Raw genomic sequence first — 104,765 nt, forward strand, 5'->3', positions numbered from 1 at the left:
GCCAGGAAGACAGAGTGAAAGAGAAAGGGGAGGGGGGATTGTGAAAACCCAGGCAGGGGTGCCATTCTGCTGGCCAGAGTCCGGCTCTTCACATGTCCTCCTCCAGCACTCACAACAGCACCACACAGTGAGACAAAAGGTGAAGGGTAGGCAGGTCAACACACACACACACGCACATGCACGATGCTTTTCTACCCACCTTTTCCCCCATCTCCCTCTTCATCTGCCACTCGTCACTTCAACCTCCCGCATCCTCCCCTCCACCACCAACCAACCAACCTGCCTTCATTCTCAAACGAGCGATGTGAAGGTTAACTGGCCTCTTACGCCGCCTAAAACAACAACAAAAGGAACGTGGAGTGATGGTGGCGCTTTTGAATAGTTCAAAAGACGTCGGCTCGCATAAACCCAGTGTCTATCTTGATCACAAAGGAGGGTGACGTGAGGGAAAATAGCACTTCAAATGATGCAACAAGACAGTGGCGACAATTTGTGGGGAGTTTCTGCAAACTGTGATCACATGTGTGAAACAAAGACCCCTTGACATTTGAAATGGATGAAATAGATGGTTAGTTTGAGCTCAGATCACTGCTGCGGGCAAAGAAGAAAAAAGACAAGAAGAGAAAAAGGCACACAACACACACAACTGTTTTTTTTCATTGGTCTTGTTTTTGATTTACTGGCTGATGTTTACCTGTTAAGCAAACATGTCATAACTGAATTTTTGGGATCACGCTTCTTATTCTGACAGGAATTGCTCTAGAGGCTGGGAGGAGATCTTCCCTCAGGCCATAAAACATCATTAACATTATTATTGTTTGAGTCCCCCCCCCCCCTTTTTCCGTTAATTCAAAGGAGTTGTATTTACATGATGGATCTACAGTATTGACTGAATAATTTCTATAGAGTGTGAATATGCAAATAGCTGCTCAAACGTTGGAAAATACATACCCTACGTGCAATTATGTAAATTGTCTGTGGTTATTCATTCAGTTATTCACCCTTGTATTCGCTCATGCATTCATTTGCCATATTAGGGGCTGGCGGTGATGCCCTGAAAGCGGCAGGCTCTCTCTGCAGGCTCTGTGGACAGACAATGGGCAGGGAGAAAATCCCCCTCTCCAGAGCTGTGCTGCAAGTTGACCCGCTCACAGCACACAACACCATATGGAGAGAGGTTGCTTTGAAGAGGCCAGCATGGCCCTGCACACCGGTACACAACAAGGAGCAAGATCTGCTGCACACACACACACACACATGCCGAGGCACGCGCACACACCCTTGACCTCACACACACACACACACACACACACACACACACACACACACACACACACACACACACACACACACACACACACTGTACATGAGCACTTGCTTGTTTCCTGCTGTAAGTCACACACACTGAGCGGCTGTGCTCTCTGACGAGCACGGTTTTTGGTTTTATGTTTCAAATCTGTTCAGGAAATGTGAATGAAATGACAATCTAAATCAAAAATGTCATCAGATCCCTGCTGCTTAATATGAAGAAAAATTAGGTTTTGACAAGCAATATTAGACAATAAAGATGGCAGTGTTCATGAGAAACACTGATGTGGTAAATGATGGGGGGAAGAGATGCAACTTCTTCAAAGTTTAATAGTCGCGCAGTCTCAGGCGTGCTTCCTCTGTATTTCAGTGTTACATCTCAGTGCACCAATACTTTTTGTGCATGAGGATATGTTGCCCTTCATGTTTTTGTGCCATGCGAGCACACAGTAAGCTCATAAATATGCTCCCCGACTTTTGAGAGCACACCGGTGGGTCACTGCAAGGATTGATTTCCACGAGGACTGACGTGAAAAATGTACACATAATGTTCAGAACACATGGCTCTGATCAGACTTTTGACCTCCACGTAACCTGCAATCACTAATTTTGAGCTTGCTTCCATATGGAGAGGGAATGCAGTATTAAAGGTGACATGAAAAAAAAAAAAAAAAAGCAAAGAAAATAAAGTACTGAACTGTATTGTGTCATAACTGGCCAGTCACGGTGAGGTGTTTTCATTCCTGAATAGCTTCACTGTATAATGTAATGGATGCTCAGGCACTGACATTACAGAGGTGTGTGTGTGTGTGTGTGTGTGTGTGTGTGTGTGTGTGTGTGTGTGTGTGTGTGTGTGTGTGTGTGTGTGTGTGTGTGTGTGTGTGTGTGTGTTCAGGTGGTTGCTTTATTATTTCTCCCACCTCCACCCCTCTCTCCTGCATACACTCCCATTCATTAGGACTCATGCATTAAGTCCAAGGTGGTATTGATTTGGAAAAGCAAGAAAAGCATAGCTGACATATGGGCTTACTGGCTGATATTCAGTCCAACACCATGAAAGAGAACAACAAAACCACAAAGCGATGTTGTAATGTAGCATTACACAACATATGCTGAGGCGATAGTCTGATATAAAGCGTTGCTGGAGGGTGAGAGAGAGTCCCATTGCGACACCCAGGGTGACTTAGAGATATGTTTAGTGGAGGAACAAAGAGCAGGAAGGAAATGCAGAAGACACTGAGAAAAAAAAAAAAAAAAAAAAATCAAACACGACAGCAAAACACACCCTCCTCCAGTCTTCAGCATTAACTGAGTGAGTCATTGGGTTCTGCTGCTCACTGGTCACTGACTTCATTAAAGACTGTGGAATGTCTCATTGCAATTTCCACTCTTAATGTTTGTTATTTTCTTTCACATTGAAGTGTCTACTTTGTGTGACTCCTTGTTTTGTTGTCTTCCAGTATTTCCTGTCTTTAAAAGGTTTACTTAGAGAAGAGACATACAAGGAAAGAGTGCTGTCAGTGAGAAGGAAATATTGAACTTTTTGCTTCAGCATAATTATGTGTGACTTTGTCACAATGAAGATGAAGAAAGTAAAAAGTTTCAGCCAAGTCGACCATCTGCAACATGCTACTTACACATGAGTGCAGCGTGGCGGCCTCCAAGGAAGAGGACCCTCTGCCTCTGTGGATATAAAGAGCTCATTCTAAGTTAAGGAAAACAAAATGATTCTTGTTTTCAGGTGATCATACACTACAGAAAACATACTCATGAATATTATATTCCTACACACTGAACCTTTAAAGTGAAGGCTCTGACTATGTCCTCCACTGCAGTGTGAAAGCTTGTACACTGTTGATATGCAGTAACACTCAGAGAAATCACTTGTTAGACAGGTTTTAGTTCAGGTTGAACCAACTTAAAGCCCTCAAGGTGTTTAGTTTATATAATTTTCTCATCATATATGTTGATAGATAGTTTTTGTTCACAGCCAAATGTCAGCTGAGGAATTCCGCCTTGAACAGGATATCCTGTATCAGCAGTGCTGTCACTTTTCAGTTCAAAATGCACAAAACAGACATCACAGAATCCTTCGACATGCACAGTCCTATGCTAATAATGCTAATAATATTAATAATAACATTAATGTTTCTCTGCTTCTGAAAAATCAGTTTGCCAGTTCTTCAGTCTGTTCATAAATTACTGTGGAGGTATGTGTGTGTCCTAAACATTGAAAACCAACATATGGTTAGTGGAAAATTTGAAACGAGGACAAACGGTTTTTCATTTGAAACTTGTCAACACAGACCCTTTCTCTTCCCTGGCAGGGAGTGCGTTTTTCTCCCACAGTGAGTGCAAGTCGTCCCTGTGCGTCAGTGCATCCACCACATGCAGGGCCTGAAACACTCCACGCTCCATGTTTGGGTAAACTGCGTAACAAATTGGAGAAAAAAGGCTGGAGCAGAAGGCAGAGTGTAAACTCCCTCCTGGACAATACCATGCTGTATTATTAAAACAACAGCATAGGTCCCGGCGTTGTAACCTGTTAAGATGGGGGAACATGCTCATCGATGATATCAAAGTGACTGAACACACACAGAGCAGCGAACCAGCTGCTGTTCAGGCAGCATGGTGGGGCTCACGCTGAGGACTAGGTGCCTGGCTGCATAATTGGGAATTATTAAACATGGCTCTTGCAGCGAGGTGATCATGAAATTGTATTTTCAGTCTTGAGGGATGAAAGCAAGAATTAAAATGTTACCGTTTGTTAGGAAGCGAGGAAAAAAATTGAAGAGTCTTGTCCTAAACCTCCCATGATTCAATTTCTTTTAAGAAACAGTGGAAATGCATTTGGACAAGCAGGGAGATGGATGATACAGACTGCTGATGTAAATTGTGGATTGTTGAAAATTGCGATGTGGATAAATATTTCAGTGGCAACTGGACTGACATGATGAAATGTGGGGCGAGATATTGTCTGTTTTTCTATATGTGAAGGAAGCAAACAGCCAGAAAGACAAACTAAGAGCAAAGTGAGAGAATGACATGAAACATGCTTTAATCAATGGTTTTAGAAGTAATAGTATTAGTGGGGCACAGCAGCTGTTTTCATTCATGTATCAGTTGATCATGTTGAAAATTAAAACAAAACATTGTTGATATTGTTTAGCTCAGTAAACTTAAGTCTTAAAAATCATGTCTAAAACAAAATAATTCATCCTGTTTTTAATATGTTAAATGATTTTAGGCAATAGTTCTCCTTTATAGTCTATGTATAGGCCAGATTGAGCATTCATTCGACTTAAATACTGTTATAAATGTCCAAAAATTTGGGGGTTGCTATTATTTCTACCACAATAATTTCAAGAGGGTCTTATCACTGAAAGAGTTTTGTGAAACATGGCTAAAGACAAAAGTGAGCTTTAGGGTGACGAATGAAAGGTAAAATCTGAAGCTAAATGGTCATTCAACAGGGTTTATTTGTTATTTCCAGCTGGTTCACATTTCTTTTTAATAATCACAACATAGTTCAGATTTTCGTTCTGATTTTTTGGATTTTAAATGTTAACACTAGAACTGATGTTAGCATGCAAATATTTCATGGTATTTTCAGACAAAATGTCATTTTAACCACAATCGTTTCCCCCTCTATATTTATTAATGTGATGGAACAGATGTGATGAAATGACAAGCTAAGTGTCATTTTCTGACAATATCAGAGAAAAAGCTTTGTAACACAAAGCAATCCAAAAGACTTACATTATAAATTAGGCTTTTTGTCTGCCTGTCTGCTGTGCATATAGTTGGGACCTGAGCAAGGATATATTGAGGCCAGTAAAAAGCATGATGAGTGGTAAAATGTCCTTTCTGTGTGGAGAATGACAGCCTGAAAAGTATGCAGCCAACTTTTAATCACGTTGGACCCACCCCAATCAGTGATGTCACACTGCAGCAGGAGTTTTCTATCAGCTGCTGAAAGGAAAACACCTGCTTACTCATGAACCAGAATTGCCATGTGCCTGAAAGTTATACTAGAAAGCAGTGCAGAAGCAGTTTTCTGATTGAAGTCACGTTTTTATGAATAACAAGGTTTCTCTTTAAAATACATGCTGCTCACAATGACTGAAAAGATGATTCGTAATTTCCCACCACTGCTGTTTGACATTTCCACTGCACTCACTCTTCTGCCATGACCTGTGGTTTCCAGCACAACATGTAGCATTGTATAAAATGTACAGAAATAGGAATTTGAAATAGGACATTTGTTACAAATTTGGTGAGAACAGGCTTTGACAAAGAAAATGAGACAAAATTGGACACAAAAGTGTCCAATTTTTTTGATGGAAATTGGACACTCAGTTAAAACAAATTCACAAAAGTAGATAACAAAATTGACTGAGCTCATTGAATTGATACAGAGGTTTATTCGATTAAAAGAAATATAAAATATTGTCTAATACTTTGAAAATCAATGAAAAGTCAAAGACACGGGAAGAAGAAGTTGATGAGAGTTTAGAAAACATGTTAAGCATCTTATGGCATGTCAGTGATATTGTCAAAAAACACCTGCTCTGTGGTGTTTGAATTGTTTCCTCTGAATATTTGAGTAAAATGACAAAAAATATATATACCATTTCAGTGCACCTGTGTTCAGGAACTGTTTCCAAACCAAAATAAGTCAGAGTTATAGAGTCACATTTTAAATAAGGTCAGCTGATGCACGCTGCACAGTAAATCTGCTGCTGGAATCACACATGGAGGCCCAAATCTGAAGTCCATGCATCAGTCTGCAAAAGTCAACAATTAAAAATAAAACAACCAACAATGTTTCACCCATTCAATCAAATATTAAGCTAAAGTTTGCAAAGGCAGCAGATCAGGAAAGTGTGACAGGCGACACGCGTCTTTGAAATGAGTTCATCTCACTGGAATCATTAGTTTGGAGCTGCGAGGAGGACATTTTCCTCTACAGCAGCAGTTTCAAATCACAATGCAATAATATTTTCCAGCATAATCTAAAATGATGTTGGAGAAAAAACGATGTGGCAAAGGAGCAGAGGATGTTAGTGATTGTCCTATATTGCTCATGCTCTCATGGATTACTTAATTATCAGCCCATGCCGACGTTCTGCTCTGTTAATGGTAGGCAATATGGCCTTTACCTCACTTAAGGAATAAATTGTATTGCACCATCTCTCTCCATCTTGTAACGAACACACCCTCCCACACACATATAAACATCCCTTCCCTCCTCTCTTCAGTGCTCATATAGATCATTTAAGCTGGAATGGGATAGTTACTGAAGCAAAATCCCGATGAGATCCAGTGCTATTTCACAATAACAATTTCTTTAATTGGGCATCTCTGCCTATTTCCCCGCAACCTGTTTTATTCATCTTTGCAAAAATCAGGGATGGGATCCTCATTGACACACGCTGGGTTTATGATTTTGAATCATGAGGAGTGCAACTTCTCAGAGAAATTGCTATTGCCTCAGTGGGAAGCATTGTTGTGAGCAGAGGTTTGGACGATAAAAAAAATATTAAGTTAATCATGCACTCAGTCAGTCAGAGAGTCGAGAGCTGTGGCAGGTGGCAGCTGGATCGACATCAAAAAGAAAAACACACACCTTGAAGAGGAGGAAGGCAGGACAGAGGATTCTGTAGGTATCTGTGTCATCAGGAGGTCAGTGCCATTAGCAGCAGGGCCGCAGTGCTGGACTGCAACAACGGCGGTGGGCTTAAGAGAGGAAATGAAGAACTCATCATATACCTAGTGAGCCTCTTTGGCTGCTCTGGAACAGAGGAAAGACATTATTGTGAGTTGTAACATTTGTCAGATCCCATACTGCAAGTTCTGAGTGTGCTGAGTCCCACGATTGTGGTCACAATTTCATTTATCACGTCCTTAAAGCAATAGTTAGACATCTTGGGACACTAGGGAGGCAGATCAGAAGATCAATACTACTTTCATGCTTGTATGTAAATATGAAGCTACTGCCAGTAGCCATTAGCCTAGCCTAACATAAAGGGGTGAAATGGAAAAAGCTAAGCTAACCAGCTGCTTTTATTTACCACACAGATATGAAGCAAGACGTCTTGTGTATGTCCCAAAATAACATTTTTTTTTAATTAATGTGAAATGTGGAAATAAATAACCAGCTAAAATCCATAATATTAATGTATGACTAAGAAGCAGTATCCCGCGAGTGGGTCAATCATCAGCTCAAAAAAAAAAAACAACTTTATTTCAAATTTTATTGGAGATCTAATGTTAACAAAGATACCAAATAATCATGTAATAATAATGTTACTTTGCGGGCAGAAAAATGGGAGAGCTGGATGTGAAAGGGTTAAAATACCTCCTCAGAGGACGTACGTTACGTGTGGTTATCATGAAGTGTAATTAAATCATGAGGTACTGGGTCACATTGTGTCTGATGGCAGCAGAAATGCCTGCAGTGAGCTTCCACAGTAAGTGACCACACACATGCACCTACAGCACAGGGAGGGCAGTGAGGGAGTCTGACACCGCTCTAAAGAGTCCCACTGACCTCATCATGAGTTGCACTCTCAACAGGAAGCCTCCTCTGTTTTACACTTTCACTCCAGTATAGTGTGACCAGCAGCAAGTGGGCTCAAACTGGGCTCAGAAACCTTTCAAACAGCGTCTACCAGGCCCGTGTGTTTCCTCCTCATGGCTCTGTTTGGAGTAAATATCCAGCATTAATATCCACATGCAGATCTTTTGCCAGAGGATTATTGAACATTAATTACATTAGCATTTTCTCTGTGACAACAAGGTGGCTTCTTATCTGTGATCTTCAAACTGCGACTGGGAACTATTGATCTGGGCCATGTTGTCATTCAGATGATAATTAGGAGCAGGTGAGAGGTCAGCCTCCAATCCGTTTGAACATCTGGAAGAGAGTTCCTCAAGGACAATGGGAGCCGCAGGATGCCGCCACTCTGTCGAGCCCCACGTGTCTTTATGTGCCTAAGTCCATTATACAAATTGTCTAATTAATTCCCACATTCCAGCAGAGTGGCCCAACAATCAATGGAGGCAAAACACTGGGAGAAGAGCCCAGTGTAAAGTTACAGTTGATGCATACAGAGCTGGAGGTGATGCACCTGCTAAAAGGTTTTGCTGTGACCTTTCTCTGAGAAGAAAACGACAAAAAAAAGCTGCAGTTCAGATTAACAGCTTCCTGTAAAAGAGCGGCTGCAAAGAGAACAGTGCGTATTAGCTCAGGTGTGAGTGTGCATTTTATTTTGTGACTTTTACTTTTCTGACCATCTTATCTTCCTGAGGAGAACACCATTAACATTAATCTCTAAAAATTCTACACAGACAACATACTGCGAGTGTGCCATAGCTTTAGAGGTGGCGCTATCGCAGGTTGGCCTTATCTATAATTAAAACTGTATTTTAAGGACATGCAAATGGAGATATTAGCAGACCTAACATATATCCTTCTCAGTGTGTTGGGGACAGAGTTCAAAAGAATCGTTTTACAGAGACCCCACTTTGCAAAAAAGTAGCTCAATGTATTCTTTTTCATGAGTAAATAAAGGTAATCTCCATGGGTGCATTAAATTCTGTCGCCGCTGCATTTATGTTATCGTTAATGCGATGAATAATTCCGTTTGCACACTGCAAAAGTGCTTACAGCAGAACTTTGGAAGAATCAACAGAACAAATCGTATGAGAAATTCCTAAATGGTCTTGTTCAGAGTGTTTAAGTGTGGAAAGATCTCTTTCCTCTTAGCCTTTTTTTTTTTTTTTTTTACCAAGCTGTACCACTGCATGCTTGACCACTTAGAACAATGGCTTGTTAATCCACAGTTCAAAGGAAACCGGAGCAGGGCAAGACAACAGATGTTGCTCTGGTGCAATTTTCCAAAAGTACAGATAAGCACTGGGTATAAAAGACAAGCGGCTGTGTTAGTCTGTAAATTATTATTGCCTGTAAACTGTAACATAAAGAGCCTGTGGTCCTGTTAGTCAGGCAGTGTGAGCTGTTGTCGCTACAGGAAACAGCTTATCGTGGTTTCTGTTAACATGTTACCATGTAAATGAACAGCTAAACTGTACTTGATCCAAATGTGCAAATGCAAAACATAAATGTAAATCAGTGTGTGTGCCTGGGGAGGATGCAGACAAACAATGCAAATATTGCCCCCTTGTGGTCCATGTGCACTCATGGGTGTTGAGGGAAGCTGGCAGCCATCTGGGACAGCAGAGATGTGGAAACCTATTATAGTTTGATTTCAGGGCATAAAAATAAAGGTTGGAGCAGTAGAGGAGGTGCTTTTTAACTGATATACAGCCTGTATACCTGTATATACAGATGTACAGGCTTGAATCATGAGTGACATGGGGGGAAAGCAGGGTTATTAGGTTTTGGATGTTGTGAAAGATGTTAAGGAAAGAGATTATTTCTTCCTGTAACCAAAGGTCCAAATAAACTGCATTCCCTTCTCATACCAACATCTCTCTCTTTCTCTCTCTCTCTCTCTCTCTCTCTCTCTCTCTCTCTCTCTCTCTGTCCCCCTCTGCTGTCTCTCTCTCTTTCTCTCATTAGAGCAGAGTCAATTTCAATGTCACTTAAAGTCATGGCTGTAATTTATTGGCTCCTTAATACTGACAGACAAAGGTCGTGAGCAGCGCTGTGAGGCGTTCTATCAGGTTTATCTGTGCGGGTCATTAACCTTGACCTGGTGCAAATGCACTTCAGTCCAGGAAGCTCCCCCGTCCTGCATGCGTACGTTTCCATGCCCCCAAGAAGTTCTTCCCTGCGACAGCTACTCACTCCGCTGCCCCGTTAGCTCAAGTGCTTTAAACTTGCCTTAATTGTCATATGGCAGCCAACGCAGCTTTCTTAATTGATCTGACCTTTCACAGTGCTTTCTAATTTCCAATCCCGCTTTCATTGTTCCATCTGGCACTTTTAAAACGACATCTGGTTGACTGTACTTTACCCGGTGATCTCTGTACAGTTATTTTTAAACTTAATGTATGCTTCAACAGATGTTAGTTTTTATAGGTGAGCGAGGAGCTAGACTGCACTCTCCACACCGGCCCGTGTCCATAATACTTCCCCTCTACTATTCAAATATTGACACCAGAAATTACAAGCCAGGTCGCCAGCAAACTCTGTGCTATTATGTTGGGTTTCTTGTTTTTGTTCCCCATTAGCTAAACATCAACTCAACACAGCCTTTTCTAATCATTGCCCGTAAATAAAACATTGGCTTTCAGTTTATGAACAAATAAACAATTTTGTTGCCATGCAGAGTTCAGCTTTGCAAATAGGTCTGATGTCAGTGCGAAAGCAGGAATATTTGTTTAATAAATAATAAGCTGGATGTGCTCACCATGCACACTGAGAGGACAGCGACTCACTCTTATGCTGTAATATAGCTGCCACTCAGATCTCTTCCAATGGAATCATTATCAGGAATACTCAAATATTCGGTGCACTATCAAGACCACGGCTTCATTCTCCTCACTCAAGCCGTCTTATTAAAAAGCCTCTCTGCAGAAGTGTTATTTGTAGATCAGTTCTACCATGGGGCATCTTCTTCTCTGCACATTCTCAACAAGATTTTGATAACTTCAAGCTGCAATCTTTCATACTCGTACTGTGTGTAATCTACTCTTTAACCCCTTCCCCTAAACGGCAGCTCTCTGGTCTGTCCTCCCTATCTGCCATCATGGACGGCATGTTGTGAACTTCCATATTCCTCCCTCTGAAAACTTCATTTTCTGCTCTGACATTTTTCCAGAAGATAAATTTCCTATAGTCTGTATTTTCATGGGGAAGTGCTCAGAGATGGCTCTACCTGCAGGCTGTTAAATTAGTGCCATATAATTGACTGATTAAACGCTTATTGATTGCTGGGATCTGGATGATGGAGACAGGGGATATGGATACTCTTGCCCTTGCATTTTATACTGTCCTCTGTTCACGAGGAAGCATAATACCCACTAAACCAAAGAGAAACGGATCCATGGCTGAAAAAAAATCCTGACTGGTGCTACATTTTAAGGATTGAACTTTTATCAAAATTGCTGCGAAATCATCAGCACTGAAACTTTTCCCGAGCTGCCACTTTAATAAATGCATATCAGAAATTTAATGTATTGTGTTTGTACAATTTTCTGTCTATTTGATAACCAAATAGGGCAGTGTTATGTAGTCTCACAGGGCTTTAGGAGACAGGGATTGACATGCGGCAGCCTCAAGGTCAGAGTCTGCTGCTCCCCTGAAAGCCTCCAGCCACTGATAGACACGTCTTCCCTCCTGAGCCGTGCTGGAGCGAACACACCACAGAACATCTGTTCGCAAACAGCCCTGATGGAGCCATACTGACACCGAATGCGCACCCGCCGCCTGCACCTCACCACCCAATTCCCCGGCCGGGGCCAGATGGCGGCCCACGCTGCCGCTCCCTCCTCTCCTCGGCCAGGACAAATCATGAGGAAGAATGGCCTGCAGGTACCGCCCCAGGCACGCCTGTGCCACTCACCGCTGACCACCCTCTGGTGGCTTCCAATGTTCCCTCCTGTCAAAAGACAAATTGTCCAACAGACTGCTCTTTTATGAATTCACCCCGCGGTCCATTTCTCAAAAGAGGTTAAGGAAAATCCTTGGCCTGAGCTGCTCAACTTTGAGACAGAACTCTGTTCTCTGAAAAGTTAAGAGGCCTGGATACAGAGCAAAGCAAGAGGTCTTGGAACAGGGGGCGACTCCTGGTTTCTCCACAATGGATGATTGTTAATCCGGGTCCAACTGGCACGGACACCTCACTGCCATCCTCTGTGCTTCACCTCTGAATTATGTGCTGTGCTGCCATCATAAATAGGAACTTAGGTGAGGATGAAGACAAAACATTAGAAAACCTATTTTTTCGAAATACCAGACAGTTTAAAACAGCAGAGCAAATGGCTGGAAAATAAAATACAGACTATTCCCATCTCCTGGCAAGTGTTTATTTAGTGTCAGTTTGGAGAAGCTGAACCTAAAATTTGAAAAGGATAAACACAAATGACTGAGGTTAACCACTAACACCGCTTCAGTTTCTTCCACTGTGCAATAACACACATGTACAGACACACTATGCACACGCACACACATCAATCTCCAAGCAAACAACCAAAATCATCCCATCATCATAAACAGCAGTTGTTCTGTTCTGTGATTCAGCAGCTGCTGGTGTGCGTCTCTCCAGTTACTTCCATGTGATTGTGGGTTATGTCTCTGTGCTGGAGCTCACTTTAAGAGAGGGCGGGACTATTTCAGCTCTGGAGTCATCTTTTTACAGGTGACCCGGTTAGGGATGCCATCACAGATCATGGATAAGTGTGATTAATCTCCACTGACATTCTTATGGCACCTTTTACACAGCTTTTCATCTTAAGGCTGCACGGGAGAGATGTGTGGGAAACAATATATCTCTAATGACAGTAAAAATCTGCCTCATGGATAACGGCAATATCTGCTCATTTAGCCTTTGTGCTATTTTGGGGGTGACCTCAGGTTTGCTCTAGTTATAGTTACCACTAATATACTTGCTGGGTAGTCTAACAGAGCTGTTGATCAAATAGATGAGATTTTCTTTCACCATTGGTGTAAATTAGCCTTTACGTGTATGTACAACTGCTTGGGCATTTACATTAAGCATAATGGATACTATGGCATTTGCACAGGCAGTTTATCCTTTATGCTATACTTATACTTATACTTACCATTAATGCTTTGTCATACTGTCACTGTAGCACGCTGTATTCCCCTGAACACTTTCAAAAAACAACTTAAATAATCTGCCTCTGTGCTTACTCTGGCCCAGGAAATACGCTAAACACTTACCAGGTACTTCAAAACATACTGTATCACAGGCCAGTAACAACTCTGCAATGTTAACACTGCTTCTACGTAGTATTTATACAGTTATTTCACCTGAATCGTAAAAGGTATCTCCCACATGGAGATAGTTTTGGTCCAGTTTGTTGAGATTGCAGAGGTTATTACTGACAGTGAATAGTATTTAACTTCTTGTGCTTAAAGCATCAAAATGGGACATTTTAGAACCCAACAGTGTCTTTCCAGAAACAACGTCCCTGTTAACTGTGGATAATCCACAGACCTCAAAGTCAACTGTTTTCAATGAGAATTGTTTTGTTTGAAAAAAAGGTCTGTGAAATATCTTGAGTAACAGGGGCATTGTTTCTAACAATTCATTATTACTTGCTTTTTGTGCCAAAAACCTCATTCATTTCATCTCTGCTTTATTAGGGTCGCAGCAGAAGTCTCAAAACCTCGCCAAATAAAACCATTACTGTCTGTGTGTCTAAGCAGTACTAAGGCTAACTGTGAAAATATGTCTTTTTATGCTTTAGGTGAACTCTATGTATTTTTCATCAAATCCCAAATCCCATGAAAAGGGCTAAACCAACAATTTGCTAGTCTGTCCCTGAATACTTGCCCAACCTGAATGTGGCTCTCAGCTGTGAGGCCACTCCTTCTGAAAAATGGGCTTTTAAATGTATTGTTTCATTTTTTAAAAAGTTAGTAATTCCCTAACACAGCTGGACACTGTATCAAGCTTCACTCATACAGTTGTAAATAGTCAATTTGTTGGGGACTATTTTCACCTGTGGATTAATACACATTTGGTGCTCTGGTGAGTATTCACGGCAGCAGGACAGTGTACGTGTGATTGACTCAAAATAAACTGTACACATGTTCATCATAGTGAAGGAAGAGTGAGGCTCCTTGATGTGTTTTTAATGTTTCTTGGACAACACTGTTACTCTGTGGCACAGATGAATAAGATGCATCAGGCTTTGTATATACAGGAAATACTTGTCAGTAGGATCAAATTATTGCTCTGTTTGATTTTTTCATGGATTGTTGACAGTAAGAAAATAAGACAAGTGCATCACTAGAATTATCCCTTACAACACATGCCATGTTTAGTACACTGTAGCCTTTTCAATATTGCTTTGTCTGTCTGTTTACTACTCATACTTTAAGATTAAGGTTTAACAGTGGAGCATTAATAAGATGAAATAAGCAGATATAGAGTTTCCTAGTCGTTTGCAGAAATGCTCTGTGCATGATTCATCATAAATCAATAACCTCAGCATATTTAGAAAACATGTCCATATCTTGACTAAAGCAAACACAAACATCTTGACACCCCACTTCGCCAAGATAACTATTCAAAGGTTAGATTATGGGTGTACTACTGGTGCAGATATATTCAGATGACAGGACACATATGTGGGAAAACCCAGAACCATATGATCAACTATAAATGGGCTCAGCTGTGTTGGGTTCTGGTAATGTTTGTAGCTCAACGACACATGAGTTTAGCCACTACATGATCAAACACTTCTCGCTCAGCTCCATCCAGACCACAGCCTCTTGACCCATGCCAGCTGCCTGGAAACATTTGAACTAATATTTACACCACTTAAAAAGAGTTCCATAAACATCAAATATCAAGTCAAGGACTATCAAAAAAGCCTCACAAGTGCTCTTAATGAGGAGACATGACTAAATACGGTAAGCTGTTGCATCATCGTGATGACTCAACGATTTTTGGACTGCTTATATTGAAATGTGAATCCGTCCTGCTCTGCTATTTCCTGAGCAACACTTCAAACATGTTTACAGTAAATCCAGGGCCCTCCAGACACACCATGCAAGAGCGCTCTTGACCACGTGATGCGCTCTCTGAGAATGAGGTAAAAAACATCTTGAACTAAGCAGGCCCCTATGGCAAAAGATCTTCACCCAATTGCTCTGGTGTTATTCATTGAGATTGTGCTAATTAAAGCTGTGCTTCATGGAAGAAATTGGGCTGGGGGTGGGAGCAGTATTTCTCAAAGCACTCGCAAGCTTAATGGTGCAAAGAATTTCTACCTGATGAGGGGCTTCCTGCCTCAGGTATGTGTCCCAACAGCCAAACAGCAATTTGGCACTCTGCTACAAGTGTTTACACTGCACTTTGGCACTGCGACTTTTTTAATGTGCCTTGCTGTTTTTTAATATTCAGTGTATATTTACATTAAGAGGGTGAATCTGAAAACTTGGTATGTTAAGCCCGTACAGTTTCAGCTGGAGCCGTGTGGGGCCACAGTGAGAGCCTGTCCCTGCAGAGCTGTGGCTGAAGCCCACTTGCTGTCAGAGTGGAGCCAGTTGGCGCTGCAGGGAGGGCAGGGATGAGGGGAGGATGTGGGTTGGAGGGGTTGGCGGGGGGGGGCTGCTCCTCTGCCTTCAATCCCACATGATCTCACTGGTCCTGGAGAGTATATCAGGCAAAAGCAGCGTGATCATTAAATGCCCATGCTGCAAATCTTTTTAATTATTCTCCTTCCTCCCCAGCCTTTTAATGAGAGGAGTATCCACAGATAATGCGGGTAATTGGACAATGGGATTCACTCATTCAATTATTGACCACTGAATCTGCTCAAGAGTTGATGGGTAATTCTCATTCTCTGCTCTGGCTCCAGGGCTCAGCGTTCAGCATCCTGGTAAAAAACCAAAGAAGGTTCCTTCTGGTGGATTGTGTGTCTTTTATATAATTTTTTTTGGCTCAGTCCAAAAGCACATTAGATCATAATTTGTTTGAACCATGAAAAGGGTAGATGTAAGTACTGTGTGGCAGGCCTATCCATAAAATGTTGCTAAGTAACCTCTGGTTTGTGATGCTGGCCTTTGCATTCAGCCTACATATTGTCATTTTCAGGGGGAGACACATAGGTTGAGTAATCGACATTTGTTCGAAATCCGTTGAAACTGGAGATACATGTGTCATTTTAGTGGTTTGCTCTGAATCTGCCAGCACAGTCCAGCTGCATTCAAAATGTCCACTGGAATGATATTAAAATGTCATAATGGGATATGAATGGTCATTCATGGAATAGTTTGACTTTCTGCAAAATACATTTTTACTCTCTTACTTTGATGAGAAGATTGATACCACTCCCATGGGTGTATGGTAAATAAGAAGCTACAACCAGGTTAGCCTAGCTTACACTGGAACCCAGGAAACAACCTGGCAGCGCCCAAAGATCTTTAGAGGTTCTGCTTGGCAGATATCTTACCTTTGGACAGAGCCAGCTAGCTGCTTGCCTCTGTTTTCATTCTTTATGCTAAGCTAAGCTCATCAGATGAAGACAGAAAGAAAACGAAAAAGCATATTTCCCCAATCTCAATCTTTAAGTAGTTACAAAAGGAAGGCCTACAGTTGCTTCTTTAGACAGATATTCATCGTTTATCCTAGCTGACATTGCAAGTGGAGACTAAACATTGTTTCCTGGCTAAAAAAAGGCAACTACTTCCCCCCATTTGGACCCTTGCTTAATGCTCAATTGAAAAAAGCCAGTCTCTGGATAAAGGACTTCTCCAGTTTGAGTGAATTTCAAACCTGAAGGCAAAATCTACAAACCACAGCGAAAACCCCAGAGAGTGTAAGAATTCCCCAACTGATCATCCAATTTGGCTGATAGCAGTGTGTGAGGAAAAAAAAGGAAAACAGAGAGAAGACGGAGGAAGAAAAAAAAAAAAAGCATCTCAAAGGAATCTTCCATCACCCTGCTTTGCTGTAGCAGCCCACAATGATCCAGTGCATTAATCATGAGCAGACAAACAGCATGTTGTGTCTGTTGGTAATTGTGACTCTCAACCATACTTAGCCTATAGCTACTCAACACGAGCTGATAAACAACTCTATTACTACGGCCCAATGTAGGACACGGTCTGTCATTGGCAGCTTGAGAGCAAAGAGCTTCCTGCAGCAATATCACAAAAGGCAGTTTATCTGCGTTCAGTAATGGAATAACACACATCCTACTGAGGAGAAGTCAAGATATTTTCTCAGTGGCATCGCTCTATTCGAAGAAACTGGTAGAAACATATTTTTACACTGGGAAGAAGAGGCTTACTTCTGCTGGCTTTTCAGCACGGCGTGCAGCCACCCCCCACCCTACTTGTGAAATTCACACCTCCAGCTAGAGTCATTATCATAATTGTCACCAAATACTGTAACTCCCAAGTTTTAATTGCAATACCATTAATTTCCAATCTGAATGATTTCCTTGCACAGACAATTTCATTTCCAAATTGACATCCCCACTCAAATGATTTTATATAAACACACTGATAAAAAATAATAATATCTCAAGGGCCAAATAGCAAGAAAGATGGGGGGAGGGAAATTATTTCAATATGGTTTAGAGGCAGGCAAATTGTATCAAGAGCTAGTCGCAGCTACTCCTCCAAGGCTTTAAAACAAATATGCCCTTCAACTGCTGCGTTATCGTCGTCTCCGCACTGCAAATAAACCATACCTTGCCTCATTTCTTTTTAAGATAAAAGACCAGTCGTTTGGGTATAATGGTCAGGGCCAACAAAATGAAATAATAAACCATTCATTAAATCAAGCACACAAGTGGTAACTTTTCTAATAAAAGATTCAGAAAGTTTAATTAATAGCAGTCGTTAGCACTCGTTTAGAACTTATCGATTTAAACATAACAATATGTTAAAATAATGTATCCTGCAACAGTCATCACCCTCCCTCGGCAGGGCCTCTGCTCACACCACATTGTAATCAACAGATTGTTAGACATGCATTTTCTGGGCCACTGACAAAGCCTGATGTATGGGGTCGAAGGGAGCGTTCGTAATCCATCCATTGCTGCAATTTATTATCTTATTTTAATTGTATACACAAACATTGAGGTGATTTAGGTGACATGGTGGAAAGATGAAATCCGTTTATATTAAAAGGGTTGCTCACCCCTGGAGCCCACTGCCAGCAACACCTTTCAATGACTGCTTTTAACAACATGGTTATTGTTTTATTGATCAGGGTTTTATTACAGATTTGACACCCATGTTATGTGTTAATCGAACCGCATATAATTTTTTGACACATATTTTACGAGATTATGACTGCAATTAATTTAATAACTATTATTTTTTCCGTGATTTCAGTCTTAACGAGGTTTGTGGGAGAGTGCTCCATTCGTCTTGACCGTGTTGTCACTCATGCACTCTCCGGCAGGGTGGCGCAGTGCATGACCTTAATGGAAGCCACGGAAATGGGCAATCGAGCTAGCGTCCGCACTCCCCAGCTCATTGCGGAGCCACCTTCTTTTGTTCTAGGAAGTGATATCACTATTAAGGAAGCCATTCATGGCCATATAATTCCTCCTTTCTACACTTAAACGCTTCAAGCTTATGGGAAAATTATACAACTCAGCCTTTGCTCAAAAGTACTTTGAGGATGTGTCATTTCTCAAGCAGTGTACGTTTAACCTGGGAGGGAAAAAAATAACCATTTTCTGCAATGTGAAGAAGAATTAATATCTTTTCTTAAAGCACAAATTATGCAACATTGGCTTTACACACAGTAAATCAGGAAAACATGAACGCCTGCTGACGGTATGTGGGCAGTTAAAGCAGGACTGGGGGACAGGGAACATAACAATGTGTCAAGCTGAGATAAAGCTCACACATCTATAAAGGCAGACACAGAACGGGGCCACTGTTGGTCAATAGCCTCCATCTGTGTCTCCTCTCATGTCTAAGAAGTGCACATCTGCTGAACATGGCACAATTTATCTATCAGAAGAATTATTAATTAATAGTTCATCTCATCCTGTATAATTGAGGACAGATCTGGAACACCATTAGCTGTGATAATAAAGAGAGCGATACCTCCCGCCCACCTGAGCACACGGGAAAAGCTTCCTCTGCTCCGGTTCTTTGTGGCCTTGTCAGCAAATGTATTCTTTTACACTGAGCAGTAGTTAACAACTTATAGGTTTGTCAAACCAATTTCATTCTTTTTAAATCTTCATAGCAATTATCTTTTTGCATAATCAGTTTCAAGACCTTGGGGGTCTACTGGGTCTTGTAACGTCTTTAAAATAATTGTTCAGATAGTAATTTGAAGTTTTGTGGAAATTGCTTAATAATCAGATCCCAAAGTCAATATTTGGCTGAGGAACTAAGTTGTAGATGGAAAAGACTTCATGGGGCTCCGACAGAAAAGAGGACCGGCTAAAAATAAAATTACATCAGAAGTTCGAGCCAACTCAACATAAAAGCATGCATGCATGTGTGCTCGGATGAACGAGTGTGTGTACTAAATGTGTGTTTCTGCTTGCATGCTCAGGCTAGCAAGTGTCCATGTGCATTCGCATTACATAGTACTTTGTGTGTGTGTGTGTGTGTGTGTGTGTGTGTGTGTGTGTGTGTGTGGAGCTTAGCTGTACAGGTGCAGATCCATGTTTCCCGAGACAGTGTGGAGATAAAGTAGGACCATTTGAACTTGTTTTAATTTTCCATTTTAACATGCCATCAAAAGAAACACAAAGTCAGAAAGATATCAGTGGGAATAAAGCTATATTATCATGAAATATTAACAGCTGTTGTGGACCTAACACAGCGGTTATCTACTTTGAGCATTTGAAAGATATCCAACTTCAAGGGAGGGGGCACAGATTTTATGTTTGTCCCAATTACCCTTGTAATGAGATGTATCTGAGTCTGTAGTAATGACAGCAATGAGAAAGATAAAATGACAATGTGCAAAAACAGAGCTGGCATATCAATGACTCGCCAGACAGAGCTCTCCGTCTGATGTATCCAGGGACAAAGGAAGTACGAGATCCATGATCCCCAACAGCAAGGACAAATAAAAGAAGATAATACAGGTCTAACACGGTGCTCCCCTTGACTCCTAAAGTATATATGAATCACTACCCTTATTATCACTCTGACACAGCAAGGAGCTTTGCTTTATGAATGCTACTTAAGGAGCATCTCATAATGTGCACTGACTAAACCCAATCATAATCTGTCTTGCCCAATAACAACAAGACAATGCTTTACAGAAAACGTCTGATGTCATATCATCATTACACTAATAGCAAAAGCCCAGGCTACTCTTAGCCCCACCCAATTAGTCATTTTAAACTGCTTATTGGTGAGAAAGCATCAATGATCAATTCAAGCATTTAGCCTGTGGAGCAGGGCTTGAGTCAGTGCCAACATTGATTATCTGAAGGAGCAAATTGGTCTGTAATAATGGGTATTTCTCATGATGTCTGTGTGAAGCTGCAAGGACTGTTCGTTTTGTACAAATGCTATACTGATGGAGGGTTTGCTTTAATTTCAGCATAAAATCAAAGCTCAGGTTTATCATCACTTCCAAAAGTTTTTGTTCTTTTGCCAATTATTGCTCTTACTTGATACTTACTTGACATATATTTGTGATGCATGTCATCAAATAACAATTTTCCATTACAGACCTGTAGCAGAATTGCAGCATTCCCAAAAATAAATCTGTAATTCATTCCTTGTTGCTCTAATCAATATTTTTAGATTAAGAATAAATCAAATTATTGTGAGTAATGTGAAAGTAGTCACTTGTAGGAATGTTAGCCCGTCAAACTATTCTGCAGCTCCGCTCAGTTACGCTCAGAACGTTTTTAGCATCTTTTAGCTCATTGTTTTGATTTTATGTATGACGTATTTCTGCTGACATTGTTCTTGTATGTGGATTGAAAACAAAATACATTTACACTTCTCCTTGGCCGATTGCATCACAATCTGTCCTCATGGCGTCTTAGGTGCATTTACACTTTTATATGGTCAAGCACTACGCAATCCAATCACCCAAACACATTTTAATGCAAAGTGGAAAGGTGATCCAACGTTCAATCAGATTGTACAAACAGTTTGTGATTTGATTCACAATTTTATTATATACTCTTGCATAGCTTTAGTGTTTAGATGACATTTAACACTTGAGAACTTCTTTCAATCAGTAAAAAGTGTTCTCCAGAAAAAATCAAATATCATATTGACAGTGTAAAAACATTTTAAACAATACCCAGACTTAGTTATAAAGAGCAGGCCAAGTAAGTTATACAGCCACTGTATAGTGCTATAGCCCCACAACTGTTTTAAAAATATATCATTAAAAAAAAAAGAAGAAGAATATTCAAAGAATATTCTGAGTCGCAAATGTAACAAAGCTTATTAATCAGAAGATCTGACCAAACACTTTCAGGTTTATCATTGTTTGACCATTGTTGGTGTGACACAATAAGACCGGAGACATTAACGAACCTTTCAGCTATGCAAATTAAATACAGAATATTGACTGAGTAAAATGAAATAGATTGCCTGAAACCAGTATAGAAGCTCTGAAATCAGAGCAACACTGCCTAAATGTTAATAGAAAAAAATCTATTTAGCCTTTTAGTGGGTTGAATAACTTCAAGGCTTTTTACGAACACCCCATGGATCATCAGGAGGTCCCAGGTGGGGCTGTTGCCTCAGGAAACTCTCACTTCCTCCACTGTGGAGAGAATCCCCAGTTGGTTTAAGTCATATACTGTTAGACGCCAAAGAATCCAATTTACCCCATTCTCATACTTCTTTGATTTCCTTTGCTTTGTAAGGTCATTTATCTGCAATCTTAATTTGGAAACTGTGATTTCTTCCCTTTGTGACAAGCAGCAGGAGTTTCTTCCCCCCTTGCTCAGCTGTCATAAAGGTAGGCAGGTGTCCTTAAAGATGTTGAAAAAATTGAATATAACAGACGTGTTCAATTAGAGCAAAATGATCTCGAAAATGAATTATTGTGTTGTTAATGGGTTGAGCAGAAACACTCCCTAGAGCACACAAGGTGAGCTCCGCTTTACGGTACAGCACTTTAAGTGGATCAGAACAAAGTGCTCCACAGTAAACTCTGTGGTAGTTAATGAAGACCATGAATGACTGCAGAAATGTATAGTAGAGCAGTCGGTCCATCGGAAAAGGATTCTTTGATTTCATATTTCATCCCTCCTCAAGCACAGCTCAGTTTCTCAGAGGTGGTTTTTCAGGATTATCGCCTAATCCTGTAAGGAAATAGATTTTTGAGACAAGTGTTCCTGTCTCTTTTGCACAAAGTTTACCAGAAACCTCATGTTAAAAGAGCTGGTAAAAGTCTGTTTGAATCAACACAAAGAATCCCTGGAAGTAGTATTATTACCTAGAAGAGAGAGTTTTTATAGCAAATTTAGACCACTGACAATCCAAATCAAGCCATGACATAGACTGTTCGAACGTTTTGGATTTTCTGATCCTTGTGAAGCAATTATTTGCCAGGTGAGCACAATGAATACGTTCATGTCATGATTGATTTTTACTTTCTGATGTTTTAAATATGGAAAAAAAGCAAGTCAGACACTGTGTTGTGATGGGATCACAGCAGCCACAGTCAGTAAAAATCTTAATGTTTCAATACATGCGTACAAGTAGTCATTACAACATTATCACATGAGCACTCAGTACGCATGGGTCAGAACACACCCATCTTCAAACTTGGCCTCCAATGTGATCTCAACAACACACCTGTGAAAGTCACATGACTGCATCGTGGACAGTTGTGATGTTATTGGGGTGACAAATCTGTTCACTGACAGACAAACATTAAGCCACTTTGTAAAGTGCTCAGAACCCTCCTGTGCTAGATCCCATGACAATAGGTGTCTCAGGACTACATTTTGGCATGATGACACACACACACACACACACACACACACACACACACACACACACACACACACACGCACAGTAACATGCAAAACAAATCTTTAAGTGATATTGCCCATCAATGCTGTCTTAACAGTTTCTCTGGTGTTATTATTTAAAAATGTACTAAAGAAGTTATCATTATTAAGTAATAATAATTCAAGTATGAGGATGAACCTGTCTGACAGCCATATAGTCCCATTATCTAACATATGTTCAGTACTCCAAATCTTTGTTTTTCCCTGTATTTTATATTTGCACCTTTTATCTATCTGAGGACAGTGACATCTGCCTGTAAAAATAAACTTGGCCCACCAGGGTTAACCAGGAGAGGGAATATGACATCAAGTGTCTTCTTCCCTTTGTCTTTGCCGGCCTCAAGGTGACATGGGAGTCTGCTCTCATCACTAGAGCCAACTATGACACTTATTCTCTGTGGAACTCATTAAGGGGCAAAGGGGACCTCTGCACCGGCAGCATGTTAAACAAACTGAGACATTTTACTAAAATCAAAAAAAAAAAAAAAAAGTCACTATTTCCATTCAGTTGCACAAAACACCTGCCACGACCACACACATACTGTACATGGAGCAAATGTTAAGTTGCCCTTGCAGGTTGATCCGAACAAGGCAGAATCAGAGGAAAAATATTGTCTGTAAGACTTTAACATGGTAACGTCGGTAATGTAATGTAATGTTTTTGAGGCATCACAAATTTCAGCCGGTCGGCTGAACTGTTATTTTTAAAAATTTTATATGAAAAATGTGTTAGATGTTGCTGTTTAACATTCTACATCTGTGAATGCAACCCTGCAGATCATTTGCTTTAGCTTGACTCTATGTGCTAACACTTTACCACAATACACAATGATGATCAGACAGCTCGCATTATCTGAAAGTATTGTTACCATTTAAGTTGCTAATCATTTCAAAACATGTAAAAAATATCAAACAGTCATTTATTCAATATTACTGACAGGATTATTTTTGAAACTTTTGCACTGGGCACAAAATTGCTGCTGTACAAATTCTACACTATATCATATTGAAAATGGAATGAGGGAAAAATTCTACCTTTGTTCTTATGCAATTGAAACTACAATTTATCTTAAACAAATCTGAAGGCAAACTGTTTGCATTGAGCAGTATACAGTAAGGACATGTGCAGGATGTGTGCATGCCCTTAAACACTCACCTAATCCTGTGCATCAAGGTATTTGATTTGGGCATTTTTATTGCTTTGTTTTCCATGTGGATGAGTTTATTAATCATTGAAATGCAAACTATAGAACTTGTGTTTTTAGCTACATTTAAGCCTTTTTGATGTTATTCCCTCCAAAAGAATTTTTATTACCATTTGGGGCTTTGAGCTACCCTTAATCCTCAAGCACAACTCTGGTTCTGGATTGATGGAGTACATTTGTGTGGTAATAAGTATCACTGCCTAATATTTGTGGTTTCTCCACTCATAAACACCAAGCAAGATCCCAAACAAAGGACATTTCTTTGAAGGGAGATGAAGATGGAGAAGACAGGTTCACCCTTGAGCCACAAACGGCACATAAACACAGTAAGACTGAAGCCTCAATGAGAGGTGGGGGGGATGTGTATGAGTGCCTGTTTACAACTGTAAATAATGGACTGGACTGTAAGTGCAGCGAAGGAGGTCAGAAAGCTTTCACTTAGATGTAAGTGTAATTTGTACCTGAACTTGATCTCAGGCTGTCACTTCCCTCTACATTAGGGAAAGCTCTAATGGGGTGGAGTGTCAGCCGCTGTGACTTTTCTGCAGACACAGGGCCACACAGCTCATTTCACAAGGAGAGCATTTCCACGGAAGCCAAATTAACCCTGCTACCCGCTGAACCTCTCTGACGGCGTGATTGACGTTGGCCAATAAAACAAAACCTGCTGTGTCAGTGAGAAACAACAAGACCACAGAGTGGGAATATGGTGTTGTCACATCATGAGTGGAGGTCTTCTGAAGAACGCAGGAGCACAATCTTGATTTGTCTTTTCTCTATCACCATGTATCACCATCACAACACAAACAAAATGAAAGGAGGAGGAGGAAGAAAGAATGCACCCAAAACTCTCTGTGGAAGTTCTCTTCAGGAGTTATATTTACACTGAGTGCAGCATAGTGGGAGCTCAGTAGACAAATACTCTCACATCTTAATTTTTCAATTAGCATGGCTCTTGTTCTCTAAACATATGCAAACACAGCGGGGCGTCTATTAAAATGCAACTCTAGTGTTGAGCCTAATTAGAGTAAATTGGTTGGCTTGTATTCGGAGAAATTTGAATGCAGCTCGCTATTCATGTTTCACTGCGTGCTTCGCCCCAACAAACAAACTGGCACTGGCTGCCTCATGCATATGTTCAGCAGAATCACAGCCTTGAAGTAGTGAGTGAGATGTAGTGTGTTCATGAGTTTGTATCTAAATGTGTTCTATGCTGTCTTTTCTTTACAATAACCAGTATGTGCCAAATATTTTGATATATGTCTGCAAAAATCACATTACTACATCTCCAGATCTCTTTATAGTGTGTCCTGATTGCTTAATAATAATTGTATGGGGACTTCCAGTGTTAATATGAGATTTTCTTTTATTAGGTGATGCTCTACATTTGACTTTGGCTTCATTATCACTTCATAGAGAGAACTAATTCAAACTAATAAAATGTTGCTGACTGTCCAGGTGATGTTTTAATAGCGGATCTCCAGTATTTTTGCCAACGTCATTGGAACGTTGGAGAGGCTCACAGTACAGTAGGCAGCAGGCCAAATGGACCCTGTGCAATGTAAAGGATAATTTGTCCTGGATGCTCTCTGCTTTGCCGAAGTAAACAGCTGCCTCCACAGCGAGGAAGTGAAGGCTATGTCTCAGCCCTGCTGCATGACAACCTAATCCCGAGAGCTGACGAGTGTTTGAAGACACCGAGCTGTGGTAACATTGTGTTAGACGTTAACTCACGTTGACCTCAGTTGTTGTGCAGCCTCGTATTTTTGGCTTGAAGTAATCAGGTTTGTCATACGAAGTGCATTTTTTATTTGTGATGCAATGGACCAGATGGCAGATGAAATGACTCTGAGAGCCGATGTGAAAGATAAAGGAAGGGTAAATACTGCTGAAGAGAGAGGAGGTAAGTTAATGTAACTCAGGTCTGTGGAAAAATCTGAGCACGATTGAGTCAATGTATTTCTTGTAAATCTCTGTTATGATAATGTACGGCAGTTAATATCGTTCTCTCTGTTCTTGCCAAATTCAGAACCGCTGCTTACTACTTACTATCGTGTGGAACATGTTTAACTTTAGAAATTAACAAAAGGTCCACAGTTTCAGAGCAATTTCCTGTTCAAATCATATTTTGCAGTAACAAATAAAAAAGGGTTTTGTCAGCCCCTTGCTTACATATTCTACATTCTTTAAATTGTGTGTATGTTTCCTGTTCTATGGTTATGATGTGCTGCAATTTCAAGTTTGCCTTTTGATTAAAAACATGAAGTAAAATTATCATCAGATCCACTGCTCTGAGTAACTGTGGGGTCTAATGAGTGAGCGTGGCTCTGTGAAACACTGGAACAAAACCTGAAAAATGCATAGTGTGCCTGCAGGCCTTATTTCTCTATCAGCTAATGGTCATGGGCATGGACCAGCTTTACTTCTTACTTAATTCATTAGATAACCTGGGAGCATCACAGGGCTTCTCAGCTCAAACATACACGCTGCTTTGAAAGCTTGCTTTAACTTGTTATACTTCAAATACCAATCCCTGCTTCCTGCACTTCTCATCCAATTGCTGAGAAATTATAGACGAAAACACAGACAATCATACTGAGCGACAAAAGGAAACTTCACGCAAACATAAAGTAATAACAGTAGAGACTATTTTGAACTTTTCATTTACATTGCTTTGCATAAACTCGTTGTCATACATATCAAAAACAGCGAAAGCAACGTCCATTTGTACCACTCTTTGAACAATGTATCAACAACAACAAATACAGTTTTTTCGTCTTTCAATAATGTGTCCGGAATGTGAATAATCATTAGGTATTCAGTGTTTGCTCTTCATAACTCCACTAGCACATCTAGCCCGTTATATTGTAAGCGTAATGTAGAGACGTGCAGATAACTTTGTATACCTCATTAGCCACATTAATTAAAGGGGACAAAGAAAGAAAACTTCCAAGCTTTGCAAGTTTTCACTTAATTCAGCATAAACTGAAAACATCTTCCTTGGTTGAATCTGGCAGGTGCTCTGGCTCTCATGGTAGTATGTAGAACGCAACTAATAATAATAAGCCCATCCCACTGTAACACAAGAAGACTGGTCCCACTATGGAAATGTTAGACAGGTCATTTTAGACATAGACATCATATTTGTGTTGAAAACTGAAAAAAAAAATTAGTTAAAACATAAATTATTCTTATACTTAACTCAAAATTATTAGTGAGTGGTTACAGTGACAAAGGCAACCACTCACTAGGCCATCACTATCAGCCATAGTTCTAGCACTAAGTTCTGGTAACATCAAGTCACACAGCAAATGAAAACAACTGACAAATTGTTTCCTATTACTCAATAGCTCAGAGCAATGCAATGTTCAACAATGTTCTCTTTTAATGATATTGTCCAGTTAGAGGTATATTCAATGAAACGCACATTCCAATAAACCCATTTAAATTAGCCTGCCTGCTTTAACTAACTTTAAAGCTGGAATCACTTACTGTTCCAACAGCCCGGCCGCGGGCCTTTGGCGAGGTTATTGTTGTTATTTTCCTTCCAACTAATGGGACACAAAGGCACAAACTCATCCACCATTAGAAAGCTAAGATTCACATTAATCAATTAATGCGAGCCATTTCAAGATACAACTACAACAGGAGGCGCAGTAAACACCAACAGCGGACAAGCAACTATTTTAAAATTGGCCCAACGTTGAGGCAACTCACCGATTACGTCTCTCAGTGATCCACAGATAGATAACACTCCAAAAAAACAGTCTTCTAACATCGACAAAGGTCCATCCATCCATCCATCCATCCATCCATTATCTAAACCGCCCATCCCTTTCGGGGTTGCGGGGGGCTGGAGCCTATCCCAGCTACAATGGGCGAGAGGCAGGGTACACCCTGAACCGGTCGCCAGCCGATTGCAGGGCCACATGTAATGACAAACAAACATTCACACTCACACCTACGGACAATTTAGAGTCATCAATTAACCTAATGAGCATGTTTTTGGTCTGTGGGAGGAAGCCGGAGTACCCGGAGAGAACCCACGCATGCACAGGAAGAACATGCAAACTTCACACAGAAAGGCCCCGCCTGACCCGGGGATCAAACCGGCAACCTTCTTGCTGTGAGGCACGCGCACTAACTGCTGCGCCACCGTGCAGCCACCCACACAATCCAGTGTTGTACAAATTGTTAGTCCAAAACATGGTCATAATCTCAGAAAGACGTTTTCTCCTTTTAAATTAGCCGGCGATATGCTTGTCTTTCGTTTGTCTTCTGCACTTTCTTGTTACAACTTCTGGAAATGTGTACACGCAGGCGCTGTCTTTTTGTCTCTAGTTACTCTGCAAGTCTCAGGTTTTGAATAACACTTCAGTTGACCAATCAGAGAAGGCAGTAACAGTCTGAATTAAACAAAAGGGCCTTCCTCTCTTGTTCCACGTGAAGATCAAGCCAGTCACAACCAATTTTGCAGATGACTGATGCTAATTGCCAATGAAATTCTGAACACACTGGTAAGCCACTTATTTACAGTTCTGATCACCTCAAATCAAGAATTTCAGTGTTATCAGGGATAATACACACAATATGTAGAGATAAATATAGTAAGTGCCTTCAATATAAAGATATAGCCAAAATTTCAGTATATATGAGTAACATTGTGTTGTGTTGTTTCATATTATATCAGCAAGTATTATCCAACAATATCAGCAAATCTGACCTGTTAAAGCGGCGCCCTTTGTGTGCCAGTCTTAAGGCCTCTGTGCTCTTAAACTAATGCATGTTGGGGTTGTGGTTTTTAAATACTCAATCAAATAGTCAAATAATCAAATTGTACTTGTTGATTCTTTGTCTGTCGTCCCTTGGACAGAAAGGAAACAAAGTGAAGCTCGGGACACAGACACTCAGCGGCCAAGAGAGTGTGACGGCTCTTCTTCCCCTCTGTTGTCTTTGAAAATGTACCTGAGAAGATCCTCCTCTGCATCATCCTCTACCACAGACTCTCTGTCTTCTTCTCAGCAGAGCAACATGGGAGGTTAGTGACACCAACAATTCACCCATATGATTCCCATCAGCTGCACTCACAGCTGTTGCAAACCCCTCTTGATAAACACACATTGAAATTATTGAAGGAAAAAATCTTGTGAGTCCTCAACAAAACTGTTATGAAATCAACTTTTTCATCATAGCTTTTCTACTGATGAAATAAACGATGATTAATATGCAGAATAATAATGCCACAGACCACAGACAGAATAAAAAATTTGACAAATTGCAAGCTTTATGCCTCACCATGCTGTGAGAATGCTTAAATACAGTTCATATAATCAATTATGAAAATGAGTGAATAATTTAGAAACTGAAACTACAGCAAAAAAGAGAAAGACTAATGCAAAAAAATAGCTACCAAAGTAGACTCACTGCTGTAGATGTAGCAGCATAAGTGATTATACCACAGACTGTTTATGCCCTTATCCACTTCCATTTAATCAAGTATCAAATAAACTGGTAATTTTGTGAGGGTTACTAATTTTGATTAAAGAAATAGTTAGGCTTTTTAGGACATGCCCTAATTTGCTTTCTTGCCAAGCAATGATAAAATATATGTCAATCACATGTCTCGGCATTAAATACGGATGCCAGACGTGGTCAGCCTAGCTTATCATAAAGACAGGGTGAAACAGCTAGTCACAAGTTTAGAAATTTATCTACATACACTTCTAAAATTCACTAATTATTATATTTTGTATCTCGTTTGACCAATCCATACAGGTACTGAAATGTAAAAATGACTGTGGTTTAGAAGGAATGAAAAGCTGGAACTACTTATTGACCAACAACAGTTTATCCATCTGCCGAGTACTTCTGTGCTATGTCTCCAGATGCACTGTGCATTGCCAGATATGGTCAATGACCACAGCTTTTTGGTATACGTCACAGGAAAGCTTTATGCAATCACTTCACCCATTTTTGTTCAAGTTCCTACATCCAGCTGTCATCGAAGTTAAACTGCAGTTGCATGCAGATGCATGCTAATGCTTTCGGGGATGAAAACACGTGAACAGGGAATCAGTTTATAGGCATTACATGTATCTCCTTTGTTTTAGCATGTTTTTTAGTATCCCTTTAAAATGAGACAAGTGGTCAGATGAAAAAAAAATTAATTAACTATTGTTGTTTATGGACTCATATTATGGACCACTAGATGGCATTTCAAGACCTCAACGGCATGAATTCAGCTGTTAGTTAGTATCAGTGGAACATCAACTTCACCAATGAGATCATGTTCTCTCGTCTTCCATGTTTGTGTGTCTGTCCCATTGCTAGACGTAAGCAGATCTCAATAAATATTAAGCATATTTCCATTTTTGAGCCGAACCAAAATTAACTCATTTTTGTCCAGATAGTGCCACCATGTGGCCATATAGAAATAAGTAAACAAATTATGTGGCCATTTATGAATAAATGTTTTTAATTAAATGTTATTAATTTTTGATATTATATACATTTTTGCCACATTATTGTAAACTTTCTGACCTAAACTGTTATAACTTTTCAATGCATAGTGAAATTGTGACCACATTAAAAAATATTTACATCAGTTATGGGTAGATGTAAGAGCAATTTAACAATAGAGGTAGAGAGGTAGAGCAGCTGTTCACCAATCAGGAGGTTGGTGGGTCGATCCCTGGCCTCGGCAGTCCACATGCCAAAGTATCCTTGGGCAAGATACGGAACCCCAAAACTGCCCCCATTGCTGTGCCATCGTTGTGTGAATTCATATGTAGGTCACTAAAAGTGCCTACCAAATGACAAATTGTAATTGCAATTGAATAACCTGAAAATGCACAGAATTCACTGGTACAAAGCCTTTATAATACTATATTCAATATCCTCCAAAAATCAGCATGACTGTCTATTTCCAATGACATTGTTATCTTGATCCAGGCACAGATCAGAAAGCTATAAACATAAAAACAAAAATTGTGGACCATGTAGCCATGTAGGAGGTATGCCTTTACTAAATTCTTTGCAGCACAAGTCATGAGGACTTTCGTACAACATGTCTTTGGTGAGTAACTGTCTGTTCATGGTCAGTGTCATTTGCTGATCTCATGCTTCATAGCACCCATGGGGGCATCATTTGGCAAAGGCTGCTGGGAAGACACATCACACATTGTTTGACTGCAACCACAACACAACTTAGAAATGCTCTTGGCAAAGTATACGGGAGAGACTACTGGTAATTGATTATGTCTCCAAACGGCTTTCTTGCTTGTCTCTCTGTGAGGGATCAAGGCTTGATTTCCTAAATTATGCATGTGTAAAGGAAGGAAAGGAGGCTTTTAAAATGTTACAAGACATAAGTGAAGAGCAGCAGCTCTTACAGCAGGACATATGATTTATGTCCTAAGATATGGTTTAAACACAATTCATCACACATCATCTCTAAGAGGTGTGAAGAGGGGAGACCCTTTTTTTTGAAGACCAACAAAACAAAAAAGATAATTTACTGTTGAATAAATACAGTAAAGCAAAGCATGTTTTAAATGTCCTTCCTGACTGTATGGGTCTCCCTCAGTTGACTGCGCAGGGATCGTGCTGAACTTTCTCTTTTGCCGGTTCTACGATATGATCCTGATGCTACCTGACTCCTGTGAGAGAGTTGCCCATCACTGCTGCCCCAGCTACAAACAAGTCATCACCACCGTGGAGTCTACACCCAGCAGTAATGATGAGACTTTTGTGGACTTGGATTGTGGTCTGTTCAGCTCCTGTCAGGATGCAAGTGACTGCCTGGAGCTGGCTATGGAGATGTCAGAATTATGCTATCACTAGTAGGGAAACCCAAAATAATCACCAATCATGATAAGAAACTGGTTGGATAATCAAAGATCAGACTGGCCTATATTCAGTGGGGGGTTTCTAAGGGCTAATTAAAGCTGCAATTTGCAACGTTGGTGATACAAACCCAATGCCACAAAAGTTAGGACGCAGTATATTATGTAAATAAAAACAGAATGCAATCATTTGCAAACAAACTATGTTTACTGACAACAGTTTTAAGCATTCCTGAGCCCATGTACCAATCTCTTTTATACAATCATGTGTTCACAAAGTGGTGAACCTCTCTCCATCCTCGCTTGTGAACAACTTAGTCTTTCCAGGATGCCCCTTTCATACCCAATCGTGATACTATCACCTGTTACCAATGAACCTGTTTACCCGTGGAATGATCCAAACAGGTGTTTTTGGAGCATTCCACTTTCTTTAGTTGCTCCTGTCCCAATTAGTTTGAAAAGTATTGCTATATCAAATTCAGAATAAGTGTATATTTACAAAAATCAACAAAGCTGATGAGGTGAAACCTTAAATAGATTGACTTTGTATTGTTTTCAATTGAGTATATGTCAAAAAGTGTCTAAAATGACAATAAACATATACATTATCCATCCGTGTATGCATGTGACCTTGTGTTTGTATGTGTCCTGAATGCATGAAGTCGACCCTGAATTAGTATTCAGCCAGATTTTATATTGCTGCTTTAATGATACATAGTTGATAACTGATTGATGCGTTCACATCCCAAAGTGCCCTTGTAAATAAATATTTCTTTATCTCTAATGTGCCTCAACTTAGTTGTTAGAGTCACCATCTATTGTAGATACTGAATGAATGAATACCTTCACCATCTAAGTAGTACAGTGTCTTGAATTGCAATTGTACAGTACCAAATCACTATGCAGCAAGGGAGCACTGTCATCACAAACAATGCACTGGCCTTGAGGCCTGTGAATTCCATCGTTGCTCTGTTGATACACACACTGACACACCGACAAGCACTCCAGCTTCAACATGATAGTCTTTCTCAAGTATGGAAAAAAAAGATCTTGAAGCCTGTCCCCTGTTGAGCGTGTCTATTTCAGTTCAAGTGCCATTGGAAACACAGGAGATGCTGGATATGGCATTTGTAGAACACTCGTCCTTGTCGCTCCCCCTCGACCTCTGTTCTCAAAGACAGTTCTCTCAAGTGGTAGATCACTGTTTGGATCACTTCAGTCTCAAATGCTATGTCCTTGTCACATAATGGAAAATGGTGCTGCGATGAGAACAGTATACAGGACAACATTGTTCTTAAGCATCATTTGTTTCCCAGAGAGGTCGCAGTGAGAGTCGAGGTGCACAACACACTGTTACTGGATTATCTTCAATTACCAAACATTTGTTTTCTGCCATTCCATATTGTATAAAGACCAAGAGACTAATCTCACTCTACAAACAAGGAGACTATTATACTGCAGTTGTCAGAAGCACTCTTGCTGTTGAAGTTATATACTGTGATAATGGTACTGTATAAGTGCAGCACTGAGACATGCTGTATGAAAGCAGCATGGCATGGAAATTCAAGCAGACGTACCGTGAGCTTTCATTGTTCATTCTTTCTTTACGAATAGTGAATAATATGAATAAAAAGAACAGTTATACATCACTCACCAAAGCCAGTTAATGTCATGTCTTACATCACTGTTAATTAACATGAAAAAGTGGCAATGACAATCAGCATTTTATTTGTTTTCAGGCAACCAACAGATGCAAAATATTCCATCGCATCTTACTATAACCACTTCAGTCACAAATGTCAGGAAAAAAAAATCATATTTTAGGCATCAACAAGCTGTTATGTACATTACATTCACTGTGTGTGGACAAGGACACATAACCTGGTATAAGAAACACAACAACTAGAATTCTCTGGAACATTCATCATACCTTTTTACATTCAAGGAAGGCTCCGATCCATAATGTCTGTTACCATCTACTGAACACGTGTGTAGATCTATGGTAGCATGGACAATGAAGCACATTTCCTTTTAGGTAAAAGGTCCTATTTCCTCTAGTTACAGTTTAAGATGATAAATAACAGCAGCATGGGGAGGTGTGATGTCATTTTTCAAATTAATGGTCCCCATTGATTACAAGTACTTTTCTCCATGGTTTTGCCCATAGTTTGTATGTCCAGGTGGTAACCAAGTATGTGAACATATTAATATCCTGATAACATGACATATTGGTCAATATTATTATACTGGCCGAAGAACTGGATCAAGTCATATTCACGAAATAGTTTGCATATGCACATAGGGGCTGAAAGTTATTTTGAACCAGGACAGAGCAGCTACGGAGATAATAATCCAAATCCTCCATCTTTTAATTAGAATACTTTGATCTGTTGTATTGAAAGTTGCAGTTTAGTCACACAACACAAACAAGGATTAGTCTGCATTCTTCAGCAAATCATCAGCAACTCTGAGGGAGGATGTTTCACTTCAGTCAACCAGACTGAAAATGTTCCAAATTCATACAAATACAAAGGGTTGGCACATTACTAATGATTTATATTTAACCCAAAGCAGGAGAGGGGATGGGGAATTGTCTTTCACTTTACCATTTACACATCCCTACTGAAAATCTGATGACGTGAACTTTCCCTGTCCTTCATGTAGTATTTGATAAGTATTGTACAAAGTTAAATTAAATCTCTTGTGTCTGCACATGTATTTTTAGTTGGAATTAGTCTTTTTACAGTACATGAATTAGGCTCTAAACTGTGACCATGCTAGACCTCCTGAAAGCAGCACAGGAGCTCAGACAGCACTGCACGGACTAAAAAAATAAATGTAGATACAGCACATGCTGTGCAAAATTGTATGTTGCGGGTTACCTCTACAGGGAACACTGCTTGTGACCAATTTTCTCATTACCTGGTGCTGCACAATTACAAAGCTGAGTGCTCTAGCTGATACTGCTCCATAAAACCTATTGGAGGTCCTTTGTGGTTTTTCGAACATAAAGTGTGTCTGCATAAACAGATGCCAGTTTTAAAGCAAAAACATCTGCACATCTTAAACTCGCTGGATCTCTTTCAAATTACCTGATGGCTTTGGGAGTTGCATAGGCTTCAGGAACTCTAATGTTTTTTAATAACATCCAAATGGCCTGTCCTTTACTGGCCAGGTTCAAATGCTGGCCCATCCCGGCCGAGCGGATGTGGACAAGGTCAGGTGGTTTTCACTGCTGCACAACACATGCATGCACCTTAATGGCTGCTCAGAGGATAGTGTTAACCCATTAGCTCGCATACTATTCCACTAGTTTGCAGCTTAATTCAAAACACTTGTGTAGAGAGTCAAAAAGAAACTGTAGTATTGAAGTGATTAAATGTGAAATGTGTTGTTGCTAGCAAAACACTTCAAAACGCTGCATGCCGCTCCGCTGTTGTGTTTAGTGACACAAGACTTGCATTAACAAAGTGATCTAATCGTGTGCTGCTTCATTGTGTTTACATGCATCTCTGCTCACTAATCGGATATGAGGTTTCTTCAGAGTTCAGGCCCTGATCGCTTCATTAGTGTGAAGCTGCTCTTCCTCCAGAGCACACAGCACTAATACCGTCTCCCTTCAGACACAGTGCTGCAGCCCAGAGAGGCCTCCCGAGGAAGCAGCACCATTAAATATTAATGCCATGTGTTTAGAGGGTTTTTATTTCAAACAGCGGGTTTGTCAGCATCTTATGTAGTGTTCTTCAAGATTAAGTCCATGTGGAAAATGGGGTCCTGAAGCTTTGTGTAGCATTGTGCCTTTAGAATAATTTAGGCCTGTTTTTTTAATGGTCTTTCTGTGTTAATATTGCCAACATTTTCACTGTGATTTTCATAAGTAAATGGAGCATTTTTAAGTGGCTGAGAGTAGTGCTTTCTGTACCTTGCAGCATGCAATGTAGCTGTCACAAGGTGAAGAATGTTTTGGTGCATTTAAGTTGACGTCGCTTCAAATATTTGATGCATGTGTTTCTCATAAGCCCCTTTTGCTGTTATACCCATGATGCAGAACACTGTCAGAGCATGATGTGTAAGAAAATAACAATCAGTCCCACCAAATTATGACATCAGAAGACAGTAAACATTACAAAACTCAGTCCCTTAACACAGTTTCATACAATTTACTTTCACTGCTGGACTACTATACTACATCAGCGAATGCAGCAGGACATGCCTACATTTATTAAAAACCTATCAAGAAATTTGTCATCTGTCCTCATTTTTTGTCATTTGTTCTATTGTCCTAGTTTACATGCCAATTTCACAATTACCCCCTCAATTGAACCTGACCTCACTCTCATATAGGGAAGTGGTGTGTGTGAGCATCATCCTCAATTAGGTCAGGGGCGTTAATAGTACAGTGGAAAACGAACACTCCCCACACCATCCTCCAGGAATTGCGCCTGACACTACTGACTCTCTTGAATCTATATTTGGGCCACGCGTGTGGATGTGTGTCACCCAAGACTACTCGCCTAATCTCCGCCAGAGAAAGTAAAGTGAGTTGCAAGCCCATGGGCGGAGATTGTCAAGGCACAAAGGGAGCTCCCAGCAGGCACGGAAAAAACCAGGCCCTGGGCAGGTTTTTATGATACCTTTCAATCAGCGGATGATTCCCAGCTGAAATGACAGGTGATTTGACTCCGTCTCCAATTAATGACCTCATTTTAACAATTAAGAGCAGAGGAGGACGGGGAAAGCCCCATGAAAAGACAGTGAAGAAGGCCGGGGGCTGCCTTGATGTTACAAGGCACTGCAATCTCACTGTGTCGAACGTGACTACAGCCTGTGGTCCCGGCTCAGGTGACTTCTCTCTCCTTTAACCAGGTGGCGTCCTGCAGGGAGAACACACATTGGTGAGGAGCTGGCATGGGGATGGGGGGGTGGAGGGAGGAGGTGGGTGTGGCTGGGATAAGGCGAAGGGGTGACAAGAGGGTGGCAAGGGGATGATGGAGTGCATCAAGCTGTGCGTGGCCCCCCTTCCACCCTCACTTGCCCCCACCCCCCACAGCATAGAGGAAATTAAAGAGCTGTGTAGCAGGAGGAGAAGAGGGGAGGAGGGTGGTGATTTAGAGCGTGGCGCATGGGGATGGGGACCCGGCGCATTGGAGTTAATTACTGAATAATGAGGAACAATTTATTGTGTTCTTGTTAGAGACATCAAAATGCTGCTGAATACTGCCTATAGAGGAGAGCAGGCCTCTCATACTCATTGTGCGTTGGTTAAAATGTGGTATTTAACTCCAGAGCCATTAAAAAGCACCCGCTTTGCTTTGCCTTACCTTTCAAAGGGGGGTGTTGCAGGTCTCCTGGGCTGATGAGGGGACTTTTGCGCTTACATACTTCCACTTTCCTCCAGGCCCTCCGGGTTCATACTAAAATCTAATGAGAGCTACATTGACTCTGTTTGTTTTAAAGGCTTGTGCTGATGACGTTTAAGCTTTAACTGTCTGTTCACTACACCTGACAAGCTTCCTATTCTCGGTTCATTTACAACGATAGTGACAGACCAAAATTTACAAAATTAGCTGTTTTATTTCCAGAAACCATTTTATCAGCCAGCAAGCTAGTTTCAGCGAACACTAGCTGCAAGAGCTGAAAATATCTGACTTTTTCATGTTTCCAGTTGACTAATTAATACAAGGAACCTGTATAAAAGGGTCTTAAATGTGGTGTGATATGACTAAAGCTAAAGCCACATGTACCAGACAAAAATGCTGTTGATACGCAAATAACATGGAAAAAAAGAAAGGCCTTTATCTTGTATTGCAGTGTGGTTGGTCCGTTCCGGTATCATAGATATAAGACTTCATTGTAACCCTGTTTTGTTGCTTATATACTTATATATTTTCATGTTTCACTTTTAACATTATGAGAAAAAGGGTTTTTTAGATGAGGACTAGCAATTGCGCTTGGCAAACGTAACGCTATCTTTATCCAATAAACCACAGTACTGTGCCGCTAATAATAGTGTAGCATCTCTAGCTCCCGCTCAGTATGGAAATATTCCACATTGGATGCACTAGTTCTGAGCAGGACTTTTTCTGTTTTTTCTGTAACTGGTGTCAGTTAATAATATGCTAATTCTTCGTCTTAGAAGTGATCCTCGGTTACGTACTGTGATAGTAAGCTAGTTAGCTGGACATGCTAACAATGGCAGATTACAGTGCAGATGAATTTATTCTGTACACTTTTGCTGCTGAGTTTTTGGTTTTGAAAAAACTGAAAAAAAGACACCATCTCCCAAACTCTGTAAATGCTAAGTATCACTCTGATTACAGCCCTATGCATTTTGCATCAACATGTGGACAAATCCAAAGCTCGACAGGCCTGCTGTGCCTAGTTATGGTTGATAAGATATGAGTGGACAATCGCTGTTTTGATTGGGGTTTAGCGTAAAGTCTTTTCTTTTCACCATCCCACTGATGTAAATCATCTTTCTGGAAAGTCATTTTTACTGTACAAACACATCCACAATGTCAATGTCCGAGCATGTCATGTTCTCAACAGTTATGAATTCCACATGCAAGGGACAGGTTTTAAATATGCTTTCATGCAGGAGGTATTTCCTGCCAATACTTCTTTCATTATCACTGTAAACATGACACTTCCTCTATGATGTTTACTGTGTTCCTTGTAAAAGACTGCCTGAGAAAAACTTCATTCATCTGGAAGCAAAGTGAAAAAAGGAACACTGAATGTAACTTGACTTTATTCTCTGCCAGAGAAAGACTAGCTCTCTCCTCTCTTAACAGCAAAGTGTCAGACTTGCTATCAGTCCTTAGCAGAGTGTGAAGTATCCCAACTCTTTGATGTGTTAAATATGAAATCTGACCATAGAACAAAGCAGCTGTCAGCAACCAGCACGTGTCAAAAGCAATCCACGCCAATTATTATTGAGTTTCTGTCATGCATGCATCTGCTGTGCAGACACTGAGGTGTGTTACAGTATCACAGTGCTAACAAAGACTTCAGACAGCTTTCAGAAATAAACATCACAGGCTTCACTTGTCTTCATCAAAAGGCTGCTGATGATCGTCTGTAAATACAGTCCAAGATGCACCTTTTGTCCAGGCTGCTTTGAGAAAAGGTTAAGTGATTCGCTGCAACACAGTCAGAAGTGTTAGTCCCAACACTGTACTGTGACCTCGAGAATATGACTTTAACTTTGTCAAAGGTTCCCCACATTAACAGCAACACAATCACTGGATCACAAATCACACACTGTAAGTTATGAGAGTTACATGCTGTGTCTCTCATGACATTGAGGGAGAAAGCGAGAAGGTGCTTGCTGAGTGTGTAGCCATGCTGTGTTGCCCAAATAGATACGTTCCATCCAAGAGTGATGCAGCCTTCGGAATGATCCTGCTAGACAGATGAGTGCTACTTGAATGTTAATGAGGGCTCCTTTAGACACGCATAAATTAAATGATTAGATGTCTGCAATCATGCAAGGTCCTTAGGTGTCCCCTATTTATGGCATTTGAAATGTAGCTGCCTTTATTTACGACATGTCTCCCCTGCACAGGCTTTGCCACCTGAGCAGCCTAACGCTTTCAAAAGACGAGTTTTTTAATGACCTGCAAATGAATCACTCTGGCAGAATCGTAAGAGAAGCAGAGCCCTCCCCCTTTTTGAAAACAAAAAGGGAAATTGTGCCATCCACTGAAAAAGCTTGCAGATGTCTGGAATGAAAGCCGTGTACCAGGAAGTGAGGGATGTAGTAAAACATATTTGTTTCAGAGATGCTGCTTACTGTAAGGTACACTCCTGAGCCTCGACGAGGGCCTCAGAGGACTGCACAGTCTCTGAACACAGTCACCTAACAATGAATCTTTCTCCTCAGCAGTTCACACGCTCTTCATTGTCGTTTTCTAGTTGCAACAACAGCTATTTTCATCTTCATGATTGCATTAATTACAGCATAACTCATGTCTCTTGGCTCTGGTGGTGTTTTCCCCACAGAAAACAGCATGTCAAGGCTTCAACAAAGGAAGGCAACAGTACATATACTCGCTTGGCACTTCATTAATCAACATAAGAAATCAGCATGGCTTGACACTTATCTAGCTCACAATGAATTTACTACTGTATTGTATCTTCTTTCATTCTATTCTGAAGATTTTAATGAGATTTAGACTGCGTTCTCATTAATTTAATGATCAAAGAGATGCAGCCACATGTATCCAAGTAACAAGTATGTAGACATAAAGCTTCATGATGGACAGGCAGCAAGTGGCTGCTTTTCTATTGAATCATCAGGCACATTTTAAAGACCTCTCAGGGTCCCAAGAAGACCCTTGGGTGCACGGGCAGCAATAATGAGAAGCGCCTAAGTTATAGTCATCTGCTCTCAGCCCAAAGTGAAGGCTTTTTTGTGTTTTTGTGGTGAGAGAGAGAGAGAGAGAGAGAGAGAGAGAGAGAGAGAGAGAGAGAGAGAGAGAGAGAGAGAGAGAGAGAGAAATTTCTCTTAAGATTCTCGCTTTTTTTCCCCTCTATTTATTAGGGTAATGAATTTCCGACTGCAGTGCCAGTTCCACTGAGCCTGCTTCTCGGCCTAATTCTCTGTAACATTTCCTCATTGCCGCTGGGGAACATTATATGAAGGCAGGGCTTACAATACCATCAATATGCCCAAGACGACAATCGGACGTCTCATAGATATTAATGGAAGTGCAAATTAAATCAAAGTTGGAGTGCAGCTATCGGGGCTATGATCAATGCCTTTTGCACAGTCAGATTTAATATGGAGTTTGTAATTTGAGTATCCAAACAAAATGTGCATCTTAATGGGAAAGATGAAAGTAATCCCACATGGGGAGGAAATAACACATTAGCTGCATTGTAATTAGAGAATTCAGAGTGCAATGTTTCCCTGGTTCAGTATTAATGTTGAATAAAAGCCTGATACATTTACGATGTGGATACAGGATGTGGACACTTGAACTGTTTTTTAGACACCTCTTGAGATGTCATAGGAGGCACCTTTGAAAAAAACAATCATAATTGTATTGGGTAAGTGCATTAGTATCAAATCTTATACACACAAAATAATGAAGGGCTTATGCAGTCCTGTGACTGATGCAGCAGCAGGAGCACATCTGTGTTATGGCAAATAATGAAAGAAAAATATGTCAGGTATGTCTCGATTTGATTGGGAATTATTTTATTTGATTCTCACAAATCCCAGACACAACGAATATCAGCAAAACATGATTTCGGTAAATAGCTCTTCATAAAGCCTGATGGCGCAAGTCCCTACACAAGCATTCAAATGGAATAGGATATGATACTGCAGCTTGACAAAGTGCTCACACTTTTATTTATTGGCAATCCATCTGAGCGCACACAGCAGCCGGTTAAAGTCACCCCATGTGAAGTCAGCAGGTAGCATGAGAAGAGCAAACAGCAAAACAGCTTTTCAATGAATAACACATGAGATAACAAACATTGGTAGACAATGATCCAGTGCCTTCAGCGAGACAAGCGTGCACACATACATACGCACATGGACATGAAAGGCTAAACAAACTTGACGCAATGTCTCATGATCAAAATGAAACAGCAGTCAATGGTTAATACCAGCGCTTCAGAGAAAGCTAATTCACATGAAGTTTACATTCATTTGTTTGGTCTAATTTCGGTCTTAAAAGAACAGTTAGAAAAGTTTGATATTTTGGGAAATGCGCTTCTTTGCTTTCCCGTCGAGAGTACGATCAATAGCAATGTCTGTAAGGAAAATATGAGGCTAGATCTAGCAGCAGTTAGCTTAGTTTAGCATGAAGACTGGAAGTTGGAGAAAATTGTCCGGAGGAAACAAAATGTTTACCCTCGCTTCCACTGCTCCCTAATTATCACATGATATCTTGTTTAATGCCTACAAAGACCAAAATGGAAAAATAGCAATTTGTGGTTTTATGTTAAACTACGTCAAACTAAGCTAAGCTAATGGTACTTTCATAATCACAATATTTAATATTTAATATTTCATCTTACTCGTGGAAAGAAAACAAAGTTTGTATCCCAAAATGTCAAACTAGCCCTTTAAGTGCAAAACTGCACACATGGTCAATAGTAGATTTTTACTCTGATATTTACAGGTTTGTGTAAGATCTCTGAACTGTCCTAACAGCTACGAGATACAGTGGTGGCTGCATTTATCTCTTCCAGCGTCTGTCCTTGTTCATTTCAATGGATTAAAGACATGTTCTAGAATGAGCATGTAAGGCGATGCCTGACACAACAAAGGTTTGCATTTGAAGCAAAATGATTTGGCAGCAATTCACAATCAGATTTTTCTTCAGGTAATTAGCCAAATTAAATCTCCTCGGGTCAATGAGTTTGAAGTTCACCCTTATTAGAAGACACATTTTGACATTTTCGTTTTGCTGTTGCACAACCCTACCTCTGATGATAGCATCGGGGAGCTCAACTCAATTTATACTGGGTAACATTTCATCCTCAAACACCGCACTGAGTGGGTAGGTAACAGGACGCTATACTCCATCAATAAAAGTGTATTGATATTGTCAAATGTTAATATGTCACCCATAAACCCTTGGGTCCTCTTGTCACCAGGACACAGCCTCCTCTGGAACACGTATTGCCTCAATGTGTTGTTCGGCATCGACCTGGGTCTCCCTCTGAATGGCTGCTGTTGTAAAATGTTGCATGCCGTGACAGAGCGGAGCATTAATCAAAGTTGATTTTCAGTGTGAGGGCGCAAGTGCCTTTTCAGGAGAACTGTTTAGCACAACAGCGCCATGTACAACAGGGTCCCACTCTTCACTGTAATGGTAAGGTCATAAATAATGGATTCAAGATCACTTACACCTCACGAAGCCGGCTGTGGCATATGAGGGGATATCACATTTTGCTGCTCAAATTATAGATTTGGCTCTTGTGGTTGCAATTGTAAAGAAAAACAAGACCTTGCCAAGAGGGTTTTGAACGAGTTTAATATGGTGCAAAACATGACGGCAAAACAACAGTTTAGACACTGCCACTGAATGATGACAGCGAAACAGGACTGTGGGCAAAAGAGGCGTTTGGTCTCAAATGGGTGTCTTTATGCATCCCTTCTGGCAGACTTGGGGAAGGAACAATCTCTTTTATTTGTACTAACTGTCAAAACTAACCACAGTATCTGCCCTAACTTCACCTTTATTGAACTTGGAAAAATATAAATGAAACACTGAGGTTGAATCCTATTTGTCTCCAGTAGAGGTTTGGTCTGCAGATGCAAATGGATATTGCACATCAATGACTCGTGCCACAGACTCCTATCTGCACTTCATTGTCTTCAGGCTTTAAAGACTGCTACCATCTCCTCTTGAAAAGTGATGGATTTAATTACATTTTCAATGCATTTGGAATGCAGCTGTCCACTATCAAAGCACATTTAATTGAAAATATGAGCATTTACTCAGTATTTCTATGATTGTCTCTCCTGTTGAGCTGTTTGCATACTAGAATTGGAGAGGTGTTCTTATTTTATCACTTATACGTAAGACAGAGTTCAATGTTATTACCTTTAGATGATGGCAAATAATGTGATAACCTCGCACTGTAACTTTGTGTCCTTGTGTCAGTGATGCTGCTGCCTGACTTTATACTGCCCCTCAGTGGCAAGACAGGGAAATGGCCTATAAAAGACAATTTGTCTTCCTGTGAACAAATTCTACAAGACCTTGCATGCACACACTATGGCAAACTTCGACATTTCACTATAAAATACGAGGATAAAAATCCCAATAATTTCTAATGTGCCAATGCAGCTGGAGATAAATCGCACAGAGCAGAGGAGATGATCAGATCTCACTCCATATCTTAATGGGATCCTCTCACACGCCATTCCCATTAATGACCAATCCCCCAATTATGTAAATCAGAGAACGGTCACTAACAGTGAGAAGTTGAAGTTGCTCACATAAACACCAACAGTGTCACATTGCAGAGAGAGCTAATTGGCCACTACTTTTCATATAATTGCAGCGGCTGGGGTCACGTCCTCGGCTAACCTCTCCTTTAAGTATTGTTTTTCAGCACACAAACAGTTAATGGAGCAATTAAGATGGCGCTCACAAGTACCACTTGTGGGGACCATTTGGCAAGAAAGAGCTGGAGAGAGGCGGACTGGGATGCTGCAATCCTGCATATGGTACACAAGAGTCTTGGACCAGAGGGAGTGGTGAACCAAGGTGCGCAAAATAACTCGCTGGCATCCCATTCTACTGTAAACTGGCGGTCATCGCTGAACCAATCTGTATCAGGCACTTCTAACAACATTTAGACCCAGTCAACAAGCTTTATCCTTTGCTGCCAACATAAAGTGTAAGTAACTTAAATACTTACATGCATGTCAGTCAGTCATGTACTTTCCATGTACTCATGCAAAGAGGCCGCCCCTTTGCCACCATACATAACTGTCATTTCTTTTATTATCCTGTAAAGCAGCATAAACTGCGTTTGTATGAAATAGTGTTCGAAAAATCAACAAAACATTTCAAGTGTGCTCAGCGTTTTTGTATTAGATACAATAAAAAAGATCAGTGTCTTTCAGAGGCATTTAGCAGTCACATTTATCAAAACTGTTTAAACAGCATTTGATGTATAAAATAATGACAAGAGAAAATACAACATAAAAATTGTAGTAGTAACAGTTTTGCTTTACTTTCTTCAACTTTACAGATACTTTCTCTGAAGTGTTAGCAAATTTCCATTGTGTGACTGGCAGCGGGTACACCTCTTCTTAGTATTTCACATGATTCACTGTTTTTCATCCACTAAAACATTCAGTGTCCCACATTCATAACACACATGACAGCAAACTCAATCAATGCAGAGAGGACAATAAGCTACCAGTCATCTCATCACACATAAAACTGATGTTAACTGACCAAAAGTTAAACATCCAGTAAGATTTCATTTAACACTGCTGTGCATGTGACAGAAAGACATAATGTGAGCGCCACCTATTTCGGAGACTAATCCCAGGAGAGTGAAGAGGGGAAAAAAAGTTTTCATCTCTTCATCAGCCCCCTCTACCACAGACTTTGCCCACCCTCTATGACTAAGTTATGCCCTGTCATGTAGTCGGAGGCGTCAGATGCCAAGTAGACCACTGCAGCTTGCAGGTCTGTCACTTGAGCCAGTCTACCAGCAGGGATATCTGACAGCCAGCGCTGCACCAGGGGCCTCAGACTCTCCGAGTGGATGAGAGGGGTGTCAACAATCCCCCTGAAAAGAGAGACAGAGAAAGTGAGAGAGAAGGGGGGGAGCACAACGAAATCAGAAGGCATCACAGTTCAGAGCCAGGAGTGACAGCGTCGTTTCAGAGCCACCACTTTGGTGACAAAAATAAACCCAATTATCCTTTGAAGAAAGGGCATGGCATGGCATCTCTGATGATGTTTACTGTGGGACTGGTGGCACTCAGACGACTGGCACATCTCAGGAAGAGCCCATGGGTATGAAGGGACGTCTGGCATCATTTGCTTAAAGCCTTTGGTTAAGTACTTATTATAAGCAACTACCTCACATTCCTGCTGTGACTCCTGACTGAAACAAGACAGCGTTTAGGTGGAACTCATGAGAAAACATATACGCTGCTTATGGCTTTGAGACTGCACTGGTGTCTAATAACGCTGTGACACCATTACTCAGCCACAACAAATGCAGTTCTCTCCATTTTCTACAGTTAAATATCACAGAGCTCACATTTGAACAAATGTGTCAACACGGCCTCCTGTGCCAAATACGAGACGACTTCTGACTTTCTACACAATTGACGTGACAGTGACTAAACGGCGTAAGGCCTGAATCATTGTTCAATGTATCCTGGTGCCTTGATATGGAATTCCAACATTGGATAAATTAGCACTTCCAAGGAGCGTGTGACACCTTGGTTAACATATTCCACCTCAATTATATTTCTCTTCAGCTGCCCTGTTATCTGGAACCTTTGCTGGCAATCAGAGGTACTGTTTTCCCTCAGCCAATTTTCTAGATAATGCAGCTTATCACCGCTGCGGCTAAAGTTGCCAATGGAATCAGGCTCCAGTCAACCTCGTGAGCGCTAATTGTGTCCCTTTTTTATGCATATTTACCGACTGTCACTTCAAAGAAATCAGCGGCCCATTGAGACACCCAGTTAGCGAGGGGAGAGAGAATTGCTTCTTTGCAAATTAAAATTAGCAAACAAGCTGCCGATAAATAAAGCTGAGCGAGGCACGTGTGTGAGGGCTTTGTTCTGGGGCTGTGACTGGGCCTGGCTCGCCCGGTGCCACCGGACGGATTTGCTCAGGGTTGGCTTGGCTAAGGGATGCTCCACTTAACACACACTCACTCTACACACACACACACTCACACAAACAGAGCCCTTCCTGTGTTCTCCTCTTTTCTTCCCCTGCTCAGCTTCACAGACAAATAGATACAAACAAGGCGCTATTGTTGTGCCGACACTTGGAGTGAGGTTGCAAATTTGATTCCCTAATTGAATAGAACAATTAGAGCAAGTGTTTGGTTGATTTATCCCTCAAGACGTCATCTAATTAAGCACTGATGTATTGTTTGAGGACTTAAATTAGTGCATCATTCTCAAATGGGGCTCTTCACATGAAAGCAAACACGCTAATCACCACTTCCTTTTGCAGCTCAATCCCTTACAACACTCAAAGGTGGACCAGCACAGTTTGGCACAAGACGGTATAAGAAGAAGACCAGGAATGGACAGCACTTACGGTGAGATGCAGTTGACACGCACTCCTCTGTCAATCCATTCAGTGCCCAGAGTCTGAGTCAGTTTGACCACTCCAGCCTTGGATGTGTTGTATGAAAGCTGCTTCTGGGGATGAGGGACTGCAGGGAGGAGAAGGGAAAGAGAATTGGTTACCCCAAATGGACACGACACAGCATTTTATAAAGATTGCATCAGTGCATCATTAGTAACGGTATGCACATCTGAAATTTTCAGGTAATTATTTAAGAAAAATGTTTTTATAGGTCATTTCTTTAATAGAGAATAAAGAGATCAGCAATAACTCCCTTCTCACAAAAGCTGACAACATACAGAAAACATTTTATATTGCAGCTCATGCGGTTTCTTGTGGATGCAACATAAAAGCTCTTCCATTAGCTGCTGGGGACTCAGCGGATGAAGCCATGTAAAATTAATTGCTTATAATGTCCAGTTATGCTCTGTCCTCAGCAACAAAGACAGGGAGCCATTTGTTTGCCTTGACCATCACAGATGCTGCACACTGCATGGGATGCCGGGACAGGGGCTCATTTTCTGCTGGTTGATTAATCATCACAAGGAAGGCTCCAAGTTACATACAACTTTAGTAGTTAACCTCATCACCCACTGATCTGACTGCCAAATGGCTTCAGTGTGAGACCGGGATGATAAATACCAGCCAGCTGCAGAGAGGCAGGGACCAGTCCTGGGGAGAAAAGGCGGGAGCATCCTGCATACACGGCTCGGATAAAAAAAAGAAAAAAAAAAGAAAAAATTTGTGCAGGATAGAGCTAAAAGTTAGAAACTGCTTAAGAAATAAGATGTAAAGGGTGGGACGACGGCACCGTAGTTAAGAGTGTGGTGGAGTGGGATTGTGTAGAGTGTAGCGAGATAGCAGAGGAAGGTGAGATTGGGTTTGGCTGGGCTGGATAAGGGTAGCCTAGGACCTCAGAGGAGCAGGCGAGGAGGAGCAGAGCCCAGGGCTTACACGCAGATTGAAGGTGAAATCCGACTTATCAGGACAGGAAACACAGCTCAAAATGCCTAACAGCACTAATCCTCGCTCAAGACCTGATGATACGGCCCCAAAATACCATTCAGAAAATGCCTTCATCCTTTAAATAAACCTGCATTGATGTTTTCCCCGTCTTAAAGAGCAGTAATCCCCAGAGAAGGGAAACGGAGGTAGAGGGAGAAGCATTCTCCAAAGCCCTCTTTAACATTCACCCTGCTACTTATTGCCCACTTCAAGTGGGAGAAAACATGCTCTTTATTAGGCACGCCTTTACATTTTGAATTCTTGAGTTCAAATGATGTACTCTTTTCCCAGAATGGTGTGGCTGTTGTAATGTACATTATCATGCAGCTGAGATCTGCAGGTAGAGTGAGGGTCACAAATCCCTCAATAAGGTCAACATTAAGCCAAAAAACTGTGTGATCATATCAACTTAGATATTTCCTGTCTGGGGATCTTTGAGCTGCTGGCCATTATTCAGAAAAAAAATTGCGCTTGATGGTCATGACTGTGTGTGTGTGTGTGTGTGTGTGTGTGTGTGTGTGTGTGTGTGTGTGTGTGTGTGTGTGTGTGTTAGTGGGCACACGCGTTTCATTCAGCAGATGGACAAAAAGCTGTCATTGTGCATTTTAATTGGGCATTTACGGCTGCTTTTTGGGCTTCCACTTGGCTAGAACAGGTCCCATCTGATTACACATTATGACAATATTATAACAGATGTCCAGACCAATAAAGTAAATTCCTGAAGGACTGTACGTAATGTGAGTAATTGATCATTTTTTTTATGCCGGCCTCTATTTACCAGCATGCTCCTGTTTTACAGATTGCCCCTGCAGTCGGGACTGGGGCCCATATGGCACAGTGGTTTACTGGCGATTTGACTATACTGCTGATGAAGTGTTGCTGTTCCTCTGGAGGAACCTGTTGGAGGAGGAACATTAGACCAGTGCTGCGAATTGCAGGGCTTTTACTAGGCTCTCACTAAACTCTAAAAGTGTCTTCCGCTGTTCAAACAAGGCTGCTGGCACAGGCTGGGGTTTTGCCGCTACACAGGAACCCTCCCTTCCCAAGTTGGACCTCAGGTTGCCTTCCACATCCTCCAGACAGCTCCGCAGAGAGGGGATGTTTATTATGATGCAAAACTGCCTCGGCGAGACGCAATCACAACACTTTCCTGCTATGCTTACTGTATGAAGGGGTGGATGCTTCTCTATAGAACAGTTTAACTGGGGTAAAAGTTGCAAAGGAGAAAAGCTGGCTAGTCCTGATTTAAAATGTGCAGGTTCACCTTAGGTTTCCTCATAAACAGGAAAACTGCAGCTGAAGTTTTTTTCTGATATCAACTTTGCCTCAGTAATGATCTAAAGCCAGATCCGACGACTTCCTGTCCGATAATAAAACGATACGACGTGACGTGTACTCCCGCACATAGCTCCATAGCACACATGTATTTAACGCTCCCTTCCTCACCCTCCTCCTCTCGACCCAACTCTCCACGCCAAATGGAGAGATTAAAAGCAGACATGGAGGGGCTCCAGAGAGAAGGTGGGGGAATAGAATCATCACTCACCTATTAGACTGGCCATGGAGGCTGTGTTGATAATCTTGCCGTATCCTTGCTTCAACATCACTCGACCTGCCGCCTAAGGCAAGGATTCGGGGGACACATTAAACACTTTATTATGGCACTGCTATGCTACCAAAAGCCCAAGCACAGATCAACACAAAAACATGTAGTTTATCCTTGGAGACAGAGATCGTGGTTAAACAACATTTGGAGAACTTGAGTGGATTTTTAAGCCACACATAGTGGGTGGTAGGGCATATTCTCATGCAAATATATATGTATACACATACGTGTGTGTGTGTGTGTGTGTGTGTGTGTGTGTGTGTGTGTGTGTGTGTGTGTGTGTGTGTGTGTGTGTGTGTATATATATATATATGTATATATTCACACACACACACACACACACACACACACACACACACACACACACACACACACACACACACACACACACACAGACACACACACAAACACACACACACACACACACACATTTAGAACCAAGCTGGTTGGACCATCAGTATTATAATAATACCTTTTAATATAGTCTAAATAGTTTTGACAGAAATAGATTACTGAAGGAGAACGTGACCAATAATCAGTTTGGTTCTTTGGGCATAGTTTCTTTATGCCATAATAATAATAATAACAATAATAAATGATGTATTATTATATTTGGAATTGATACACACATTTCTCTACTACACATTACTAAAGATTATTTTCTAAGCAGGAAAAGCAGTGAAAACCATATGTTTGTCCAAATTAGATGATTATGATTTGGGATAAAACAAAGGATTAAGCGTTCCTTTATGGGCTGAGAAAATTCTCCTGCTTCTAAAGCTGCAGACATCATTTAAAAACCTATTGGATTATGTTTTTCATAACTCATGATTAAATTGAATCATGTTCTCATAACAAAGTTGATGTGACCTATAAAAAATAAATCCAATTATCACATTCATTATAGGTCTGCCTGACTATCATTATCATATGTTGTTGTTTGTTAAATATGGAATAGTCTGTATAATAATTCCAGAGATGAACAAATGCTACCTTCATGTTGTTGCTGTATTTTCTTCTCTGTGTAATATTCCAAAAACTTCTGGGTCAAGTGGAAAGTTTACAAAGTATTTGTCAAAGCAACAGTGATGTGTTTTTGGCATGTAATGCTACAACAGTATGTGGCTTAAGTGACATTCTTTTACCTCTATTTTTCAGTTGAACCATTATCATAAATAACACCTGAACTCAAATTACAAAATGTGCATTTCCGTTCATCTTCAAACTGCACATCACACAGTGCAACATGCTGGAGTGAGTAACCTGTCTTTGTGAAGGCCACACACACACAAACGCACAACAGGTGATACACACCTGACAGCACATGAAAGTCCCCCTCAGGTTGACGTTAAAGGTTTGGTCCCACTCCTCCAGACTGGTGTCTTCACTGGCTGAGTTCATGTTGATGCCGGCATTGTTACAGGCGATGTGGATCTCCCCCCATTTAGAGACAATGCTGTCAATCATCCTCTGGACATCATCTGACTTACTTATGTCAGCTGTGATCGCAATAGCATTGATACCTGTAACAAAAGACGTGGATGTCTGTTTGAGTACTTTGTACATGTTGCAATACCATGCATGAGATAAGCAACCAGACACAAAAATATGAAGAGCACAAGTTTGGAAAAATAGTATTAAAATTAATTTTGCTCTGTTTTTGTGTGTGTGTGTGTGTGTGTGTGTGTGTGTAGGATGCTTTATTCTTTAAGAAGAAAATAGAAGGAGCGGAAGAAAATCACACATCCAGGGTTTCAGAGGAACATGTTTATGTATGTATGTATATCTTCTGCTTTAGTATGCTGCCATCTGCTGGCCAAAACCCACAAACTGTCCCTGACAATTTATGACATTAGGCCAGTGTTTCTCAATTCCAGTCCTTGGGCCCCCTTGCCCTGCATGTTTTAGATGTTTCCTGCTCCACCACACCTGATTCAAATGACTGGCTCGTTATCAGGCGCTTTGGTTACTCACTGACGTCAGTTTCTTTGAAGTTGTTGCTCCATCTGAAGGGCTCATTTTCTTCTAACAACCAAGTGTTACCAGTGTGAAAATTAAAAAAAAAATAAAAAATAAAAAATCATCCTCTCATCAAGTGAATACATCAGTGCGACATTCCTTTAGACTTCTTCTACAAGGCTGGAGGGGTTTGTTTTATGGGAAAAGCATGGGAATAGCTACAGTAAATAAAAAAATATATATATTTATAACACTTGTAGCATCTTTGAATGTGCAACACGTTGCACCCAACCAAATCTAAACTAATACATTAGAATTAAATGATTAATGATGCACTTTGATTTTGTGTCTATTCGACCAACCATTGATCTAACAAAAGAAGAAAAAAAATCAATTTCACATTGGATATTTTCTTAATTTAAAGTTTGAGACAATTACAATAACTTTAAGGATCTTAAGAGAATTGTGATTTATTAAGAAAGAATACATTTCCATTACAGGAAAATTACAGCAGAGCATACTATAAAGACCTCAAAATTGTTTTTAATTAGCTTCTGCTCATTAGCTTTAATGCTAAGTAGTGCTGTACTTTTCTTTTCGTTCTGCATTGCCTGCCCAGTGGACAAACATGATGCTGTACCATATAGACTGTCTTACAAGCTAGAAAATCAGGTCCCTTTTGATTTATCACCAACGTGCCCCTCAGACACCCTGAGTCTGCCACTGTACATGCTGCTCATGCATGAGTCTACATTTGTAGTGTTAACACCACTTACCTTTAAGGAAGAGCTCTTTAGCCACTGCCTGAGCTCTATGTTGGTCCAGGTCTACCACAGCCACCTTTGCACCGGCCTCACCCAGGGCATGAGCAAATGCTCGGCCAATTCCCTGCCCAGCACCTGTCACATAGGCCACCTTTCCATCAAGACGCATCCGCTCGAGGATGGGGCGCCCCTTGACCCCACGGAAAACTTCGTCATCTGTTATTTTACTCTAATACAAATACACAAGATTAGCAGAAATGATCAGTGAGAATGATGCTGCATGACAGCTGCACTGGCTTCCTGAGGCCTGAACACTAGGGTTATATGAACTGTACCTGTGTCATTGAACACTCAGAGGCCACAGATACCCGGCGGATAAGACTGATGCCATCTCTAAGAGGGATAATGACCTTTAAAGCAAGAAAGATGTTGTTAAAATATAAAAAGAATACCTGTCAAACACAAAAAAGTAGTGGCGTGTAAAGGTTGGAAACTGACCTGCTCCACACGTGGATCATTGGAGACAAACTGGTTGAACTCTCTAAGCGCCAGTCCGTTGTTATCTGTGGTGTCCTTGAGATAAACCTTGGCTTTGAAGAGTGAGTTATCTACACATATGACCCCTTGCAATCTCAGGAGATTATTGTCCAGAATAAAGTTGTAGTAGTTGATGTAATTATGCTTGTCTGCATCAATGAAGACCATGTCAAACTGCTCACCAGCATCAGCCAATTCCTGGAAGGGACAGAAACTTTTTTGATTCTGGCCAGTTTGTTAGCTTATTGACACCTTATTGTGACAGAATACACAACAATTGTTAATGTTAAAATGGAAAAGTGTGATATAAATGTATAATTAGTTTGCAAAATAGTCTGCTTAATCTTCCAAATTATCAAATCTTCTCTGACTGTCATTCAATATTGATGGATTTCCTTTGTCTCACCCTCAGGGTGTCCATGGCAGATCCAGTCTTGACAGTTATCTTCTTCCCATGTGGGGACTTGTCAAAAATGGGCTGGGCGAAGTCTTTGAGGTACGGCTCTATCTCACAGGCAATTAAGCAGCCATCCTCAGGAAGCCCTTCAGCCATGGACAGTGCACCATAGCCAGTAAACATCCCAATCTCTAGGACCCTCTTAGCTTGACTCATGTGGATCAGCATCTTCAGGGTCTGGCCTGCCAAAAAAACACATCAGAGAGCAAGTTATCAGAATACGGTAAACCAGTGAATATAATGGCAGTGAGCACTACACACAGAAATGTCCAACCTTCAACATGGCCAGTGATGCACTCCTTGGGAAGCCGGAACATGGTTTTGCCCTCCTTGTGCACTTGATCCCAGTCATGGGAAAGCGTTTTTCTGCAATTAAGTATGAATGAAAATATTAACAAATTTACTTCACATAGTAAAGATGTTGAGCCACAGATGCTTATGTGTAGGACATCAAGACATACTTATAAAGCTCTGCCAGAGGTTCACTTTCCTGTGAGGTCATTTCCTCCAGGTAGTTGTCCAGACCGCGGGCTATGTCCACAGCCTTCTGCAAGTAACTTGTCAATTCTTCTGGCACATTACTACTTGCTGCAGCTATCTCCTTAGCTTTTGATAGGAGATCCACCAGGACTTCCACTGGGGTGTCAGGAACTGAGAGGAAACCATAAAGTAATGTGTTGTAATCAACTACCTTCTGTATGACTCTTTCCTGCTCCGGGCAATATGATGTAGGGCCACAACAATAAATTATGTTCATTATCCAGAGATGTGTCAGTTATTTTCTCAATTACTCAATTAATTGTTTGATCTATAGAAATGGCAGGAAACAGTGAAAAATGTCCATCATGCAGAAAACTATTTAGTTGACAAGCTTAAACAAAGTCATTTTTTGCAAGAAAAACGTATGACAATATTAAAAGATTATGAAAACTGTTGCATCTTAATGTTACTGAGTGTTGATTGAATAATTGATTCAGTAAGTAAGTGATATCTCTTACAATTGAGGTCATGTTGACGTCACAAGTTTATACACACACTTAGAAGTTATTCTACGTACTTTTAACGTCATTGCGTACATTTTTTTCGGCATTAAAACGTTTGAGGTCCACGACCTGGTCCACTGCGTCTGTGAAGGCAGCGTGCGGTAACATAGCCTACAGCTGGTCGAACAAACGGCGCTGATAGCTCCGGACTCTACTTTGCTTCCAAAACTTCTGATATGTGTTCAGCGCTTATGAAATTTCCACAGTGTATTAGGGAAACAACAATCTTACCTTTTTCGGCTGGCATGCTGCGCGTTTATGGGCGTGACGGTGTGAGGAGATGACAGCCACAGCGGCGATCTGCCTACGTGGTGGTTATATCACAGCAACTATGCAAATTGCTGAGTGAGGGGAGTGACTGCTGGCTTGCACAACTCCGCGGCACGTTCTCTCTCCTGTCCATGACACTGATTTTCATAACTTTCAGTCAGGAAATCAGGGACACACGCACCCGAAATCACGTGGATCACAAGAGGATTATCTAACAGGGTTACTGTAGGTTCAGTGGTATAATGTGCAGCCAATGCACAAGCAAGTTAACGCTTCATGTCTGTCTGTCTGTCTGTCCTCCTCAGAAACATGACCGTTAAAATTAATTTAACAGCACCAAAGTCACATATCACTTCGCATAAAAACATTACTGACTGTATTCCTTTCAGATGTGCTACTGAGGACTCCTTGTTGTTCGTGCTGCTTCACTGAGTCATCAGAGATTAGATCAATTCGATAAACCTGTGATTTCTGCTCTGGTCTAGTGTGAAAAAAGCCCAGTGAAACTTAAGGTGACGAAATGTAATTGATGAAAATCTTGTGACACTTGTGAGAGAGGCTTAAAAGTCCAGTGTGAAGGACTAGCAATGAGGTTGCAGATGCAACAAACTGATTAGCCCTGGCCTCAGTCCATGTTTTCCAAAAATGTAATAAACCCTAAGATGGCCACAAAACTGCATTCTGGGCTACTGTTCAAACACAGCTGTGCACCATGGCAAAGTCTGCAGAAGAGGACATGCTCCTTCTGTAAATTAAAAGAGCTCATTCCTACACACTAATAAAATCATAATTATGAATATTATATTCAATTTCTGCCATTTGATCCCACTTAATCCTACACACTGGTCCTTTAATTGCTGAACATTGGCCCCAAACAATTTTGTCTCTCAACAGACAGTTATACAATTAGGAAAAGCAAGAAACCAGGTTTTAGCAATGACTGTGAAAATGACCCCACAGAGGTTAAATACCTGGGATACCACTTAGATGAGAAGCCATGGTTTCAAATATCTGCTGGTTGAAGTCACACGGGGGCTGCAAAACAAGCTCGGCACAACATTTTGTCACACATTCTTGCATATCAGTGCGAAAGGTTATTTTTTTGTTTATTTATGGTTTTGAAAAAGTTTTTTTCTAAAGTATAAGAAAGACAATGACAGCAACATAATCCACAAGACACCTTGACAAAACATGTGAAGACACACACATTAAGACAGGGAAAGGAGGCCTTGTGTAGATTCAGTTTATAATCTTTTCATCTAGAATGTCAGTAATTTAATTTATTCACACTGACAACATAATAGAAAAACATTGACTTAAATGTGACCCTTTACATTGCAATTATAATATAATAATACATTTTATTTGTACAGCACCTTTCATACAGGAATGGCAGCTCAAAGTGCTTTACAAGAAAGAAAGAAAGAAAGAAAGAAAGAAAGAAAGAAAGAAAGAAAGAAAGAAAGAAAGAAATCATATGCACCAATTGAGTGCTTCACACTAAAAAGACAGAATGGGTATAAAAATGGATTAAAAAAAAGACTATAAAATAATATAGAGAATGAAACCCACTTGACAATCATAGTAAAGGTAAGATAGAATAAGGATGAAAAAAGACAATGCATAAAAAACACAGACTAAAATAATAAAGTTAAAAATGGATTACGCAGAATGCATAAAACCAAGTAAACTACAACAATTTGAAAGAAGTACAGCGCTGCATCAGAGTGAAGCAAAGCACAAGAGTTTCACCGCTGTATCAGGAAGTCACAGCTAGGTTAATGCTAAAGTGAAGACAGTTTTTAGCTTTTTAAAAAAAAAATATTCAGCGAGCTGCCTTCCTGATATCCATAGGTAGCCTGTTCCAGAGCTGTGAGGCAACGTTGACAAAGGCTGCATGCCCGATTTTCTTTCAGCTGTTGCTGGAAAGCTCCAATAAACCAACTGCAGATGATCACAGCGTTCTTGGGGGGAAATAGTGAACAGGGGATTTAACAATGTAGCTTGGTACTAGTAGATAATGGCTTGTATACAAGGAGGGAAAATCAATTCTGAATGTCACAGGAAGCCAGTGCAGTGCAGCTAAAACTGAACAAATGTGTTCGCTCCTCTTCATTCGCATCCCAGGGAGCCCAGCCGCTACAGGCCGGTAGCCTTAATTTCCCACCCGATGAAGATGATGGAAAGGATCATACTGAACCAACCCCCTCACCTGGTGAGCAGTGAGCTGGACCCCTTACAGTTAGTATATCGACCAGGCATTGGCGTGGAGGACTTCTCTAGTACTTTCAACACAATCCAACCATCAATACTCAGGGGGGAAGCTGGAAAGGCGCTTGAGTAGCCACCTGTCTGCATGGACCATCAACTACCTTACCTGCTGACCACAGTATACTTGTTCACCTTTACCACAAAGTGGCCTGGACAAACATCACAGATATCCTGTACAGAAGGCGACGAAGTCATCTACACATGTTCGGTAGAAGACTATGGTCCTTTGAAATATGTAGGAGACTGTTAAAAACTTGATGCTGTGGCGGCATCTGCAATTTTCTATACAGTGGTCTGCTGGGGCTGTGGAAGCTCTGAGAGGGACAGAAAAAGATTGAACAAGCTGGCTCTGTCCTGGATTGCCCCATGGACATCATCGAGGATGTGGGTGAGAGGATATTAGCCAAGCTGACATGAACAGTGACAGTCTTGCAGAACTAATACAATATAGATGAATTTTCCCATGGTTACATCTTTTTCGCAGGGTTTGTTGAGCTCATCTGTGTTTACATCAGCAGCAATGCTGGTTCTGATTTAGGTTATTTTGTAAGTGAAGAACGATGCAAGTTCTTCACAGTTTGATGTAGAGAATTGGGGACTGGTGGGGGCAGCGCTGAGCCACTGGTCAATAGTGGAGAATAATATTTTAGAGTTCCAGCATTCTCTGTAATAATCTTAGAGAAGTAATCCTTTCTCGCCAGACATACTACTTTGTTAAAGACAGTCAAGGCTTCTTTGTATATATTACAGTGAACTGTGAGCCCAGTTTTCATCCACTTTCTTTCAGCTGCTCGACAGATTCTTTTAATCTCATTAACACTTTAACCATGCAGAGATTCTGTCAGTCGACCTCTTTTTAACCTTTAGTGGAGCACCAGCATTTAAAGCAGATGACATGGTATTGTCATTTAAAGAGCAGTCATAGCTGTGTGACTCAAATGATCTCATAATATTACAGAACTTTTCAGCCTTGTCATTAATGAATCGTTTTTGAACCAAGAATGTTCCTTTTACTCGTTCTTTTTGCTGATATGAATATTCACTTCTCCATTCTGGATTAATCTGTCATATCTAGTTCTGCCAAGTGCAACCAATTCTGGGAATTCCTGCATAAATCAATGAATATCTTGGTGGTCAATACAATGAAATGATGAGCACTGATAATTCTGCTTTCAGCTCAAGAGAAACTTGTTCAAATGATGTAAATTCACCTAGGTCAGTGTCACTGTCAACTGTGTAGAAACTGTGTAGAAAATTGGCTGCAACGCCTCTTTCTCTCTTGTTTTGTCTGACTGACTGATAAAAAGTACAGTTCGGAGGATAAACCTCTGTCAGTGTAGCTACACCAGCAGCAGTTTAGCCAGGTTTCAACTAAAAACATAAAATGTAAGTTCTTTTCACTCATCAGATCATTAACCAAAAAGGATTTGTTAGCCAATGATCTCACAGAGCTAATTTCAGCTTTAGGGACTCTGTGACAGGAGAGGAGACTGACTGTGGCTCAGTGACAAATCTAAGATTACTGAGAAAGGTATCAGATGGTCTGTGATTGCTACAGTGTGTTTGACCAGGCCACTGGCTGTTTAAGATCACCGGTGTGTTTAAGGAAGCAGCATGGCATTTGTCTCATTTCTGATAGACACCTGAGTCATGATGTCTGTGGTTACTTTTGTTTAATAGTTCACCATTTTGACTGAGCTTCAGTGTGGCAGCTTTAACTAACTCCTTGCCTGGAGTTTGAGGTGGAGCTTGGGTCCCTGGAGAATGCCATGAAGCGGGGGATGAAAGGCATTGGTTCCCTGACTGGGACAGTGACATTCTCTGGATGCCTTGGGTGATGTGAACTTGAGGGCCTGCCCGTGCAGGCTGAACTTGGCGCCTATTTATGCATTGATGCCAAGAGGATGTAGACGCAGGTTGACGCTGAGCAGTCTGCAGTCAGTGATGTTTAGATTTACCCCATCAGGCCTAAAGCGTTCTTTGCAGTTCCAAAAGATACTGAAATTTTCAATAAACCTTATCACATGATTGAGGCATTCTGATGTCAGCCATGCTGAAAGATTCTATGCCTCTCCCCAAGGTCAGAATAGGGCCCAGTGTGAATTTACGTTCTGACTGACATACGATCAGTTTCTCCAGTAGTGGGCAAAAGTCTTTTTTTCAGGAACTCAGAGGCAGTTTTCTTTCACAGAATGTCGGAACATGAATGATATGAATGATAATATTCCAGTCACTTGGATGTGTGGAGAGGTTGCCTGGCAGCAGCTCTGTTAGCTCTGACAGATCTGTCATTCATGGTGAGACTTATTATGGTCTGACTTATGAAGTGTGGGTTTACTTGTGTTATTTCTGGCCCTCGGCTTATCAGATACTAAGTTAGCAAAATGTCTCCTGGCCTTGGGCCTCGCAGTGTTCTTGTGGCTATTTCTTGGCTTTCGACCTGCCTCAATGTTTCTGGTGTGATTAGTTTCCCTGGCCTCAACATAGTTGCAGTGAGAGTTCAAGTGCTGGTGAGAACATTGCTGCCCTCTTATCAAATTTCTGGCTCGATTTGCCTTTGCGGCCGACAACGTCAGCCCACAGCCCTGGCTGGAGTGGATTTTCTCTGTCTGGCACCAGTGCTGTGCCAGTAAGAAACATCATTAGGGATGGCTAATTTGGAAGCCACAGCTGATCCAGTGCGTTAGGACATGTCCAGGACAGCGTGTCAGCCAAATCTGTGCTACACAGCTGACGAATTCCTGTGTATAAAAGTCTGTCTGATTTCAGCAACATGTATAGAGACTCTTTTCAACCTGCAGTTCTCTCAGTCAGTAGCTCACAGTCTGTGCAGCTCACAGATTTTTCATATTTTCTCTGTCCTGATTCCAGGTTTGCAGTCACAGGCACAGCAGCTGTCTGGAGGTCACACTCGCACATTACCAAGAAATAATGAAAGTGATCAAAAATATGGTGGTAACCTTATGTTTCTTTCATTAATTTAAGTCTGTGTCAATGACAAGCAAGTAAGATCCACTTTCCAAAACTTTTGATTACCAGTTCCCCGAGTCTGCATGTCAAAGTGTCCCTCGCCAAAATATTGAACCCCAAATTGCTCCTGATGACTGTGCCATGGGTGAAATATGTGTGTGAATGGGTGAATATTCACCAGTTAATAAGAGAGTAAGAGAAGTGTCATATATTGAGCAAACTGACTCAGTTATGTCATTTACAGAGAAAATTAGCCACTATAGACTCCTAGACATAGCAGACCAAATAAAATAGTAGTCAACCCCCTGAGTGTATTCATTTCATTAAGGTTTTTTTTTTCTTAGAAATTCAACTTTTCATTTGTAAAAAGAAGAGGTTACTTCTTCTTTGAAAATTTACATAGTCTTGCTTTAAAGTGTAGCTGCAGTAGATGCAAGTTGGACCTGATAGCTAAACTGAATATGATAACGTTTCCCACACAGTTGATTCAGACTTGTCATTCTTGGAACATGTTAATGAGGAAATTGGTTGTAGTTTTAGTTCAGTGACCATATCATGCTCAGGAAAGAATTTACAAATGCCACTGGAATAATATACAGTGTATTATCATCTATTGTAGTTGCACTTTTGATTATCATAATATATACAGTTTAATCAAAGCTGCATTACCGTCTTGGTCAATTGATCCATTGATTGTAAAAATTGTAATATTTACAAGTGATCTGTCAGAGAGCAAGTAAATAATAGACCTCTTTGCTTAGTTCAAAAAATATACCCCAAATGCATGTAAGCAAACCAGAGTTATTTTGCAATGCCCTGGTAGTTAGATTGTTGCATAACCAACATTTGAACTAGTGCCATTAATGGTTTATATGGTTAGCTAAATTTACTGTAGTAATGTTAAAAATGGTTGACATCTCCTCTGAGTCTGGTGGGAGCTTCCTGCACGATTTGCAACTGACTTAGTTAATAGCAATAAGCTGTGCTGATGTGTTTTCAGAAGGGAGTCCACCTCAGGCTAGAACCACACCCTTGACCTGCAAGTAATGGTATGCCATGCGGATGATACTGAGTTACCTTTGTCAAATACTATAACAGAACTGTCAACTAATTATATTCTGCTTCCTTATTTAGTCTGATATTGCATCCACGCTGACAGATTTCCATGGGGAGGCAGATTTGATTTTCTCTCCCCAGTCACTATTGACCAACGCATCCACCTGAATATAATGTCATTTTAACACAGATGTGTAACGCCAACACACTGGTCTTGCCAGGTTTAAAGATTGGAGCTGAGCAAATTAAAGCAAGTAAAGACAAGTAAAAACTTGTCTGTAGCAGCTGCCACTGCAGCTGTTATGAGTTAGTTCCAGCAGAAACTGCTGTTTCATGTCATAAATCCAGAGGAATCAATCAACTCAATGGAGTGGGCAGGTTCATCTGAACTCAAACAACTCAAGTCTGTCAGAGTTACTGTCAAAGTTCAACTTTGTCGTATTTTACCTGCCAGTAGTTGTTAGTATTCCAGTGCAAGTTGTTATCTTGTTCTCAATAACCCAACCCAACAACTGGAGTCAAAGTGCAACATACATTGAAGACATGTTAGTCTTCCACTGGTACAAATGGTCTACCATCAGGTTCAAGCAGGAATGAGTTGAATGAGCTTATGTTACAATAAACTTTGCCCCATTTTTGCCCTATTAAGATAAGATATAAGATAATTACACTTCACCTGGTCTCAGATTTGTTTGAAAGAAGATAATCATTCATACAGTTAAATGTAAGTATAAGTAAGTATAAGTATAAGTATAAGTATAAGTATAAGTATAAGTATAAGTATAAGTAGAACACCTGAATAGTGACTGTTTTGGACAACCTGAATGGTCACCTGTGTGTTAGCCATCAAAACAATTGAACAGTGCTCCTCGTATCCTGGGTTTACAAGTTTTCATTGTGTGCTCTCTCAGGACTGCAGTGGAACACAAAAAGATATTGCAGCTGTCCGTCAAAGAAGTGCACAGAAGAAAGACTTCAAATGGAAAACATTTCTGAATTTCATGAGGTGATGATATTGTTTTATTTTCTGTAATACTGATAGTGGATTAATCGATCAGATTATAGATAGATTATAGATAAATTTCCACTTTTAGAATCCTTATTTCTAGTATCTTCTCCATGTAGGGATATTTTAAAGTGGTGTCATCACATGGGGATCTGTGGGTCTCTTTCACTTCTCCAAATAGAAGTTAAATGTTTTCCCCTATGTAGATTTGTGATTTGAAAAATAAATAAATATGTGTCATTACCTTGACTTTCATTTAATAACTGACATGTTATACAACTAAGTAATGGAATTCATTGATCCATATAATTGCCATTTTTCAGTCAGCAAAGCAGGTATTACCTCATAGCTACTCAAAAATTTTGTAAGTGAATGACACATGTAATGACACGTGAAGAACACTAAAGAGAAATGCTCCTCCCTAGTTTCAGGGGCACCCTCTAAATACTACACTGTATTTAAAGACTCCTGGAGTGAGCCTCTCTTCACTCAGACTGTAGCTCTTCTCACACCTCTAACTCACAGCCATCACCACAAGAATGGGAAAGGTTCATCTGGAGGACAATGAAACCAAAGAAAAGAAAACTGAGTTTAGCTTAGTACGGGTCAAAGGTACCTGGAAGCGCAAACTCACAAATAAGGTCAAAAAGGACACAGGTGACTGTGTATCTCCTGCAAAAATGTAAGTATAACATTGTTGTTTACCCACAGTAATGTAAATTACGGTAATTACAGAGAAATCATTTCACATATAATTTCATACAAGCGCTATATGACAGTGCCTTTGTTTATCTTCTTTTTGGATGACTTTGATTTTGCATATTTCTTTAGATCTCTTATGTGAAAAGTTTTCCTCCATCTCTGAAAGTATATTTAGTAGCTTAGAGTTCAATTTTGAAAAATGATGCTGTTGAATATTTGTGATGGTAACACTGTCATGTACAAAATCAAGCATTTAGGATTCATTAATTAGTATGTATTTGTCTCTGTTGCACAAACTGAAATAAGCCTGTCACATTTACTGTGTATAAATTGTGTGAAGTTTGGATTGATATTGCAAAAAAAGAAAAAGAAAAAAAGTTGAAAAAGAAAAGTTAAATGTGTGTTGTAGCCAAAAATATTGTAGCCATAAGGTTTAAGGTAGCATTAGCCAGAAGATACAGCCCCAGGTGTTTAGGTTAAAATGCATTGCAATAAAGGTGCATAAGATCTGAAATCCATTGATTACTCAAGAAACATCTAGAGATGTCAAAGTAGAACCTTTAGTATTAGACATCATAATTTTGCATTAATCAACAGGACACTGATATTCAAATGAAAACTTAAACTGACTGAGGAATCAAATTTCTTTTCTGTAATTTGCAAAAAAGTTTCTGGGGGATAAGACAAAGAAGCAGTCACAGCACAGTGCAATTTAGACAAACTGCTCGGTTAAAGTCAAGGAGAGATTGTGGTTGTAGTGAGGGAAAGTTGCCTTCCTTGTTCATGCAAACCATAGGCAGACTGCTGGTAGGAGATAAGATTAGAACTGCGGTGTCAGTGTCACATGCTGTGTGATGGCAACCATGCACCCCTTGACTTCTTGGAGGCTTTGTACTTGCATGTGTGCAAGAGGTTAACATGCATCAAGTCATTCTAGCATTTGAACAAACAATACGTGTTGTATCTTTCTTGGAAATGGTCACTCCATGTTCATCACACTGCCAAACTTTGATTAGTGTTTTGAGCTAAGTGGCTGTTTACTACTGTAGTGACTTGAAAAAATATAACACCTTAATTTGAACAAGTTGTGCAACAGTAGCTTATGGCTGATTTGTGGTTTTACAACATACCTATGGCTAAGACTCATGGGACATGCTGCTGAATGCTAACAATATTATAATCATGCAATCATAAGCAAGATAAAGTAATGCCAGATCTTTCAATGGAATCCAGGTCTTCTCTGATTTATGTGTAACACCAGAGACAGACTAACATGTATCTATAACAGAAGCAGAGTTTTAGTCAACTGGAGGTAAAACTGATTCTAATCTGGCCTGAAGTCACTCACATTGTCAGTGAGAGAGGCTACACTTAACTTAGCAGCTGCTGGAAAATTGCCAGACCTCAAGCAAGTAAAAGACATGCAGAAATTCAGCTTTCAATCAACCAAACATCTTTGGAAAGCTAGTAGTGGAAAAGTACTGAAGTCAAGGGAGAAATTATGTAGATTTGACTTTGACATGAACAATTGTACATCTGACATAATGTTTAACAGCATGGAAAACCTGCAAGGCTAACAGATTTAGTTGTAGAGATCAGATCCACAAACTGTTGATTCAGTTAGTGTTGAAAATAAATTGGGATTGTTTTTGAAGTCAAGTGGACATGATGGTGGCAGTACCACCTCATTTTCTCTCCTCTGTACATGACGGTGAAAACAGGGGGTTGGGGTCTCCAAAAGCAGTGCCCTGCCTTGCGCCAAAAATACAGCCGGATAAGAAATAAACAAAGAAATAAGGTCATTTTATCATGAAATCCACATGATTCACAGATCTTAATGTTGACAAATACCACACTGAACATTGTTCTGTGTGGGTTTTTTTTTTTTTTTGGCCATGTTTGTTCCCTTAGGAAGAAAGTGGTCTGATAATAACTTGTTTATTCTGCTTCTAGCCAAAACAGGGTAAGAGGCTTTTGGAGGCACTAACATTTAATCGTTTATTGGTGGTGGATGGGAGCAGAAAGATATTCACTATGCTCTAGCTAAATGGTCCTTGAGACTCAGACGGAGGCCTCTGTCAAACAGAGAAACTATTTTTGAGACTGGTGCTGAAGAATCAGGGGTCCTGTTAATGTCTGCTGCTGTTTGTGGTTTGGCCTAGTTGGAGAATTGGTTGAAAAGGAGTATTAAATTCCTTTTTATTCAAATTCATTTTAAGTTTCCTTTATTTCAAATTGTTGGGTTTTTTTTTTACATATTTTCTAGTTTTTCTATTTGCATATGAGTTTTGATTGGCATAAAACACGAGGACACAGGTGCTTGTGTCCTCGTGTTTTATGCCAAAAGTAAATTTTGATCCCGAATACTAAAGTTGCTGTTTTGTCTTCAGAACGACAGAGTGTCTCTGTCATTGGCTGTGCGTTCCATACATCATTCTCATGAATATAGTACATTTTTGTGTTGAGGGTTTTTGTATTAGTTAGTTTTAGTTAGGCATAATGAAGAGTGAAAAACTGAGAAAGCACTTTAAAACAACAGTTTACAATAATTGGTATTCATGCCATTACAATGAATATTTCCTCATGTGTTTTGTGCGGCAGCTATGAGAGCATCACAGAACAAGGCACCAGTTGGACGGTGGTCAGCCCCATCGTCTTTACTTACAAGGTAATGGAGACTCAGGACTTGCTGGACCCAATCAATGACACACTCCTGTTAGGCCACATCACTGACAAACAGCAGCTGGAGGATGTTAAAAAATCAAACAAGCCAATCAAACGCTTTGTGGTCGTTGACCAAGAAGTCTACAAAATCTATGGTCCAAGGTTAACTGAATATATGGAGGCCAACAATGTTGTGTACAAGATCTTAGCTCTACCCACCACCGAGGAGAACAAATCCATGGAAATGGCCTTGAAGATCCTAGAGGAGGTCAACAAATTCTCCCTTGACCGCCGCACAGAGCCAATCATTGCGATTGGTGGAGGGGTGTGCATGGACATAGTGGGCCTGGCTGCCTCACTCTACAGAAGACGCACCCCTTACATCAGGGTCCCAACCACACTGCTCTCCTACATTGATGCCAGTGTGGGAGCAAAGACAGGGGTTAACTTTGCAAACTGCAAGAACAAGTTGGGTGCCTACATTCCACCCACAGCTGTCTTCCTTGACCTGTCCTTCATACAAACTGTTCCTCGACGTCACATCTCCAATGGGCTGGCAGAGATGTTAAAGGTATGTCAAAGTCCCAGGATGTGGAACATTTACCTTAAAGCTGATACACATGGCAGAGTGATCATTCCAGTATCAATGCGATCATTAGCTAATGGCATGACATGCTTTGTTGACATGCTCCATAACAATAAAAGTATTAGGCCCCTATTTTACAGTGCAGGAGTCACCAAAGGGACATTTCATATTCCATTGATAGCAGCAGAAGTGGTAACCTGATATGTCTATTGATTCTCAGAAATGATGTATTTGTATTGATGTATTTTTTCTTGTTTGAACTGCTCATTTGAGTTTTCTCCACGTTTTCTCTTTGCAGATGGCTTTGATGAAACACAGAGGCCTCTTTGAGCTTCTTGAGAATCACGGCTGCATGCTGTTGGACACGAAATTCCAGGCTGATAATAGTGTGTTTGGGCACAGCAGCTCACAGGTTGCATCACAAGCAACCCGCATTGCCATCACAACCATGCTGGAGGAGCTTGCCCCAAACCTTTGGGAGGATGACCTAAACAGACTTGTGGACTTTGGCCACGTTATCAGCCCAGCATTAGAGATGGTGATTGATCTCTCTACTTCTATTTAAATCTTTTGTTATGCAGAATGTTGGACATACTTTATATAACACACAATTGATTCTATGTGAGTCAACAACACACCTGAGATTTTATGGAGTATAAGGTTTTAACATGTTCATTCGTTTTTGATGACAAAGAGTCACATACTTGCATTATCTCACTTTTCTCCTTTTCAAACAGAAAGTTCTCCCGTCTCTGCTGCATGGTGAGGCAGTGAACATTGATATGTCTTACATGGTTTACGTGTCCAAAGAGAGTGGTCTATTGACAGAAGAAGAAAAGCAAAGGATCATCAGCTGCATGGTAGGCCTAAAGCTGCCTGTGTGGCATGAGGCCTGTACCATGGAGCTCATACAGAGGTCTCTGCAGGACAGGCTGAAGCACTCTGGAGGCCTAGTCAGAATGCCTCTGCCTGTTGGTCTTGGGCAAGCAGGTAAGAGTCACAAAAATGAGACTGTCCTTATAAAAAAAAAAAACACAGTATTCCCATATCTTAAAAAATATATTTTCACTGCCATAAGGACTTTTTGTTCAAACTGGTGTTTTCTGGTGCACCTTTTTTGTATTGATAACCAACCTGGCAAGAAAACACCACTGTAATTATCGTACAATCTGGTTGGTGAGAATCTAGCAGCTGAGACTGGCTCAGCCAGTTCTCACCAGAAATAAAAACATAATACTAACATGGTACAGCCTGTGGAAAGCAAACAGAACAGCCTACAACCAGACACTCACATGGAGAGCAAAGTTTGGAAACACAATTAAACAGTGGGATGGTGTTTAGGGATAGACAGGTCCTTGCACAATATATGGGGCTGGAAGCTGGATGACATAATGAATAGTTGTAAGGCTCATTGGTGAGCTACTGTGGCTCATGAGGTAAGTGGCAACATACCACTTTATCTTGCCAGGCCACCTTGCATTTGCTCTCCAGGCAAGCCGGTATTAGTACGCTAATGTCCAGTTATCAAGCTTGCTATCATGATTACTACCCAGACAAAAAGTTAACACAATTCATTCAAATTCAGTGTTTTTGTGCTTGGCTTAAAAACCATGGCTCTTTTGTGGAGCAGCTTATACGCTGACGGGTGTTATATAAACTTTGATGCAACACAGCGCATGATAATTCATTCTATTTCTATTTCACTCTCCAGTTCTCCATTTCTCAAAGGTCAGCAATGTCTACTGATGGTCAGTGGTGGGAATTTGCTTAATTTACCAAAGTTACCAAAGTGAAAGCTCTGTATGAATTTACTTTGCTTCTGAGAGAATTTCATCTATGTAATTTCTTTGGAAATGTATTTTGCACCAAATAATTTGTTGCCGTGAATGCTGGTCGGGTGGGATGGGCCTACAAAAAAGCTTCCACAATGGAGACTGGGACCTGCCCTGCCTTTAACTACAGTGTCAATCCCTCACTTTACTTTTAGTTGCCTAAACATGAAAAAACACTGCAAATGTTTCCTCGTCCTACAAATGACAACATTAGATTAGGTCTTTTTTGAATGCACTGACAAGTAACTATTTTTTTACCTGTTACCATTTGTTGTATGAGCTTTGTTGTTCATGCTTCATGTAATATGTGTAGAGCATAGTTAAAGCGTGTTCTCCTTCCTCTCTTTTTTTCATTGCAGACATTTTTAACACCACGTCTTGTGAGATTCTACAGACAGCTTACGAAAAATGGTGTGATGAGCTGAGCATCTCCTCTGACAGCAACTGTGGCCATTAACCTGCCCATACCATAACTACCATTTCAATTTGTTTTTCAGATAATATTTACATTTTATTGCATTTTATAGTGAAGCTTTTCATTGTCCAAATTATTGGGGAAAAAATAGCAATGAAAGCATTTGCCTATTCCATTTTTACAATACATCAAGGCCAAATGTGGGGATACCGTATTAGCACTCCTACAGCGTTCTTACAATCCATTATCTTCAAATGATGACAATGCCAGATACTAGCTGCCTTTGCCATGCATTGCAACGTATTGTGTCACAGATCAAAAAACAAAATCTGTTTTTTTTTAAACTGTTTAACACCTTTTTGGTTTTGATCATGCTCATAAAGCACCAGCACGCAAGTATTGTAACAAGCAGCTTGCTAATCACTCTCTTGTTGTGTCTGTCAAATGTATTTGTAAGTATGACTCATTAAAATTTTTACTCCTTATCAAGCAGTGTGAATCATGTTGACTTATTTCCACTGGTATGTATATTATTCCAGCTTTTGAAAAATAAGGTAAGGCCACAAGTTAGTCAATCTTAAATCTAAGTTTACGTTAAATCACCTAGGACACAGGTTTCAGGAAAACCCTTTACCATGCCTGTGAAATTAGTCACAAATCAAAGGCATATCCGAAGTAAATTGAAAGCTGCTCTTGAATCATTTAGTACATGCATGGTTTTGTTCTTGTGTGAAATGTTGTCCCCAGCAGTCAGAATCACTGTAAATGTAACTTGCATATTCTCATTTTCAGAATATCATTGGTTGTTTCAAATGCCAGTCATCTGCACAATCAGTTGCAACTAGCTTGTTAGTTACACAGAGGAGGAGAATGAGGTACTTCATTACTATGCAGACCCTCATTGGCTATTGCCACCTGTGAACATGAGATGGAAGATTTAATTGGTCAAGTAAGATGTCAATCAAGAGGTCTGAGTGCCGGAGCCACATAGACACCTCACCACATAACACATAACACATCACCTGCACATATGTGTTTACAGCAGTTATAATGAAGAAAATGCGGAAGATTAGCCCGTTGTCGGAAAATTTGAAATGATAAAAGAGCTTTCCTTTGATTATTATAGTATTTTGGACAAAATATTTTACTGGATTGAATTGTCTGGACCTTTGCCAATGTAACCACACAACTGTTTTGTTTTGTTTTGTTTTGTTTTGTTTTGTTTTGTTTTGTTTTGTTTTGTTTTGTTTTTTTTGGTGTGTTATCAATGGGTTGATTATTGTGAAACTTAATTGATAAGTTGCTCATTTTTAGAGTCATTTATTTGTTTGAGTTGCCATTGATAATGCCTGATGTTGTCAATGTATCTTGAAATGATTTGCATACATCAAATCACAGGAATTTTAGCTTTCCAACCATGTATGGCTATAGAGTACAGTAACTTAAACATAGCAGTTGTGTACATAGACAGGCAGACCCCTTCAGATATCCTTTTGAACGCAAAACAGCTTGTGAAAGTAGCATGAACACCATCCACCTACAAAGTTTCCAATTAAAGAAAGTTTGTGGAAGATACACTACAATATGGAAATATTGTAATGTTCTTTCTGACTGAATTACTTTTTTGTGGAAACACTGAGGGCATTCAAAGTCCAGGCTGCCCAACAAAATGATGGCATTGTTGGAATACAGTACTCCACTCGGTACTGAAAGAAGTGTTTCACCCACAATTTAAAACAATTCACACACATGTAAGTAAAACTTGGTCAGAAGAATTCTCACACTTCCTTTATTGTTCAGCATGGCAACCTTAGCACATTGTTCCTGGCCTAGATTCACTCTGCTGCTCTGTTTTGTTCTCCAATAAATCCTGAGAAAAATATTGAGGGTTTAACCTTGCTAGATGTTCAGCTCTCTTTACCAGCAATTCGCTAACGTTGCCTGCTGTTTGGTACAGGGCAGGTAAAGTGGGCTTTGTCAGAGCTTGCCCTCTGCAGCTGTTGGAAACAATGTGATGAGAGCAGTATGACTGAACCAAACAGTCATATTCATTAGTGATGCATGAGGCCTTGGATTTAATATCCACTGGTTTGTAATTCTAACTCAAGCTAGCTGTCTTAATAGCAAACTCAACTGTACATGTACCATAGTTGACACTAGCTGCAGTATAACTTTTTGACAAACAAACATTGCTCTTTGCTATCAGGTTGAATTCCTCCAGTGGTTATAATAGGCATCTCTGACAGTTTGGGCCTCGAGCTACTCTGAACCACATTCCAAAGTGGAAATACTTTGGTTTCATTCCTTCCAAGGAATTCCATGGTCGGGAGATGAATAGGGAAAGCTGGTTAGGTAATGACTAGTTAGGTAATTGGTATTTTTACTTTACTACTTTACTACAAACATAACGTAAATGTTTTTTTGTGAAAACTTTTACTTAACATATGAACCACTATCGCTAAAAACAGGCTTGGCACAGTGTATTTCAAGGTTAATTTGTTCATGAACATCATGAACATATAACATGACAAGTTCAGTCATGTTATTCAGTATGTTAATGTGCACTTAGAACAATTTCAAAACATTATATGAAAGTGGAATATTTTAGAAAAAAGTACACTTTAGGCTAGACTTTAGACTGCTTCTTTATTGATCCCAATTTGGGAAATTATTTTGTAAGCAAGTTTTGTAAGGAAATTATTGTGTAAGTAAGTATTTTGTAAGTAAGAGGTTAACATAGCAAATAATATACAGTACTGCAAGGTTTTAAGAAAATTAGATTGAACTGAATAATAGACTAAATGACATGTCAAGTTTTGCAGTGTAGAACACACCACCTATTCATGGAAGTTGTGTCTCATAAAACACTTTAATTAATAATTTGAAGTATTGTCTTCTAACACAGTCTCATATACTGCATACTATCCCATAAATGTGATATAAATATTCATGAATATTCATAAAATAGATTGATGGATCTGCTGTAGTTTTCACACAAAAAACAATTTTATTTATTTATTTATTTTACAAAAGGTACTGCCTACAATATGTTAGTGACCCCCTTTTTATAACTACAGGCAACAACTAACGATTAACAAAAATGTCTCTAATGGTTAGCAACCAGTTCTGAACAAGAAACATAAAAAAGACATATGAGATGGGAGAAAACTTCACTTCAGTACTCGGCTCTGAGTTATGGGAGATAAAGATGAAAAAATAGTTGATCAGTGCCTACAAAGCAATAGGTTGTTTGTAGTCAAGTGACGCAGATGACGTGTTAAATTCAGATGGAGGACAGAAAGTGAAAACTGCAATGAATGACATGGAGGAAAGTTCTTACTGTGCAATTTATATGAAATTACGAGAGAAAGGTAAAAACTGAAAATCAGAGCATAATGTTGGATGTGATCCTTAATGTTATGAAGAGAAGTGATTTTTCAACTGAACGGAAAGATTTGCTGCTATTGAGGCAGTCGATATAACCAACCACCTGCTCATTCAGACTCTACTCTCGAAACCAAATAAAAGCAAACAAAAGTATCCAGGCACTCAACTTTTTTGCTGCAGTTGGGTCCACAATCTCAGTATCATGTGCGTCGTTCTGTTTTTGCTAGGGGGCATAGCTTTTCTGTCCCGTAGATTAACCTAGCACGAGTGTTTAGCACTGCGGTGCTGGATGTTGATGTTTACATTAGGGTTGTTTGCTCTGTTAACTGCTCGAAAAGGTCCAGTGAACACCACTAAAGATGTGGATCATCGTGAAACAAGACGGTACATTATTTACATTCACCTGTCAACTGTTAACATCGATTTAGCAAGTGTTAGTCGTGTCGCTTGTAGACATGACTTTCAATCTATCACCCTAGATTTAAAACAATAGGTAATATTACAAAATTGCCACCATCATCCAACTTGGCTCCTCCCGACCGCAGACTAAGGTTGACAAGCCATTTTTTCAGCGTTTTCAGTGTTTCTTACATTTTTCACTGAACAACAACTTTTGGTACTTGATAAAAGTTGGCAGTTTCTTGGTTTGACTGTAAACAACTCAAAACACAGGTATTTTGAGTGCAAGTCACTTCCTGGCCTCCATCCGCATTTTATGCCACAACAAGAGTGCCATGATGTCACATGCAAACAAGCTACTGGGGGCAAAAGCTGCTGCGAGCCCTTGTTAGCATTTGAACCACATTTTAGCTTATCAATTTTATTCTTCATTTATGATAAACAATTATCATGATGTGCAGGACTAATATAATTAGTCAATGGACCAAGTATAATATATAGTGCATACAAAAAGTTTTCAAGTTTGACACATTATATTATGTTTTAGAATCATCTTAAAAAGTATTCTAATCTTTATTTAATTTCATCAATCTACGCCCAACACAACTAAAAGCAAAAACAAAACGAAAAGGTTTTTGGAATGCTTTATAAATTTATTCAAAATAAAAGACTGAAATAGCTTATTTACATTCAGACCCTTAATTATAACACTCACAAATAATCTCTGGTGCATCCTACTTCTATTAATGGTCTTGAAATGCTTCTACAACTTGATTGTAGTCTACCTGTGCCTATATATAGTGCTTTGGTCATCAGCAAGGCCATATTTTTTATTTTAATTTATTTTTTTATTCTTTATTGGTACCCTGACCCACAGTTTAAAAAAAAAAAAAAGTTGCTTTTGATGTCTCAGAATATGTCGGCTAGAAAAGATCAATAACAAGCTTATAAATGAAAACATTCCACTGAGAAAACTTATTTTTGAATTACTGGTATAAATCTAAAACAAAATGAGTGGATAAAAGAAAAAAAAATGAACAAAATAAATAAATGATGGTAATAATATAATGCTTAATAATTATACTTCTTATAGGTCAAAGATTTATTCCTTCATAAGAGCATGGGATAAAAATAATATCAATTTAAATATGTCTAGAAACAATTACTAATATGCAATAATATGCAACGCTGGATCCTTTAATGTTTAAATACCAATCTATATTTTCTTGCATTAATGGAACTTATATCACAATTTAAGCACTGTTAGATTAATTTTGTTCTGGCAAATTTCAAAGTTTTGCACTTTACTATGTGCCTTGCAAAGCAGCTTGATTTGCCTGATCACAGGATCACACAAGTACACATGGCATGAGAATCCATCTCTCCAGGCTTCAAGTTATGCACCTCTGGCTGCACGACAGTTGTTCAGACCAATCAGTGTCCTGTGAGGAACTACTGGCAGCTACAGGCATGGTTTGCATGTGACAACAGCTCAACGATTTGCTCAGATAGCGTAGATGCTGCTGCAGCATGAGTTATATCTGAACTGGAGAGCATTTCTTCATTGAAAGAGGAGCAAAGGACACTGAAGGCTTTTCTCCATGGAAAAGATTACTGTGGTCATTTGGTTGATCTGACTGGTTAAAGTTAACCCATGATAGACAGATGGTTCATCCAATCACCTGCCAAGCATTTTTTGAAAGTCGCTGCCCTTTTCCAAACAGTTTCTATTGACTTCCCAGACATGAATGAACAAACGATCTGACCTATCAGGTTCCTTTACTGCCAATACATTTTCAAATCTATGTTATCTCAGCACAGCTTAATTTTGAGTATGTCTGGTAATAAGCAGTCTAAACAATATTAAGTCATTAAGTTGACCAGTCTATGACAGCAGATTGTAGTTAGATTTATCAGTCACCTTGTATATGTTTGTCAAGTGATTCTCAGCTGTTCACCTAAAGGCCACCAAAATTAGAAGAATGCAAAACTATTGTGTACAATGAGGAACTGAAATGGCTCAGTCACATTAACAGATGTATTTGGACATGAGAGTTCAGCAATAATTGGGCAGTAAAGTAAGAAAAAAATATGCAGTCACTTTACAATGAGGTGCCTCACTGGGATGCTACAGATAGAAAGTGTCAGTATGGCTCGTGGCATTGGACAATGCTAACAGCCTTGCTCCTTCTCCTCCATACTAGAGCAAGAACTGTGGTGGCTGCTGCTGATGTTGTTCGAGCCATCTGGGGACATTGAGGACAGCAGGGGATCACTGGGGGAAATTGGTGACAGGGTGTTGTCCCTTACCAATTCCTTCATTTTACAGGTCCTGGAGTTTCCGTAGCGGTCAGGGTCTCCGTCTCCAGGAATCTGGTCAAAGGTGATGGTGCCGTTGTTGAGGTCCAGTGTAGTTGGTGGGGACATGTCAGGAGTCGAACTATGCTGGTAGAGATCTGAGGGGCAGTCGCTGAGGACGGGCTCCTGTTTAATGGCTCTCGCCATCAAATCTGACGTGCAGACAGATTGGGATGATACCACTGTAAGACCATTAGCACGGGCTTGGATCTCCAACTCCTATATGATCGTACAAATAAAAAAATCTGATGTAGACAATTCATTTCAATTTCAAAAGGTGCATATCTGCTGGGACACTGCAGAGTGTTTTGTAGCTGTCAGCTGCAGCGTTCTCACTAAATATTAGACTGATTTCAAAAATGAGAGCCCTGTGAGCTAAATGCCACTGTCAACATGCTAACATGCTCACTGTGACAATGCTGATGTAGATGAACATGTTGATGGTTTGCCAGTATAACATTACCATGTGCACATGGTAACATTTTTAACATTTAGCATGTTAGCATGTTAACATTTGCGAATTAACACAACACAACTGAGCTTGATGGGAATGTCCGTTTTTTGGTTTTGCAAACCAAACTATTGAATCAACTGAAAGGTTTCCAGATAAATCAGGAGATAAAGCAAAGTTATTACAATTCATGCAGTGTGGAAATGAACATGTGTACCAATAACTCATTATGTCATTTAACTCAAAACAACAAATACCATTGAGTCATTAATCTCTGAAACTTCATGGCAATTCATCCAGTAATTCCTGAGGTATTTCCTGAAATGTACTTAGCCATATAACACCAATATGACATTATTTTCAACTAACTACCTCTGCAACTGCTAACTTTAGCTTCTGGGGACTAGAGGAATACAGGAAATCTACCCAAATATGACAAAACTGTTTGTATTAGTGAAGTACTGTGCCCCTCTGGGCTCAGTTTACTCTATTAACCTACCTGTATACGAAGCATCAGATGACGGTTTGCGTGCTCCAGCTTCCTCTGTCTGCACTCAAGCTCCTTCGCTCTTTGCTGCTCCCTCTGTAGCCTCCTGATGTAGTCAACTGAGGCTTTCAGAATGGTGCCCTTATTCCACCGCATGTCTCTGGGGTATACAGGAGACAAAGGTCTACAGTCAGAGTCAGCTGACCAGCTGACCACAACAGCACAGGATTTTTCATGGCCCCTCTAAGCAAATAAGCCATTATACTTTCCGGAAAACTTGACGTGTGAAGAGGAGGCAATAGCAACAGAGTCAGTGAATAAACGATTGATGGATAGCACATGCACTCATAATTCAAAAAACACTTACGGATCATTTGACTTGGGTATCAAGGTTCCCAGCTCCTTGATGCGATCGTTTATGTTGAATCTCCGTCTACGTTCAACTAAAATTTGTCAAATAAAATTAGAAATAAATTGAGATTTTACACATAAATCAACTTTATTTAAACAAATAAAAAAAAAGAAATAAGCTAGTAGAAAGAAAAGCGAAAAACATATTTTTTTTAACTGAATACTGCTACTACTACTATTACTACTACTACTACCACTACTACTACTACTAGTAGTAGTATCTACTATCTCAGGAAATCAAGGTTGTTTTGGTATTTCATTGAAAATCTCTTAAACCCGATAAAATGCCTGGTCTTTCAGACTTTAAGTTGCCATTTTGCAGTAAAACTTTATTATGTAACCATGGCTACAGTCCTTGCGAAAATTAGCTAAGACGAATATACTCTAATTTGACTGACTCACTCAAGTTGTGGTTGTCTTTCTTCTGTCTCTCTTTAGCAAGGGCACGAACTTCAGCCTCTGTGAGTCAAAGACAAACGTGACTGTCAGCACATTTAGAGACATCCCAATTTCGGGTTTGGGTAATAAGGCACTAAGTCTATGAAATAAACAGAGTTACATTTTAATTAAAAGAATTCACATTTGAAACCTGTTCAGTTTACAGAATGCTGGATAATCACAGCCAGCAAGAAATGAGTTACATGTTCTACAGTAGGAAATAAAGCTGGCTTTATGTCAGTTAGCTTCTCGTATTCTGTAACTACAGCTGATTCATATTGTGTGCGATTTAGTTATACACAAAATACTGAACATACAGTTTCTGAAATTGATTGAATTGATTGAAGACATCTTTTACAGTTAAAAAACATCATGTGTTTGAACTTCTTCATTTTGCTTTGCTTACCTCCTGGAAAGCCCTCTGACCTTTGATAGTTTTCATACTGGCCACAGGATCCAGGCTTGTCCAGTACTTGCTTCATGCCAGGAGCTGGAGTAATTATTCGGCAAATAATTGACTTAATAGTATCTTGTGCATTTCCAAATTGCACACAATGTTGACAGTGGCCCATCATAATGCTCTCATTGTCTACATTCTAATGGATGAGTTGATTTTCCCCTCGATTAGGATTTAGTCATAATGAACAAAATAATTTACAATTTACACAAATACTGTATCAGATCTGAGACAAATAGAACTTGCAAACTTTTCTCTGTGTGCTTTTCAATCAGATTTGACTACCACATGAGGTTTACTTTGACAAGAGAGCTTGCTGAGAGTCAGTCATTAGTGACAGAAGTGTGCTAAATTGACTGTCAAATGATTTCACAGTTTGAATTCACAGCACTCACATTGTTCATGATTCCCACCTAAACTTAGCCTAGATGACAGCTAAGTCCAGTAAACCAACAGTAAAAAGAATGAACACTAATAATGTGGGATATGTGTTTCTCAGTAGTTTACCTGTGTATTCCCTCTTAATGTTGGGTGGACAGGAGTTGCTAATGGCGAGGCCAGGAAGTGGAAGACCTTGGTTGCCATACACATCAAGAAGGTTACCAGACACAGGCAGCTACGAAGTATTAAAGAATGTCATTCAGTCAGTGCACTCTTAAAGGGAACAACAGCCTTGTATATAAATTCAATTGTAAAACACAGTTATTAACAGATCATAATTCTTTATAAGCTTGCAGAGACTCCAGATGCATTCCTTTATATTCATATTTACAATACATACAGTATTGTATTGTATTGTATCCTGTTAAAGTGGGTGGGAGGCTTGAAAAATTACCTGGTTGTTAATTTGGAGTCCTGGATCCATAAGTCCAAGAACATCTTCATTGTAACTTGACTCCAAGCTAATAATGTCATCAATGACATCATCCATCTGTATAGCACAGAGCCACATTCGACTGAAGAATAATCACAGTTTATCAGAGTATCTGAACAAAATCATAGTGTCTGGTAATGATGTGCAGGTGTACCTCTTTCTCACAGTTGGAGCTGAGGGTGAGCAGGGCCATGGGACTGTTGGGGGCGCTGCTGCCAGGCCCGGGTGGCATGCCGTGCTCGGGGGGCTGGCTGGGGCACTGGCTGCCTGCTTTACCACCCAGGGTGGTGGACAGATACTGCCTGACCTGCTGCCTCTGAGCCTGCTGGATGTGGTATTTGGTGGGACTCTCCAGGTGGGACTGCACCTACATGAGCAAAACATAAAGATTAGAATCTGGGATGTCGGATTTGCTCTTTTATTTAGTATCGTATGCGCTATTTGTGTCGTAGATAAGAAACCAAGGACTAGGGATCACATATTTTGGTTACTTCATAAAAAGGAAATAGTTTGGATTTTGATTTTGTATACCTCTCTGAATGTGACACTGACAGTGTGATGTAAAATTTGTAAATCTCAGGACATTTTAGATTCGGTTTCATGGTCGATGCTTCTGTTTTAAATGTAAATCATAAGCTTAGTGTACAAGGTAACCGAAAGGAATCAAGTGTTAGTGCTGAGTTAGAGTTCAAACACAAATCTCTTTTATATTATACAAACCAATAGACATGAAAAGACCATTTAACTTTTCTAGGCTCGATACAGGCTGGCTCTGGAGCAATTATTGTGTATATGCTAAGTTGCAGAAATGTGTTGAAACCGCTCTCTCTCCTTACATCAGTCACCCTGCCACTGGCCCTCTCCACAGAAAGGGACACTGTGGAGCAGTGCAATAGTGGCACAGGATCTATGGCGAGTTAAAATTCATGCAGCAATATAAAAACGATTTTGCATTCATTAGCTTTGCTACGTTGCTGCTTAGGTCCCATGACATCAGTGCTTCTGAGCTATGTTTAGAAAGTGTGGCTAACAGTCAAGGCAGGATCATGACAACAGTTCATACTGTCAAAATAAATACTATTTCAACCACAATAAAGAAATTAAGCATTAGCTTCATGTTAAGACTCTATTTCAGTGCCTACATTTTTGTTTTTGGAATAATATTAAAGACAAAAAAAAACAAAAAAACAATCCATCTCACCTGATAGTGGCTGTATTCAAGCATCTCCAACATGTTGTTTGAGTGGTAATTGATCAGAATAATCTACAGTATATAATCCCTTTATTTGGTTAGCCTACACTGTGGACCGTAAACTAGTATGTGCAAATCTGAGGGCAGTCACTTGTCCTGCTTCATTTATCCGGGGCTTACAGCTCATTAGTTATGCAAGTTAAGGAATGGATGAGGACACTGAGACTCATCCTCCTTCTGTGTTGTTCCAGCTTAACTATGAATTTATGTCTTTATTGAGCCCATTTGACGTCACCACCTCCACAAAGAGGTCTTTTTACTGGTTGGCCAGTAGTCTGCGAACTGAAGCTTGCTTAAGGCCAACCAACGTTTAATCTTTAGTTCTGCTCATCTAGTATAAGACATTATTTGTTCTGAGCACCAGGAACACAATTGACACCACTGTTTCACTACAATCTAGCCATATGAAAACCCAAATGTATGGGATGTCAACCAACCCCACCCCATTTTGAGATTTTTAGAGGTTAATTACATTTCACTGTCAATTGTTATGCAGTCACATTTGCAGGGTAAAAATGATGAACAGCTTGATTTGAGAGACAAGTTTTTTCAGGCTTAAGGGCTCCAAGAAACATTCAATTTGGCTATCCAGATATGCTGTAGTCCAGCCTTGGTCAGTTCACTTTGTATCAAAAGCATTTGATATCAACCCTGATATTAATAGAGCAGCTGTCAAAGAGAGTTTTTTTATAGGGTTTATTTTTTCAAATTAGTTGATCATGGCACCAAGTGCAGTCAATGGTGCACTACAAGGGGCCCAGAGGGTCTAGCGAGGAACTGTGGAGGAACTGTAGCACTGTCGGAAACAATGGGATCATGACCAATATAGTGAGATGGAGTGAATCACAAAACAGTATCCCATCCAAACTTGGTTGTCCAAAGTGCTACAAGCTAGTATACAATATGATTCCTTCAATTATTCATTTTGAAGGTATATAACTAGTTTTAATTGTCGATTGTAAAGAGAAGTTCAATGGCATTAGGCAACAAGAACAGAAAAAAAGAGAAGTCAGTTAAGTTCCAGTAAAAGTGTACAATCCCTCATGAGAATTGGGTGCATCCACAAAGATTTGTATTGTGCTTTTTTTTTCTTTTTCAGTTTCTTATACATACTGTATCAACTTTAGTGTTTTGGGACAGGCCCTTGATGGCTTGTGGCTGCTCACACCGAATAACCCTTTTTTGAGGTGAAGACCCAAGATGACACACTGTTGTATGAGCCTGGTCTCATTCCCAGAGTGTCAAATACCAACGATTTGTCACGCCCTCTGTGTCTCATACAAGGTCCCTTCAGCATCTGTATGAGAGGGACCAGGCTTTCAGCTAACCCTACTGTAAAACCATCTGCGAGAAAAGCCAAAGCAAGGTGATGTAGAAGAAAGAGCAAGACAGTCCACAAGTGGGATGGATGGATGGGTCAAACAAATACGTGACTTTCATCCAGGAGACCGAGGTTCGTGTCCTGAGAGAAGTCAAAAGTGAAAATCTTTTCCCCGAACTTACGCAAGTAGTTTTAGTGCCTGCTCCTAACAAAACTGTGAGCATTTCACAACAGCAGAAAAGGCTTTCTGCAGGAAGGCTTTGTGCGTAGCTGGGATGATAATGTGTTGGACGGAGCAGTTGCCTGGTCTGTATTTCTGCAAACGATTTTACACTGGAGTTAATTGACAGCCCGCTGTGTCTCATACAAACGCTAAAAGGTACTTTGAGTCGCTGAGGGGCCCGACATGACATGACATGACATGACATGAGTGTTGGTATTTGACGCTCTGGGAATAAGAACCAGTTGGTTCACTGCATTAAATTCAGTGTGAACTTGGGCATCTTCATTTTTTTTTTTTTTTATTGTCTGTTTAACGATTGGAGGACATTTTGTCATCACAAAGAAAGTCTATTCATGTTGTGGATGAATAAAATGAATAAAGGAAATGAATAAAACGATTCAGTCAGGAAACATTCAAAATTTAATGAGTATGAATACATTTTTGTAATAGCTCATTGGGTTAGGGCTATTGTTATTTATTAAACAGATCTTCTGCAGGACAGCCTCCATATGCAGCTTGAACAAAGCAGGTAAGTGTGTCTGACGGAGGCTACTCTTCTATTCGGGCAATGCACTTTCTTCTTTACTGTTCTTGAGAGAGTTTGCTGAAGTGATGAGCTCTTGCTAGCACGCCACCTCGCTCTCTCTTGTTTCAACATGACTTCGTGTGTGTGAGAGAGAGACACCTAAACATAGCAGCATAGTTTTGTTTCTGCCTTCACTGGTGGGCAAAACCTTGATATTTTAATGAATTCCTTCCACATTTTGTTAACTGTAAAACAATTCCCCGTTTCACAGTTGATTCTTGTTTTTTATTATCAAGTGCTGCGATTCTGTCTGTGTTTTTTCCACTTTTGTGGAGATTGTTTTTAGTGGACGTTGAAGGGAGCAGCATTATTCTCTAATTTGTTTGGTTTACAAAACTTTTGGTTTAGAAATTAAGACAAGTATTGGTGCATGAGTAGGGGCAAGACTCAGGTTGATTTTTAATATAGTTATGTTGAATAAATGGATTTCTATTTTCAACTCGTGTGTTTTCTCCTTCTTTGTCCAGCCTTCAGCCGGGTCGTGACACAAAAGATTCTAAATATGTGTGTTTATTAAGTGAATTTAAAGTAACTGATCACATCTAGGAGTAATACAGGACTAAAACATAAAATGTGAATTTTATGGCTCTTTGTCCACACAGTGAATGTATTATTATTTATAGGATAAATGGATAAAAGACTCCATTTGAAAATCACCACCTATCATTTGTGTTTACTTAAAATTTTTATTTTGTTCATGACTTATTTGTTTCAAGTCTCACAGTAACATTGGATACATTGTGTGTATGCTTTTGTGCCATGGACACTATAATTGTCGCTTTTTAGGCTGTAATTGATACTCATAAAATCAATCTCATGGCAAATTCTTTTCAATTTGAGCTTTTATTTAACAATTGAGTATATTGTTACAGTGTTGCCAATTATGAATGTTAGATGCATGTTTTCGGCTTGTTTTTAGGAACTGCACTAAGGAAAAGTCCTGTTAGCTGTGTAATAAGCATTAAATTGATTGATGTGAATCTGTTCTTACAAGCAAAGCACGCAAAGCAGAAAAAGTTGCACTGCACTGAAAGATGCTTTTTTTTTTTTTTTTAACTTTTTTTTTGCTTCTTTATTTATGATAGTGAACTACTCCCGTCAAACATTTACCAAAGGAATTGAGCCTCTTATCAGGATCCTCACATGTGCACTATCAGTCGTGCAGCTAATTAATGCAAATGTCTGCCGCTGCATCCCGTGTTACGCTGCTGAAACACATAGGATCACGTCTTTGTCTGAATTATTGGAAACTCAGTCAGAGCTGAAGAGGTGAACACAAACACAGGGGATGTGCCCTCTGGCTGGATAGAGCCTTATACGATAAAACAGAGAGAGCATTCTTTGTAAACTCATAGTAGAGTGTTTCTTTGTCTCCCCTCTGCAGTGTGGCCTTTTCCTTTAGCCAAACCTTTGGGTTAAGAAGGAACTTTTAACAAGGGATGTATTTCATTTATCCCTACAGCAAGCCAATCTCTCACTTTATTTATAGACTCTTTGTGAGACAGAGGTTTATTACCTTCTCAAGGAAAGCACATGGGTCGATGTTTTAGACTCATGCCTTGAGGACCAGTAACATTTCGAGAGAAAGTCATCACTCTTTGACCCCTGAAAAGAAGCAGAGCCATTCATATCTCATAACCAGCTCCACCCTGTTACTTACTTCCTTGGCAACCAGTCACACTCAAGGGCATTTTGTCAAAGGAGTAACATTTACTGTTTGCTAATACTGTATTTAAGGGGAAGGTTATGGTAGAGCTACTGATTACTGCCTTTTTAAATCACATCAGAACGAACACAAGTCAATAAAACAAGTGCACAGTGGAGGGATAGATAAGTACTAAGTTGACAAAATCTGGATGTTACTCAGCATGTAATTATATCACAGTGAACACTGCGAAATATTTTTTCATACAAAAACATAGTGATGATAGAAATACCTCATCACTAAATCATTAAAATGACATATTATTGACATCCTGCACTTCAATCCAAGCAATTTCCAAACACAAAATGGCTTGTGTGCACACAATGTCAGTTATCATAACAGAAACACAGACGGTGCTTCACAGGGCAGGCTGATTCTGGTTCAGTTCTTTTCAGCTCACAACTTGTTGCCAACCAGATTCCCTGGCTGTTTTCATCTAAGCTGAATCATTTGATATCCAGTTATCGGTGGTGGTGGAAAAAGCCAACGTGAGCTGAGGGGATAAATAGACAATATAACCATTATCCAATAACTGCTGAATACAAGCCATACACAGCTGTTTCAGACTGCAGCAGCTCTTCATGAATGACTGCACGTGTACATGAAGACCTGTATCCTTGGTGATTACGTTGTGTACAATGCACCCATTAGCATCTGTAGGAACCAATATACAAATTTAAATGTATATTTATTTCATGCCAATGAATGATGACATTAACAGAAAGCTGCAGTTTGTGAGATGAACAGCAGTGCAAATATGCTTGGAGAGAAATTACAAATTTCGGGGGCCGACCCAGGACACACTGGAGAGATTATGTCTCTCTGCTGGCCTGCCTTGGGATCCCTCAGCAGGAGCTGGTGGAAGTGATGTGGGAGAGGGCTGTCTGGGCTGCCTTGCTGAGGCTGCTGCCTCCGTGACGGACCCGGATAAGTGGAAGATGACAAATACAAATACAAGCAATTACAAATGCTTTCTGACAGTGTAAAAGTTGCAAGATCAATGTCTTTAGTGTCACCCTTATCAACATCTATGGAGAGCAGATACACAGAGTGGCAGGTTTTCCTGTCACTGTAAAAATGCTCTCTAAGTTCTGATACTTCACTCAAGCCCACACATCACATAAAAACACAAGCCATATCACTGGGTCAGCATATTTCCACTGTCACACAAAATTACAAATTGGACTTCCCCTGTCACAAACCATTGTGAATAATGTTTCTGTAAATCAACAATCAAGACTTGTCCAGACATTTGGTGCCACAGTCTTCAGGGGCCCATCAAGGATATTATCATCACATGTGACAGAGTGACTGAAGATACTACTATTAGGTTTGCCTAATGTGAGTGGAGGACACATGAGCCTGGCAATTACTGCACATGTGTGCAGATGAAAGCGACCCTGTGGAAAACTTTTCCTCAGAATCCAGTTTGAACATTAGAAGCACTGCAAAGTAATTTCATCATTTCATCATATTCAAGCTGTAGGAATGAAAGATTTATGTGCATTTGGTGTCTAAAGTGCATTTAACTACAGAATGGGAAGATCAGTCAAATGAAAAAATGCAATTTCTGAGTTCTAATCTTGCGTCCCTTTGTTCATATGTCAAAAAAGTAAATCAATATTTTTTTTCCCTTTGTGTAAGATTGTGTTAAAATATTTTTGATTGCTCATCTTGAACTCAGCAGCATACACAATTTAGTAAATACTGTAACTCACACAGTGGGACTGCATTAGCAGTGAGGCGACAGAAATGCTTGTTGTTTCTGTAGAGGGACCAAAGAAAAATCTGTTACAATTGCTCCGACGATGACTCCTGACAGTTAAACCTGAAAAACTCTCACTTAATCTGCCACACGATCATGACTATAACACGTCTGCACAGTATTTAATCCCCCCCAAAAATATTGGATAAATCCAAATATCAAGAATGACCAAACTGTAATTCATCCTGAGAAGGACAATAATGCCTGTGATTGATTTTATAACATGCAATAGTTGTTGAGAAATTTCAGTCAAACCCATGAATGTCAACTTCATGATGGTGGTAGAGGAAAAGTCACAGGATTAATAAAGTCAGTAGGCTTCAGTATCTGGAGCCAAGAATATTTGTGCAAAACTTCACCTAGATGAGAAAACTGACAGCAAGCTTATGTCTGTATGGTAACCAACACAGCTCAGCTTAGATTTAGTTAGCATAAGGACTGGAAACAGGAGGGAAACAGCGAGCCTGCCTCTGACTGAAGGTAACAGTCAGAGTAATAATCTTTAATAATGTAATAATGGGAACATGTGTATACTGAACAGAGGAGGGTACATACTGGACCTTTGGAGGACACCATGTGTCAATTTTTTATGTTCAGATATGCAATCACTGATCAACACAAAGTAGTCCCTGTCCTTCAAATAGGAATCAAGCCAGTTTAGCACTGTGCCAAAAAGTCCCACCCAGATTTTCAGTCTGTCTAGTAATATACTGTGGTCAACCGTGTCGAATGCAGCACTGAGATCTAATAATACCACCAAGACTGAAGCTTTTCCACTGTCTGTGTTTAAGTGGATATCATTAAGACCTTAACAAGAGCTGTCTCAGTGCTATGTGCTCAAAATCCTCACTGGAAAACATCAAAACAAGTGTTTAGGGCCAAGAGGGTGTTGAGCTGTTGAAAAAGAGCCTTTTGAGTAATTTCTACTGTGCCTGTACTTGTTCATTACTATGTTGTCTACATTATTCATGTTTAAGAATTCCTTGAAAAATAAGTGTTGACTGTTTTAAGATGATCTGATGCCATGCAAAAGCACAAAAAGCCTTCAGGGGGAATACCAAGGCAGCAGGAACTGACTGTCGACTTTTCAGACTCTTCATTACATGGCAAATTCATTGTATGATTTGGTGGATAAATGTTGAGGAGCTACTGACACAGGAGGGTTTGTTTGCCAGTCGACAGTGACAAATAAAACATTCCTTTTATTGCTTTTGGCAACTATATCAGAGAAGGACTGCCTTGCATTTTTGTATTAGAAATACAATGTCTGTCTTTATAGATGTCATAGTCCACCCGAAAGTTGTTTTTCAGTCTGTGTTCAGCTTTTCAAAACACTCCTCTATTATTTTTACCAGGCTTTTTCTCATCAGATCTTCACCATCATATTGCGCTCATCATTTTAGTACAACATACACAAAGCCTGAATAAATAATTTGCTAGCATTTTTACAGTTTTGCGATTAACAAGCTCCAGAGATGATTAAGTGTGCCCCTTATTGTGTGTGGGCTCCGTCATGTGCTGAGTCAGTCCATGGTTGCACATCATAGTCATCAGTGAATCAAAGTCATCAACAAATTTTGCACAAAAGTGAATCTCACCAGCCAAGGCAGGAGAGAGCTGTTTCAGCAAGATTGGTGTTACAGAATGTGCATAGCTGGGGCAGAAGCAGACGATGTGGTGGTGATCTGGGGATGAATTTAATTCCAGCATTCACCAGCATTTCCATTTTATCTGTGAATCCCAAAAGAGGTAAAGCAGGGGAGAGGGTAAGAGAAGGGGAATTAGGAAGCTGATCCATGAGCTGGTTGTCAACACGTGACACCAAGGCTGTGCTAATAAGAGAGATTTTGAGTTGAACGACTACTTGAGTTCCTCCATCGCCTCAAGGAAATAGATTTTGGTCTTTTGCCTAATGCCCTTAGTAACAATTCTCTATAGCAAACAGCAGCTACAGCAGAGACAGGCCTTTCCATCAAGAGGAGGAGCTTGGGACAAAGAGATGTCTTCTCTTCTCCTTACCCTGTGGCAACAGGGTAACATGAGCAAGAATGTAACATCCTCTTCCAAGAATGAGACACATTGTCCAGTCTGTGTGAGATAAGGAATATGCACTTGCTTAAGTGACCAACAATGGAGCTTAATTTAGCATCTACATAAACACACAGAGCCTCGTTATCATGCAAAGTGAGAGCATATGCAGCCAGCCAAGCTTGCTCCAACAGGGTGAAACGGTTCAAATGTGTCAACAAGACATTGCATGTTTTCAACGAACAGCACGGGTAGAGGTCACACAAGCCATCACATTTAACGGATTAAGTGCAGCACAAAAAGTAAAATCTGTACATTTTAAGTAAGGAGAACAAAGTCTTGCAGTGGATTCTGAAACTTGTGCAGACATGTCTTACTTTTTGAAAGCCTTATCTTGAAACATCAATTGGCTACTAGAAACTGAGAACAGAGTACTAGGTATACTCTGATGAGTTTAATAAACAAGCTCTTTTAGCTCAGCTTCAGCCGAGTCTGAGACCTCAGAATGAAAGAGAACAAAGATGTAGCATTATTCAGCTCAATGTGCCTGGAGTTTGAGGAAAAGGTCAGTATAAACCACGGAGGTCTGCACGTGGAGTTGAATCTGATGATTTTTAAAAGTCAGGACTCTTGTGGGCCATCTAATACATGACTGTCTTTGATCCTAGTTTTAAAAGTCAAGACTTGCCCCTCAACGTTTCTCTTTTAAAAAAAGGTACATACAGAAATAAGGATGACGAATACAGAAACAAGACACATTATCTGTCATCTCTTCTTTAATATGTGTAGTTATAATACAAGTGGAGTTAAAGGTGTAAGCTTTACTCAACTACTGTAATTGCTGCCACTATCACTAAAGTGTCCATAAAGACAGTAAAGATTGGAACTGAAACTGCACAACAGTTTTAATACAAGTGTACTGACTAAAATGACTGAATACAGAAGTTGTGTTCGGCATAGACAATTAAAATGAAAACAATGTAAACGGAAGCATTTAATCATCCCATACGAGTAGAATGACACTGAAGCACACACCACATACTGGAACACTGAATCACCATCAACACGGACATATAACCATATAATGTTAATGTGGCTAATGTGGTAGCAAAATAGATGCCTAGTTATGGATCAACATCGCACAGTTCCTCAATAAGAAGCAGTGTCCTGTTAACAAATCTCAAGGCAAATGAGTAGAATGCGTCTGCACTGCTATTTAACTCGATTCCAAGAGAGGGCGCTGTCTTTATTCAGATTGGACTGAAAGCCTCGAGTTGACTCTTGCTCACCTCAAGTGACAAGATAGTAAGTTGCAGTTGCGATAACAGAATCATGAGTTAGGATGAAAGTTTCCAAAAATCTGAGAGTAGCTTAAGGAATACAACATCAGGTAACATTTTTCAACCAAGCATGCTCACTATGCCACCTTGGCATCACAGGAAAGAGAAGAGAAAGCCTTGAAATTGTCTTCCAACTTAATTGCCAAGCAGAATTTTTTTTAAGCATTCAACTATCCAATAGTCAGCACCAAAAGTCAGTTACATGCTGTCATACAAGCTCTCAAAACAAAGCAAGCCTTTCTCTGATGCTTCGAGCTTTCTACTGAAGTGTCAAGAAGAGCAGCAGGCTTAACATATTTTTCATTTGTCCTGGATGGGAGCATTGATATCAAAGATACCACCCAGCTCTTATCTCCATTTGAGGGATTAAATGACAGTATTGAAGCAGTGGGATAATTTCTTGCAGTGGAATCGATTACAGATTGGACCTCTATGAGAGGGTGTCAGGATGCTTGAAGGAACTGAGTCTGCCATGGAATAAACTGAATGTGGTCACTGATGGATCTGTGAACCTCACAGGGAGGAACATCAGGCTTCTGCGAGGGATACACCACTGGTTAAGAGAGGACAACCCCAGCGCAGATTAGATCTTCCTACACTGCATCCCTGTGCAAAGCTGTGTTGTGTGTTGTAACTTAATCATGTTACTAAAATGGTGGTGAAACTCGAGACCTTTATCTGGGCTAGAGGGCTTAACATGGCTATTTCATACAGCTGCTGGAGGAAAGTAAGACAGAACACACAGTCGTGAACTCAAATGTTGGCTGGCTGAGCGAGGGAAGGGAGTTTCGCTGAGTGTGGGAGATGAGAGGAGAGATAGGGACGTTTACGGTGACTGTCAATAAAGCTTGATGAGCTTGTGGAGCTGCAAGTGTGTGCCATTGCATTCAGGGTGGATGTAGTCAACCTCAATCTGAAGTTGTAGGGGAAGAAGGTGTTCGTGGATGAGCTGTATTCATGTGTGAACATTCAAAGCCAGGCTGACCCTGTTTCCCGGGCAAATAACCAACAAGTCCTTCACACATCTCCCAGAGCTGCCTACGCAGGATGTGCCACCCTGACACACCAACAGATACACCACTACTCTCACAGACCTCGACACTGAGTTCAACCGACGTTCAAGGTTGCAAGGATTTGATCGAGAACTGGAGCTCTTGGATGTACAACTTGAACTGACTGACAAAACAGACATCCACACTGGACAGCTGAAAACGGATCATTTTGTTTGGCTCCACATATGTGTGCAAACAAACCTCTCTGTGATGAACAACTACAGCTACTACAATGTGACACCAAGAACACATCTACAGTACACATCTAATGGATTTACATCTGCCCTCTCTGCTGCATATTTCAGTTCATCAGATATGATGCCAGACGTTGATGGTCTTGCAAAGAGAGTTGTTCCATTTGGCTAAATTACATGGGTAGACAAAGCTTTTCATGTTGCCTTCATTGTCACGTCTACCAATTTATGTAGTTCAACACAATTTAGCACAATGTGTTTCATGTTTCAGTTTGGTCGTCCAGTATATTGGTCGCTTACCCTTAAGCCAGTTTGGTGTCCTTCATCTTTAGCTACAGTATGTAGAAAACTCACCTGGTTTTATTTATTTATTTCTACAGGTTTTTTCATAAATGAATTAATTTAACGAGACCTTGTTTCCATATCCTTGTTTTCCATTATCCATATGGATTCTATTTTATAAATGGTGTGAAGTGTGTGAGGGGGTTAGTTACTGGAGACAGGAGTAGATTTGTTTAGAAAACACTTTTAGTGGATGAAATATAGTTTATTGCATTTTTATGTTTCTCAAAATGTGTCTGAAAGCTTCACCTAACAATGTAGCAAAAATTGTGGCACCTTGGTCACATGAACAGGTCTTTAAAAAAAATCTGTTATACATTTGTCATACATTTGTTGAAGTTAGAAAACAAAATCTTGCAAATCTAATCTGCAACCTCTGCTTGCAGATTACTAAATCCAATATTCACTTTCTTGTAGCACTGATCTTCATCTCCTCAGAGAAATATGTGTCCCTTTAGCTGCTAAATGCTGCACTATGGTCACCAGCTGGGCACTAACTGTGTCTGTCTGCTGTTTGGTGCTGAACAGGTAGTGTGCAGTGGGTTGTTAGAGCTCTCTCAGTGAAATCAGCTGTCTGTTGCAGTTGAAAAGCTCACTATGAGAGTGATGAGAGGGAACTAAATCAGTAATCAAGCCAAAGACACGGGCTGAAAGACTGTACAAAGACCAAAAGACATATAAAGACATATTATTACTAGTACTGTCAATCGATTAAAATATTTAATCGTGATTAATCTCATGAATGTCATAGTTGATTCACGATTAATCGCAAATTAATCGCACATTTTCATCTATTCTAAATGTCCCTTGAATTATCATTTTAATAGTTATCAATATGGAAAAGTGGATAGGCTTGCTTTGTGTAGTGTTTTCTTTCACACTAACATTCTCACTTTGAGCAGTCATTCACATTTGAATGAATCAAATCTCACACAATTTAACACTGTCAATAAACAGATGACAAAAAAATAAATACTTGGTTACAAAAAAGCCCCTTCAACAACCCTTTCTAAGGGATCAAAACAGGATGATACAAGATAAAGTTACAAAGTGCACATCATTGTAAACTAGGACTCAGCCTGTAGTGCAGTTAAACCATGGCTTAAACTTTCCTTTCTTAAGTTTCCTTTGAACATACTAGCAGCCTGGTTTTGACAAGGAGGCGATGGAGAATTCGCATTCGCCGTTTGTTTGGCCATCAAGTGGTATTTCAGACTGGAAGTGCTATGGTGATAACTCAGTTCACACCGACAATACACACAGATAACTTTGGTCCTGTCAGTCGACCCATCTGGCAACTTTTTGAAACTAAACTTTCCATTCACAATCTTGTTCGCTGCCAATTTGGCATTTTGCGCTTGACATCCACACAAACCAGTAGCCTACTCTTTCACAGCTAGCGAGCAGACAAGAGCAAACACGTGCGTTGAGTATGCTTATTGTATCGTCTCCAGTTTACAACCGGATCCTGTAGTTTTTCTTATGTTACTAGCAGTGGCCACAGCTTATAAAAAACTAGAAGTTCACTAGGTCACAAAGAGTGTTAATCGCGCGATAAAAAAAATGACGTCGTTAAAATTGATTTGCGTTAACATGTTAATGATGCAATATTTTTGACAGCACTAATAATTACAAAGACAAAATATTATGCTATTAGCTTTGTTCATTTTCATTCCTCTTAGAACTAGGAGCCACAAAAATGGTAAGCATGGCAGGTGCAGTGGCCACTGTGGCTTTAGGTTAAACTCATTTCTTTGCGAGCTTTTACTGTTGAGACTGATGTCTGATTAATGAATATTATTTTACTGTAAATGAGTTCAAGATTCAAGCAGACTTACGAGATTGTGTGTGTGATCAAACTCTGCCAGCCTTTTGTCTTGATCCCTGAGCTGCTTTTTCACTTCATTCTCACAGGGGTCAGAGGTAAACTGGCTAATTAAGGGTCCCCCTCCCCCTTTGGACAAGCTCATCTGAGCTTTATGTTTTCACTTTCATGGTCCAGGAGCTCTGCCTGGTACTTCTAAGCTAATTTTGCCTTGCCTTCATGGCTTTGATAATCCACAGACAGGTTAGGTTCAAATTGTCAAAGAGCGTTTGCCCAGAAAACTCAGATCATTGTCTAAACTCTTCACAATGGAAATTGTGAAGAGATGTAAAGAGAAGCTCTTTTAGAATAACCAACAGAAGAGAAAACAACATCTTTCTATTCCCACCAAAACATCAGCACTGAGATAGTATTAACAAGGAAAAGCAGTGAAGTATTTTTCTGTTTTGGCACAAAACCATGTGAAAATAGCAACACATGCTAAGTAACACTGTGACAGGATTTGATTTTCATGCTGAGACGACTTGAATTGCTACAGTGCAAAAGAATTATGTGAATCTATCGATGAATACACTGATGCGTCAAACCTATTTCACACACACAAGTCGACAGCTGATATCATTCATGACCTTAAAAGAACATCTCCATCACCCAGTGGCAGAAACGTCACACCTATCTTGCAGAATATCAGACTTAATGATACCACAAGCATATCTGTGATAATTGGCAGAAATAATAGAGATTTCCTTCACTTGTAGGCATAGAAAATCTGTAAATCCAAAGCAGACAACTACATTTGACATGTCTGACAGTTGGAATTTTCTCTCTATGCTTTTGACAAATTAAAAAAAATCCTGAAGGGGTGAAAACTGCTACGTGGTCCTGATCTTAAAAATCCTCAAAATGCAGTGTTCTATGTAGTCAAGACACTGTAGAAATGATCTGATGCTGATATCTAAGAGTTTTTAAACTCTTTCTCTCCCAAAAACCTTTTATCATCTTCATACTCTCGTGTTTTTAGGGTCCATTTGTCCATAGCAGGAATGAAATGAATGAAAACATGTCAGTGTAGTGGAGCAAATAGGATTAAATGTGTTGAATGCCAAATGTCTGGAAACAGGAATTCTGTCAAGAGATAATCCCCCCTATGGACTTACCACAGTGTCTCAGGAGCTGACACAGACTGAAGAATTTCTGAAGCAGAAGTCCATAATCATGTTGAGTTTGTGGTTTAAAGAAATGGAAAATGTATAATCCAGTTTGGAATATGTGGAATCAAGGATCCACGGGCGAGTTTCCATCCCCATGAGTACTGCAGAACATTTTCATCCCTCATATTAGTGCTGCCGCGTAAACAGGTACACCAGCGTGCTTACCTTGAGAACTTCCATGGGTGGCTGGCTCACAGCAGGCCGGCCTCGGGGAGGCGTGATATGGGTGGTGGAGGTGCGTTGGGTGCTGTGGTGCAGAAGGTTCCTGGTCCTCCTGTCTCGGTCCTCCCTGCGCTCTTGACCCTGGAGATGGGCAGACACCGGCTGCTGTCGGAGCCGGACCTGTGACGTCATGGTCGGTAGAGGGTGGGAACTCCCAAGGCGCTTGTACAGGCCAGTCAGGTCCGAGGTAGCACTGAGGACCCCAGCCCACCCAAGGGCAAAGAGAGGGGGAGTAGTTACACAGACCAGGCTAAATAACACACTGACGTGTATGTGCGCTGCCAGTGGCATTCTCTGAGCCATCCTGAGTCAATGAGCAACCTGAGGTATTGTAGTGGAGTACAATATGATGATTGAGTGAGAGGGAAGCCAGAGATTCTTTTACAGAGAACATGTTATTGTTCTTTAAATGAGGGTGAAAGATGCGTTTATGTATCAGCTAGGTTATGCACTATGAAAAAGGGGTGCTAAACATCAACACTGTGCTGTCTCGAACATTTGAGTGATTTGAACAGGCCTGATTTAACATGTTAATAATATAACAGGCATTGCTGTAGAAATACTGTACAGATTCTCTTTAACTTATTACAAGTTATTATGGAGAACTTGTAGTGAACGCTAACAGAGAAATATTAATCTGGAGTCATGTTTGATGATGTGAGTCCAATAGTCACACTCCTCTTAGCTCTGAATTAGTCTCCTATAAGTCCTTAGAGAAATCCCGATCCACTGTGTTCCCCAGCTAGCTCCAGCTAGGTGCTCACTGCCATATGGTGCTGGGCAGGTAGTGTACAGTGGGTTTTTGTAGCTTGTCCACTGAAAGCAGCTGCCTGCTGTGTGACGCTGTTGCAGATAGCAAGACATAACCAAAACATTAAAGCTGTCAGGCAGGCAACCAAAAGCTCAAACTGACCATAGAGCCGAGGGCAACTGCAAAGTCATATGATAATTCTTTGTGAATTCATCAGTACACGCAACCCCTTTGACACACATTAACAGTCATTTGATTCATTGTTGCTAATAGAAATATTGATCAGAGCAGCTTTAAACCACTCTTTGGTTGTCTTAAATCTAAATTACCTCTGTTTTATTAGGAAGGAATTCAAATGCCTGGCTGGACTGAGGCATTAAATCAATTGTTAATTCTGTTAATTAGCCCACCATTGGAGGCCAAATCTGTTTGGTAAGATTATTAGACCTAAATTTGGTTTATCCTCCTTTGCCAGGTAAGCGTATGATTTAGGGTAAGCTGGTGTGATTATGTGCCACCAGACTTCCAGTAACTGGTCTGTTGTGAGGTCTGAGACAGTACCTGTGGCCTTTAGTAAACACAGTGCATCTTAACTCTTTATTTAGATCCTCTTTAGTTTCCACAAGGTGGTAGCTAGTCTACCTGGGGTACAGACCAAACAAAAACAATAAAAAGACAACAATCAAGGTCACATAAAAGCACAATACAAGCCACATACAAAGATCAGAAAGGAAGTGAACTGACTTTACACATGGAAGTGCAAACAACAGCAACCTACAGTGGAAACAGGACCAAAACTGTCCCACACCCACAGCTCCAAAACAGAAACGAAACAAACAAAAGGGCTCCAAAAACAGCAACAAGAGAATAACATCTAGGTGAGACTTGTGCTCCTGCTTCAGTTACTAATGACTCAAATCATTTCGCAGCTTTACTCATTGTAATAATACACTGAGCAAGGACTCAGTGCTGTGCAGGAGCAGCCCTCTCCTCCTGTCCACTCTGAGCTGACCCTTTCAAATCTGCAGAGTAGCTGAGCAGACAGCGTCTGCACATCCCAAAGCAAAATGGATCTGGCATTGCACATGCTGTCAGGATGAGGCACTTCCCGGGAAAATGATCCTTTTGATAAAACCACTTCAAATCCTCTCAGCCTGTGCAGCTGTGTGATAATCGCTCTAATTAGTCTGGCATGTCAAATCTAGTGCCAGTCTGCAGCTATCGCTTCAGCATCACAGCAATGATTCAGGACTAGTCGAGCAACACAATGGTGTTTTTTTTTTTTTTTTTCTGAACTATTCACAGAAACATTTTTAAAGATTTTTTCAGGTCATGTTCAGGAGGAGTGCCGCGCAAATCCTAAAATCCCAGTCCCTGCGGGAAAAGTGGGATTGACTGGCAGTGATCTAAGTAGCAGTTTTCTGAGCCATTCTGTAATATTCAGTGCTCATTCATCCACTTTAGTTTTTGACTCACACTCTTTATGTTTACTTATTTTGTGCCAGTGGATGATTTTCCTTAGAAAAGAGCTTTTACAGTAAAATGAATAAAATAGCACTTGCTATGCATTCAGTCACAACTGTGTTGTAACCACCCACTAAAGAGTGGTAAAACACACTTCAGTAAACGTGTTGACCCTTGTGTTTCACTTTTCTTCATGATCCTTTGGGCTTATACATATCACTGCTGTTTCTTCAAAATAACTGCAAAGCTTTTTTTTCTTGAAATATCTTTTCCCTTTCATATGACCTCAGTAAACTCAGTAGGAGGAAAAACAATTTTCCACTGTGTGGTGACCTTTTCTTTTGGCACAAAGCAGTCTTGAACATTTGATGAAAAATACAGAATTGTTATTACACAAAATCTGGAAATACTGCATAATTATCTGTTATACATGCACATATATATTCATTATAATGGGGGAAGTCATTCACATACAAAGAAATGTATGTTATTCTTCATCGATCTACCTTTCTGTTAGATCACTTATAATCAAACTCTGATGACATAAAGTCAAAATTGGGATTTACTTGGGTACTGTGGCATAAAGTCATCATAGAAAATGTAAACATCCATAATGATAGTACCATTTTTTAGAGCTGAGGCTGCACCTCTGCATCAAGTGTCACAGTTTATTATAATTACAATCATTAATTTACATCAAATCTGCATAGGAAAATATTTCATTTTCATTTTTCAACATAAGGCTGGTGCTGGTCAGTGAATATATGTGAACAATGAGTGAAAATGTCATTTTAAAGAGAACATTGAATGTAATCATGCATGTCCAGCTGACCTCTCCACATTGGTCATGGATCATCCATGATGAGGACAGTAAAGCCCAATTTGAAACCTTAAATTCTGCATGCATGACTTATGGCAGTATATAGTGCATGTCTTTCTAAGTAGGTTAGCAGTTGCTAATGGGGTTTGTGAAAATAACTCTCAAACCAGTAAAATGTCATTTGACTTCACCTGTAAGGGTGTGTATTATATTGTATTACATGCATAAGGAGCCTCTAACATCATGAAAAAAGTGACAGAAGTACACACAAAAGTAATAAATAATTGTCAGATATTTTGAACAGTGATTCTCAAACCACTGCTATAAGTATACAGTGTGCTCAGATGCTAGCTAGGTTATCGTGCTTACTTGAATCTCCTTATTTCAATGAAGTTAATGCTTTCTTTATACAATATTGACAAGGCCACTTTCTTTCTTACTTACTTTTTTTAAAGGAAGTGAGCATTGTTTACAGTCATGGTCACTAGCTTGCTGTCTTCTTTTTTGCTGCCTTTGCAGGTCCACTGCCTCGCAACACCACCAAATTTCAATCAGCGTATTAGTGTGAAACAAAGCAGAGATGTGTATTGCGTTGTTTGCGCATGTGCTTAATGTGCACACATCACAATACAAAGTGGGAACCAGAAACACAGGGGACCTTTAACATGGTCTTGTTTTTAGTGGTTTATTATTAGAAGTTAGATCAGTTTTCAGGGGGGTGGATAATCATTTTGTTTTTTCAGGTTTTGAAGGGGAACATAGGAGAAGTTTGACAACCACTGCTGTGGAGTATTACCACAGTATATGATGTATAATATCTTGCACCTGTTAGGGTTGCATGCTTACAATTTCAGTGACCTCACAACATTTCTGAACCTGTCTTCAACCTTGAAGCTTGAACCTTGAAAAAAAAAAGTACTGTACTGTTTATTGACAGAACCTTGACCTAACATTCAATAGATCAGTCACACATATCTGGGTTGTTCAGTTCATAGTTGTATTATTTTCAATCATGTTCATTAACAATCCTCATAGAAAGTGAATATGTATACGTATATACATATGCGCTCTCGTCTCAGCACAACAACAAAAAAAAAAGATGAGTAGCTGAATAGCATTATGAGTCGTGTTCTGTGGTTAGCTTGTACCTTACATCTGTATTAGGAAATACTGTATATTGTGTTATGGTTGTCAAATTCTAAATATCAATATCTAAGTCAAAGTCGAATCAAAGTACTGCACTCACACATGACTCAGAGGTCCTCTGTTAACTGTTGACTGATCATGCTTCCTCTGATCAGGCAGAACACTGATTTGTTGCATCCATTGAAATTTTCCTGACCAAAGAACAATGCCTTGATGCACTAACAATATCATCCATGCCATATCCACGTTGAAAGACAGTGCTTATATGTCACATATTGTAAATACATGAGTGTGTTGACAGCAAAATCAGTTCCACTGACTTCTGTTTGGAAAATGAGGATGACCCTGCTGGGTTCCAGCAAAGGCCTGTGGGTTCTGTGAAAACCAGAGCAAGCTAACATTTTACAGTCTGCATTTAACCGGGCCACTGAAAATGATTCGCATGTGTAGCTCAGACACACAGCTGATGTGTAGCCAATTTTAGGATATGGTAATGTTAGGAGTTCGAGCATAACACACTTAACCATTCATAAACAGCTATCAGCTCAACATTTGAAAAGGCATACGAGGACGTAGGAAATGTTTCTGACCTCGATAATGAGAACAAAAAATGAACACATGAAAATGAATTTTCATAGGCTAAAGGAGGTTTCTTACCTTTTTATTTTCATGTTAGCCAGTGACTTGAGGATCCCCACTTGCTGCTGCAGTTTGAGGAATTAGGTCTTTTTAAAATGCTTTAGGACTTCCTGGTGTGACACAATAATGTCTCACTTGCTCGATGACACAATGACGAGTCCAGGATGTCTTGACTTTTGTGGTTGATTGGGCATATTGGTTTAGGGAAGGAGGATGAGCAGTTGTGTAGTTTTGCAACAGGAGCAGTAATCTATGTCCATTCACTGCTGTTGGTGACTGGATCCACTAGCTATTGGAGAAAAGTGTGAACAGTCCTCAGAAAGAAGGACAGAAAGAGAATTTTACTTCTCATGCATGAGATGATTCATACCACTCTCATATCTGTCCATTACATATAAGGCTAGAGCCTGAATGTGTTAGTTTAGCTAAGCAAAAAGACCGAAAACACCAAAAATCAGCCAGCTTGGCTCTGTCCAAATGGGAAAAGGCTATCTGTTTTATTAAGCTTGTGGACTTACGTTTGATGGATAGTCTTCTCAGTCTTTTCATCAGACAAGCAGGATGCAAATAAGTGTTTCTTCGATTCTCTGTGCTTATAAGCTCCTGATTGAAGCCTTATATTTAGTATTTAACAGACATTAATGAGAGTAGCATGGACCTTTACATCAAACTCTTGCCAGTTTTTAGCATTGTTTTGTTCCTTTGTAAAAGTCTTCCATGAAAGCTCATTTGGATTATTGTAATTTAAATCAATTAAAAAAAAAAAAAAAAAAAAAAACAGCATAAAAAGAGCCAAATCTCTATTTCAGCATTAAAATTTCAACCTATAGTACTTCACAAACTGCCCATGAAATAGTTTATGATTGCAGAATCACATTATGCTTAAATAACATCAGTGTGAGAAACTCTGATTCTGTCCGGAGTAACTGCACTGAAAACATAAGACACTACTACTACTACTAATAATAATAATAATAATAAACTTTATTTGTATAGCACCTTTCATGCAGAAATTGAAGCTCAAAGTGCTTTACAAGAAAGAAATTACAGGCAGCAAGAGGGTGCTTTACAGAAAAATGATGAAAATTAACATGAAATAAAGATAATGCATAAAACCACACAATCAAATTTCTAAATCTAGGTGAAAATGAAGCAGAATAAGGATAAGAGGTCTGTTATGATGAAGCTCTAAAAGACTCTTCGTCTAGTATCTCTCTCTCTCTCTCCCTGCTTTCTGTGGTTGTCAGACACAACAGATTCTCTTTCCCTCTTAGACATAAAAACAGATAAAAAGTGAATGTAAAAAAAATGGAATAAAGACAATGCATAAAACCAAACAAAGCTAAAAATAGAGTGAAACCTCCAGCAGACCGGCAGCAGATGACCGCAGTGTTCTTGAAGGCAAATAATAAACAAGAGAGTTAGCGAAGTAGCAAAGCAAAGGCGCAGCTCAAACTGACCGATGTTCTCTCTCCTCTTGATTCTGTCTGCAGAGTTTTGAATGAGATCAATGATCAAGTTGGCTTGAAATAAAGGCATGAATCAGTTTTCAGCATTTTTTTGGTTTAGAAATGGTCAAACTTTAACTTCACCTTGTTGATGTGGGACTTGAAGCTTAGATCTGAGTCTCTGACGACACCAAGACTTGTAACCTTCGATAGATTTTAAAAGCTTGTAGTTTGTTGGTTGGGTTTCTGTAGTAATGTTTCACAGCAGCTGTTTTAAACACGTCGATGAAGATGAAAGATCTATTTAAAATATTCAGGACTGATTTGACACACTATCAGAAACATGCTTTAAAAATGCTGTAGGAACAGGGTCAACACATGAGGTCTTGCAGCGCTCAGCAAATGCAATATAGGTGAATTTTCCCATGGTTACATCTGTTTTACAGGGTTTATTGAGGTCATTTGTGTTCATCTCAGCGGCAATGCTGGTTCTGATTTAGGTTTTAAGACATTCAAATGATGTAAATTCACCCAGGTCAGTGTCATAACACACAAACTGTTGTGGCTGCAAAGCCTTGACCAGTTTGACTGAACGTCAGTGTGGCAGCTTTCACTATCTCCTGAATGGAGGACTGTTGTTGTTGAGGCTGGGACCCTGCAGAAAGACATAGCGATGGAGAGAGGGATGAGGGGTGTTGGTTCCCTGACTGGGACAGAGACATCCTCTGGATGCCTTGTGTGATGTGAAGCAGTGGGTCGGGTAAGACTTTCTGCCTGTGCAGGCTGACCTTGGCACTTATCTGTGTATTCTTGTTTTAGCACATCATGCCCTTAGCCTGACGCAGGTTGGTACTGAGCAGTCTGCAACTAGTAATGTTTGGGTGTACTCCATCAGGCCTAGTGTTCTTTCCAGTACCAAAAGATATTGAAGTTGGCAATAAACCTTATCCCATGATTGAGGCATGGCGATGTCAGCCATGTGTTCAGGGCAAGAAAGATTTGATGCCTCTCCCCAAGGTTGGAATGGGGCCTGATTTGAATACGTTTTGATTGGTAATCCATCAGTTTCTCCAGTAGCAGGCAAAAGTCTTTTTTCAGGACTTCAGAGGCAGTTTTCCTTCGCAAAATGACAAAAGATCCAACATGAATGATAATATTCCAGTCGCTTGGATGTGTGGAGAGGTTGTCTGGCAGCAGATGTGTCATTCATGGTGAGATTTTCCGTCTTTGCCATTCTTACATGCTTGATTATAGAGTGCCTAATCAGAATGGTGTCGGTGCGTTATTTCTGTCAGATGGGGAGTTAATAATATTTCTGCTTGGGTTTCAGCCAGCTTTACTGTTCGTGGTGTGATTAGTTTCCCTGGCCTCAACGTGGTTAATATCACACTCTTCATCAATCAGAGACAGTGGTTTGCACCTGTTCTGCAGTGAGAGTTCAAGTGGAAGAGTAAGCGTTGGTGACCTCTTATTTAATTTCTTGCTGGATTTGCCTTTGTGGCGGACGTCAGCCCAAGTCCTGGCTGGGGTGATTCTCTCAGTCTGGTGCCGGTGCTGTGCCTGTAAGAAGAGTTATTAGGTGAGGCCAGATTGGGAGCCTTAACAGCTGAACCAGTGGCATTAGAACAGGTCCAGGGCAGCATATCAGCCAAATCTGTGCCAGGATGCTCCACTGCTGAGGTATTCCAATGTAAAGAAGTCTGTCCATTTCCAGCGACATGTATAGAGGCTGCTCTTTTATGCAGCGCTTCAATCTTCTTTTCAAACTGTGCAGATCTCTCCATCAGTCCAGTCAGTCGCTCACAGTCTCTGCAGCTCACAGATTTTGCCATATTCTCTCATGTATGCAGGATCCACTTTCTAAACCTTTTGGCAGAGAAAAACAAGGACATCTTGTGCTTCTGTGTCTGCTGAGCTTTTTGTTTTGTTTTTTTTTTGGTTTTCTCTTTTTTCATGGCAATGGCACCGCTAAACAAACCGCGATATTTACTCTGCAGGGTCAGCGTCCTCATACACCTTGAGAGCCATGTCTCGTTTTAGCTTGCTCGTGTTCGTATACGCTGATCCCAGTTCTCACTCGTCGTATGGGAATTATGGTTTACCATTTTGGTTAATTTATTTATTCAGTTGTTTTACCTTACATTGTCATCCCTGAGAGTTTAATTAAACTTAATTTCAGTGACCACCTCTTACAATGAGATTTATATATGCATTTTCTGATTTGTTGTGTACAGCAAAGCAAAGATCCAGGACTCCAATGCAAGAAGTGGGCAAATGTATATGGAACATATTGATAATCCGACTGAAGTCTAACTTCAGATTTTCCTTTAGAAGCTTGAATTTTCCAGGATTGAAAATGCAGTACAGCTATTGCGGCCACTGAAAACAGGAAGCATGGGTTGTGATTCAGCTATTTCCATGCTGAAACTTAGCTCTAATATTGGTGCTTTCTTTTCCAGACGGTTTCATCATCTTCCTCCAGTTGTGAGTCGAGACCCTGTTGAGTACCTTCACAAAGGATTTCACAACACAGTAGTAGTCTGAACCCTATTTTTATCAACATATTCTTTCAACTTTTCAAAGGGTTTTTGTAAGTCGGACATCCCGCTGAGAAGCATAAAACTCCAGCACATGTTAAGAATCATCTTTGTTCAGTGTTTTTTTTTCAGTGGTGAAGTTTACTTTGGTGTACACTTCCTCATTTCTGTTTGTCAGCAAAAATTTTTCAAATTAAGTGCGCAAATCACCATTCCACACATCAAAAGTCACAAAGTGTGGCACAGACTGTTGGGAGTAAAAAAATATTGATTGCCACTCATGTTTGGCTTCTTGCAGGACTCGCTGAAATAAACCTCCCCATGTGTCTGCGCCTTAACTGGGTGGAGCATAAAAATTAATTTTGCCGGATGATGTGTGGGGATGCGCCTCATTATGAGGCCAGTTGTTTGCACACAAAAGGACAATTCAAAGCAACATTGTGTGTTCTCTCCCCAGAATAATGAGTTATTCACAGGATCTGAAGCAGAATAGTGTAGATAATACTTCCTTTTCCTAATTATTGAGCACAACAATGTGTGCTTTAGACATGCACAATACCACCAGCTGAGACCTAAAAATATATTTGTTGTGTATCACTTACATATCTAATGACTTTATCTCATCTCATTCAGGCCCCCAGTGAAGCTAAAAACAGCTGTTGTGAGCCCGCAAGTTGTACTGTAGTCTATAACTAACACAGATGGCCCTTGTCCCTAACAACATACCAGACATTTTCAAGTAGAATAGAAAGTTTTCTTTACATTTATTCAACAGATCATTCACTGTCCTCTTTATGCTCAGCCCCATAGGGACCTTCACGGTCCTGTACTTGGTTCCATTCTTACCTCCACCTATATGTTCTATATGTGTTTTTGAAGAAGAATCAGAGGGACAATCCCCTTTATTAGTCACACAACAACTACATCACACACACACCATGCAGATTTGGTGAAATTTGTCCTCCAACTTCCTCCACGGCAGGCCAGGAGCGGTGGGCTGCCATCCAACCAGCGCCCGGGGACCAAATCTCTTTCGTCACCATTGGTCAGGTGGTGATCTTCTTGCATTTTTTTAGTGGGGGTATTTTAAGGAGGATACCCCAGGTGAACATGCAAGAAAGGCCCCTTTCCTCAAGCAGCAGGCACCGAAGGCATGGTGGAGGACACGCCCCTGGCGCCCACAGCGAGACCCGAACCCTTCTAGCTGTGACACGACAGCGTTACCACCATTCCACCGTGCCAGTGGCAGTGTTACTAACATGCTCCTGCTTAAGGATTAAATAATATGTTATATTGGCTGTGGCACAGAGCCAGCTGTTGTTCAGGAGGTAAAACAGGTCGTCCACAGGTCTGTGGTCAGATCCCTGGCCTCTGCAGTTGTCTTTGGTCAGTTGCTCCTGATGCTATGCCATTGGTGTGTCGGTGTGTATAAATGCAGGACGTTCACCGTTCCATTTATTGTTGTGTTTGCAGTGAAGGTGCGACATACTTTAAATTGACTGAGTCAAATTTTGTTTTTGTATGATGTGGAAATGATCTACGTTGTCAAAACTGACTATTACAGCATGCACAAAAAGCTTACTTTGAGTCATAAAGTAATGCAGAAAACAGTTGGCTACAATAGTTGGTTTGAATCCCAGTCCTATACAGTGTGACATGAATAATACACTTAATGTGCACGTTACAGTTACACAGAGACAACCAGAGGCAACCTTGCATGTGGTGCAGATCTTTTACCCATTTTACCCATCACATCAGAATCTCAATCAGCTTTATTGGTTCAGTAGTCGCACACATACAAGGAATTGGAATTTTCGTTGCTCTCAATGTGCTTAGCACTGAAGCACTGATGACCAGTAACATAAATTAAAACTAAGCACTAAATGGCCTAAATAAAAGTTGTAAACAATGAAGTGAATGATTATGTAGGCTGTGTAGCCAATATGCATTTATACATTATGTACAGCAAGCAGGATTTATACTGACAGTGACAATGCAGGATGAAATACACATGTTTAAAGAGGGCATTTAAACTGTAGAAATATAATTTAGAAAGAATTAAGAGGAGGTTTTGGTGTTAGGGGGTTATTGGCACCGCATGACTGATTAAACTGGTTGCCAGAGTGATGGCCTGTGGGAGGAAACTGTACTCTGTAGCACCTACCAGAGGGGAGAAGGTGGAACAGGTTGTGTCCAGGGTGTGATGGGTCTGCAGTGACGTTTCTGATGTCCTTCCTGACTCTCGAGATGTAGAAGTCTTGAGTGGAGGGCAATATGTATGATAAAATGATTTAAAACAAACCCAAAACCTCAATAAAATATATGTTGATTTCCCTTCTTTTTTTTTTCTTCAAATAAAAAAATAATTGAGATGTAATGTATAAATCAGCCACCAAGGGTGTGGGTGTAAGGTATATTGTTAAACTTTTGAGATAATCATGTTCACTGTTTTCCTTGTGCTTCCGGTCTTCATACTTAGCTGTATAGGCTAACTGCCCCCCTGCTCCAGCTCCTGATGCGAAAAAAAAAAAAAAAAAATCCAACAGTTCCCGTGTCCCTCACGTGAGTTACCCAAGCCTTTATAGCCACCCACTTTGCTTGTCTTTATATTTTGCCAAACCTCTGTATCCCATGTGTAACTTGTTCAGAAGCTTCAGAAAAGAGGAGCATATTATCCAGGCCTCTCTCCACTGGCTCACTGGTTGCACTTTGGCATTGTTTCCTTCCTTTTTCTCACTCTGTTGATTCTTTCAGCAGTCAGCAGCTTTGATTGCTGGCTCTGTTTACATTGTCACGAACAAATTATGTTTCCTTTTTGATTTTCTCCTGTCCTCTTTCTTTCCTCTTTGTTCTCTATCTCTGTGCGCTGTAAAGCACTTCAAACTGTTGTGTTTATATGCTTTAGAAATCAAGATAAATCGACAGTGCAGTTCAAGATCAGGCTGGATTATATACTGTATATATAGTCCATATACATATACGTGTGACGTCAGTCAAATGGTTCATCTTTTATGTTGATGATGGAGGAAAAAGCATAGGATAGGAACATATAATTAGAGACGAACACCAAGCATACACCATGATAATAAGAGTGACTTTTTGTTATATGTCATTCATTACCCCATGCAGGAAGAGTCCATCTCTGCAGGGCCTGCAGACTATCAAGCAGAGGAAGGCATGTGTGCAGTGCCGGATCGAGTTGCAGGCAGTGTGTGGCCGCTTGGCTGCTCCAGAAATTCCACTGAAAATTTGCTTCATGCTTGTGTTTGGTTTGAGTCTGTGATGTTGAAAAGGACGCAATCCATGACGGCTTTGGGTTCAGCCTTGTTCAGCCTTGGGAGATATTCAACAATACAGTCCCTGTGCCTTCTTTCGGGCGGCTTGTTGCTATAGCTTAAAATGTTCACCAGAGGGCGCCAAAGACAGATGAGAGGTTGAACCACCAGGACCATGAGCTTAACATCGAATTCCTCTTGTTTATTTCATTAGTATACGAAACAACTGTAATTCCGATATTGACAGTGGCTAATGATTTTCAGAAAATGTTGTTTTTCTCCTTTTAGGATCAGAAACTAAAACTCTGTTGTCTTAGATTGGAAGAGTGTTTTTTCCACTCTCATACTGCGTTCATATTATTCAAATGAATAATTTTTACAGGCCTAAATGAGTAA

At 40.1% G+C, this 104,765-nt stretch overlaps 4 protein-coding genes across 4 annotated transcripts; 2 read left to right on the forward strand and 2 right to left on the reverse strand.

The window, feature by feature from the left end:
* The first annotated feature begins 29,123 nt into the window (after positions 1-29,123).
* Positions 29,124-32,006, forward strand: mdfic2 (MyoD family inhibitor domain containing 2). Its single transcript, XM_070958078.1, has 2 exons — positions 29,124-29,190; positions 31,750-32,006. Exons 1-2 carry the CDS (start codon positions 29,124-29,126, stop codon positions 32,004-32,006), a joined length of 324 nt encoding a protein of 107 aa, XP_070814179.1.
* Positions 32,007-44,339: 12,333 nt separating this feature from the next.
* Positions 44,340-54,516, reverse strand: LOC139329265 (uncharacterized). Its single transcript, XM_070959468.1, has 11 exons — positions 54,421-54,516; positions 53,608-53,797; positions 53,421-53,512; positions 53,096-53,328; positions 52,651-52,887; positions 52,488-52,562; positions 52,165-52,381; positions 50,744-50,952; positions 49,370-49,442; positions 46,789-46,906; positions 44,340-45,286 (listed from the first exon to the last, which is right to left on the reverse strand). Exons 1-11 carry the CDS (start codon positions 54,434-54,436, stop codon positions 45,091-45,093), a joined length of 1,656 nt encoding a protein of 551 aa, XP_070815569.1. The 5' UTR covers positions 54,437-54,516; the 3' UTR covers positions 44,340-45,090.
* A 7,785-nt stretch (positions 54,517-62,301) lies between these two features.
* On the forward strand, positions 62,302-68,003 carry eevs (2-epi-5-epi-valiolone synthase). The gene is made up of 5 exons (XM_070992125.1): positions 62,302-62,444; positions 65,066-65,699; positions 66,013-66,252; positions 66,452-66,704; positions 67,906-68,003. Exons 1-5 carry the CDS (start codon positions 62,302-62,304, stop codon positions 68,001-68,003), a joined length of 1,368 nt encoding a protein of 455 aa, XP_070848226.1.
* Positions 68,004-72,384: 4,381 nt separating this feature from the next.
* mitfa (melanocyte inducing transcription factor a) lies at positions 72,385-92,476 on the reverse strand. Its single transcript, XM_070958554.1, has 9 exons — positions 92,233-92,476; positions 77,378-77,590; positions 77,185-77,280; positions 76,857-76,965; positions 76,299-76,382; positions 75,857-75,913; positions 75,411-75,486; positions 75,056-75,203; positions 72,385-74,324 (listed from the first exon to the last, which is right to left on the reverse strand). The coding sequence occupies exons 1-9, from the start codon at positions 92,419-92,421 to the stop codon at positions 73,920-73,922; spliced, it is 1,377 nt and encodes a 458-aa protein (XP_070814655.1). The 5' UTR covers positions 92,422-92,476; the 3' UTR covers positions 72,385-73,919.
* Between the last annotated feature and the right edge of the window lie 12,289 nt (positions 92,477-104,765).

The sequence above is a fragment of the Chaetodon trifascialis genome, chromosome 3, assembly GCF_039877785.1.
Source record: "Chaetodon trifascialis isolate fChaTrf1 chromosome 3, fChaTrf1.hap1, whole genome shotgun sequence".
In the NCBI taxonomy this organism is placed as follows: Eukaryota; Metazoa; Chordata; class Actinopteri; order Chaetodontiformes; family Chaetodontidae; genus Chaetodon; species Chaetodon trifascialis.

Excerpts from the sequence above, each read along its gene's own strand:
- mitfa (XM_070958554.1), bottom strand. The coding sequence starts at position 92,421 with ATGACGTCACAGGTCCGGCTCCGACAGCAGCCGGTGTCTGCCCATCTC. Across the intron at positions 77,281-77,377 it reads GCTCCAACTGTGAGAAAGAG|ATGGATGATGTCATTGATGA; the intron begins GTACACCTGCAC and ends TGTGCTATACAG. Across the intron at positions 76,383-76,856 it reads CATTAAGAGGGAATACACAG|CTCCTGGCATGAAGCAAGTA; the intron begins GTAAACTACTGA and ends TAATTACTCCAG.
- LOC139329265 (XM_070959468.1), bottom strand. Across the intron at positions 52,563-52,650 it reads ATGATCCACGTGTGGAGCAG|GTCATTATCCCTCTTAGAGA; the intron begins GTCAGTTTCCAA and ends CTTGCTTTAAAG. Across the intron at positions 49,443-50,743 it reads GGACTTTCATGTGCTGTCAG|GCGGCAGGTCGAGTGATGTT; the intron begins GTGTGTATCACC and ends TCCTTGCCTTAG.
- mdfic2 (XM_070958078.1), top strand. The coding sequence starts at position 29,124 with ATGTACCTGAGAAGATCCTCCTCTGCATCATCCTCTACCACAGACTCT. Across the intron at positions 29,191-31,749 it reads TCTGTCTTCTTCTCAGCAGA|TTGACTGCGCAGGGATCGTG; the intron begins GCAACATGGGAG and ends GGTCTCCCTCAG.
- eevs (XM_070992125.1), top strand. The coding sequence starts at position 62,302 with ATGGGAAAGGTTCATCTGGAGGACAATGAAACCAAAGAAAAGAAAACT. Across the intron at positions 62,445-65,065 it reads TGTGTATCTCCTGCAAAAAT|CTATGAGAGCATCACAGAAC; the intron begins GTAAGTATAACA and ends TTTGTGCGGCAG. Across the intron at positions 65,700-66,012 it reads GGCTGGCAGAGATGTTAAAG|ATGGCTTTGATGAAACACAG; the intron begins GTATGTCAAAGT and ends TTCTCTTTGCAG.